At 40.8% G+C, this 121,896-nt stretch overlaps 2 protein-coding genes across 6 annotated transcripts; both read left to right on the top strand.

Annotated features, from left to right (window-relative positions):
* Positions 1–1,469: 1,469 nt before the first annotated feature.
* On the top strand, positions 1,470–56,070 carry fat1b (FAT atypical cadherin 1b). Of its 5 annotated transcripts, XM_072663512.1 has the most exons (32): positions 1,470–1,553; positions 1,991–5,284; positions 7,471–7,785; positions 10,717–10,778; positions 11,210–11,524; positions 12,915–13,125; positions 13,379–13,444; positions 13,713–13,852; positions 21,233–21,508; positions 22,371–22,581; positions 23,398–27,456; positions 28,980–29,176; positions 29,381–29,534; positions 30,159–30,392; positions 34,438–34,827; positions 36,481–36,695; positions 38,488–38,625; positions 38,819–38,962; positions 39,143–39,340; positions 40,741–41,249; positions 42,864–43,189; positions 44,290–44,421; positions 45,492–45,643; positions 47,790–48,258; positions 48,477–48,630; positions 48,739–48,849; positions 50,467–51,071; positions 52,218–52,328; positions 52,476–52,533; positions 54,522–54,549; positions 54,708–54,725; positions 55,142–55,214. In XM_072663512.1, exons 2-30 carry the CDS (start codon positions 1,996–1,998, stop codon positions 54,544–54,546), a joined length of 13,266 nt encoding a protein of 4,421 aa, XP_072519613.1. In that variant the 5' UTR covers positions 1,470–1,553; positions 1,991–1,995; the 3' UTR covers positions 54,547–54,549; positions 54,708–54,725; positions 55,142–55,214. The 5 variants fall into 5 exon arrangements, with proteins under 5 accessions (XP_072519613.1, XP_072519614.1, XP_072519615.1 ...); XM_072663513.1 differs by lacking the exon at positions 54,708–54,725 and having other exon boundaries at positions 55,142–55,230; XM_072663514.1 differs by lacking the exon at positions 52,476–52,533 and having other exon boundaries at positions 55,142–55,229.
* Positions 56,071–80,483: 24,413 nt separating this feature from the next.
* On the top strand, positions 80,484–105,635 carry mtnr1ab (melatonin receptor 1A b). The gene is made up of 2 exons (XM_072663031.1): positions 80,484–80,790; positions 104,020–105,635. The coding sequence occupies exons 1-2, from the start codon at positions 80,601–80,603 to the stop codon at positions 104,886–104,888; spliced, it is 1,059 nt and encodes a 352-aa protein (XP_072519132.1). The 5' UTR covers positions 80,484–80,600; the 3' UTR covers positions 104,889–105,635.
* Positions 105,636–121,896: the final 16,261 nt, after the last annotated feature.

Here is a 121,896-nt window from a genome sequence, read left to right as displayed (position 1 = left end):
AGTGGGGGGGGGGGCAGTCCCACTACTGATGACTACTACTGGTGACACCTCTGGACGAAAGTGTGCAGCAAAGACTGACAGAAAAGTGTCGTATGGAAGGAATTGACAGATTTTGAGTGGAGGCTAAATTTCCATATGCCACGGCAATAATTCATGTTTTTTTGCCACTTGAAAGATTAGCTCGCCGCCGCAGAACATACCGTAAGAGCCCCTATTGCAGTAATAATGTGTGTTGCTGTTGCCTTGTGGAGGTTTATGCAGAGAATGTACTTAAACTTTCCGACTGCGAATGTAATCATAGACAGGTGTATACATGGCTTATATTTATTAATTAACGGATGATTTAAAGAATTACCCATCTTGTTCAATCAGATAAGAATTGAAGTGATACATGAATCTATTCCATTCTGACAGAGCTATTAGTCGGATCATTATCAGATTATCATGCTGCATGTAAACTTGGCTATATATTGTCTGCATAAGCTGAACTCAAATGCAGTGCACGATAAAGTGAAACCTAGTAGGTTCTAGGCTAAAAGCTAACCCAGCAGACAGTCTACAGTCTTTTCAGCCAGCGAACTGCACATTGCACCAGATGTCTGCAAGAACACTCTGAGTGCAGCAAAGGTATCTGGTGCAGCTCGAGAATAACTCCAAAAAAATACTTGTCAATCTTGTCACTATGCTGTGAATCCGTCATCTGTCGTGATGAGTTAAACCAGATAATCAGGCCATAATTAATTGTTGCGGGCAAAATTTGGCATTTTTTCCCACCCCAAGCAACATACTGGCTATTTACACATCATAAGTCATCATGAGTGGTGGCTCAGCGGTTAGAGGGCAGGGCTATTGATACCAGGGTTGTGGGTTCGATTCCCGGGCTTGGCAAAGCTGCCACTGTTGGGCCCTTGAGCAAGCCCTCTCTGCTCCCTGAGTGCTGGAGTTGGCTGCCCACTCCTCTGGGTGTGTGTGTGCTCACTGCCCCTAGTTTACTAGTGTGTGTGTGTGTGTGTGTGTGTGTGTGTGTTCACTACCACAGATGGGTTAAATGTGGAGGACACATTTTGCTGTACTGTTTGTATGTTTTACATGCTTTCTATGAACCCATTAAGATATTTAAGCTAAATGCACATATCAAAGACCTGTCTACAAATCTGAGGATTGAGTGAGGGTGAGATTGACCATAGTGCTGACCAGGTAAACAGTTCGCCAGAGGCTGACCCGCAGGACTTCTGACAGGCAGAGAGCCTCTGACTCTGAGCACATCACAGAGCGCAGAACTGCAGCGCTCCTTATTTCTTTCCCTACCCGTTTTCAGACAAGCCCCGCCTTAAACGTCTTACGCTTGCGCTGCCATTGGCTAGCGAATGTACACTCCTGTGCGCTTCTAGCCAATCTCCGTGCAGGAGGCGGTGCCTGTAGGAATACAGGCGGGGGGGGGGAAAAGCAACGAGAAACAGTGCATGAGAGTGAAGACAGAGGAAAGACTGGAAAGCATTTGCAAGGAACTCTGACAGTGAACCAACTGCTGAAGCTCCTGCGTGGCTGAGAAGGTGAGTAACTGTGGGGTTTAGAAAAGTACACAGACAGGAAAGAATTTTGCCACCTGCACATCCTCCTCATTACAGCGTTATTCTAAAGTTGACGAGCAGTTCAGAAAAGGCTGTGTGAGCAGGCTTTAGGGGCTGTCAGTGCGCTGATGTTGTTGTATAAGCTACAGCTGTAGAGTGAGTCACTGAAGATTTCAACTTGAAAGAGAGAAACTTGGAGGCTGTCTGATCTGCATCAATGCGTGATCTATGTGGGCGGTGAGCGCTTGGACCCCTCTGCAATCCAGTGTTGCTATTTGAAAACTCTGACCATAACATCAGATGTTAGAATGAACAGAGGAAGTTTCCCAGTGAGATGCTGATGGAGGAATGTGTGTCCTGTGTAATGGTTGTGTCATGGTTTCTTAGCTGTTCTTTTATATCCCTTTGTTCTTTTGCAGCGTGCATGTCTTTCTGTGCCACAATGGACACATGCTGGAATCATCATCATCATCATTGTCATCGTCTCCTCATCATGCTCTTTGTCTGGCCTTGCATAGTAAGCCAGCGAAAGATGGATGCGCTCCCTTTAAAGTTCACACAACCCCTCTACAATGCAACGATCTATGAGAATTCTGCTGCAAAAACCTTTGTTGACTGCCCCATTAAAATGGGCATTTTCATACAGGACCAGTCGTGGGATATATGGTACAGAATAGAATCTGGAGACCGCGACAAGCTGTTCAAAGCTGAAAAGTATGTTCTGGGTGACTTCAGCTTCCTGCGAATTAGGACCAAAGGGGGGAGTTCCAGCACACTGAACAGGGAGGTAAAAGACCAGTACTTACTTTCTGTGCAAGCAATTGAAAGGCACTCGGGTGTGGAGGCACAGACCCAAGTTAGGCTGCAAATTCTGGACGCCAATGATCTCAGACCTCTTTTTTCGCCGGCCTCCTACAGCATCTCCCTGCCTGAAAGCACGCCGATCAGAAGCAGCATAGCAAGAGTCCTGGCAACTGATGCTGACATGGGCACCAACGGAGAGTTCTACTTCTGCTTCAAGGAGTGGACACCTGTGTTCTCCGTCCATCCTACAAGCGGCATTATAACTCTGACGGGCAAATTGGACTACCTAGAGATGCCACGCTATGAGATTGACGTGCTAGCTGTGGACAGAGGCTTGAAGCTCGATGGGAGAAGTGACGTAAGCAGTACAGCAAAGCTGACAGTGCAGGTACTGCAGTCCAACGACCACACACCTGTTGTCACAGCTGTTCCCTTAACTCCATCAAACACCACTAAGGATCCTACATATGCGTTTGTGACTGTGGAGGATGATGACATCGGGCAAAACGGGGAGATTGCCTCTCTGAGTATAGTGGCTGGGGATCCGCTTCAGCAGTTTAAGGCCATTAGAACAAGTCCCGGAAGCAAAGAGTACAAGATCAAGGCAAACAGAGAGGTGACCTGGGATGAACATGACTTTGGCTATAACCTTACCTTGCAGGCTAAGGATAAGGGAAGCCCGCCAAAGTTTTCTACAGCAGTGGTGGTGCAGGTGAAACCCCCACTTGAGAACACAGAGGCTCTTCAGTTTGAAAAAAGCATCTACAGAGTCGCTCTGAGTGAGTTCGCTCCGCCGCACTCTCCAGTGGTCATGGTCAGAGCAGTACCAAAAGATCCAAGTGTGAAGTACTTATTACAGTATAAAATGCATCAGCACAGGAACCCATTCGTTATCAACTCAAACACAGGCCTTATAACCACTGTGGGACCTGTTCAGGCAGAGCGTGTTAGCCAGTATGAATTCGATGTAGTTACCAGCGATCGGCGCGCTTCAGCTAAGGTAGTGGTTAATGTCATTGACATGAACAACAATGCTCCAAAATTCCAACAGTCTACATATGCAGCCAGTGTTGATGAGAATGTGCCTATAGGGACTAGCGTATTAGCAGTCAGTGCTAGTGATGCTGATGAGGGGGAGAACGGCTATGTTACCTACAGTATTGTTAGCGTGCACAAAAAGCCCTTTGCGATAGACTATTTCACTGGTGTCATAAGCACTTCTGAGCAGTTAGACTACGAGATGATGCCAAGCAAGTTCTACATAAGGGTTCGAGCCTCTGACTGGGGCTCCCCTTTCCGCCGCGAAGCCGAAGCTGTGGTCTCAATCGCTCTGAACAACTTGAATGACAACCAGCCACTCTTTGAAAATATCGACTGTGAGGTGACTGTGCCAAGATCCATTGGAGTCGGTGAGCAGATTATAGTGGTGTCTGCCATTGATGCAGACGATTTAGGGATTGTGCGGTATGGTATTCTTGCTGGTAATGAGAAGAACCTCTTTGATTTGGATCCAAATTCTGGTGTGCTCACCCTTAAAGACTCATTAATTGATAATAAACCTTTTCATTCCATTCAAATACAAGCTAGTGATGGCGAGACATCCAGCACGCCCATGCATGTGAATATCACTGTTGTTAGATCATCGACAGAAATGCGTTCAAAGTGTGTGGAAACTGAAGCTCTGAGAACTTTTGCTGGGATGCTTCTCTTTGGCTCCAAACTGCACTCTGAAATGCAGTCGGGGGATGAATTTGTAGACACACATTCAGAAAACAATAATGCGCCACACTTTATAGAATCCCCTCCCAGTAAAATAGAGGTTAAAGAGGACCTGCCAGTGGGGACTGATGTAGCGCTTCTCAGAGCAGCAGATGCAGATGTTGGCTTCAATGGGAAATTGCTTTTTGTGATATCAGGGGGAAATGCAGACAGTTGTTTCGTGATTGAAACTGATACAGGATGGCTTAAAATTCATGAACCCCTTGACCGGGAAACAACAGACCACTACACCCTTAACGTAACTGTGTACGACCTTGGTTTACCTCAGAAGTCCTCGTCTCACACTTTGGAGATCAATGTGCTAGATGTTAATGACAACTGCCCAGAGTTCTTGGAAAATGAGTATTCAGTGGACGTTAGAGAAGATTGTGCTCTGGGAACAGATCTCATTCAGCTCGAGGCCACAGATAAGGATTTGGGGCTCAATGGCAAGGTCACCTATTCCTTTCTGACCAAAACAGACAAATTTGTCATAAATAAGGAGACAGGGATTGTGACAGTTCAAAACCCACTGGACAGAGAGGCAAACCCATCCTTTGCTTTGAAGGTTGCTGCTTATGATAAAGCAACCCACGAGCCTCGGTTGATATCCACAGTGATACTGAACATTGTGTTAGAGGATGTGAATGACAATGCCCCTACCTTTTATCCTTCACACTATCATGTAAGAGTAAGAGAGGATATCCCAGTGGGCACCTTGGTCCTGTGGCTTGAGGCTCATGACCCTGACTTGGGTCAGTCTGGACAAGTGAGGTACAGCCTGATGGATGACGTAAATGGAAGTTTTCAGGTGGATAAAGTGAGTGGAGCGGTGTACCTCTCTCAGCCCCTTGATTTTGAGAGGAAACAGACATATAACCTGACAGCAAAGGCTAAAGACAAAGGGAAACCAATCTCTTTGTCCTCACTGTGCTTCATTGAAGTGGAGATTGCGGACGTCAATGAGAATTTGTATCGCCCGTCTTTCCCCTTCTTTGTGGACTGGGGGAGCGTGAGCGAGGATGCTCCAGTTGGATCTTCTGTGATGAAAGTTACTGCCCATGATGGGGATGAAGGAAGAGATGGAGAAGTGCGCTATACCATACATGATGGCTCAGGCCTTGGCGTTTTCACTGTTGATCAAATCACTGGTAAGTGTGAGAGACAATGTTTTTACCTGCTCAGCATTAATATGACATATGAGCTTACTATCATGCAACATGTACCTTATATGGACAAAAGTATTGGGACCTGCTCATTTATTTCTTTGTCCAAAATCAGATTTTATCCTCCTTTGGTTGGAGTAACTAGGAACTGTCCAGGAAAGGATTTCTACTAGGTTTCAGAGGATTTCTGTAAGAATTAGATTGCAGTGACAAAAGCGTTGGATGATCACCACCCCACCTCATTCCCAACTCTCCAAGTCATCCACTAAGAGGACTGAATGGATTACCATCATTCCAGAGAACACAGTCCCACTGCCCCACAAGTTGGCTTTATACCCCTCTAGCCAATGCCTGGTATTAGGCATGGTGCCAGTAGGTTCATGTTAATCTGCTCCAGACAGTCCTATTCCTTTTTAAAGGCAATACTCCACTAGAGTGATTACACAAGCATTAGAAGAGATGTCCACAAACATTTGGACACATATTGTAAATAATGTATGAAGGGTTGTTGTCCAAAAAGCTTTAAATACAACTTTCATGAATTTAGGGTTTTTTATGATATAAGCACAAGCACTTCTGAGCGACTTGGATTGGGACTCCCTTTTCCAAGGCGAAAATCTCTCTGATCAACCTGACAACCAGGCACTCTTTGAACATATCGAGTGTGAGGTGACTGTGCCACCAAAGAGCTTTTGAAGTTGTGCCGATAATAGTGATGATTTATGGGTCGACTATAAACTGCAGGTAATGACCAGAATCTCCTTGATTTGGATGGAAATTCTCATTAATTGATAGCAAACATTTCCATACTTAATAAATAGAAGCACCTTTAAAACAGCTATTCCACCTTTAAAACAGTGCAGCAGTTACATTGTACCTTTTGTAAGCGTTACACCATTTAAGGTGGAATGGAAAATTCCAGTTAGAATGTGTAAGAGAATAACTCCAGCCTCGATTGTGCAGCTGTGTTTGTTTACATCAGTCACTACCTCCTGAATTAGAAATGTTAAGTGACGAGAGAATGACATCACAGAAGTGTATGTTAAGCGTGGAGCTTAAACTAGCACTCAGAGTTTAAACGAGCAAGCGCGTGGTCGCGTGCTCAGTAGCACAGGTGTTGGTGTGTTTTAGGGACACGTTGTGTGCTGGGACACACGGGTTGAACTAGTGAAATTATCTAGTGACATCAAGGTAGGTGACGTACATATATTGCTAACTCTGGTCCAACTGTAGTCCTGCCCAAGTTAAATCCAGCAGTGGGAAAACTACGGAAACAATAGCTTGAAAAATCTCTCAACAGAAAGGACCAACATCATTTTTGTCTCTGCCACTTCAGAGTGAATTCATCGCCAAACAAGATAATAGAACACAATCATGAAAATGAGTAAACAGGGGCTTTAAGATATTGGATTCGGAATTAAAAGGATAAAGTTTTGACATGATATTGATGATATCAGATTATTCTATATTGCAGTTGTTGCTGCTGGTGACAAAACCTTGCTTATGTAAAATAAAGGTCATATAAAGATAAAATGCTCATACAAAATAAACGGCAGTTGACATTTTACAACTGTCTTAAAATAAAAAATAAAAAATGGCCTCACAATTTTTGGTCATAGTAACATATTAATCACTGAAATTGATATAGTCACTAGATCTGAGAGGAGCTCATTATTGGTGTCTTTCGGGATCGTGATAATGTTTCCCCTGAGGTGGAGAATGATCAGCTTTATAAAGAGATACTGTAACACCAGAAGAATGGCAAAGCCCCTCTCTATGGAACCAGACACTGCAATAACACATGGCTAAATTGAAGAGTGATCTTCACTTCAGCCTCTTAGACATGGTGTCTGGCTTTTCTTTTATTTTCTATTGTGTGAATTGTATTGTTGTCAGTTTCCCGTTTCTCAGCAGAAAACAGTCGTGTCATTACCGGCACATTAATATTGATCAGAGTTTAAGTAATACACACTGTGTAAGTCTCTCCATGACCCTGTGTTGCTTTAACAGCAGTTAGCCATATCTTAAGCCAACCATTTGCTATGTAAAACACTGTTGGTCATGTGACCAGGTGTTATGTCTCTGGCTAAGTGCTTGATGTGCATTTGCTGGCAGTGTGTGAACTATGTCTAACATGTAGTTCAGCATGTTTCTTTTCGTCTTTGTCATAGGTGTTATAAGGACCCAGGAGTTACTGGACCGGGAGACCACCAGTCATTACTGGTTGACCGTCTATGTCACCGACCAAGGGGTAGTGCCGCTCTCATCCTCTGTGGAGGTCTACATAGATGTTCAGGATGTTAATGACAATGCTCCACAGACTTCAGAGCCGGCCTACTACTCCTCTGTGCCGGAGAACTCTCCAAAGGATGTGTCCATCATGCAAATCCAGGCCTTTGATCCTGACTCCAAAAGCAGCGACAGACTGACCTACAAGATCACCAGTGGGAACCCACAGGGATTTTTTACCGTTGACTCCCAGACAGGTTGGTTCATTCATACAACATATCTGAATGTTGTCCTCCACTTTTCAGACCAGAGCACACCAACTAAAGATTGTGGAACACCAACATTCTAATGTCCGAATGTTTGTGGACAACCCTTCTAATGAATGCATTAAGCTACTTGCAGAGTTGCACCCATTGCTGACACAGATGTTCAAATGCGCTTGTCTGGTCTCTGTTGAGGTATACTGTCAATAGAATAGGACTCTCTTTAGCAAATAAACATGAACCTATTGGCATCATGTCTAATGCCAAAAATGGGCTAGAGGGTCATAAATCCTGTGGAGCTGTGGAGCAATGGAACAGTGTTCTCTGGGATGAGTTGGGGAGTTGGGCATGAAGTTGGGTGGTGATCCTCCAACATCCTGATCTTACCAATGCTCTTGACACTGAATGCAATCAAATCCTCACATCAATGCTCCAAAATATAGTAGAAAACCTTTCCTTTAAAGTTGTGGCTGTAACGTCAACTTAACAAAATTGAATACAGGCGATTTTGGAAAAATTTCTCCTGTCAAATGAACCTAAATGGGTTCTACATAGTGCTGAACAAATATCATAACAAATCATAATAGTGGAATCCTTTGTAGTGCTAAATTGGGCCATTTTCAGGTCCCTTAAATAATCTTATGCAAGATGTTCTCAGACAAAGAGAAGAATTGGTTAACCAGGCAGTGACCAGTTCAAGCATTGAGATGGGCCGTATTCACCAATCATTCTAACGACGACATTCCCTCTTAAAACCTGCTTATACAGTTCTTACAAAGATGCTTTCTTATTTGGAATTTGTTCAATTTAAGAGGTCAATGAGAGCCAGCTTTAGAAGAGCAGAGCTGTGAACAGTTCTGCTCTTGGACATCATGAATCTTTTTAGAACATTTTTTGTCTTTTTGTTTGTTATTTTTTTTAATTCTTCAGAAGATGATGATGAATGAGGTTCGTTTTCTTTACGAAAGAACCCCTGAGGAACCTCAGTTTAGCTAAAGGACTCTATGTAGTACAGAATAGGGTTCTTTGGATCATAACAATCGTTGAACCCTGTTTTGTGCTATATGGCACTATTCTTAAAAGGTTCTCTAAAGAAGCATGTGCAAGTAGTCCACCATCATTGTGAAGAACCGTTTAGGTATTCAGAGGATTTTTTGAGGGACCATGGTTCATTATATATACCCAACATTCAATAACAGGTGTGATGGACCAAGCAGACATTTCAGGTTGTTTAGTTGTTGTGCTCTAGCCTTTTTAGCTTTTAGCTGCTTTCAGGGATACAGAGCAACGCATTACATTAGAGCTCTTAATTGTCACGGCTCCTCTTTCAGAAGCTATTTCTTGTTTTGTGGAGTGTTTTCATTATGCAAATTTACGTCCAGTCGTTTAAAGTACACAGACCTGGGAGGGTTGATAAAGTGAGGCAGGAGCCTCCACCCTGCTCTTGTAGAATGCCCGGACTATTTCACTATCAGCATCTGCATTTCCATAAGCTGTAGCTACAGAAACAAGCAGCGAACACTAAAACAAATTAGAAACGTTAAGCGATCTGACACAGAGGAGAGTACTTACTTAAGGCTTTTCAAACTTCACTGCCTTTTTAATTTAACACAAAGTGGTAAAAATGAGACCGTAATTGAATTTACTCAAGCACTTATACAGTTCCCTGAGTCGGCAGCTGGATGATTATTGTATTCTGAACAGTATATGAAATAAATGGAGGAAACTAATTTAGCTTGTACAAGCATTCTGAACAGTTTACAAATTCAGCTGCCATAAACTGCACAGCCTGTGAAGTGTGGCTTAACTTTTGTTCTCCTGACAATTTCATCTGAGATGCAGAAGTACTTTCATTACATTACATTAAAACCACAGATCAAGGGGGTGGGATATACATATAGGCATCAAGTGAACAGTCTTTGAAATTAATGTATTGGAAGCAGGACAAATAATTAAGCATAAGGCTACAATTGTAAGGTGTTCAGAATGTGCAGTGGTTATGGGCACCATAGGGTCATTGATGCGATCCCTGATGGCCCCACCTCACCCTACTCAACTTACAGGACTTATAGGACTCTTCTGCTAATGTTTTGGTGCCAGATACCACAGAATACCTTCAGAGGTCTTGTGGAGTCCACGCCAGATGAATGGCCAGATCTTTTGAGACGGCACAAGGGGGACCAACTCAATAATAGGCTGGCCCTGCTAATGTTATGGCTGATCGATGTATAGGATCTGCTGCTAACGGGTTGGAGCTATTTTGGTGGCACATGGGCGACCTACACAATATTAGGGAGGCGGTTTTAATGTTATGGCTGACTGGTGCAGTTCAGACTGAACACTGAGACACAGAGTATTCTCATTATTCATGAACATGTATTTGCAAATGCAGACAAATTGCTGTGTTCATTTGCATGCTAATTGTTGATGTTCATGTCTGTAAGGACGCATTTTACCCCTTCCGTCAAAGTTTTAGGACTTCATGTTCTACAGACTTAATTTGCTACATCAGGGTACAAATTAGGCAGCCAAATGATTTGAGGTTGATTACCAAACAACAAGCCTTTTACTGGTCTACTTTAAGTGAAGTTATTTTTTTCTTTTTTCCGTCAGGCAAGTAAAGTGGTTCCTTCATCAAACCTCCCGAAAGGAGATGCATGACTTTATCTGTTTTGTGTATTTTCATTCACAGCATGAACACAGTGGAATATTGATTAGATGAATATGAAAGGCAAAGACTAAATGAATGTGCTTGCTCTTTGGAACTTTTAAGAAAATATATTGCAATATTTCATCAGTCAACGATGACGGGGCCTGTATTGCTTTTGTTGATTTATTATTGATTTCATTATTAAAAGTTACCCAAAGGTCAGACCAGGTGAACCTCTAGAATCCACCAAATTCTCTTTCCTCCTACTTTTGCAGGTTTGGTGACAACAACTTCTCGAAAACTGGACCGTGAAAAGCAAGGGGAGCACATACTCGAAGTAAGCTCTTAAACTGCCGATGTTTAAAAGTCTGTTCACACCAGAGCCAATGCATTCCCCACTGAATCTCATTTCCGTCTTACCAAGCTGTATTAAGTGTTCTGCGGCATCTGCATATGAAATAGTCTTTTTAAAGGGCATTTTTCTGCATTAAATTCTCCTCTGCTGATGTACTGCTGGGGTATAAATATGAGGAAAGTGCCAAGGCTATAATTATGGGCATTTCTTGTGCCGTGTTGATTGATTCAAGTTTTTGAACATCACGTTTGATGTTCAGCCACATTTGCAATATGCAGAGATGAAAGTCTGTCAGAACAAGGAAACTCAGGTAACTTAATTATCTCACATTTTCTGAGTACTGCTTCTGCTAGTAACAACAATCTCCAGAGCTCTCTCTCTCAGCCTTTTCCTGTCCTTTGTTTTCGGAACAGGTCACAGTTTCTGACGATGTCGTTCCAGCCATGTCTGCAGTCGTTCGTGTGGTAGTGAAGGTGCAGGATGAAAATGACAACTCTCCTCAATTCCTGGAGAAAGTCTATAAAATCAAGCTAGTGGAGCGCCCAAAGGCGATCAGATGGGAGCCGGTTTATCGCGTCATTGCCCAGGACAGAGATGAGAGTCCTTACTCTGAAATCTCATACAGCATAGTGGAGGGGGACGAGCACAGGAAATTCTTCATCGAGCCCAAAACGGGGCTGATCTCCTCCAAAGAGGCTTTCTCAGCGGGAGACTATCACATTCTCACGGTATATTTGTTTCCTTCATTTCCAAATCTTGCTTGTGAGGCCAGTTCCTTTGAGAAATGCACTCGCCAAAAAGGGTTCTGTGTAGCGATGCTTTAGCAGAGCCATTTCTGGATTACTACAGAACCTTTCATTTTTATGGATGTACTTTATTTGTAGCCCAACAGAAATAAATGATGTATTTCTATATAAGGATAATCAGGATAACTGTGGTTCTAATCTCGACATTTGCATCTCTATGAGCATCAGCAGATGCTGAAGAATGAGAAATATTGGATATTTAGACATTGGCCCACAATTCCCATATCAATGCATTCCTACTCTGGAGGGTTCAATAACCATCTGTCTTGGACAGGATACCAAGAAAGCATAATTGGCTTTACTCTTAGAATGTCCCTCCCTCTCCACTCATTTCTCTGTATGATACTAGCCAATGCAGGCGTCTGTTAGCCCATGTAACAGAATTGGACAGTTAGTGCTCTCCTTCAAGCGTCTTTAACTGTCCAAGAATGCTTCTTTAGCAAAAGTTTGTAAAGTGCTTCACATGTCTAAGATGAAGCTTCACTAGCCAGCACCTTCTCAGCTTTGCTGGTTTATTCCCCTAGACGTGTAGGGATGGGGGGAGTGAAGGAACAGTGTTTTCACCTCCCTCAGCATTCATGACTGAGGTGTCCCTGAGCATGGACCTAACCGCCAGTTGCTCTCTTGGTTGTCCACTCTAGGAGTGTGTTCTTACTGCCCTGTTATAGGTAATTGTGTGTGGTCACAGCCATTTTATGGGTTAAATGTGGAGGGTTGCAAATGTATGGCTGTAAAGTGTGGGAATTAGGCAATCAATTGGTGGATGTCCAACATTGTCTTACACTGAAACAACCATGTAGGTTGATTGTTTGTTTGGTCTTTTTTTTCCGCCTGTCCACTAGTAGCGTGCTTCAGCAAAATTCACAAAAACACCCACACATAGCTGGAGATTAAGGAAGGTTAAGGTTAGGTTTAGGTATAGATTAAAATCAAATAAATAAAATAACATTTTACAGGTTTGTACCTTTTGATTTGTTACAGTACCGTTGGATTTGAAGAGTCGACTCTCCGTTGTGAGTTGATTCTCAGTTGTGAGGAGTCCGCTGTAGTGTTTCCTCTGAATGTAGGACTGAATCATGTAACAAGCTGAAACAAACAATCAATGTGGATGTTTTAACAGTGAGATCAGACTGGATAGTAAAAAAAAAACATGAAATTTGAGTGTGAAAAGCATTTTTTTAATATTAAAGAGCACAGAAAATGCATTCTATGAGTACTTAGGGTTTTTTTCTAGGACTAAACCTTAAGAGTGTAGCTCCCACAAAAGACAATAAAGCACACCCTCACACACACTCGTCTCTCTCTCTCTCAGATTAAGGCTCTGGACAATGGCCGGCCTCAGAAGTCGTCCATCTGCCGATTGCACATTGAATGGATTGCGAAGCCCGAGCTGCCTAAAGAGGCACTGGCGTTTGAGGAGACCTCGCTCCAATTCTCTGCTGTGGAGAGTGATCCAGTGGGCCATATGGTGGGAGTCATCAGCACTCAGTCTCTAGACTCTCCTGTCTGGTTCGATATCAAAGGTAATCAATATCCTTCTTCCACCCTCGTTAAAAAGGGCTAAGAATTGGAAGTGGAAGATCTTAATAATTTGGAATACTCCGCTGCTGTAATTGATACAGCCCTTTAGTAGTGTAAATGGACTTACGGTTCGCTTCATTACCTTCATCCCTGCCCCGCACTAATCAGCTTTCCTTAACTAAATCTCTCCTCTCTATAATCTCTGCCTTGATGCTTGCTTTTTTTTCTTCCTCCCTCTGCTTTACGTACAAGAAGACATGCACGCTAAAGAAGTGTTTCACATCGTGCAGATGGCTTGTGACCTGAACTGTAGAACAGAAGGTATCTGCTGATAAATGTTTTCGTCACCTTTGCTCTTTCAAATGCTGAATTCTGATGCTGCTGTAGTTGTACTGCTCGCCACATTCTCTCTGTAGAAAACAACATGAATATTAATTCTGCTGGACTACTGTGTTATCATGCCATTCATTTCTTGCCTTGCATTTAGTCTGTCAGTAACAGAATCCATATATCATATTATGCAAAATGCCCCCTGTTTGTGAAAAGCGCTAATTTTAGGAGGGGATTTTTGTCCATGTTGGGATACCAGGTGGAAATGATGACAGCCGGTATGATGTGGAGAAGGGCAGTGGCACCATCATCATTGCCAAAGCGCTGGATGCGGAGCAGCAGTCAAATTATAATCTAACCGTGGAAGCAACAGATGGAACCAGATCCATCAGCACCCAGGTATTTTGTTCCCTGTCTGTGAAAAAAAAGAAAAGAAATCACGTGTGCAGGTTTTTAACAGCTTCATAAATGACAGGGACAGAAAGGACTCATGAAAATGTCGATAATGACAGGATAATAACCGTTTTTCAATCTCCGTGCTTATGCAATCCTACTGCACTTTGTGGCGTTCTCTGAAAGCTGGATGAGTGCTCTCTGAGCATAAAATATGAAGGACACAAAACAGCCAGTGTAATGTTGAAAAGATGCTGGGGAGCAGTGCTTAGAACAAGCATTACTTAAACTTTAACATCAGAAAGAGAGCTTTAACCATCACTGTACAACACGAGGATTAAATATAGCCCAAATCTATCTGATTTTCCAGTGATTGTCTTTTATTTCACTTGTCATTTTTTCACTGAAAAAAATCTGATTTGCACAGTTTTACCTTTAGCCAGAGTGAACAGTGCTGTAAAAAAGTATATACCCCCTTTCTGTTTTTTTTTGTTTTTTGTTTTTTTTTACAAACTGTCACACTAATTCCAGATTTTCATACAAAAAAACAAAGGACCAGTATACTCTTCCAAAGAAGATATTTCTTACATTTCCTTGTTGATGGACAAAAATGGCTTGTAACACTGATATCAAGCCATGTGAAAGAGTAATTGACCCCTAAACTTTATTAGCAGTTGTGTCGCCAATTATAGCTTCATGTAACTGGTGATCAGCCACATTGGCAGGATTTCAAGCATGAATAGCCTGCCATCACATCTTAATTAGGATGGACTTGTGCTTTAAATCATTGTCAGGGTCAGTCCATGGATTGATAACTGGGCATTTTTCTGCACAAATTTCTGGTCGAGAACACAATTCACGGTTTAATCCTGGAGTCTTGGAGGAATCTTGTTAGGCACTTTTAGGTGATGTTCTGTCTCAGTAATCAAGTCGGAGTGTGTGTGGTTTCATTGATACCACTTATTAACTTATTTTGGTTAATTGGTTGATAAACTTTTTCACACAGGGTCCGTTGGTGTTAGAAAACCCCTTTCCTCTAGTGAATGAAATGGTCATGTCGACACTGTGTTTTGTGCGTAAGTTATCAGAGTTTTATCTTAACTTTTGTTAGAGGATCTGAAACAATTAACTGTGACAAACAGGCAAAAGCAGAAGATTCAGGCGGGGATAAATACTTTTTCACAGCACTCTGTAGTGATGAGTGATATGTTTCTTTTTATTTTCATGTTAGTTGTACCCTGGAGCTATGAGGTTAATGTAGCTAAGGAAGCAGTGAAAGTTTATATAGCCAAATTAGCATCATGCAAATAAAACGACTAAAGCATAACGTTCTTGCTTCAAACAATAAAAGTAGACAGAAGTGCAGAGGAAGTTTGGGCTTCAAGAAGTCTGCTACTACTGTAATTTCTCTTTTATATTCCTTAAGTCCACTTATGGATATAAGTGTATATTATAACTATATATAACACTGTATATATAGAATTTGACTATATATGTTTTTTTATTTACTTATTATTAATTGTCCAACGTCTCTTTCTTAGAATTAAACTCTAAAATTCTCAAAAGGCAGTACATGCTGAAACACTAAAAGTAAATATACTGGTTCTCTTGACATTACAAACTACATTTAAATTCAAAATAAGTTAATAAAATAGTTTCCATATATTTTCACCTTTCACTGGACTTTATGAAGATGTAAAATCTATTGTCTGAAAATGACAAAGTTTACAGACAACATCTAGGTTTAATATTTGACATAAAAAAATGTGAATTCAGTTTTACATGATGTCTTTTGTATGTTTGTATTTTGTATAATTACTTAAACTGATTCTGAACCCTTTTTTCTCTTATGCTGTTATACGGGCCCAGATTAATCTAAAAATAACTGCAATGATAAAAGAATGGTTCAGTGGATAAGGCTGATGTTACTAAAAGTAAATGAAATCGAATGGCCACCAATTAGTCTAATTCAAATGGCATCAATCTAATTAGAGGGCTTGCTAGCTTTTTTCAAAACATTAGCTTGTATGAAAGAATTGTGTGCTGAATTTGCTCCCCTTTTGTGGACACTGGCACAGGAAAAGCAGGGGTTACAAGAAGCCTGCTTCACGGTACAGCTCGTATTCCCAGAACTAGCAGAATCTGGAGGTGATGTGCTGCACCCCAGAATCAACAACACAGTATCATGGCTGTCACAAAAATACCACCTTTTTCACTTTTTGACATAATGTAAATCTGAAAGTTATTCTTTTTTTTTCAAAATTGAACCAATTGAAATGTTACAAAATGACTTGGAATCAAATCTTTTTACATTGACTTCCACTGAAACGTAAGAAAGTTTTATTCTTTATCTGTGAAGTTGCCATTTTGGAGATAGGACTTTTGCTAGTGGGCTGGGTTTTCATTTTAGGGGCGCCCGTTTTCCAGCTCTGTTTTGCTTTTGCTGGATTTTCTTTCGAGGGAGGAGACAGCAGTGTTTGGGGTTCATGGTTTGTTGCTAAGTTCTCATTATTCAACTAAATTAAGTAAAATACAGTTTGGCATTCTACCCTTCAAATTTCTCCTTTAAAACCACACATATTCCTCCTTTTTACAATCAGCAAGCTAGCAGGATAGGATGTTTGATCATTGTTTCGTACGAATGCAGTACGCCCACTGAGACATCTCAGAAAGCCTGAAATTGGGGAACAGTAAGAAACAATGTGTATCCTTCACGTTTTTATTAAGGACAAAATAATACAAATGTTTTGTTTTGTAAAATACAAATGAGAATGTAGATGTTGAGCATTCATCTTCCAGTGCAGGCAGCAAATCTGGCGTACCACCTCGGGGTGCTTTGTGTACCACAGTTTGAAATCCACTGCTCTCCTAAATATGTATCAGAAAGCATGATTTCTGATAACAATATTTCTTGTTATTGTGTTTTACTCTTGACAAATAAAGCATTCCATTTCCATTTCAACATTGTTGTACATATACATTTACATTTATATATGTACATGATTGACTGCCAGTGTTGAACCCCCTCTTCTTAGTCCCCGCTTATTTGTATTGATGGGTACTAGTATTGGGCCAACATAGCCTTCAAACGTCTTGTTAAACACCACACATATTAACACTCCAGCAGGCCATAGGTTTTTTTAAGGGATTAAAACTGACATATTATATTCTAAAGTAGTTACCAAAAAATGCCGCAGTTACATCAATAGCCCAGCATTTCCAAACTAATCTCTATGGTCTTTTTATTCTTTGATGTCTACTACATACAATGTCTACTACATACAGTATGTACAGCAGATGAGGATCAGGATAGAGATTAGAAAGCAAATCCTATTGCAAATATGATTCAGCCTCTCCAGTACCAGTTAACAACTTTGGTCTTTTCAGAAAACTGGGCTCTGATTAGTTGAGCGAGGTTTTCAAACAGTAGAAACGAAACTCTGAAGTGCTCTGGCCCTCCAGCAATGAAGTTATACATCTCTGCTCTAGTTGCAGCTTCAGATGGTGACTCCCGTATCACACTGGCTTTGTGTTGCTACTCCAGAGAAGCAGGCCCTCTTTGTCCTTTAGTGTCACGGTGTGGAGGTAGTCCTCCTAGGGCTATACCTGTATATGTCAGCTGAGGCAGTCAGCCTTATCAGGTCACGGTGCGAGACTCATCTATCAGTGGAAACAGGCTTGCCTGAGGGCGCGAGAGTGATGCGAGGAGAAGTAATGTTTTCGAGAAGCCCGATGTTTAGGCTCTCAGCCTGCCTCTCCCCTTTCAGAGAGCTGTAAGCCCCCCGGGACCAGGCTCTGCAGTTTGTCATATTGTAATGGGCTCCTTGCATTTGGACATTTTCTAGGCCTGTGTAAATCTTATCTGCGGTGTGCAGCTCAGTGCAGACAATATTCACTTGGTACTGTTGCTTATCATAAACAGCCATGCTTTATTTAGTATAATGGTGGATTTTTACAGCGCACCCAAGGAGCTAAAACAACACAGCACAGTGTACGTCTCTCTTGAGCAGAGCGCCTTGGGTTTTGCAACAATTGTTTGCTTGCAGGGAGAAAATATGAGTGGCGCATTGTTGATGTGACTCTGCAGTAGTGTACTTCAGCCTTGTATATAACTTAACGTCAATGTCCTATTTAACACCTTGTAATGTTTTTTTTATACCAAATTAGAGCACTTCCATATGATTGGATCATTAGACTGACTTTTTGATTGTATGGAAGTTTTAGAAAGTGTTATATTAGTCACTATTTAATTTTTGGTTGGTGTGGCGCAACAGATAACACCACTACCTGCCACTGAGTTACAACACCATGTGAGAGACCAGGGTTCAATTCCCGGTCTGGGTGACAATGCTGCGATACACCAATAAGAGTCCTTGGGCCAGACTCCTAACACTACATTGGCCCACCTCTGTGATATGGATAACCTTGTATGTCGCGCTGGTTAAGAGCGTCTGCTAAATGCTGTAAATGTAAATGTATATGTAATTTTAGTGGGCATCATTTTGAGGGGTTGTGGGATGTCTGATTATTGTATTCTTCATTATATATACATATAAAAGAAAATATATATATAATAAAAAAAAATATATATATAAAATATATAAAAGAAAATCTGAGACAGCCAAAGAAAAAATGCTATATGGCAGTATATAGTAGTTGAATAGTCAAACTTTTCAGACCACATACCACGATCACAATACCGTGATCAAACCCAAGTAAGTATCACCTACATGGCATCTCACAGAAACACACATGCCACACACACTTGTAAACAGCAGGCCAGATGTATCCTTCACATATACAGTGGGGAGAACAAGTATTTGATACACTGCTGATTTTTCAGGTTTTCCCACTTGCAAAGCATGTAGAAGACTGTAATTTTTATCATAGGTACTCTTCAACTGTGAGTGATGAAATCTAAAACAAAAATCCAGAAAAATACATTGTATGATTTTTAAATAATTAATTTCCATTTTATTGTGGGAAATAAGTATTTGATCATCTATCAACCAGTAAGAATTTTGGCTCTCACAGACATGTTACTTCTTCTTTAAGAAGCCCTCCTGTTCTCCACTCATTACCTGTATTAACTGCACCTGTTTGAACTCGTTACCTGTATAAAAGACACCTGTCCACACACTCAATCAGTCAGACTCCAGCATCTCCACAATGCCCAAGACCAGAGAGCTTTGTAAGGACATCTGGGATAAAATTGTAGACCTGCACAAGGCTGGGATGGGCTACAGGACAATAGGCAAGCAGCTTGGTGAGAAGGCAACAACTGTTGGTGCAATTATTAGAAAATGGAAGAAATGCAAAATAACGGATAATCTCCCTCGGTCTGGGGCGCCATGCAAGATCTCACCTCGTGAAGCATCAATGATCTTGAGGAAGGTGAGGAATGAGCCCAGAATTACACGGCAGGACCTGGTCAATGACCTGAATAGAGCTGGGACCACAGTCTCAAAGAAAACAATCAGTAACACTCTACGCCGTCAAGGATTAAAATCCTGCAGTGCACGCAAGGTGCCCTTCCTCAAGCCAACGCATGTCAAAGCCCGTCTAAGTCAAAGACCATCTGAATGATCCAGAGGAGGAATGGGAGAAGGTCATGTGGTCTGATGAGACAAAAATAGAACTTTTTGGTTTAAACTCCACTCGTCATGTTTGGAGGAAGAAGAATGATGAGTACAACCCCAAGAACACCATCCCAACCGTGAAGCATGGCGGTGGAAACATCATTCTTTGGGGATGCTTTTCTGCAAAGGGGACAGGACGACTGCACCGTATTGTGGGAAGGATGGATGGGGCCATATATCATGAGATTTTGGCCAACAACCTCCTTCCCTCAGTAAGAGCACTGAAGATGGGTCGTGGCTGGGTCTTCCAGCATGATAACGACCCAAAACACACAGCCAGGGCAACTAAAGAGTGGCTCCGTAGGAAACATCTTAAGGTCCTGGAGTGGCCTAGCCAGTCTCCAGACCTGAATCCAATAGAAAATCTTTGGAGGGAGCTTAAAGTCCGTGTGGCCCAGCGACAGCCACGAAACCTGAAGGCTCTGGAGGAGATCTGTATGGAGGAGTGGGCCAAAATCCCTGCTGCAGTGTGTGCAAACCTTGTCAAGAACTACAAGAAAACGTCTCATCTCTGTAATTGCAAACAAAGGTTTCTGTACCAAATATTAAGTTTCTTTTTCTGGTGTATCAAATACTTATTTCCCACAATAAAATGGAAATTAATTATTTAAAAATCATACAATGTATTTTTCTGGATTTTTGTTTTAGATTCCATCACTCACAGTTGAAGAGTACCTATGATAAAAATTACAGTCTTCTACATGCTTTGCAAGTGGGAAAACCTGAAAAATCAGCAGTGTATCAAATACTTGTTCTCCCCACTGTAGTACGTTTCTTCTCTTTTACCAATGGTTCTTCACCAGTTGTGTGGGGCTTCCTCGCTTTTATAATCCGCAAGCTGGAAGGGTAGGATGTATGATCATTGTTTCTGGCGAATGCAGTACGCCTACTGAGACGTCTCAGAAAGCCTGAGATTGGGGAAACAGTAAGAAACAATGGCACCAGGCGACGTAGTGTAGTGTAGTATCTATGTGTATTTGTCACTGTGTTTTTATTTATTAAGGACTAAATAAATACAGATGTTTTTTTTTTGTAAAATACAAATGAGAATGTAGATGTTGAGCATTCATCTTCCAGTGCAGGCAGCAAATCTGGCATACCACCTCGGGGTGCTTTGCATACCCCAATTTGAAATCCACTGCTCTCCTAAATATGTATCAAAAAGCAAGATTTCTGATAATAATATTTATTGTTATTGTGTTTTACTCTTGACATATAAAGCATTCCATTTCATGAAAATATGGTAATTTCGGTTCACCTGGTTTTACATATACATTTCTGTATGTACATTATTGACTACCAGTGTTGGTCCCCCCATTTCTCAGTCCCTGCTCACTTGTATTGATGGTTACTAGTATTGGGCCAACATCAGTGAAAAATGCAGGACTGGATATTATAGAGGGGAAAAAAAAAATGGATCCAAGCCAATTCTGTGACCAGTCTAGCCTGAAATAGCGCACACTCAGCACACTGTGTGATGTGAAGTTGTTAGCTGTGCATTTCATCCTGTAGGGTTGTGGAGTATTTGAGTAGTTTGAGAATGATAGTCTATTTTTAGATGCTTACTACATCTAAAGGACAATTACCGCATTCTTATAAGAAAATTGATATTGTGTCATTTCTAGTTATAACAGTGATGAGAATACAGCTGGAAAAAAGAAAATATTTTGGCATGACAGTCCTTAGTAAGCTTAACACACATCTCTAATTAACATTCTTTGACTGTTCATTCTGTCCTTCTAAACAGATCTTGGTCCAAGTTATTGACGCCAATGAGCATCGACCCAAGTTTACCCAAGCCAAGTATGAAATCAGTATTCCAGAGGAGACCGAACCAGGAATGAAGATACTGGAGATCAGTGCCACGGATAAAGATGAGAAAAATAAATTATTTTACACGCTGTTGAGCAGCACCGACCCACATAGCCTAAAGAAGTTCCATTTAGATCCTGGAACAGGCTTTCTGTACACTACTGAGGAGCTGGATCATGAAACCATGCACAGGCACACACTCACTGTAATGGTAAGACAGACATTTGGGCTATATTTATTTATTTACCTTTAAATTGGTTTATGAACAAATACAATGCCAATAAATACAATGGCAATATTGGGATTTCAGTGATTTGAACTGAACTGTTCATTTTTTGGGGCAGAATGATTGAAAACATCATAGAAAAAAAACAACAATTTGTTGAACACGTTTTGAAAGGCTTTCTGAAATTAACATAGGGTTCAAATTATACACTCATTTAGATGATTAATTTAGTGGCGCTAAAGATTTAAGATTCAAGTTTTTAAACTTGCCAAAGCCTTTTAACTTCATGTTGGTGATCATGATTGACTACAGCTGGTGGTTTCTCTGTGTCCACATAAAAAGGGTTTTGGGTTCACCAACACACCTCACAATGGGAAAGTCCAAGAAGTACAGTGCAGGTCTGAGAAGGACGGAAGTAGATTTGCACAATTCGGAAATGTCTCTTGGAGCCATTTGTAAACAGATACAGATGCAGATACCAAGATCATTCGTTCATACTAATTTTTAGAAAGAACAATTTATTGGGAGATGTAGCCACTTTGCCAAGGTCTGGATAAAGACTCAAACTGTCACCCTCAGCTGAGAGGAAATTGGTCCGGATGCTTGAGAATGACTGAAGAACCACTAAGGCACAGACCTGCCAATGAACTGAAAGCTGCTGAAACTCACTGTCTACAGTAAAGTGATTTTAAGGTTCACCAAATGCTTGCTTTTGTACACACATTCAACCCCATAGAAAAGAACAGTTCAAGGAAATAAGTAAAAGCCTTATACAGCTGTGACATTCATTTCCGTGATGAGTGTAGGTTAATTTCCGACCACAGCTGTAAATGTCACATTTAAACAGGTCCGAGATCAGGACGTACCAGTGAAGCGTAACCTGGCGCGAGTGATCATCCACGTTGAAGACGGCAACGACAATGCACCCTGGTTTACCAGCGCTCAATACTCCGGGCGTGTGTTCGAGACGGCTGCCGTTGGCTCAGCTGTGTTACAGGTCACTGCTCTGGACAAAGACAAAGGTCAAAATGCAGAGATTCTCTACAGCATAGAGTCTGGTAAGAGACAGCCCTCATTCAAAGGCAAATATGTCTTCTGGATTTAATATTAATTAAATATCTACTTCAAAGCAGCACCTGAGCAGATTAAGACCTTCCAGACGGTTTTGTGTTGGATGCATGACAAGGAATTATGATCAGGAAATGGCCTAATGATTGCAAACAATGAGTGTGGTAATTACAGCCAAAAACTAATTATGCAGATGAATTACCAGCATTGACTGTCCTCTCTGGAATATCTAATAGAATTTGCTCATGTCACAAGGCAGAGATTGGTAATAAGTAGGGATGTAAAAATGCATAGATGTATTGGGATGCATTGATCAGAAGATTGGTATTCCAGTACATCGATTGGAGGCTTTACTTGCAATGCATCAAGAATCAATTATAATTAATTGATATAATAATATTCAGCAATACTTATTAACTCATATTTACAGATAAAACCACACTCTTAATGTGCAAAGACTTTCTTGCTCTGTTTTCAAGTCTAAAAATAAGTAGAAGCTCAGTATATAGTTTTTCATTGTCTACATTCCTCCATTACATAGCTTCTTAAAGTCTGAAGTCATCTTCAGGATTATTATTCAGTAATTACATGTTTATTATAGTTAATTACAGTTGTTCTTAAAACAGCTATAAATAAACCAATTAACAGGCATGTTAAATCAGGTGTGGACTGGAGTTCCCTAGCCCTGTTTTACACCCTAGTAATAAGACATGTGGTTTTCCAACTGCATTTTCAACTGTAAAGGAAATTTCTGTATTCATACCAGTTCACTAATATATTATTGATTTCACTTTGATGTGTCACAGGAAATCATGGCAGTTCCTTCACCATTGATCCATTATTGGGCATAATAAAGGTTGCAGGAGAGCTCAACAGTCACCAGAGGAGTCAGTACGAGCTGGAGGTGAAAGCATCAGATAAGGGAGAACCTCCGTTGAGTGTTTTTACAACCGTCTCCATCAAAGTCACCATCTCTGATAACGCTGAGCCAAAGTTCCATCCCAGTCTGATCACAGCTGATATCAGCGAGGCGGCCCCAGTTGGGAGTTTCGTGACCATGGTCATAGCCTACAGTCAGTCATCTGTCTTTTATCAAATCATAGAAGGAAATGTGAACGGTGCATTTGACATCAATCCCAACTCTGGTGCCATTGTCACCCGAAGGAAGTTGGACTATGAGACTATGTCTTCTTATAAATTGACTGTTCAGGGGACAAACATGGCTGGGATGGCAAGCGAATCCACAGCGCTCATTCTCATAAAAGATGAGAACGACAATGCCCCTGTCTTCTCTCAGACTGAATTTGTTGGTTTTATCAGCGAGGCAGCCGCGCCCAGGAGCGTGGTTCTGACTATTGAAAATACGCCGCTCGTTATTCATGCAACGGATGCTGATGAGGACGCAAATGCCAGGCTTGTCTATCAGATTGTGGAGCCATTTGCTCACAACTACTTTGCCATTGATTCTGCCACAGGAGCAATTCAGACAATCAGTGGCCTTGATTATGAGCGGCGAAGTGCTTTCCACTTCACAGTGCAAGCCCATGATACCGGCATGCCACGCTTATTTACTTGGCAGGTTGCGAACGTAACAGTTCACGTCACGGATGTCAACGACTGTGCTCCAAGATTCAGTCAGGATTCCTTTGAAACAACCCTGCTGGTACCAACATACAAAGGAGTGAAGGTGATTTCGCTAAATGCTGCGGATGGCGACTCTCCACCCAATGTCAAACTGCTGTTCTCTATTTTAGAAGGCAATGTCAAGAACAAGTTCAAGATTGATCCCGTAACGGGTGAGATTTTTGTTCAGAATGTCACACAACTGCACGGCAGATACATTCTCACGGTCAGGGTTTCAGATGGGAAATTTAGCAACACTGCAACTGTAAAAATCACGGTCCGAGACAACAAAGATAATGACCTGAAATTCAACCAAGAAATGATAACTGCCTCCATAGAGGAGAAGTCATTAGGGAGGAAAACCTTGGCCATCATTACCACGCTTGGCAACAAAATGAACGAACCTTTATTTTACTCCATTCTCAATCCAGATGATAGATTTGACATTGGTCGTACATCTGGTGTTCTCTTTACCACTGGAATACCGTTTGATCGTGAGGAGCAGGATACATTTGATGTGATTGTCAGAGTTACCAAAGAGCAAGAAGAGGCTGGGACTGCCCATGTTCTTGTGAAGGTCACAGTTGAAGATGTGAACGACAATGCACCCATGTTTCTGAACCTGCCCTACAGCTCTGTTGCTCAGATGGACGTTCAAGTGGGAACTGTTTTAAGGCAGGTGACTGCAGTGGACAGTGACACTGACAGAAATTCAGAGGTTAAATACCATTTGAAGGGACATGATGAATATTTTCAGATAAACCCCTCTGGTGAAATCTCCTTGAAGAAGCCATTCGAACAGGAAAGTCTCAACACAAGGTTTGTGCTTAACGTTGTTGCTGAAGATGGAGGTGACCAGGCCCTGTCCTCAACTGCGGAAGTTACAATTACTGTGGTGAACAAAGCCACTCCAGTGTTTGAAAGGTCTTTTTATAAGGTTGAAATTCCAGAGGACGTGCAGTTAGGCTCTGCCATTGTGCAAGTCCTGGCTAATGAGTCTGTTGGGCCGCGCACTGTTTACAGGATCTACGAAGGGGACCCATTTGGTCATTTCTCTATTGATTTCAACACTGGAGTTATAGAAGTCATTCAACCATTGGACTATGAGACTCACCCTGCCCACAGGTTAAGCATTCAAGCAATGGACTCTCTAACTGGGGCCCACTCTGAAGTTTTTGTCGATATCATTTTAGAGGACGTCAATGACAATGCTCCTATGTTTGATAGCAAGTTACATAATATCACTGTTTCTGAGTCTGCTATGGTTGGCACCTCGGTATTACAAGTGTCAGCTAGAGACACGGACACTGGCAGCAACAAAGACATAGTCTATCAGTTGTACACAAAAAATGGGACTACTTCAGACTATTTCAGAATAGATGGTCAAAATGGAGTTATCTGGACCACTGCTTTTCTGGATTATGAATCTAAGCCAAAGCATGAGCTGATCGTGAAAGCTGTGGATGGAGGAGCTTCTCAGCTGTACAGCGAGGTCGCACTGATAGTACATGTCACTGATCTTAACGATAACCCACCTGTATTTACTCAGCAGATTTACAAGGCCAGCATTAGTGATGTTTCTCCTCCAGGTCATTTTGTTGCCTGCGTTCAAGCTTCTGATCCTGACAGCACTGATACTGGAAAGCTGGAGTTCTCCTTTCTTTCAGGAAATGAGGACAACATCTTTGCCATCAATAAGAGCAGTGGGGAAATTGTCATTTCCAGCCATCAGACGCTAATGAGAACTCACTACAACTTATTTGTGTTCACCACTGATGGCGTTTTCACAGCTTTTTCTGAAGTAAAAGTCAAGGTGATTGGCTCAAATCAACACAGCCCTTCATTTACACAGCATGAGTACATTGTTGAGCTTCTAGAGAACTCTACTGTAGGCACATTGGTTATGCAGGTAGAGGTGCTTGACAAGGATCCTGGAATGTATGGTCAGGTCACATTATTTATTGTAAATGATGTTGCCCGAGACAAATTTACTTTGAATGCTGATGGTCAGATTCATACAGCTGATAGCTTTGATCGAGAGAACACAATGGAGAGAATCACCCATATAAACATACTGGCCAAGGACGGAGGCGGCAAAGTAGGCTTTTGTACAGTCACTGTAATACTCTCAGATGTCAATGACAATGCACCACAGTTCAGGCTTTCTGAGTATAAAGCTGCAGTCCAGAGGGATGTTCCAGGAGGAACGACCGTGATCAAAATATCAGCTGTAGATGAGGATGAGGGAACTAATGCTGACATCACTTATGAAATCGACTCAGATATTGAAAACTTTGAAATCCATCCCTTAAGTGGGGCTGTTGTCACAAAGGGAAGTCTAATGGAGCTAGAAAATAGCCTGTACTCCTTCTATGTGAAGGCTAAAGATTCTGGAAGCCCTCCAAGGCAGGCCGTTATCCCGGTCTCAATTAAAGTACTTCCTTCAGATTTGAACATGCCCAAGTTTGCTGAGGGATTGCTTCGGCTGGAACTCTCAGAGGATCTTCCTGTTGGGACTGAGATAGATACCATTCGATCTGAAAGAAAACAGCCTGTGATTTACAGCCTTGTCAAAGGAAACACTCTGCAGAGCAACAAAGATGATGTCTTTGTCATCAACAGCCACACTGGAAAGCTGAAACTGGCCAAACGACTGGACTACGAAGCTGCCAAGTGGTATCAGCTCTCCATCCAGGTCAAGGTCACTGAAGAGGGCATGGATCTAATCTCAGTCATAAATGTGAACATACACTTGAAGGATGTCAATGATAATAGCCCACAGTTCAACTCCTTTCCCTACCAGTCCTTTGTTGTTGAGAACTTACCAGGAGGGACTTCGGTGGTCCAGGTGGGGGCTACTGATCTAGACTCTGGAGTGAACGGGCAGGTCACGTACAGCCTAGATAAGAATCAAGAGAGCCCTGAGGTTCTTGAGTTGTTTGCTGTGGACAGTGAGACAGGCTGGGTCACTACTGTCATGGAAATAGACAGGGAAAAGAGAAACAAGTACAGAATAGCGGTCATTGCCACAGACAAAGCACCAGAGCTACCCAGGACTGGAAGCACTGTGGTGGAGGTGACGGTGGTGGATTCAAATGATAACCCTCCAGTCTTCACTAAGGCAGTATACAAAGCCACAGTGAGGGAGGCTGAATCTACACCAGGCACTGTCATAACTGCTCTGAGCACCACAGACTTTGACAGTGAGGAGGTCAACAGGAGATTCGACTGCTTCATCACAGGTAAGACTTCAATGTTATGAAATATTGTAATTGGTGTACAAATGTCAGTGCTTCTCAACATATCAGTCTGCAGGTCACTGTTAAAAACACTGATTTGGAAGTGTTAGAATGGGTTATAATGATTGTTGTTCAGCTCAGTTCAGCTGGAAGATGGTTACTTTTCAGGACATTAATGTAGACCATTGGTCTACTTGTGAGAGTTAAAGGAAACCAGTGGTTTCCAGTGAAAAAACATTAACACTCGAAAAAAATCTTCAATTAAACTTAATTTAATCATAGATAGTGGTTCCGCACAACCTTTTTCAGCATAAAATACATTTTTGCAATTATACAAAACTCTTATGTGACACAAAAAACAAGTATAGTTGGTCAGTCCATCTCAAAGTAGAAATCCTAATTAAATTGGATTAAATTGCAAAGTAACTACACTGGTCACTGAAGCATTCAGCCGACATATAGCCACACTCAGCAGCGAAGAAAATGGTAACCTGCTTGTACAACCTTCAACACTGAGGCCAAGCAGCCAACCATTATATAAAATACAACTGCATACCTGCAAGAGAATGTAGCCTAGGGGGACTACTACATACTGATGGTGGGCTAGGGGGGAAAGGCACGGCCCATATTTGCAAAAAAATAGTGCCAGGAGCCAATGGGAAAAGTAAGTGTTGACTAATCAAGGTTGCACTGCCCAACTATAAGGCAGTTTACTTCATCACAAAGACCGGAAGTGCACTCTACAAAGTAACCTAAGTAAATTATGGTCTCTGAACGTATATGAAAATATATTGACCTTGCTAAATTAGTTTTACTTGTGTCTATCCAGCTACATTAAATACACTTATTCAGTTAACACAGACTGTTAGTAACTAACATTCAGTCATGTAAATAAGTTAGGACACCCCATAAAAACCTTTGTCTTTTCTAATATATTTATAAATATGGACATTTGATCTTCATTTAAATGGAGGTAAAACATATTTTATAAAATATAATTAATTGAAATGCAAATTTCTTGTGAGGAAACTCTATGTACTAATAGATGCTAATAATTATTGGCGTTCTTCCACTTTAAAATAAATACTCTTATAAGAACTTATATATCTTATAAGAAGTTATAAGAACTTCCTTGAGTCCCATTTAAGCAATTTAAGCAAAAGATTCTGACTTTAACTGGCAACCAGGCAAATACTTACACATGTCTAGTACCTGCAGTGTTACTAGAAAAGCAATCTCAAAAGTAATAAGTAACAAAAGAAATGTATTGTGGATAAACGTGAACGTGAGTGCTGAAGAAAACCTTATTAAAGAAATTCAGAGCCCACATAAGAACACCTCCCTTTTAATTACTTTCTCTGTTGGTAACTGTTTGTCTTGTTAGCTGCAAGAAATAGGATAAATGCCCCATACCTATTTAGACTAGTGGTAAATGTTAAGCTATTAGACATTTAATATCTTGCTGATTTACATTTTCATTTCCCCTTAGCCTGAGGTAAAGGTTTTTTTTGTTTGTGTGTATTCAGGTGGAGACCCCCGGGGCCAGTTTAATCTAGAATATGTGGATGGGGCTTGCATAGTCCTGACTGCTAAACTACTGGACAGAGAGGACAGAGAACATTACCTCTTGAACATAACAGTCACAGACGGAATATATATGGCCAGGACTGCAGTGGAGCTCACAGTTCTCGATGCAAATGACAACAGCCCTGTGTTTGAGAAGGTATCATTTCTAGTCCTCATTTATGAAAATGGTCCTGGCCTGCTGCCAGGACAGCTGTGAGTCATAGCCAAATAAGATAGCGTCTCATTTGAACAACATGCAAAACCTGGCGTAGCACATGCAGCTGTCTGTGGAGGAGTATTGTGTTCTTCAGACGTTTTCAGACATGGCTCTGGTATTAGCCTCAATTGTATTGTATTTCAGGGCCTATATGCTGGAACAGTTCCAGAAAATGCCCCGGCAGGAAAATTCATCCTACAGGTTTCAGCCTCTGATCCTGATATCCAGTCAAATGCTGAAATTGCATATCGACTCGTTGGGGATGGGTCTGAGTCATTCAGAATGGACTCTGCTACAGGTAAATAGCCTTTTAGCATGCAGGATATGATTTTCATAAAATGCACAGTCGAAAGCTGAAGTGTACCATGAGATTTAAAGGAAAATGCTGCTGCTGCTGCTGCTGACATGCAGATGTAAAGCCATATGGTTAGATGATTTCCATCTTATAACCCTATAGCAGCTGATCTTCAGCAATTATTAACTTCACCATTAACAGAGCTGCATATTTTGTCAGCAATAATGTATGCAATATTGTCTATTTACAGCACACTTTATGAGACGTGCTTTTCAAATCCTTAGCTAGTCTCCTTCTGTTGTGTATATATAAAATATTTCTTGACACTTATATTCTTGACTTCGTGACTCATGCGTAGGCATTAAGCAACATTTTTTAAAAAGCCATACTTTAATGTTTGTAGAAATACATTATATGGACAAAAGTATTGGGACTAGATGTTTACAGTATGATAATTATCTTTCAATTACTAATATCAGCTGTTAAAAAATACTTTTGCTTTTTTAAAAAGTTATTCAGCGCTTGTGGATGTGTCATCAAGTCAAGTTTAGATCCAATTAAGTGTTGCTGAGTATATTTATATATATTCTGTAATTAGTTTGACAGTTTTCCATATTTCTCGACAAGGCACACTTAAGACACTGTTGCCTCTCGACCGAGAGGAAAGAGGGGTGTATAATCTAACAGTGCAGGCAGTGGATGGGGGAAATCGCTCCTGTGAGGCTGAAGTCGTCATCACTGTTGAAGACGTTAATGACAATGCGCCTGAGTTCACCTCTGACCTGTACTACATTAGCGTGTTTAACAGCACTCAGCCTGGAGCATATTTGGCTCGTCTGCAGGCCTGTGATGTTGATACAGGTAAGAAAATATGGTTTTAATATTTGGTTTTAATTTAATATTTGCCTTTTTATTCTATTGAATACCGTATTTGTGTTCTTAAGCAGAATAGGACATTTTATTAGGATTTGAATTAGATGAGGTTCTTGCCGTGCATTCTGTGTTGAAAGGAAAGCTACAATTCTTTTGTCACTTTGTCACACAGAAGAAAACCTCAGAAAAAAAGACAGTAATGTGTGGTTGTCAAAACAAAACTGTGTACTTACAAAATGTTAGTTTTAGAGGAAAGGAAAGGAAAGTGCTCTTAAAGGTACCATAAAAGGTGCCATAGAATCATAGAGGGTGCCATGTATTTATTTATTTATTTATTTCATATTTTAAGTTGTTCTTTGTTATATAAATAGCAAGTATGTGACTTTGTCTGAAGCCAAAATTGTCCAGACAGTTTTACACACCCATTAAAAGACAAGTGTAGCATAGCATATCATAGTTCGGTTTTCTAGCACTGTAATTATTTTTTATAACTATTTCCCAGTCTTACCAAATATTGATCCTGTGTTCTCTGTGTGCTCTCAGCATAGCTAACTGAAGAGATTGTGGCCATTTGGCTTTGGACTAGCTCCTGCCATAGCACCCGCTCACTTTGCAGAGTTTGCTGGCTTCCTCATACGGCGCAGTGTTTTTGAGGCCCCCTTTTAATGTGTGGTTAGCTCTAGTCTATGGCAGTTTGTTTCTGAGGGAGCAGATGTCCGAGCCAAGATCCAGGTATGGATCCAGGATTTAGTCTAGCACAAATTTGCTTCGTCATGCACCACTTTTAAGCTCTACAAACACTGGCACAGACAAGACAGCAGTCCATTTTCTGAACACCATTTTCTCCCAAAGCAGCTGTTGCTTTTTACCACATTACAGCTTTGACAAGGGGTAGTAAGTCTTTGGCTAGCGGGTTGGGTGTGTGTGCATTTTAGGCAACAGTGTTTGAGGCTGCAAGTCAGTGAACTTATATTAATGAACTATGCCAAGGTAAATACAGCTATATTCTTGGGCACCTTTAATGGTTAGTGCATTGTAACATAATGCAAGTCTATTGGTCCATCCGTCATGAAGAGTTCACATATTGTAAACAGCAACTAGCATTTCCAAACAGTATAAAATCAACAAGGGTTTTGATGAATGCTAATAACTCTAGGCATCTTATGGGTAATAAGTGGCAGGTATTATTGCAATGTAGACTGTGTTTCTGCAGTTTGCACAGTGCTTTGTGCTGTTGACTTGTAATCCTATAATCATAAAATAAGAAACTGATGTGTGTGCTGCTGGGGGCGATTGATCGGTGCAGTTTCTGCTCATATGCTGTTTGTTTGGCGCTGTCTTTTGTTGGAAGAGACACTTTGTTGCTCACAGCAGCACTCCTGTCCAACCTCGTCCTGAAAATAATCTCCCACCATGTGTGCTTGTCAAGGTTCCCTGCAATGTGAGCAAAAAAGCTCTTACTGCAGAACAGGTTCAGGCTCACATCGTGAGGACATCTTCAGAACAACTCTCCTTCAATTAAAGCTGAGATCAGTTTTCAGTCTTTCTTCTTGAATATGTGAGGCCCTGTTGACTTTTCAGCTTTAGTGTCATTTGAGTCCGGTAGCCGTTGTAGTGTCTAAAGGTCTTTACTGTAGCTTACAACAGGAAAGGGACTGATGAGTGTTGTCTGTGTTAAGAGGAAGGTATGTGCTCGCATTCTATCCTTCATTCCATCCGTTCTCTAGAGCAGACTCGGCAGTCGTTTGGAATCTCGCCTCTTTCACCAACAGTATTGTGAGCGCTAATCACCGGTGTAAACAACTGCCCGGGTGGATGTCTCTAATCACAGCCTTATTCTTCCTGCTCATGTATGCCACTTTTGAAAGGATTCAAATTGAACAGTATTTATAAATGAATGTTTGTTGATGGGGCAGGAGATTGCTAAGTGATTAGGCTCGATTCACTCAGCTGTCAACAGAGGGATTTTAGCTGCAGAAATTACTGAGATGCGATTACACTGGACAACAGAGCAGCACTAACAACTTGGGCTACAGTGAACCCCAGAGCATATGCCTGTAAGTGTGTACTTGACCATAAAATGTTAATTAAAAGCAAACAGATCACACTTTATCATTTTTCTTCTAGCTACACTCTGTGGCCACATCTAGGCAGAACTACACTACTGTGCAGATGTCTAAGTGCACCCTTCATTTGTTTAATTTTCACAAAAAAAGCCATTAAAGCAGCAGTATGTAACATGTTTAAAGAAAAATAACAGCTTCAGAATTATGTTCATGCTCCAAAGACCTGTAATAGAAAGAGTGATAATACTCTACTGCTTCAGTCCACATTATGTTTTCAGTTTAGATGACATTTCTGTATATATTAGTTTGTAAAATGTGTCCTTTAGTGGTGGCTCAAAGCATGAATTCCACTTCCTGACTGTAGAAATGCAAGAACAAGAAATGCCAATTCTTGCATAATGCTGCTTTAAGTTCCTTTTTCGAAAGATAAGGAAATTTAATTAAAAAATATGCTTGCATAAGGGAAAAAAGTGAGGAGAATGTGTGAAATAGCTATAGTATAGTTTCCAAAACTGGAGAATTATAATAAAAATATACATAAAATATATACAGAACCTCCTACCAATCTCACAAAACCTGGTAGATTATCAAAACTGCCCCCATCAGAGCACCTTAAAAGTACCTTTTTGATAAATTATGAATTATAAATTATTACTTTTCACACATGAAAACTAAGGTGAAACAAAAACTAAATGCTGTTATTCACACAGTTGTCCCAAACCGGTAGGGTATGTTGTGTGGATTGTGATTAGATCAAACAGAGGGAGCATAATCATCTGCACCTTTTAATGTAGAACAGATCATTTGAGTAAGGAGCGGGAGACTACTAAACGAAGTTCAGCTTCACACAAAAGTAAGCTCTTAATATTGAACAACTTAGGCAGCTCTGTGCAGCCATGGGAGTAATATAGCCTGTAACATCGCCTAGTGTTTTGGCCACTGCTTGTAACCCTAATGATTGGGACTTATGAACTGAAGGGCACAGAGCGATGGTGTACAGTGGTTTAACAGGTTTAACAGTGGGGTGACAGATAGGATGGGACTATTTTAAGGAATACACTGAATCTGCACAACATTTTTATTTTAACCCTTTAAAGTCCTGTAAAATACAGTAAAATGTAAATTATATGTTGTATTAAAATTAATATTTGTTGTAATTATTCATTATGTATTTAATTTATTATATATCATTGTTATTCTTTAGATTCTTTAATAATTACACCATATGGGCAAAATATTGGGACACATTACTTATTCATTGTTTCTTCCAAAATCAAGTGTATTAAAAAAGAGTTCATCCTGCTGTTGTTGGAGTAACTGGGAGTCCAGGGAAGACTTTGTACTAGATTTTGGAGCATTGCTCTGAGGATTTGATGGCATTGCATTGTTAGTGAGGTCAGGATGTTGGATGATCACCACCTCACCTCATCCCCAACTCCTCAGCTTACCCCAAAAGCATTGGATGGAGAGCCGCCACAGCTGCACTGCACCTCAGCTCAATGCTGGGGGGCTATATACCCCTCTAGCCCACACTTGGCATTAGGCATGGTGCCAGTGTCAGTTTCATGTTCATGTTCCAAGGTTCATGTTTATCAGCTCCAGAGAATCCTATGCTATTGGCAGTACTTCTCCACAGGGACTAGACAAGCTTGTGCATCTGTGTCAGCAGTGGGTGCACCTTAAAGTAGCTGAATGCATCCATTAGAAGGGGTGTCCACAAACATTTGGACATACAGTGTATTTAGGATAATGCTTTGTTAAATCATCACACTGATGTTGCAGAGGTCTCAAAAACTCTCTCTATAAAATATTATACACTTGGCCATAAAGGTCTAACTCAGCAACAGTATATGTATGTAATAAAAGCAGTAAAAATAATTCATAGCAATTAACAGCTTCTTTTGTTGTCAATGGTGATAATTACAGCTTCTTACAAAGATTCCTTTCCAACCGCTGTCTGTTTTAAGGGCTGAATGGTAGAGTCAGTTACTGGATGGAAGACTCTGCTGGAGGCCTGTTTTCTATTGAGGAGCAGTCTGGAATCATCAGCCTGTTGAAGCCCCTGAGCAGACAGGTGAAGGCTGTGCACAAGCTGCAGGTGCGTGCCACAGACCACGGCTCCCCCCAGACACTCTCCTCACTCTGCTCTGTGGAGGTGACCGTACTGGACGCTAATGACCGCCCTCCGGTGTTCGAGCACAGGGACTACGTTTCCATGGTTCCTGAAGACGTGGCTGTGGGGACCCTGCTTCTGTGCGTCTTTGCTGCCAGTAGCAACTCACAGGCTAACGCACAGACCAGGTACTCCATCACCAGTGGCAACGAGCAGGGAGCCTTCAGCATCGATTCCCATACAGGTATCCGTGCACTGTTTTTTACATACATATACAGTGCCAAGCAAAAGTTTGGCCCATGGTCAAAAATAAACACAGTTTAATCGTAGTTGAATCGTAGTTAGCTGCAGCCCATTCAGAACTGCAAGGGCATGTCAGATTGCAGAATGACTGACAGTGGTGTTTTTTTGCACATTTTAATAAAGTGGTAAAACTTCATGATTTTAAATCATGTAGTCACTGGATCTGACTGATATTTTTTTTTTTTTAAATCTCATTTTAAAGAAATCAACACTTGCCATAAGCTTGCCTTGCAGCATGAAGCAGAGATTTCAGCAAAATATCGTTATTTTACAGTGAAATATCTGCTTCAAGTTACATTCTGCCAAGGTCTAAATTATATAGGGTGGATCAGAAATTTCCAGTAAGAAGCTAGAGAATAACTCCAGCTCTGTGTTCATGCAGCTGTGTTTGTGGAAATGTCGTTCATGCACATCGTTTTAGCACATAACAAGGGAAAGACAACACAGGAGTGTATGCTGAGCACAGAACGTTAGCGAGCACGGGGCTGAAACTAGCACACAGAGCTTAAATGAACACAGGAAGCTTAAATAAGTAAGCGTGTGGTCAACTTACGTTCATTACACTGTGTTGGTGTGGTTAACTTACATGCTGTTTGCTGGGGGAAGCAGATTAGTTAAGATCGTGAAATTAAAATTGATTGCTGCATCACATTCAAATCTTAGCAAAGAAGCTGAAGGTGCAGGAAGGGGTTTTCTTTATCGAAGTAGGTGACGTAAACTAACCATGATTGGTTATTATCCTCCATACATACAGTCCATAGAATAGAATTCAGTTTTTGGAATACACAAAAACCAAAGCCTTTCCATAAATCTGCCTATTCAGCCTATGGGAAGTCAACACCCCCATTCATGTTAAAAATATAATACTTCATAGATTAAGGCACAATATAGTACAGCCAATCAGTCCTAAAGGAAGTGTATATAATGTGTATATAATATAATGATGAATTCAACTTCAAAGGGAGAAGGGAAAGGAGAGGTTAGGCAATACCCATTTAACATAAATTATAGCTGCTGTTGGTACACAAATCCACAAAAATGTAATACATAAACTGAATGGGGGTAAAAGTAATAAAATGCAACATATATATAATATATATCTGGGGCCCTTATCATTAATTCAGGCAACCATACAGAATGGACAGAAAGCTCATATTTCAGAGTGTATCCCACTCATACACTAGAGTAGGGAGCATAACAGGTTTAACAGTCACTTACTCTTTCCTTATACTGATGCTGACTAAAGCGAACAAATACTAGTTTAGATATCCAGAGTTCAGGATTTCTTTATGGTCGTAAATCTAGAATTTAGCCGAGCACTGGGCATTTATCCAAAGCTACTTACCCTAAACTTCACTGAAGAAACACCAAGGATGAGAATGTCAAGTGGACCAGGCCAATGTATAGCAGTGTCCAAATTTCCAGATTTGCCTGTTATTGTGGGGACATCTTGTGGGGAAATCAGTCCATGCTTCGCGCACTTGTGTTGATCCCCAAAAGAGACAAGATCTCTCAGAGTCTCTGTCTCTACAACACTGCATATCTGCAGTTTCTTTATGGCCATGAAGATCCAGTGCCTTTTCTCCACCTGCAGGCAACATTTTTGTGATTGCCCCATTGGATTATGAGGTGGCCCGAGAGCACTACCTGATGGTGAAGGCCACTGATGGAGGGAAGGAGGCACTGAGCGACACAGCCACTGTCACCATCCACCTCGCTGATGTCAATGACAACAGTCCTGTGTTCAGCCAGGAGCTCTACTCTGCTGCAGTCAGTGAAGACTCTGAGCCTGGCTGCTCGGTGTTAACGGTAAGTGCTTTTAACTGATTTGAACTGAAATATATATAACATATATATATAACAGTACATAATAGAGGTGTTACAATACTTTGGCTATATTAGTATTCATTGTTTTCCTTTATGGCAATATGAGACAGTATGCACTGTGAATTTAATAGATCAATTTTATGCTAAAAATATTTATGTCAGGCATACAGATTAGGACTAAATATTTTGTGGCTGATACAGATTTTCTAACTGATTAGACTTATGGCAGCTATCTGATTGTAGATCAGTGTTATAACATGTTATTTTCATTCTAATACATAGGATTACTTTATCGTCTGACTGATATAGTGGTAATATTGTCCAATATTGATTGTCAGTATTGGCAAAAATATTTGCAATCAAATCTAGCATCAGCTAGATTAGACAGTGATAAGTAAAAAAGGTTCCCCTTTTTAACTATTAAGTAAAATACATAAGTAATAAGCAGAAATAAACATTAGAATGTAATTCCCAGCTCTACAATATTTATAATATTGAAGTTCAATTCAATTCAGTTTAGCTTTATTGTCCTTATACTAAAACAGGGATGTACAGTACAAGGAAACACTAGGCTGAGTCTCCTGTGCAGAATAGGTAGGACAAGACACAATAGTGTAGGGTCTATAGACAAAATAAGAGACAGAGTGCATAGACAAAAAAGTATAAAGACAATAAACACAATAAATGAAAAAAAACCCACAAATTTGTGCATGTTCATTAGCAAATGTGTGCATGGAGGCTGAGTGAGGTTCAAACTAAGTTACTATACTTTGTATTGTTTATTTGAGTTTAAGACGTCTGACAATCGAACTACTGGAGTTAGAAATTCCAATCTGAAATCACTGCAGGTACATCAGAAATTTTAGCACCTTAAAATGGATATCATATCAGCCACACAGGATTTATATGGGATGTGCCCTAGTGGCCCTAGTTTCTATACATTTAGCATGTTTTTGTTTTGTGTTCAGATTCACCATTTCAGACTGAATTGCTGTTATATAGTTGAAAAGAGGGTGTAATATGCCTAGGGTTGCCTATTGACACAGCTGTCTAAGAATTCTTGCTATTCCAGTTATGACTTATGTTATTGGCCAATCGATTCATCAGTCAGGCTGTTATACTGACTGCTTTTTTTTAAACAAACAGTATGTAATTTCTAGAATAAGTGAGACATAGGTAAAGAAACTAATTTCCCTGCACCTTGAAACCTTCTACAATTAATTTCTAAGCAAAATATTTGGTTTTGCTTTGCTCTTGTTTTCATTAATTTTCACCCCTTTTTACACTAGTCAGTTATTTAAAGGCATGAAAAATGCATTAATTCAAATGTTGACATTTTTTTAATTGGCTCATTTAGTTGAGCATAATTTGAGTGGTTCATTTCTCTGACTCCTCTGGCCCCGACCTATTAAAATGTGTGGTCAGAAAAGTGTAATACACACTACATGTCCAAATGTTTGTGGACACCCCAGGCATGGGTTATAAAAGAACTGTGCTCTCTAGAATGATGGTGCTCCATCCAATACTTTTGGGATGACTTGGGGAGTTCGGGATAAGGTAGGGTGGTCATTATCCAACATCCCGACCTTAACTTCGCCATTTTCGCTGAAAAACCCAGTAGAAAGCCTTCACTGGACAGTAGAGACAGTTAGAAGAAACAAGAAATTATCAGGTGTCCCAATACTTTTGTCCATATAGTGTATAATGTAAAATGTGATTACAGCAGGATCTACTAGTGGCATTTATGCGCATTGGTGTCGATTAATCTTTTTAGGTAACGGCCATTGACATTGATGGCCCTTCAAACAACCACATACGCTATTCCATTCTGGACGGCAACAAGGACAGTCCGTTCATCATGGATGCGGTCAGCGGCGTACTGAAAGTGGCTCGACAATTAGACCGAGAAAAGGTAAAACTTAGTTAACTCTCTGGGGAGTCACTTCCTTTCTCCTTGCTTTCTAATAAAGACAGGCGCAGGCTCAGTGTGAGACGGGCTCTACGCTTTGAACTGTTTGAAGTCTTAACGGTGTGTTTCGTTTAATTGCTCACAAAAGCCGAGGATGAGTTCTGTTCTGTTCTTCTTCTGTCTGTGTTTAAATTAGGTTGGTGTGTACAAGCTAACCGTTCTGGCCTCCGACAGCGGAAATCCCCCCAAATCCAGCAGCGCTGCAATCAACATGACAGTGGCTGATGTGAATGATAATCCTCCTGTCTTCTCACAGGCTAACTACAGCCTCATCATCCAGGTATGGCCATGCTGTCATAGCGAATGAGCCAAATTGAAGCTGACAAACCGCTCTCATCTCTGCAGTCCATGAGAGACTCAGCTTTCACCAAGGACGGATGTGGTGATCCCTCCTGACTTTTTTGAATGAGTTCTACACTCTCTCTCTCTCTCTCTCTCTCTTTCAATCTCTTTTTGTCAGGAGAGCCTGCCTGCCGGGGCCTCTGTCCTCCAGCTCAGTGTGACCGACAGAGATACCCCCCAAAACGGACCCCCTTTCTCCTACAACATCCTGAAGGGCAACAATGGGAAACCCTTCAGCATAGACCAGCAGGGAGTCATTAGGACCACAACGTCACTGAAGAGATCAGAGCAGGATCAGTACGTCCTCCAGGTCCAGGTGAGTACGGGCCTATTTGCTGGGTTTCCTATAGGCACAGCGTTCAGCAGTGTGGAATGCGGTCTGTGGACGTCACGGTGTGTGACGTGAACACGTGAGGACAATCACAATGACCATGACTTGATGTTCCACCTAACACAGCGGCAAAACCTAGAGTTACCCGAATCCTATGTGACTGCCACTAAACACATATCCATATTGCTTCATTTCAGCCTTTAACAAAAACAACAACAACAACACATTTGTTGTTTCAGGTTCTCTTGTACACTAAGATTTACATCTCCAGAGCTCCCTCTCCTGTCGAAAAACTGAAATGACCAGCAGGTTATAGAACATCAGCACTGCTGGTCACAATAAGGAACACACTGAGGACAGCAGTGCATTGAAGCTAGTTGATTGAAATGTGTTCTCAATTTTCACATTAATAACATGTATCACATCAACACAGTTCTGTCTTTTAGTTTACCTACTGTCAGAAATGTGATGTACTGCATTCATACAGAAAACCTGCACACGTGAATCAAGAAAATTCAGTGCATTACATGTTTGTAGTGCCTAAAAATATAAAGTTCTTAATTAGTCTAATTTAAAATTGATCATATGTGTGCTGTATATGTTTATATTAAATATTAAATGAAATATTACGTGTTTGAAAATCTTGGCAGTAGGTGATTTTTTGCTGATCATCTATCATAAAACGATTACAAAGCGTAGTAGTTGTGTTTCAGTGTGTAACCATTTGGAAGCCCAGTATCGATTGCAGTTAAAGTAAAGATAACTGGTGAACTGGCAACAGGATTATAGGCACCTAAGGCTCATGGTGCGATTCCATGGAGGCCTCACCTCCCAACTTACAAGATTTAAAGGATCTGCTGCTAATGTTTTGGCCATGCCCTGAGTCAGTGTATATATATATATATATATATATATATATATATATATTTTTTTTTTTTTTTTTTTTTTTTTTTTAATTATCATATATATATTTTTTTTTATTCAGAAACTTACAGAAGTTTATCATCGAATATCTGGCTTGGTTAATGACTTTGTCATAAAGTTTACTCAGGTGTGCTGCTGCTGGCTTTTAATACATCTAAAAATACTGTGCTAGTCTTTCACTAGAAAAAGACTAAAGACTGACACTCTCAATCTACAGGCAGTTTATCATTACTCAGAGTATAGTTATACTATATGAATACTATAATTGTAATTATAAATAATACACCTTAGTGTGTAATAAGCATTTCTGCGTTAAGTGCGTGAAGGATCCTGGTGACCGATATAAAAAGGGAACCTTCAGAGGATGTATGGAGCCATACACTTATTGGCCAGCTCTGTTGTGACAAATGTTGCATATGATTGTACTTACTTTAATGTTTAATATATTTTTTATTGGCCAGGTCACTGACAGTGGGAAACCTTCACTACAGTCGTCCGCCCTCTTCAACATCCACGTGGCTCAGGCAAGTGTGCATCCTCCATCTGTTCTTCCTCAGGAGGTGTTCATCCTAGTCCCTGGAGAGGAGTACCCAGCAGGAGGCGACCTAGGGAAAGTCCACGCCACTGATCTGGATGAGTATGACACGCTCAAGTACTCTCTCCAGCCTCCAGGCCACGACCTGTTTTCTGTATCAGGCACTGATGGCCGGATCCTGGCCCGGCGAGGGCTGGACGTGGGGCGCTATCCACTCAATGTGATGGTCAGCGATGGACGCTTCTCCTCCTCTGCCAGCATCACTGTGCATGTGAGGCAGGTCACTCAGCAGATGCTGGAGGGTTCCGTGTCTGTGCGTTTTGCGAGTGTCACCGCCAAGGATTTCGTCCAGCAACACTGGTGGAACTTCCAGAGAGCTATCCGGAGCTTGGCGGGAATCCATGGCAGGACTGGACTGGACTACACTAGACGAAGGTAAGTAACCTTCTAGGACCTCCAAGAGCCAAGGATCACGTACCAATATTAATTAGATAATATTAATTAGATCATATATCGACACTGTGGATCACTAATCTGTGTTCAGTAATTGCCCTTTTTGATATTACAGTAATTAGTCATTTTTAGTATTGTCAAAGCAGAGATTGCACAGTTTGGTGACTTTCCTGCTTAAACACACCTGGTTCAATTCATCTGTTTAAGCAACACTATGAAAAATTGTCAGTTCTTGCTCCTGGGCTCTCCCTACAGTTGGGAAATGTAATTCGTGCTTTAAGCCACCACTGAAAGTTAAAGAAGCATGTGGGCTGACATGGTGCGGTAATATTACTGCAATTACACAAATATTATTTGGGTTACTAAGCATTACGCTGTTCCTGCAAGCGTTATTCTGCCTGCTTCTTCAAAATTAGCAGTGTGTTGAGCCCAGGGAAGCATCAACAGTGATGCTTATTTCAAGTGTTATATATGCTTATTTCAAGTCAGTAAGTCAGTTTTAAGGTAAAAATGCTACATAGTGTTGCTTTTATTACCCGTTTGCACGAAGTGTTTGCACAAAGTTGCCCTCCAGAACCTTAATTGTGATCCGTTGCCGTTTTCATATACAAATCCATGCCATAAACACTCACCATGCAATTTATTAGGAATACTATAATGCTGGGTAGGACCAGGTTTTGATCTCAAAACAGCATAAATTCTTCATGGCATGGATTTCTCAAGATATTGAAAACATTCCTTAGAGATTCTGGTTCATGTTGACATGATTGAATCACACAATTCCTGCAGATTTTCCAGGAGCACTTGCTCCTGGAGTGTTCTATTGGATTCAGATCCAGTGAAAAACACTTAAGAACTCTGAACTCATTAGGCCCTGTCTTACACCCTGCACAAGGTGTGTCACAATGCTCATTGCTATCTAACACCCTGCCAACAGTCTATTTTCACATCCTCTGCCTGCGTCATTTAAATAGCAACAGGGCTTGCAAATACATCTACGCCGATGGATGGGCGCAGTGGTCTCAAAATTAGGTGTGTTCAGGTACATTTCTGGTGTATTGCTATCTTGGCAACGGAAAACATAGTGACACACTGACTGAAAACTACATAGGCAGACGTCAACAGTCAGACATTCATTCATCTTGGCAGTGAATTGTCAACATAGGCACGTGCCCAACGCATGTTCCCCTATTGAAATAGCAATCCGCCAAAAGTCAGACCACACACTAGCTCTTAAAGGGAATGGCAAGTGGTTTATTGCACGTTACGCCCAAAACACACCCATAATTTATGATGTGGTGCATTATCCTGCTGGAAGTAGCCATTAGAAGGTAAATTGTGACCATGAAGGAATGCACAAAACCATGAAGCTGCTGGAACTGGATCTGCATAATTTTATGCATTGTACTGCTGCCATACGATTGGCTGACTAGACAATTTTATAAATGAGTAGGCCAATTACAGGTGTTTCTAATAAAGTGCCAGGTGAATATATTTGTGTTTCAACTGCAGGGAAACAAATAGGTGTGCATTCAAGTGTGTGTTAGCTGTTGTTTTCTTTACCTCATGCCTCCTAATCATTAAATCTGCCAACAGAGCTGACGTGCAGATTCTCAGCCTGCAGCCCGTGGAGCCTGGAGGCGATCTGGATGTGCTGATGTTTTTAGAGAGGTCTGAAGATGCCGGCTCTTCCCTGGAGCTCCTCCTGCAGAATCTTAACTCCTCCAGTGCCGTTGTAAAGGAACTGAGTGGTCTGAGAGTGATGAGAATCTTGACTCGCCGTTGCTCTGACACAGAGTGTCCAGGTCACATGTGCAGGCAGGAGGTGACCCTGGATTCGAGCAACATGGCAGTGTACAGCACAGCCAGAGTCAGTTACGTCACACCACGTCACCACATCACTCCTAGGTGTCTGTGCAAAGGTACACACCGGTTCCTCAGATGATAATCGGAGGCTAAATCTTTATCTTTTTGAGCTTTTTATATCATCATATCTCGTAAGAGTGATTTTAAATGAACCACACTATGTCAGAAGTTTGTAGACACCTGCTCATCCATCATTTCTTCTGATATCAAGGGTATTATTAGGGACACCATGCCCTTATTGCTACAGGAACAATATCAATATCTATTTTGGAACACTGCTATGAGGATCAGATTGCATTGAGCCACAGGAGCATTAGCAAGGGCAGGGACTGATGTCTGAAGATTAGTTATGGATTAAAAACACCACTCCAACTCATCCCAAAGGTACTGGATGAAGCCCCATCACTCTAGAGCACTGTTTTCAAGTCTAGTCCTGGGTACCCGCCCCTGAATAGTTTTAGCCTATATTCCCTAAATTCAATTCCTCAGCTATCAAATCCTGGGAACCACTTTCCTAGTTATCAAACCCTTTAAGAGCTGGATCAGGTATATTGGGGGTAGAGAATACCTGACACTGAGCAGGGAAATTATTCCTTATGACTAGCCTCAGAAACTATTGTTCTAGAGAAAGCAGTACCACTGCTCCAAAGTCCAGCGCTAGGGGGCTTTTTTTTCTATCCCTGGTCCTGAAAGACTCCCCTGCCATGCATGTTTTAGTGGTTTTCCTGCTCCCAACATACCTGATCCAACTAAGCAGCTAATTAGCAAGCCCGGAAACCACAAAAATGTGCAAGTCAGGGGGTCATCCTGGGCCAGGGATGGGAACCACGGCTCTAGCCTGTGCTTGGCATTGGACATGTTGACTAATGCGCGATCCACTATAGAGGGTACATTGTATTGGCAGAGCTTTCGGTTGAGATTTTACAAGTTGAGCGAGTACTCCTGTGTTGATAAAATGTGCACCATAAAGTAGCTACATTACTTAAAAATAGGAGGTGTCTGTATACTTTTGGGTGTATAGGGAATAATTTGGGGCCAAAAATAAACCCTACTTTATTAAGTATGCAGTGATTTCTAACATTCCAGAATCAGTGCAGTTGAATGAACTGCCTTATGCTATATCTGCTGTGTGTTCTTTCTATTTTGCTTGTTTTAGATGGGAAATGTCCTGTACAGAAACAAGGCTGTGCCAGTAACCCGTGTCCAGATGGTTATCGTTGTTTGTCTCTTCAAGGAGAAAACAAATATCACTGCATTTGTCCATTAGGAAAAAATGAAAAATGCTCAGGTAAAGTAAAGCATCTTTTAAAAAAGTAATTTATGAGTAATTTCCACTTTCCACAATCCATCCCTTACACGTGCAGAGATTTGGGGATCATGTAATCAATAACAATTAGCAGGCACTCATTAAGGGAGTGCAGTGTTCGTATAACTCGTTAGGTGAAATATTATGCCACTTATTTGATCATATGTAATTTGCAGCACTGCATATTATGTAGTGTAGCTCTTTCACAAGTAATTACACTAAAAGGTATTTAATTAATGGTTGTCAACTTTCGCTTAAATGGAATTCATGAGGTGTTTAAGTGTAAATCACTGAGGAGATGACTGAAGTCTCGTGCAGTTTTTTTTTTATTACTCGGCTACTACTGCTGTCATTTCAGTCATTATGAAAGGATGTTTGCATAGTAATCTTTAAAACAGGGGTCATTAGATCTGGCCCTGGACGCAAATGTCCAGCACAGTTGGGTGGTTATCTCACTCACACCAGTTTCAACTCATCGGTTAATTAGTAGGTTTTGTAAATTAGTCAAAGTCTTTAGGAATCTTTAGGGAATCTGCTAACTGTGACATAATGTCAACTTATGACTCTTGCTGTAAAAAAACTTAGTCTTAAAAATGGCTTTATTTATTAAGCAGTAAAGCCAAAGCAGCAAAGCAACCCCAAACCATGATACTACCACCACCATGCTTAACTACCAGCATAGGGTTCTTATGTTGGAATGCAGTATTTGGTTAAGATAAGATAATCCTTTATTAGTCCCACAGTGGGGAAATTCTCATTGTCACAGCAGAAAGGGATATCAAGACACTCAGTTACAAAAATGTAGATAAATAATTTACACTATAAATATAAATTTACACTATAAATAAATATTCACTAAACATAACATTACCAGCATTTTTTATTCACCTGTCCACAGAATATTCCTCACCAAAAGCCAAAATGCCTACAGCAAGCTTCACAAACCTACCTCCACTGGCACTGTATACAAAATATTTTGGACTATGAACAATATATTAACAGTTTCAAGAATCAAGGATCAGTCTCTTGTGTTTTGTTGTTGTTTTTTGTAGGACATTCAGTGACATTTAGTGGGAACAGCTACATCAAATATCATCTGAGGAGGAGCACAAGAGAAGAAATAAAGGTTTCCCTGAAGTTAAAAACATTTTCCAGTCATGGAACAGTGATGTTTGTTAAAGGAAGAGGCTACATCCTTCTGGAGGTATGAAAAAAAAAGACTGAAGTGTTGAACTATTTAAAAGTCAGCAAATCTTCTGATTTGGTTTCAGGCCAATTTTTGAAATTTTTTAAAATGTTCAGTCTGTCTTTTAGCGCCATCATAACACAACTAAGCACTCCTTAAAGAGACAAATGGCTTGTTCCTTGCTGTTGACTCTAGTAATTGTGCCATGCTGGTTTTATTGGACCCCAGTAATGTTTTTGAGATTCCTCATTGAACACCTTGAGCACACTGAAGGTCTCAGTGGGACAGTGCTTAACTAGTTTAAATGTCTTCCATTTGACTTTTAAAATGAATGATGTTTCTGTGTTTTTTTTTCTGATGGTTCTGTCAGTTATGGAGTTCCTCAAGGTTCAAGATTAGGGCTGGTAATTTTTACCTTATATAATATGCTACCGCTGGGCAACACTATTAGGAAATATAGCATTTTATTTAATTGTTATGCGGCTGATAACCAGCTTTATCTCTTAAGCATCTCAGTGCTTGGGTAAAAGTAAGTTCTGCATGACAAATAACCTTTTTTGGCTTAATAGTATAGAAACAATGCTGGGGTTATTGTTTTTGATCCTCTTAGGCATACTGACACTTTGTTAAATAACCTGTCAAAATTTGTAAAAGCACAGGTTATGAATCTTCTGTTGTCAAAAGTGTCTTTTCCCAGCTCAGGTCAAACCATTCCTCACTCCACAGGGCTTAGAGAAGGTTATCTATGTACTTATTTCATCTCGCTTAGATTACTGTGACAGCCAATGAAGACTTACTGGCATCCAAGTAGAGACTTTCACTAAGCAAGATTGCTCACAGGATCTGAGAAGAGGGATCACATCACTCCAATCTTAGCCTTTCTTTAGTCGCTCCCTGTATATTATAGAAGGTTTCAGTTCTTTTATTTGGTTTTAAGGCTCTAAAGGGATATTCATCCCCTGTTTCACATAGAGTTACTTCAACCTCACTAATCCTCCAGGTCATCTGATCAGTAGCTTTTGGTTGTTCAGTGGTCTTGGCTGAAGCTCAAAGGCAATAAGCCATCTGCAGTCACAGCACCGAGGCTTTGGAACAGCCTTTCATTGGACATTAGGTCTGCGCCCATTATTTTCGGCTTGTAAGAAAAAAAATTTCTTACAGGTTAGCTTTTTAAAACTCATATGGATGAATGTGTGTGCTGACTTTATTATAATGAATTAATAATAGTAAGCATTTATAGTAACATACTTGATGTTGATGCATGGATATGTGTGCATGTATGTATTTGGGGTGTAATGGTACACAAAAATCCTGGTTTGGACATCACAGACCACGGTAAGAGATAAAGAACTCAAAGATGTATGACTGTTACTCTCTCCCTGGGGAACTGAGGGGGTGGTGGGTGGAGAGACAAATACAAAACTACAATTACCATAGTGATGCTCCTTATTCCAGGACATTTCCCATAATGCCATGCAGTTTGGTTTGGTTTCGCATTGGGTGAACAGAGGTTTGGGTAATGATTATCCTAAAAAGGAATGACTATTTTTTTTTTGTATACCTCATAGACAAAAGTATTGGGACACCTGCTCATTCTTTGTTTCTTCTGAAGTCCACAGAATTATAATATATAGTTTGTCCTGCTTTAGTTGAGAGTACCTCACTCTACTGTCCAGGGAATGCTTTCTACTAGATTTTGGAGCATTGCTGTAAGAATTTGATTGCATTCTGCAACAAGTACTATAGAGGTCAGGATGTTGGATGATCACCACCCCACTTCACCCCTAAGTCATCTGAAAAGTATTTTCTTAAAGTCATCATTTCAGAGAACACAGTTCCACTGCTACACAGCTTCATGCTGGGGGCTTTATACCCTTCTAGCCCATGCTTGGCATTAGACATGATGCCAATGGGTTCATGTTTATCTGCTCCAGACAGTCCTAATTGTTTGGCAGTACTTCTCTACACAATACTCTAGACAAGTATGTGTGTGTGTGTGCTTTTGCACATCTGTCTCAGCAGTGGGGGCAGGTGAATGCATTCATGTCTGCAAACATTTGGACATAGTATGTGTGCAAGTAAAACATAGAACAAGTGTTTGCACATGTAAAGCCTCACATCATTGCTTGTGTGTGTTAAATGCTGTTTTCCCTCTGGTCTGCAGGTGGTAGGAGGCAGGCTGCAGTGTCAGTTTGACTGTGGCAGGGGGCTGGCCACCGTGTCTGTGCACAGTATTCAGGTGAATGACGGCCAGTGGCACTCAGTGGAGCTGGAGGTGAAGGGTAATCGCGGCAGGCTGGTCCTGGACCGCCTCCACTCTGCATCGGGCATTTCGCCTGGCATGGTGCCCTGCCTTGGCCTGGACAAGCAGGTGATACTGGGCGGACGGGCTGATCTGTCGGGCTCCAGGCCGAGGCGTAGCCTACCTCTCTCTGGTAGCCTGCAGGGCTGCATGGATGCGGTGCTGTTTAATGGACAGAGCCTGTTCCTGCACTCAGAAAGCCTCTCGGGGGTTGTGGTTGAGGACATGGTAGGAGTGACTCCAGGCTGTGCCGTAGGCTCAACACCAGGCCAGGACTGCGCAAGCAACCCCTGCCTTAACGGAGGAAGCTGCTCTCAGAGGCCCAGTGGAGGTAAAAATAGCACTGGATTACAATATAACATCATCTGTGTGCTGGAAGTATGCTATTCTGTATCTCTTCATGTAGACATACAGTACATTTTTTCATTTATTGATACGAGATTTATAAACAAATAATAAAATAAACTGGCTGTAAAGTTCACTGAAATCTGGTGACTGCACTATTTATTCCTCACAGTACCAAAATGGCTAATTGCTTATTTTTGGCAGATTACTACTGCACATGTAATGGTTTATTCACGGGAGCTCACTGCGAGCTCAGTATCAGCCCCTGTGTTTCCAACCCCTGTCTGTATGGAGGAACATGTATACAGAACAATGACCGTTACTTCTGCCGCTGCCGAGGACAGTACACTGGTCAGAGGTACAGTACATTTAGCTATTCCTGATGACTTGAATTATTCACACCATGCATTATTGTGTGCCTGATTACACTGCAGATCTCTGGTTAATGATCTCTGTGTCACTACAGATGCGAGACTGGTCCATACTGCAAGGAGAACCCCTGCAGAAATGGTGGACATTGTATTGACAGCTTGGACGGGCCTGTCTGTGAGTGTGAACCCGGGTTCAAAGGGGAAAGGTGTGTATCAATAACTCATTTACACTTCATTACGTCCTTCCTTCACTGTCTTAGGATGTTCTTAGAACTTTCTAAATGCAATAAGAGAATGACTAATCACTAAAGATGAATGTAGCTAGCAACTGTGGCTCATACCTCACTACTTAGAATCATGCAAATTGCATACCTGAATTTTCTCAAACTTGCCTCAGAGAATGTCAAGTTAATCTTTTTGCATTTTGTGGTATTTGTTTGGTTTTATGTACCTGTCAAACTGTCAAATACATTTTCCAGGACCAAAAGTTTTAGGCACCTGTGAAAATTATTAACAATTATATAAAACTGCTTACCTTGGCAGTAATACACAGTGAAGCACTAATAGTACAAACAATGCTAATTCTAGAAATGACCATTAATCAGTAGTTTGTAAAATCACCTTTAACAGCATTTTTCTCTCATATCATGCTGAAAGAGGTTTTTTTTTTACTTTTCTTTACAGCGTTGCTTCAATTTATTGAGGTTTGTGGTCATTAGTTCATGCACAGCTCTCTTACAGCCCCGTCACAGCATTTCAATTGGGTTTCAATTGAGGTCTGGGCTTTTACTGGGCCACTGCAACACCTTGATTCTTTTCTTTGTTAGACATTCTGTTGTAGACATGCTGGTGAACTTGGGATCATTGTCCTGTTGCATGACCCAATTTCTTTCGCTGCTTTGTCCAAACATCTCCACTTTAGTTCTCATCTGTCATCTGTTCTGGAAATGGTTCCAGAAGTCTTATGGTTTGTTCAGATGACACTTTACAAACTAAAGCCATGCTGCCATGTTCTTTTAAGAAAGTAAAGGCTCTCTCCTGGCAACCCAATACATGACCGTATAGTGAACCTTCATCACTTGGTTTGGCAAATCAGTGCTTAATTACCATATGTTAAATCATGTGAGCTGGTGACAGAATTGAAAAATCCATGTCCTAGAGAAATCTGGAACTAGTTCATAAATCTTTAAACGAGCTCATAAGACTATTTTTAATATATTTTTTAGAAATACTTGTTTTATGTCCGTTTTCTAACATGATTTGGTCCTTTTACAAGCAAAAACACTCTTATTGCTGAGATAAATGTTTTTACGCAATATTCTTTGGTGCCTAAAACTTCTGCACAGTTCTGTATATAAACAGGCTCTGTTCTTTTTGGCTGCCCCGTGTTGCACCTCAAAAAGCAGTCCTTCATTGTGAACAGGCTAAGCCAACCTGCTGTAGATGGCTATATCTACGTATTTTAGTTTTTGTGACTTCACAATTTGACTGGCACTCATCAGTTAACCTTAACACAAGTCTTATTACACACTAATGTATTACTCTTGTGTAGACAATAGTGGGGCTATTCTAATACTAAAAGAAGTTTGTCCATATTTGAGCAATAATAGGCTTTTTAAGGGGTTAATATTGTTATGTGGAAGTTTATTTCTTGCTAGTGCGTCGATTCTGACGAATGTGTTAAGACTGTAAGTAATATACTCTCACAAAAGGACAATATAAATCTCTTGTGTAGCTAAAAACAGTATTACTCTTGAGGCCTGGGCTTTCTCTGTACCTTTTGCTCAGCTATTTCTTTGCCATCATTGTTATCTTTTAATCAGGTGCCAGACTGACGTGGATGAATGCCTGCATCCTCCTTGCTTAAACGGCGGCTGGTGCGTGAACACCTACGGCTCCTTCAACTGCACCTGCAGCCCAGGCTTCAGCGGCAGGCTCTGTGAGATGGAGAGCGAGGTCCACAATGTGTTCATCTCTAGTTCCTGGAACATCGGCCTGAGCGAGTTGGTGGGCATACTCATTTTTTTAGTGGCCATCTTCATCCTGGCCTTGCTCTTTGCCCTCATCCGTGCAGGGATGTGCGGGCCTAGCAAAGACAGCCAAGAGAAAGAGAAATACAGAGCCATTGATGCGTATATCCAGAGGACTTATCTGGACCGCAAACCCAGCAGAGACACATTTCTGGATGGGCCGCCGCAGGTCCCTGTGAGACCCCTCTCCTATAATCCCAGCATTCCTGCAGACTCTCGTAAAGATGTGGACAGAGGCTCCATGCCTGAGTTCAGCTCTTTTACTCCAGATATGACATTTGGCCTAAAAAAGTCTGTTGCTGTTTGTAGTGTAGCGCCAAACCTGCCCCAGCGCAGAGCCTCTGACTCCCACATGAACAGCGACACCATACGAAAACCAGATTGTGATGATAAAGATGGTAAGTTAGTGTTTTTGTTTTTTTTGGTAATTAATCATTTTCCCAGTCACATGCTAAGAGTTATCACTAAGTAACTATGGGGGGAAATTGCAGTTTTATGAAAAAGAAATATTATAATTATAATTAAGGTACGAGTAAGTGAAGCAGATCATCTGGTGAATGCTATGAGGTTAATTGAATAGTTACAGAGGGCTCCTGAGTGGTAAGATTGCCGAATAGATTCCTTGTGATGCCACAGCCATCAGTTGACAAGTAAAGACACCATGTTCACCATTTTGTCTTGTGTTGAACACAAATGAAACCCGTCCCACAACTGAACCCACAACCCTGTCATTAATAGCCGAGTGCTCTAATCACGAAGCCACCACTGTCCTCAGACAGCACAATTGGCTTCACTTCCTCTCTCCCATCACTCAGTGCTATACTGGCATGTCTGTTAACTGATATAAAAGCACATACTAGCTTCTACCGTTCCAGCAATGGTGGTGTTGTGTGACAGGGGAGTCATGGTTACTAGCAGATTTTGTCAGAAAATAGGTTTAAAATTAAATAAAGATAAACATATATATATATATATATATATATATATATATATATATATAAGGTAGGCTCTCAAGCACTCCTACAGGAGGAACCATTTAACCACAGATTTAGTCTAGATTTTTAGAAGCTTTATTTAAAAATAGCTCAATTTTATTATCTTTTTTTAAAGTAGTATACCCCTATATCCGAGCGAGGTCACCGGACCCTTGTAGCACAGCATAGCATAGCATAGCATAGTTTTTAGCACTGTCATAAAAACCATTGTAATTATTTTTTAATTAATTTTCATATGGAAAGTGTTGCTGTCCTTTCTCTGTCCTCTCGGGCTGGTGTGCAGTCTATAGAGAATGTACATGATCGGTTGGGTGGGCCATTGCATTTCACTGCTTCACCAATTTTGACTACGGCTAGCAGGGCTTTCATTAGTGGGCTAGGTGTGTGTTTTCTAGCCCTGTTTTGTTTATGCCAGATTTTCTTTTCAATGAAGACACAATAGGGTTTGAGGTTCACGGTATGTCAGTTCCATATACGGAAAACTATGCCAAGTTAAATACAGTTCTACATCCAAGGATTTTTTAGGACATTTTCCTTCTTTTTCCTCAGACAATCTCAGAGACACAAACTCCAACTTGTCAACAAAAGAGGAAGGAATGGCCAGCAAAAGAGGAAGTACCCAAGGCCTTGCTTATTCTTTCCAGTTTACGGACGATAACAGTAAGTTGCCACCTAGGTTGTTTGTTTTCGCTCAGACTTTGTTAATTAGTAATTATTCGAGTACAGAATGGACAGTTTAGCTGCAGCGTGTACAGAGTAATTTGTCACCATAAGATACATTTCTGGCTCTCTTGGTGATCACTTCAGCTCCCATATGGATTAAATCTGCGCTCCAGTCCAGGTCTCGCTCAGACAAGGCACGAATGTAAGTGGTGTGAGAAACACAGAAAGTCATTTCATAAAGATCCTCTAGTTAGGGTCTTTGCATGTATGTGTGTGTCGGATTTGTGACCAAATGGCATTAACGAGTCACCTTTTTAGACCTTTATTAGACCGAGGATCACTGTCCTTCTATTTGTCTTGTGCTCTGTAGAGCTGTTCATTCTTCTAATGTATAGTAGCAACTTCATAGTGATGTTTGTAGTTTAGAAACACTGGGCCTCATTCATGAAACCCGTGCAAAATGAATCTGTGTGTAAATTGTTCGTAAAACTCTTTTTTTTGGTCATAAATACCTGGATTAATTAATAATTAATTAATAATGTTTGTAGTCTCAGTATGTTTGTAAGTACAATCTTTTAGAGCCAGCTTTGAGAAGGGAGTCCCACATATCCCGCACTATTCCCATACCGGTACAGATGTTGTGCGTGCTTGGTTCCTTGGATACTGGAACATTCCAGTGGGAGATGACAGCTGACAGATCAGGAATGTATCAGCCCTCACCTGTTGGTGCGTGTGATTGTGCACCTGCAAATGTGAGGTATTTAAGGGGCCAGCGCTAGCTACTCTTTGCCGAAAGTCGAATATACTGAACATCTTCAACGTAGTCAGTGTGCCGAACAACCACGTGCATTGGCGTTCTAGTGTACGGTCCAAGAAACCTTGAGGTCGTCGGAGAGACACTCTCACTCTTTAGGATCATGTTATTGTTATTGTTCATGGGCGAGCCTCGTTACCAGGTCTGTGTAACTCATGCCGTTTAACCGACGGGTTCTGCAGCTTTAGTTTTTTCCGAGTTTCCCCAGGCACTGCCTGTTGGTTTAGATTATCGTTCCTCATCCCATTCATTCCCTCTACACTAGCCTAGGTCCCGGAGTTCCTCCAGTCTCAGGTGTGTGTTTTGCTTTGCCCACGTTGTGTTGTCACGGTAGTGTTTGGTTTTTCCTTTGGCCCTGTACTTTGCTGCTTTTTCTTACATTTATCCGTTTGTTTTGTTAATAAACTCTCTCGCATCGAACCATCCCCTGCGAGTGTTCACCCTCCTTGTCAGACCTAGCCAGTCATGACAGCCCTACGCTTTTAAAGATCAGCTACAGCTCTGAAGGCATTTCTACAATACCTCTATGAAAGACCACATTGATAGTCAAATGTCTCACAGAAGGTAACTGTAACTCAGCTTCGCTATTCCAAGTCAGCAACAAATCTGTAGAATGAAATTAAAGATGTTGAACACCTTTTGCTGTGATTTCCTCAGTCTAAAAGCATCCTTATATGGTGCTCATTCTGGCATTTATGCAGAGTTCATGAATTTGGTGGAGGATTTCCAGGAAGGTCTTTTTTACTCGTAATTTGCGCATAGTTTGCTCATGTTTTTATGAAGATTTCATGAATGAGGCCCAATATCACTTGTATTTCCAACTAAATTTAGTTCATTCATCAGTAGCACTGGGTATTGTTCAAGAGTGGGTTTGGCTTAAACCAAGAAAGTGTGTGGAGAGACATGGGTGTATTTACGGACTGCAGACTTACGAAGACTAAAGTTGAGTTGCAGAGAATACACAGAATGAACGTAGACTATATGTATGTGTGAAGATTGACAAATGTAATGTGGAACCACATTTCACAAACGTGTGTTCCACCCAGAAACTGGTTCCATGCTCATGAATGTCCTGCATGGGAATGTCTCATAATGCTGAACACTGTAGTTAATACAACGACACAGAACTGGACTGGGATTAAAATATCCAATCCATGAAAAATATGCCTGGATCAGATTGAGACATCCCTAGAAGTTTTTTTTGATTATCTTTGGTACTGAAACAACCCCGTCTATTTCTTAAAAGTACAGAATTTCGACACCCAGCTCTAGTCATCAGATTTTAGTTTGTATACAACTCACATCCACCTCTGTAGTCTGGTCTGTTGCTGTTGTTAATAAATTCATTGTCATTTCTTTCTTTCCTTTTTTACAAGCTTCCACAATGATGGACTTTGTTAATAAGTAGGTTCACTTGAGGAATTATCCATTTCTAATGACTTATATATTAACTAGCTTGAATGTTTACTAACTGCCTGTTTCTAAGTGTTTTTAATTCCACATTATATCTACTCTAAAACTACATGCATTCTTCTCCCATCTTTTCCTTGTTCCCCCTTTAGAAGACTCTCGTGAGGGCTGTGAGTTCTGATTTGTTGCCCTGCCTTGCATGCTTCATTGGCTTAGCACAGCAAGCTCAATAAGCCTTGACAATGAAAATTAAACAGTTCCCTGTGAATGAACTCCACTGTTTCACATTGACTCCTAACTGCCTCAGACCTTAAGAGTGCCTCGATATCTAAACATTGGATTTCACATAGGAGATTTTAAGCAAGCCATTATGGCAACATGTGTCTAACAGAATAGTCTCCACAGTCTGTAGCATCACACTGGGTTTCTTAGGTTCCTGTTTGTATGGTTTTGCATGAGACCACTATTTCCTTTGTATGCATAATTTGTTATCCATCACTAACTGTTAACTGTGTTTATGATTTCATGTCTGTAGGCATTGATGATTGAACTGAAATGCTTAACTTTGTGTCAAACATCTCAACAGACTACCACTGGGACACCTCAGACTGGATGCACAGTGTTCAGGTTCCAGGATTTCAGAGCCTCCTTCAGTATGAGTTTGTGCAAATGCCCTCCATGTACTCTGACATTAATGATGTATACCCCAGAACCCCTGCTCCTGACAGGGATGACCTTGCTGAAGGTGATGATGTCGAAAGCTACTTTCTTCCACCTCCCGAACATTCTCCTCCTGATGACCTACTTTCCCATATAGAGTGCAGGGACAAATCTGCCTGGCCACAGGCCCAAACAGCCATTGCTTGGGCACCAGGACAGAGCTTGACAACATTCAGTCAGGAGCAGCACAGCCTGGATCATCCACAGCCTAATCAAACAATCCAAGGAGTGCCTCAGGGTTCAGTTGAAGGACCATTTGAATTCCGGCCAGGCAGTATTTACTGTGGGAGTGCCAGGCAAGAGGACCAAGGCACCCTTCCCAGTGTGTTGCATACCTCCGCTGAGTCCCTCTCAGACCTGTCAACTAGTGTTGAGGAAGTGGATCTGATGGTACATGACCGTAAAAGTCTTAATGAGGGTTGGTCTAACAGTATCAGCACACCGATGATGAAGAAAGACTCTGCAGACTGAAGGCTGTTGTGATGTGCTTAGTGTTTATGGTTTGGTGTGTGCTCAGTGTGTTTTGTAGTCACATTCCTTAAACGTCTGATATGTTTAGAGAAATGTGAAGTGATGGAGTGCATTGGATGGCTCTGACTGACCAGTGGGAGCTCTGGATTATATGCTGTTGTCTTTGTGTTTAAGTAGAAAGCTACGTTCACCATGTGCCATTTTCATCACTACTTTTTTGAAGAAGCAACGCACACATCATAAGTGAATGTAAAATGTCAAGTAAAACTGTACTGTTCTGCTCAAAAGTCCTGTGGAAAGTGTTTCATCTAGGTAGAGGAAATAAAATGATGAGTTTGCTATTATTTAGTTATTTGCACTTTTTATTACACAACAGGCCAGTAAATATTTTTGGACTCATGAGTAAAATGTTTGTATAAGAATATGAGGGGACACTTTTTGGCTAAATATGCAAAGTTAAATATAGGGCTGTCATGATTACCCGATAAAATGTATTACAAATTTATTTAAAAAGTGGAAAAATTTATTTAATGGTTGGGTTTTCTCATTTGCAATGAGAATGATAAACAATATAATCACAAGCCATAAGAAAGCTGTGTTCAGCAGTCTAAAAACCATCCACAAGGGGCTTTGTGAGTGTCACTGGACGAAAGGAAACCCACTCCAGCAGGATTTCAGAAAAGTGTGTCTTTGAATGTACAAACAGGACATAGAGGAAGTAAAATGCAGTGTTCACTGTTACATATGACGTGTACATCTGGTACAGCTGTTAATGATTAATTGAAAGCCAATTAACCCAGGATTTTCTTTCTTTTATTAGGTTCATTTGCAACATTCTCCTTATCCTGGTTAACATGGACACCTTGATGACAGATTTTTCCAATGTTGTCATTAGAAATGATTTAAAAAGTATATATATATATATATATATATATATATATATATATATATATATATATATATATATATATGTGTGTGTGTGTGTGTGTGTGTGTGTGCTGCACAGCTTCAGGTGGCTGTTTGTCAAGATTTTGGTGTTCTCCATGTGTCCGTGTGGGATTTCTCAGGGGATTTTTCTGGCTTTTGGGAGGTGGTTTGTCTTCCACACATGACAGGTGAATAGGCAGGGCTAAATTGCCCTTAAGTGTGTGACTGAGTGAATGAGTGTGTCTGGTACCTTCTGGACTGGTGCCCTGTCTAAGAGGTATTCCTGCCTTGCACCCGGTAATTCAAGGTAGGCTCTGGGCCCAATGCAACTCTGACCAGGAAGAAGATTTTATACACTATATGGACAAATGTTTCGGGACACCTGTACATTATATCAACAGGAGCTTTTATGGCATTCCAATCGATTTCCATAGGCATTAATACAGTGTGTGCAGAATTATTAGGCAAGTTGTATTTGAGAGGATTCTTTTTATTATTGAACAACAACTATGTTCTTAATCAACCCAAAAGACTCATAAATATCAAAGTTTAATATTTTTGGAAGTTGGAGTGGGGTTTTTTTAGATTTGGCTATCTCAGGAGGATATCTGTTTGTGCAGGTAACTATTACTGTGCAGAATTATTAGGCAACTTAATAAAAAACAAATATATACCATCTCACTTGTTTATTTTCACCAGGTAAACCAATATAACAAAATTTAGAAATAAACATTTGACATTCAAAAACAAAACCAAAAACAAATCAGTGACCAATATAGCCACCTTTCTTTACGATGACACTCAAAAGTCTTCCATCCTTAGATTCTGTCAGTTGCTTGATCTGTTTACGATCAATATTGCGTGCAGCAGACACCACAGCCTCCCAGACACTGTTCAGAGAGGTGTACTGTTTTCCCTCCCTGTAGATCTCACATTTTATTAGGGACCACAGGTTCTCTATGGGGTTCAGATCAGGTGAACAAGGGGGCCATGTCATCATTTTTTCTTCTTTTAGACTCTTACTGGCCAGCCACGCTGTGGAGTACTTGGATGCATGTGATGTAGCATTGTCCTGCATGAAAATCATGTTTTTCTTGAACGATACCGACTTCTTTCTGTACCACTGCTTGAAGAAGGTGTCTTTCAGAAACTGGCATTAGGTCTGGGAGTTGAGCTTCACTCCATCCTCAACCCGAAAAGGTCCCACAAGTTCATCTTTGATGATACCAGCCCATACCAGTACCCCACCTCCACCTTGCTGGCGTCTGAGTCGGAGTGGAGATCTCTGCCCTTTACTGATCCAGCCTCAGGCCCATCCATCTGGCCCATCAAGATTCACTCGCATTTCATCAGTCCGTAAAAAAACTCTTAAGATATTTCTTGGCCCAGTCTTGACGTTTTATCTTATGTTTCTTGTTCAAAGGTGGTCGTTTTTCAGCCTTCCTTACCATGGCCATGTCCCTGAGTATCCCACACCTTGTGCTTTTTGATACTCCAGTAATGTTGCAGCTCTGAAATATGGCAAAACTGGTGGCAAATGGCATCTTGGCAGCTTCACGCTTGATTTTTCTCAGTTCATGGGCAGTTATTTTGCACTTTTTTTTTTCCAACACGTTTCTTGCGACCCTGTTGGCTTGATTGTTCGGTGATTACGCTTCAAAAGTTTGGCAATTTCAAGACTGCTGCATCCCTCCGCAAGACATCTTACAATTTTTGACTTTTCAGAGTCTGTCAAATCTCTCTTCTGACCCATTTTGCCAAAGGAAAGGAAGTTGCCTAATAATTAAGCACCTTATATAGGGTGTTGATGTCATTAGACCACACCCCTTCTTATTACAGAGATGCACATCACCTGATTTACTTGATTGGTAGTTGGCTTTCAAGCCTATAGAGCTTGGAGTAGGACAACATGTATAAAAATGATGATGTGATCAAAATACTCATTTGCCTAATAATTCTGCACACAGTGTATGGAGTCCGCAGTTTACAGCTCTAACAGCATGTTAGAGTTAGAGTCAGCAGAGCGTTCGAGACATTTATGCACTATGCATCTCAGCACTTGGCACATGCATGTTTAACAGCACTTTAAGTCTTGGTCATAGGGCACTCCAAAATAACTGCTCTAGACCTGGTCTTATCAGCACGGTTGTGCTGTTTTCAAGGACAGGGGTCAAAATTAAGGACACTGGACATCTCCTGAGGACAATTAACACAGTAGGTAAGACTCCGATTTAGCTTTCAAAATTTGCCCACCTCTGTTAGGGTACTCAATCAAGCAGTCTTATTAGGGCCGCTTGAAATTTTTATTCTGAGGACGTGAAATGTGGGGCTCACTGAGCTTGATGAGCCGTGTTTAATATCAGATATTCTCAATAGAGCCATTAGAGAGATAACCACTGAAGGATCATTTCTCACAAGAGGAGCCTTTCATTTTAAGGAAGAAAAAGCATGAAAGCACTTCAGCACCTTCAGTATTCTGAACCACTGAGCTTTGTCCAACCCTTTCAAAAATTAGCAGATCGCTTCTGCAGTTAAGTCGCAGACAAATGTCTAACTTTCTGCTCAGTCCTCTGCTCATTAAAGGAGTAGTGAGACTGACTATCATGCTGACAAACAGCCCTCATTAAAACGAATGCCAGTGTAATGGAATGTGTGTGCATGTGATGTGTTCCTATGTCTGCTGTTTACTGCCATCAGTGCACCAGTGATTGTTTTCCAGAAGATTTCAACAAAATGCACAGATTGCTTTTGCATTTTCACATGTTATGGTCTGCATTAATTAAAAGTGGCAGCTTCACATTAGGCTATGGTCTCAAGCCTGTTTGCTTGTCAATTAATTGACAAATCTTATATACTGGGCTCATATTGAGCGTGTCAAAGGATGCAAAGGCTCAGAAGGGTGAAGCGAATTGCCAGAGGAATAAATGACATTAGAAACTTACATAACAGCCGGTTATGTTGTGCACAAACAAGCAAGCTTTGACACAAGAGGGCAGTATAATCTTTTAGTAGCGAACAAGACCTGATGGATTTACTGACCGCATACTGGTGTGAATGGTTATCTAAATGCCTTTGAAAGGTGGAGGGATGTTCTTCAAGGGGTTTCTGGTAAAGATTGAGGCTCCGTAGACAACCTAAAGAACCATTTGAATGTTTAAATGATTCTTTGCCTGCTTAAATTGCCTCTAACAATAGTTCTGTCTTATATAATATATGGACAAAAGTATAGGGACACATGCTCATTTACAGTTTCTTCTAAAATTAAGAGTATTAAAATGAGTTTAAATCCTGCCTTTGTTGGAGTAACTGTCTCTACAGCCCAAGGATTACTGTGAAGATTTAATTGCATTTAGCGAGCATTAGTGAGGTGGCATTAGGCATGGTGCCAACAGATTCATGTTTAGACTCAGGTACTAGACAAGCTGATTCTGTGTGTGCATTTGCACATCTGTGTGTCTATGGCACCAAAACGGGTTCCACTATTTTTACAAAAATCCTTTATACTATAAAGGTACTATTTAGGACCCTTTTTTTAGATTGTTTCACAAATTTTTTTTTTTTTGGATCAGTTCCAATCCTTACATATCTTTGATTACTGAAGATCTATGTATTTGAAGTGGCAACATGTGTATTCTAATCTGCACCCTTAAAAAGTGGAGTTGTTTAAAGGTTCTTTAGTAACGGTAGTGGTCCAAAAGCACTCTAAGAACCATTTGAATGCATAACTGCTAAAAAAAATATATGGTTCTTTAAAGCAGCAGTATGCAAGAACTGGTATTTTGTACTCTTGCTCCCCCTACAGTTGTGGAGGGGGAGTGTAATTCACTTTTACACCACTGCACTAATACATACTGCACTTTAAATGTGCCTTTGTTGACAAGCTGAGAGATACAGAACCGGCATCTGAAGTTTAAGAATCTTGCGGACTGAGACGGTAGAGTAGCATAACAGGATTTTACATGAATATGACTCGACGGTTAAGCAGCATTACACAGTTCTCGCCAAAGGTCTTGTGCAGCTTCACCAAAGTTACAGTAGCAGTGTTCTGGCCTATTACTATTACTATTACAGTCAGTGAGGCATGAGAATAACTCACTGTTATTCTGTCACTGTCACTGTTATCAGCTGTTATTTTAAGGTACAGTTGCTCCATATTAATGCTTTAAATAACCTTTTTTTAATGGTTCTTTATAGCAAGATTCCTAAGAGTGCTAGGAGTGTACTGAAGACTAATGATGGTACTACACAGAAGGTACTATGCCTCCATGGCTGCTTCTAACTTTCAGTTCCATGCAGTGAAATCTGTGTGGGAAATTAAAGAAATACCCATAGCGGTAGCCCCGGGTCTGCGGGACGACACTTGAACGAGTCTTACAAATCGCTAGGCGAGCCAGTGACAGCACTTAAATGCTTTGACATGTTTTGACACTGGCCCGGGGGAGGGGAAAGGACGCGTGCGTGTAATACAATGTGACAGGACGTCCCTGTCTGAGGCCGACATGTCATCATGTATGTGTGTGTGTTTGGGGGAGAGATGGTCAGGCTGCTTTAGCGCCTCGACTTCTTTTATGCACACCTCACTGCTTTAGCAGCCCTAGAAGAGACAGCAAGGCCATCACACAGGTCCATCTATCAAACAGGCAAGCATAGCGCTCAATCATTCAATCTACACGAGGTGCAGACGTGGGTTTCTATTCTCTTGCACAATGATCTAGGCTGCCATTCAGCTTTTATGGTAGTAGAGGTTTTGAGAGGGAAGACGGGAGATTTTTTTGTTGAGGAAAATATGTGCAAAAATTCTAATATTAAATTGTTTAATGCCAAATGTAGTAAATCAGCAAATGTATGGTTTGTGTATGAAGTTTGCTTCTTTACTTTTGCTTGTATCATCCTTATATCATTGCCATAAATACAGTACAGGTCGCACTTTGAGCTCCCCCTCATGGACAGTTCTAAACATGCATTTGCTTACAAGCTGAGAGATACAGAATCAGTAGTTGAAGTAAAAGCTTGGAAGCTTGTGGCCCAATGAGTATTATTACAGGATTTTACACAAATATGATGTGATTACACTGCGTTATGCAGTTCTCACGAGAAGTCTCACGCAGCTCCATCAAAGTTACACATAGAACAAGTGCAGTAGCAGCTTTCTGTGCCTGAAGTGGCAACCCAGCCAATATGCTCATGTGGGGCTCACATGGGTGGAACATGTGCTAGCTGGGTTCCAAGTGGGCATGGGTTTGTACATGTGTTGTTACTGGGAAGCTGTTTGGCTTCCCGAATAGGTTCCATGAAAAGTGTACAACCTATGGTTAACCCCTCCTGGATCCATCGCTAACCCTGGTGGGCATCCATATGTGGGGCTGACATGGAACACATGGACAAAACTTTCTGGGTCCCACATGGGCATGTCATCTGGGAATATTCTCTCTATTACAAGACTGTGTAGCACTGAAATTATTTTGAAGCTGTTATACGGTGTATAAGGTGCAATTGCTGCATTATAAATGCAATTAGACTTTCTGGCACTGCATGACATACTGATACCTATAAATATGGATAAAAGAAGAAATAAAAGAAGAATATGTATTAGTTTGTAATTAATTGCACACATCATTTATTATACATGATATAATATTAATAGTTATATAATATAATATTATATTATATATTATGTCAAATATGACAATTCATTAAATAATATATAGCCTAAAATTCTAGCCTAGATTCATAATTATTATTATATTACAGTCTCAGTCAAACTAAGGCAATGTCACTTTTGAAAGAAAATGACGGTGATGATTCTGTGTCCCTTCTTCTTTATTACTTAATCAGAAGTCACCACATAAAGTAAGTTGAATTTGAGCCAACAACATCCAGTTGAGCCATCATGAAAAGAGACAATTTGATTCTGGACAAATGCCAGCACTCAACAACAAGACCAAAGAAAACCAAAGCAGATGATATGTGGCTGTGGTTGGTTTGTGGTGCAACGGATAACACCACTACCATGTGGGAGACTGGGGTTCGATTCCTGGTCTGGATGACTGTGCTGCGTTACACCAATAGGAGTCCTTGGGCAAGTGTCCAAATGAGGTCAAATGAGGTCAAAACCAAGACGAGACCCAGACTTCTGGTTTATGGTCTCAAGACCGGTCTCAAGCCCGAGCCCGGTCTCAAGCACTGCAGTCCTATAACGAGGTCCAAGGTTGGTACGAATAAGTCTACTAATGATCATTCAGCACTTACATAAAAACACCAGCCTCAGACTGTACTCTACCACCAACACCAATGACACCCTCACAATACTATGCAATATTGTTCGTACAGCATGAATCAGGGCACCAGTCTCCTTGTACAAAGTGGGCCTTAATTCATACTTTCAGGCGAACTGCCTTTTTGAAAATGTCACCTTGAAAGCCACATAATCCTATGTCTATCATAGCAGATCCGGGGACCCGCCATACACCTCTGATGGGCACCTCCCTCCCTCCCCTCCAACACACAGAGTTCAATTAAACATGGTAATGAGGAGACCAGGTGGTAATAGCGCTGTTTAGCACAACTAATTGTCCCGAGCAGTCTCCTCACACCTGTCCTCTGCAGAGGGTGATAAAGCAATAAAATGCACAGTGTCCCCGCATGAACTCTGCATGAGTCATTACAGCAGTTGCCTGTCACTTAAGGGATCTTGAAGCATGTTTGTTCTTATATGAAAGAAATAAAAAAAAGCCTCTGCCATGCAGTCACATGCCACAGACAGAAACAAGGATAGATGGGTGGATAAATAAAGAAATAAACCTGCTGCCTTCCAGCTGCGAGGGGCTATTGTGCATTTGCCATTCAACCGTGTCCACTGTTATTTGCCGGCCAGAATAAATGCGGTAAACAAGACGTCCTGGTTTTGCCACGTCGACGCTGCAATTTGGCGGTGTTGTTTGCAAACCAAGGGCACAGTGGTCCTCCCAGCACGTGTGTGCGCGTACCTCTCTCACAACATCATGCCAAAGTGATTATTAACTGATGGTCAGCTTCACCTTCACAGCACAGATTGGAGAATAATGATAAAGTAAAGTCAATAATAATTATGGGAATTATGAGAGCAGATCTTTATAGCTTTCAGCACATCTCTTTAAGTCCTGCCTTCTCACCGGTCACTACTGACTTATTGACACCAATCAGCCATGGCATTAGCGCCACCTGCCTAATGTTGAGTTGGTCCTCAGATCTGAAGATGTCCTGTGGTATCTGGCACCAAGAAGTCAGCCGGAGACTCTTTAAGACCTGTAAGTGGTGAGGTGGGGCCTCATGGATTGCATCAATGACCACTCTGGGTAAGGTACTGACCACCGCATATCAGAAAATCTCACAAGACCTGTCTGATGTTTTGGAGATGTTTTGACCCAGTCGTCTAGACATCACAATTTGGCTCTTTTCAAAGCGGCGCAGACACTTTTTACCACCTTTTAACATCTTTATCACCTTTAAGAACTGACTGTTCACTTGCTGCCTAACATTTTACTATTTGGTATTACTGTTCTAAGATATTACCATATTTAAGGCATTTAGCAAATGCTCTTATCCAGTGCTTCACTGTAGAAAATATCCGTAACTAGTTTGTATAGGCTAGAATCCAAATGCTACCTCTAAGCTTAGATACTACTCAATCCAAAAGTCAGTATGGAGTCCACAGTAATCTACACTACACTTCGCCTAAGTACTCTTGGAAGAGGGGGGTCTTCAGTCTGCGTTTAAAGACAGCAGTTTGTTCCACCCCTTTGGTGCCAGGACAAAAAAAAAAAAGCCTGGCTGCTTGTCTTTTGTGGATCTTAAAGGATGGTGGGTCAAACAGAGTCATACCTAAAGCTCAAGGGCTCTTTTCTATCAGCTTTTGACCACTTAAATCAGGTACGGAGGGGCTGGTCCATTCTTGGCTTTTTAGGCCAAGAATGTACTTAAGCATTTTGTATTATTATTTTTTTTATATTGCAAGAAAATAACAAAATATTTAGTTCTTCTTTTTTATGTTTTGGCAATATAGGCTATTAAAGCTATTTATTAGTATTTATTATTTATTAGTCTTGAGACTGAATGAGTACATATATTAGTGTTCATTAACATAGTTGCATGGTCTATAAGGTATTTAACACCCTCTCACCCCTACACACACGTCCAGACGTTCCCTTTTTGAAAATCAAAATATGAAAATATGGTAACCTTAGATAGGCTGTGCCACTCTGATGTTCTCCAGGAGGTATCGAGGGCCTTAATGCGTGCCCAAAACACATATCCCCCCACACTGCCACCACCTGCCTGAACTGTTGACACCAAATAGGATTCCTTTATGGACTCATGTTGCTGGCGCCAGAATCCTATCAGCATGACGCAAAAGCAACCTGGATTCATCCAGCTATGCAATTTTTCTTCACTCCTCAGGGGTCCGGTTTTAATGCACATGTTGTTTCCTGACAGCAAGGTACTATTTGTTTGAAGGTGGAGGGTGAACCTAATAGCTTGGCAGCGCAGAGTACATACACAGCCAGCTGCACTGAACTTGTCACCCCTAATGTTTTTCAGTCACAGTGGGGTCCAACAGTTGTACTCAAAAGCTGGAGTCATCCACGGGGGGCGCAGTCCTAACAAATCAGTAAGAAGAAGAAGACAAGAAAGTTGGAAGTAAAGATTTTTAAAGGGGTCATAGAATGGCAAAGTGTTGTCCTTCAAAAGAAAATCCAGCATAACTAAATCAGGGCTGGAAAACGGATCGATTCCAAAACCTCTAAACTGTTTCGTCCACTCGCAAAATCTCTAAAGATGGTAAAACGGTAAAACGCAAAATCTAGCTTTTTGTTTGTATTTGGTTTTCTTAATTTTGTGAACCCGAACGCTGCTCTGTACAATGTGTGAATAATTCTGGATAATAGAAATGCCAAAATGACTTGTAATAAAATCTTTTTTCATTGACTTCCATTGAAAGTTACAAAGGTTTTTCCCTTCTTCTGTAAAGTTGCCATTTTGGAGATACATGTTTTTCATTGGACAGCGACAATATGGTGTTGTCGAAAGTGAAGGGCAGCTCATTACCACGAAAGTCTGCTAGTTGTGGGAATGCGGGTTTCTGCATGAACCAGACCTTGTGATTGTGGCCTTTCCTGTACCAAAGTCCGCAGAAGGCGAGCTCAAACCCAGCACATGCCAAGGGGGAGCAAACAGAGGTCTACGCTAACTAAACTAACTGGACTATCTCAACTAAATATCAAACTGAAGTTAATCCCACATTAGAAGGGAAATACTGCTTTTGACTCGGAGAAGCCAAACCCGGAGAAGTGAGCGAGTGAGAGCATGGCTAAATACTCACAGGCTGTAATCTCTTCATCTTGCTAATGAATCCATCGCTCTGAGAAGACACAAAACGTAGGATAAGACAGCAACACAATTATTACACTATTATTACAGTGCTTTTTGTTATAGTGTTAAAACCGTGCTTTACTATGCAGTTATGAGCCGTTGCTGGTGCCGTAAACTAGCTAATAAAAGCGGAGCTTGTTGTTTTCTTCAAATGCCCTCAATAAAAGGAAAACCATCATGCTTCATTCTGAGGAAAAAAATAACAGGGTTGTAAAATAGGCTTGTAATACTGCACCTGATCATTTTTCACCCCAAGCAAAGTCACATACTATTTCTGCTTCAAAGAACAACATAGTGAATGCATTTTTTTTGCATCTTTAGGGCTTATCAGGCTATTTTCTTCAGTCTTACCTCGCAAACAAAGACCAACTACTGTCGTTATCTGTTTCGTATCCCATGCTCGATTCGCGATTAAGCAGAGGACAGCGATCAGGTAGCCCGTTGATTACAAAACCATAAAAAGCTAACAGAAGTTAAGGCATATGAACGTGACAGTTGGCCCTGTTAGGCAGGAGGGTGGCTCAGGGTAGATTAGCTTATGTTAGCTATCCAGCCAGACACCTACTGACCTACTAATTTTCATACCCTTGTTTTGAGGAAGTTAAACAAACAGTCAAGGCTGGCTACCCAGAGTTACACAGCTAAGAGCTAAACATGCTAACCTAACACCAGCATTAGCCTGCTGGCTAGAGGGTTGAGTTAGCAGGCCAGGGCAGCAACCCCACTGCCGCGGCCTAGGCAATGTTGCTACCCGACCCATGTCCTTCGGCCAATTTGCACTGCACTAGTGCACGGATACTCTGCACAGATCCAGCAGGGGATGTTAATCGGTCAGCAACACATCTCACCATAACTGGCAGTTTCTTAATGTTTGGCCTTTCAACATGTATTCATGTATTTTTGACATCTTTCTATGTGTCAGACACCTAATATCTCTCCATTATCTATGACAAGACAGTGACTAAGACCATCCACACACCCTCGCTTCACTGAAACAGCTCGAAGGAATAAACGGGAGTTCAATTACCATAGCCTTCGCTAACCTGCTCCTTCTTACCCCTCACCTTCCTCTCGGTCTCTATCCCTGCATGACCAGTCCCATCTATCTTTCCAGATGACTCCCCCACCTCTTTCATTAGCTGTCCCCACATTGCGTGACGACCCTCACTCTCCTCTCCTCCTCCGGTCCGGCGTCCTGGGACCGCAAATCGTCTGGTCGACTCTCTCGCTCTTTTCAACCTGCCTCTCTCTCTCTCTCTCTTCTCGCGCTGAGCTCAGCCTGGCTCGGCCATGTCCTTAACTGCAGGCCACTCTCCAAATTGATGCAGATCAGTTAGGATGGTAGTGTCACTGTGGCTTTAGCCAAGACCCGAGCAACCCCTTTCGGTGGCTCCTGGGGCATTATTGATTTGTTGCTCCGCGCAGAACATGGCATTCCCATTTCCATGCTCACTTCCAGGCACGCTGGCAAAGAACGGAGGATTCACAGCACCACGATGACCCAGGGCAGCACACACTCAGAAATAACTGCTGCACTCACTCCGCTCCATGTCATAATGAATCAAGAGTGTAATTAAGTTGAATTTGCTGTCTGTTTCTTTAATGGATGTATTACTGTTCCCCCCTCGTTCTCCACAAAATTGATTTAATGGATGAAAGTATGTTGTATATGTATGCTCAGGTTCATCAAATAGCGAAATTGAATTAGGGCCTATTTTTGCCTTTTAGGCTCACAACATATCAGCATTTGTAAGATTATATCTGTACATCAATACCTATATGCTTATATCTGTATATCTATATCTCTATAACTGTGTATAATTTAACATGTGTGTAATTTAACAGTAAGCTAAACTTTGATTAACTGCCAATAAAAAATAACCATGTTTGGTCAATAAAGAATAATATGAAAGGTACTTTCAAGCTGCAGTTTTTGAAGCAGTCCTTTGGGGCCTACCAGATTGTCAATGTGTTTGCTCTAACCTACTTTATGTGTTCTCGATGGGTGTACAGTTACCAAGGTAACTAAATGCACAACCCTAGTTTTATAAGTCTGTTATTAATCAACATGCATAAACTACTATGAATTATTAAGCAACAGTTTAGCATATTTTGTGGAATCCCACAGGGTTCTAGTAAAGGGTCTATGAAACTGATGTTAATTCAGAAAGGACCGCAGTTATAAAGGGTGAAGAACTAAAGTGTGGCAAATCCACAGGGTTTTAAACCCAATTCACACCAGACTTGACTCCCAAATTCACCATAAACTCTGCTTCTTAGTGTGCCTTTGTGGCTGCTACTTAACAGTTTGATGGAACCTTGTTTCCTCTTAGTTTTTCTTGATTCTGATCAGTAGATCATGGCTTTAGTAAATATACTGGCGGAGCTGACTAGCCTATGGATCCACATGGGTACCAGATCAGGTGAAAGCTAGATTTGAGTCTCAATATTGATTCTGCTTAGGTGTTAGTCTCGACTTACTTTCATTTGGCCTTGCCTTCAGATGGTTCTTGGGCATGTCTCTCCCTTAACTAGTCTTGGACTTGGACAAAGAAAGTCTTGATAACAGCCCTACAAGTCTGAATTAGGTATAGAGTCTTCTTCATGTCTTGGTTCGGGGTCTTTTATTACCAATAATTGAGCACAAATGTGAAATGTGGAAAGTTGTTCTGTGGTATTGCTCTGAAGTGCTCTGCACTTTGTGGCTGCTTTATTCGTAAAAGTGTAGGACAAAGCCTCAAATTTCGTGTCTCAAAGTTAACAAATCAGAAACTTTCGCATTGTTCAATATTCAATATACCAAGCTATCTCTGCTGTAGTACGATCAAGTCTCCACTGCTTCTTCTAAATAACAAAGACTCTATCCTAGAATGAACTAGCAGCACTGTAGCTGGGACGCTCTAATGATTTATTGATGACTGTGGTCTACTATCCACTTTCTCACACTCTCTCCAAAAAAAAAAGAGCAAGGATTTCACTCAGCAGAGGGCCGACTAAGGATTACAAGCCTTTCCAGTTCACAGCATCTCTATCCGTATCCCACACAAAACAGCTCAACCTGTGATCTCCAATTCCTTTGAGGGAGACTAAAGCAAGCAACGAGAGGTAGCGCCGCTCCATGCCATTATGCCCAACACTGTGGCTTAGGTGTCTTTCTCACAGCTGTTGTGGTGTAGCCGTCTTGGCTTGGATTTATGTATTTTTAGGGTATGTCAGGTGCTAACAGGGCCAAATGATTGTGTACGGACAGGTTTTCTCTTATCTAACCACGTGACATGAAATGATAAGCCACAGCCTGGCGTGTAAGTATGACGTTCTGCAGTCGGAATAGCCACGGTGATTCGTTTCAATCTTGTCTTGCCTATCAAATGACACATGCAACTGATAAGCAGAGGTTGCAATGAAAAGAATGATGTGAATGCCCTTTCCTTCCACTGAGGCTGGAGGTGGTAGGTGGAGCTTCTGCTTGTGCATAGTGCTTTTGTACTTCTTGTACATCCTGATGATGTAAGAAAATCATAGAAAAACAGAGCTAATCTCTAATTAAAGGACTAATTAATTGGTTGCGACTTAATGAAGAGATTATCACAAAAGTACAAATGAGAAGAAAACAAATAAATTACAGAAAAGTACAACTGAGTAAAATTAATAGTATATAATAGTAATTTATTTTCTGTTAATTGGGTTATGGCTAAGATTAGTTAGTTAGTTAAGTTTAAATGTAAGGTTAAGCTTGTTAAATCTTAGTAAATGTTGGTAGTTACATTTACACTACTATTCAAAAGTTTGGAATATTTTTTTATGTTAATATAGAAGTGTTATTATTTTATGTTACAATGATTCTTATTATTATATATGAAATTGAACTTGCAGATTTAATTGAACAATGCAGATTTAAATACTTTAAACTAGACAACTAAATGTACTTTCAGAGCTTATATTTAATACTTCATGTGTTTTTGCAAGTTAAAAAAATAGCCTAATTATTGTGTAATTATGGATTTCTATGAATGATAAAATTAAAAAGCATGTGACATTTGTAATACAAGGGGTTTTATATACTAGTTTTAACTTTATGTGGGGAAAAGTCCCTAATATGCATACATATTACATATTACACATTGCATTTTTTGTGATTTTAGTTGTTGTTGATGAAACACAGCATTTTGGGTCTACACTCAGAACAGTTGTTTGAGCAATACCATGTTCTAGAGATGTCATAAAGATTTAAAGAACCTTTTAAAGATCTAGAGAACCCCCACATGTACGGCCAGACATGGTGGGATGAACACTCGCAGAGATGGAAATCAAAGCAAGATTCTTTATTAACTGAAACAGGTACGAAATGTGGAGTTCAGCAACTAAGGGCAAAACTAAGTAAACAAACTGAAACGTGGCAAACAAAATGGCGAACACAACAAACCTGGGACTGGGAGGAGCAGGGAGCGGAGCGTGAGGGAGGAGAACGTAGCAATGGGGAAACTAAAGACGGGGCGATAACAAAAAAAAGCCACAAGCCACACTTGGGCATAGAGGAGTTAACCAAACTGAGAGGCAGAGCGGCGCTCTGTAAATAAAGAGGGGAGGATGGAGAACCAGCCACAAGACCAAAAGGCAAGGCTGACCTCACCTGACTTTGCAGTGTGCTGCCCTGAACGTGGGTCACCTTGGAACATGAGCAGGAAGCGAACGCACCTCGCTTGCCTCTAGGGTAGGGTGGAGACTTTCTCCTGAACGTGGACCGCAACCTTGAGCCGACCTGAACACGCCGGTAACCCATGAGGAATTTTCAAATGTCTCAGAGATCCCAATGGAGTCAATTCACGGCAGTGAACAAAGTGGATAACGCTCCTTAAGTACTCCCAGTCCCAGGTGAAACACATGAACAATCAATGAGCAATGAATCAATACAAGTGAACAATAATCAACTCAATAGAACACAAATCAACCGGAACTCAAGGGGAAGTCCTTATTTGGGCCTGTGGGCGGCGGCTCGGGATCGCCCCAGGGGAGGGCGCGATGACGAGGGCCTGACAATAGCCAATTGAGTCCGTATTGATTTGATTTCATTCGGGAAATCAACTATTCGTAAGAAATTTGGCCTAAATGGAACAATGTCATGGCTAAACCTTACAGCTTATTGAAATTATTTACATTTCATTTATTCTGTTTGCACATTTAAATGATCAGTGAGATTTCTCAATTTGCTGATTTGGCCAGGCCTGTTGCTTTGGCCAAAAGACCAATATGTATACACTAACCCTTTTTCTGGAGTACCAGGCTCCCAGTTGGCTGGGCAACATATGGGTGTTTGGCTGCTTTTGATTGATCTAACTAATCTACAGTGTTGTTACATTCAATTTCCCCTTTATTGTCCCAAAATGTAATAATGCAGGCTACAATTAAATGTACAGATCTCATGATTTGAAAAGTGCACTATATATTAATTTGGGAAATATGAAATGAATAAAGAGCTCATATGAAGACAAATTGGAAATAAAAGTCAGATGTAAAAACAAAAACCTGTGAGCTCCCCAGTCCATATAAGGAAAACTGAGCTCTCTTCTGATGGGATTAAATTTACATGGGGTCTTGGGGTACTTTCCTCTTTTCCTCGCTTCTGTAATTTCATTTCGGTCCGGATCGGTCATGTCTGTGTTTTTCTTCCTCCTACTCTGATTAAATTACAGGCTGAATTAACTACCGTTTTTTTTCACTGACCTCACTGATAATTTTACTCCCGTCCGGATACACATCTCTGTTTTTCCAGGCAGATGGCGCCTCGCTTTGGAACAAAGTCTTTGAGTACGCTTATCCATCAGAGATCCTCTGCTAAATACATACTCAGCACTTTCCAAATAAAAATCAAATTGTTGTTGGATCTTTGCTTCAACCCAAACTGAAATGAGAGTCTGTGTCTCTTCTGTACTCCACTGTCTCTTTGACCCTTTGGACCCCACATGGGCCCATGAGTAGTAAATCTGCTTGTTCTGTGGTAATTACTATTGCCATTTGTCTGCAAGACTTCTATTTTGTGTAATATTTATATTATCAATGTCACCCTAAAAAACTAATCCGAACAGAGCTTAGGTTGCAAAAAGTGCCTGTGTTGAATTTACTGTTATTGTGATGTTATAAAGGCAACTCATTTACATATATACACTGACACAGCCAACACCAGCTCAGCTCTGCCCACCGTGTTTCACCTGGGACTGCATTTTAACACCTTAAACAGTCTATAGCTGAAAGTGTCCTTACAAACTTCTATTACCAAGGAATAGCCCCACCAGTTTGTACAGAAGTCACTGTAGTTACTGAGTAATACACCTTAGTGTATAATAAGCTTTTCTGCATTAACCCCTTAACCCCCAAGCCTTATTACACACTAAGGCTAGTTACTCAGTAACTAGAAGGATTTCCGTACAAACTGGTGGGGCTCTCGGGGAACACTCTCGGCCTGCTGTCGGGCTATAAGTGGTTATGGGGTTATTTAGACACAATATGGGGGAAGCCTGTCACAGTAGAGGTTGTTTGCATTTACATCATCACTGTCATGCAAAAATCTTGTATCTTCGAAATGGCAACTTTACAGGAGAAGGAAAAAGCTTTTTCAGATGATTGCTTTTAGTGGACTAAAAAAACAAAAAAAAAAAACAAGAATATATTATGTAAATAGGACCCCATATCCTGGCATTGTACAAAAACCAGTGTGTATCTGACAAGGCGTCTGTTTTTGGCAGATGGCTGCTTTTTTAATGAAAGCTAATGCCTATTGCTTCTTAGCGGAGCAGCCCTTGTGTTTACACACCGCACTAAAGAGATCAAGTGTGTCCTTGTTTCAGACTTATATAAGCGCTCTGAGAAAAAAAAGAAACAGTATCATTATACAGTATCTCCTTTCTGTTTATGCTTATGGTCTACATGTTGTTTTGGTCACTTGCTGCAATTAATTCGACGTAATAAATCTCCTCTGTGGTCTGTCCTTTGAAGTTAGCGCTAGCGTGGGACAAGGCTCGATGTTAATGTGCGCTGATAGCAGGGTGGGGGCCTGTGTCAAGTACTGTTTGAGGCTGCATTCTTGATGAATTGGCTGATGCAAAAATATATCGAATTCGTCTTCATTACATTGTCTCCTTCAGCGCTGACTCATTCGTCTGTTCTGATTCAGATAAGATTATATTACACTAACTTCTTCAAGTGCCTTTAAGCGTTCCTGGACCAAATGGAAAATCTTTGGCAATCCTGTCAAATGTTAAGTGACGTGGTCATTATCACAGAAACACCTGTATGCCTGGGAATGGGGGAAAAAAACTAAGGCTGTCTAAGAACAGCTGAAATCGATGACTGCAGTGAGAAAACAGAGCATTTCTCAGGGAGTCAGTGGGAGTCAATGACTACGTGGCTAGCTTTTTTCTACACTAGACTTAATTACTGGGGCAAAAAACACAAGTGGCATTAACCTCACAAGCCCCCCCTTCCCCTTATTGTCTATGCAACCTGTCCTTGCATTATTGTCCCACATTTTTACCTATTACTGCACTGGACCACAGTGTTTCGTGGTACTGTAGAACCCAGTATTAGTATAATGACAATGCAGTTGAATAGAATTGAATGAAATTTAACTGAATTGAATATTTGATCACTTTGCTTTTGCTTCTCCAGTTTTACTGCTTTCAGTGCTCCACTTCTACTACTTTTACTGCACCGCTCACTAATAATGCCTCAGAAATGGCGAAATGGAGTAAATGTACAAGTGCTCTATCACAAAAAGTAACTCAAGTAGAATTTGAAGTGTTCTTTAAACAACATACTTAAGTGGAAGTACTAAAGTATTCAACATTTTTGTACTTAAGTATTGCAAGTAGTTTATTCTAAAATGTACTACTTAAGTACTGAAAGTATTGTGATCTGTAGTTATTACAGGAAGCAGTCAAAAGTTTGAATATCATGGTTTATATTATTTTCAATGCTTAGACTTAAGGACTGTCACAATTCCTTTGGCTGTAGTACAAGGAGAGGAATGTAGAAGACAGAGTACATGAACATGGAGTCTTCAATTAACTCTCTAAACAAACTCGCCCAAAAGAAAGGCTGAACAGAACTGACTCAACCTGCCACATACAAGTGTTTCATATGGAAAAACAAGTGAGAAGAGCAGCTTAAAACACTGAGCTAAAGCTGAGCTTGTAAACAAAACTGCAACTAAAAGATCTCAGGCCATTAGGCCACATACAGGTATTTGAAGGTGATGATTCTGGTGGTTCCTCCATCTCTGAATGAACTAACAAAACGTTAGTCTAGCGTTAGTGACAGTGCCATCTACCGCTCATACAAAATGTAACAAGTAAAAGTATTAAACTCACTCAAAATACGTAATGAAGTAAAAGTAGAACAATACTCCAGTAGATACAGATACAGCATTTTAGCACTTAAGTACAGTAGTGAAGTAGTTCTACTTCATTACTATACATTTTTGGTCATAATTATAGATTCTCTTTACTGCCAAGGTATGCATGAGTATTTATTAGATGTTGTTATCCCTCCACATGAAAGACAAACAGAAGGCATCAAAGGCAGTAAAGTAGGCCGCCACGAAGGATAAGTAATAGAAATAAATCAATCAGACGAAGCCGGAAGGTCGCGAGAAACGAGAGGAAGTCAACGTGTTCAATATTCCCTCGCGCCACAGTCAGACCTGTAATAATAATAGACACTCGTGAATGTCAGACTAATAAAAGTTTCAGCCATATTGTCACAGACACACTTTAGAATTCAAAGCGCTGATGTGTTTGAAGTGAAGTTTCTAAAGGTTTTCTTCTGTGCTGCCTGGGGCTTTTAGCTATCTATTTATTTGAAGAAACTGGCAGGGGAAGACATCTTCAAATGCCTAATGCCGGAAAAGAACTTAATTCAGAAAAAGTTAAAGCAGGGCTGAATTTCCAGGGTACTGGACCACATTACAGTGTGACAAATACATTTGGCAGTGTGTGCAAATGGACAACGGCACAGTCGAGGGGATTATTTTAAGGGCCTTTCTATATTTGGTGCTTGGGATGTAGATGTCCCTGCCTAAGAGGCTATTAAATACACTGTGATCTATGAGCAATGCGTAATTGGAGAGTGGCACAGTTTTTTGCTGTCTTGGCTCTGTGCCATTGGATTTTAACTGAAACAATGACTATGAGGTTAAAGCAGAACGTATTTAACTGAAGTTTATTTCTATGTACGCTGGGTGAACTGTGTATTAACAAAAGCTCTTTCATACACAGCCCCCCACCTTTCAGGGTAAGTAATTGAATAGTTGGCTGAGCTCTTGTTTCTTGGTCAGCTTTGAGCTGCTGCATCGCTAATTTATGCAAAATACAGCTAAATAAAGTTCTATATTTGATTTTACTTGTGACTACACAAAAATGCAACCCAACTATAGTTTTAATGACTAGTATTAAATTAGATAATACTGAACAGATTAAGCTGAACTTAATATATGTATAATATGCATTATACCAACAGGAAATTCTTTGCAAAGGCAGAGTAAGACTTTTAAGGACTCCAAGTCATGATACTTGGCGCAACATACTGGACATGAATGCAGGACACATAACTTTTACTATTTGTTTTACTATAGTCTTACTAGTTTTACTATTATGATTCGCTACCAGCTGTTCTTAAACCCTCTGGACATTCTTAGGTCACTTTGGGAGAAGGAGAGGTGTAGAAATTTCCAATGCTATGGGAATGTTATGTGAATCAACTATTTATTGATATAATATTGGATATAATAATATTATAATATTTTATACATTTCTATTGTAACATTTTTTATAGTTACAAATGTGTTGCCGCTGTGAAAGTGCTGCATTTTCTGCACCTTAAAACCAACACTGTCAGAAATGACCAACAACCTAACCACTACTTTTTATGACTAGGTTTAGTTTAAATTTCCAGCAACTGCAAAAATCTGGATTGGTTCTGGACCATCATGCATTGAGGTATGCGGGAAACAAGTAATTGCCAGATGTGACCCGAGTTTGGGCCACATTAATTTTAATAGCTAGCTGCTTGGGCTAAATGAATGTATGGGTGTTTCTCAAGACCAAGAATGCGAAAAAAAAAGACTTGTTGTGTTGGTGTTCTCGGGAAGAGCGTTCTTCTTGGGAAGAAGTTACCACCTATTGAGATGCGTGAGGAATTTGTTATTGCGCAATACAATAAGCCCAGCTGTGAGTCACTATTGTCCAAAGCTAACCAGCTTAGCTAGGAGGGTAAACAAGCCTCATGACATAACAAAATAAACACATCTGCATTAATTTGACCATGCAAGTTTTTTAAAGCAGAACCAAGTGCACTGTTATACTTCTTCATTTGGGTTAATGGCAGTTGGCAGATCAACGTGAAGTGCATTACGCCACCGATTAATCAGCACAGTTTATTTCTAGCGATGAATTCGCAATGAATGCTGGGTGCTTCACTTCATTCACTTCGACAAGTCACCAACTGATGCATCCTTAGTTTTCGAAGTGAAGAAGGAAGACATCTGGGAACTTTAACCATTCTTGGTAGATGCATTGTTGAATATTGTAATGCAGCTTGGTTAAAGAAGCGCTATGCGAGAATAGAAATAGAAATTTTGCATTAAACTCCCCCTCATGGACAGCTTTACACATGCATTTGTTGACAAGCTGAGAGGTACAGAAACGACAAAGTCAACATCAGAAGTGAAAGGACTATGTTGACGGAGAAGGTAGAGTAATATTACAGGATTTTACACTAATATGACTGGGTTTATGCAATGTTACATAGTGCAGTAGTAGCGTTCCTGTCCCGAGTGGCTACAACAGATACACCATTCTCACTATTACAACTCAGAGTGCCCTCAAAATTATAAATGATTTTCCTGTTATTTTAGAGTAAAACTTTGCTACCGACTTTTGTTTTGACTTATTTTCACCCAAGTAAACATCATTAACACCTTTTTAAGACCTCTACAAAGACAATACAATTCCCACTTCACACCAACACAGACAAACTTAAATATAGGCTGTGCTTAATATTCAGGATTTACTATCCAGGAACATACTAGCATGACCTGAGAGGGTTTTCCACAAGATAAAACCCTAAGAAACAGAAATTCTTCATTTTCGAATATAAATAAATAAATAAATAAATAATGAGAGATGAAGATGGAGAGATGAGGCAATGGTTAACTTCTATGAGATAAGAAAAGTGTGGAACTGCTCATGCTACCTCATAGACACCTTATGTGTGAACCACTTATGTGTAGCACTGGCACACCTGATTGTCATTGGAACTGGCTCATTTTCCTTGCTGACAAATTACCTTAAGTGCTCAGATTTAAACAGTTACAGAATGCAGGTTCACCCTCGCAGACCTGAAACACAGTAATGCTTGTGTTTTTCTTGGCTAAAAAGTGTAATGTTCTTGATGTCCGCCAGTCAGTCACCCAAAGTGAACCCATCTCAGCATGCATTTCACTTAGTGAGTCACAACTGAAGGCAAAAAAGCCCCAAGCAAGGACTGAAAAAATGGCTGCATAACAGGCCTGGCAGACCATCATCACGGGAACATACCCAACGTCTGGTAATGTCAGTGGATTGCACACTTCAGGGAGTTGGCGATTACGATTGTGCTGATCTGTCTAATTATTTATGGCTGTGTGAAGTTCAAAAAGGCTGCAATGCCCAAAACAGATGTAATACCCTATAATTAAACTGCAATTTTAATCCGACGGACTGGAGTACAGAACTCAAGCAGCAAAAATAGTGGTGCTGTCCAATTTCTTACAGACTGCGCAGTAATTCATTGTAATTGCCATCCCAAAGTTTACCTCTAAATGTGCACTATATGGACAAAAGCATTGGGACACCTGCTCATTCCTTGTTTCTTCTAAAATCTAGGATATTGAGTTACTGTCTGTGTACTGTTCAGGGAAGGCTTTCCACTCGATTTTGTGGCATCGCTGTGAGAAATTGATGGCATTCTCTGAGTGTTAGTAAGGTCAGGATGTTGGATGATCACCACTCCACCTCATACCCAACTCCCAACTCATCCCAAAGGTATTGGAAGGGGCAACATCATTCCAGAAGACACAGTTCCACTGCTCCACAGCTCAGTGCTGGAGGCCTTATACCCCTTTAGCCCACGCATGGCATTACACATGGTGTCAATGCGTTCATGTTTATCTGCTCCAAAGAGTCCTATTCTATTGGCAGTACTTCTCTACAGACACAAGATGTGTGTGTGCATTTGCGCACTTGTTTCAACAATGGATGCAACTAAAAGTAGCTGAATGCGTTCATTAGAAGGGTGTCCACAAACATTTGGATATACAGTGTATCTCTGGTATGAGGAAGAAATACTAGAGGCCTTGTACCTAAAGGAATTTTGACTGTACACCGCCAAGGTCTTTTGAAAGATTAAAGAGGCTGCTACAGTACACACATGCACATGTGCACACACACACACAGCATACACTACAGGCATGCAACTGCAATGTCAAGCACAGAATGCTCGAGATGAACAGTTACATAACGAACAGGTGGTAATGATATGGAACACATCCAAGCAAAACATTACTATGGAAGCCGTCACAACTTTCAGATTGAGCCTAATACACTGAACGAGGCTAATACACTTAATTAACGTGACAAACGATGATTGATGATTCTACTGTGTCTCAACCATGTTCAGTTGCCTCTTTTGTCATTTCCATAGGTCATAGAGTGTCTGACAAGTGGCACAGAGCAGTCTCAAAAGCATGGAAGAGGTTAACAAACAAATCTAGACAGATGTCTAGATGTCTGAAATTTCCTAGATGTGCTACAGTACAATGATGTATTGCAGCCAGAGAAAACAGTAACAGGAAGCATCTTGCTTGGATAAGAGCTCTAATAAGAGAACTGTGGGGGTTCTCAATACTCAAAACTGTGGGGAATCTCAAGTTCCCAAAGTACCCCAAGTTCGGGCTAGTGTAGTTGGTAGTACTGACTTGGGAAGTTTAACTCCCGAGGACATGAGGACGGGAGGACGCTGTACGGTAACTTTGTGATTAGAACAGCAGCGTAGTGCAGAATGCATCATGGCTACATCCAGGCATTCGGACTGTGCTTGACTAGGTGTGAACTTCTGAATGGAGCAATACTTGGGCCGCAACTGACAATGTTTCACAGAAAGTCAACAGGAACACGAGTACAGACAAGAACGCAGACTGAGAATCGGCCCAAGTATCCTACCACACTCGAGTCAATACAGGGATTAGTGGAGCAATTGATTCACTGAGCAACGACTTACTAAACCTGGCTTTACACTCACACAGGCAGCAAACCATTCCCCTACCACTCCTGAAACATCTCACATCAAAAACAAGTGCTCGACATGCCAGAACAGCACCTATAGGGACAATAAATGTGTATACACATTTGTAGAACCACAGTGCAGGTACAACACATTCATTTCAAATCACATCCTCCTGAACACCAGAAACCCAGTTCCCTGCAGCCGCGGTCTGAATAAACATGCCCTATCTAGTGCGGAACACCACAGTATTAATATTCTGACATACAACAAGTTAAAGATTACTTAAATGGAGGGCTATTTTGTATTTATGGGGGTCTTGAACAATAAACCACCACAACCATACACCGCCTTACACGCCTTATTGTTTTGCATGCAAGATTGAAATGGACTATTTTAATATTATATTTAGTTATATTATTTAGTGTTTTTTTTTTTCAATTTAACAAACACTTTGATCATGAAATGTATCATAACTGCAAATGTAAACAATAAAAATGGAAGTATAACTCTTTATATATCATTTAATTAAAAATGATCTCAATTCAAATAGAAATCATGAAATGTTTTTGTCTTTCAATATTCTGATGACAGTAATTATTATTATTATTATTATTTTTTTTTTTTTTTTATAAAGGTGCATATTTTCTATTTGCACGCTCCTCAAAACGGTACCTGGTAGCATGACAGGCTAATATTTTGGTGTCAACCGGTGTAAAACTATTATTAAATGAACAACATTCATAATTCAGTGACTCAGGAACCAAATTCTCACAGAACTGTTATGAATGAAGTGATTCGGACTTAACTAAATCATGAATCGGTCCAAAAGAATGAATGAGCACGCGCTTAAACGGTCTGCATGTGTGTGTGTGTGTGTGTGTGTGAATGAACTCCAGCGCAAAACAACACCGAGCAGTTCCGCTGTGCTCCGCTGAGGGGCGGTGTTCCCGCAGAGTCCGGAGTCATGGCGCTTTGAGCAGAACTTCACTCGCCCGCCGAATATCACATACCACCAAAACCTGATGTAGGTACAAAGCTATAAAAGCGCGGCCACATATGTCCGCGCTCAGCCCCGCGCGTCCGGTCGGCCGAGCTGGACTCCGACAATGAAGGCAGAGAAGTCCACCTGTTCGCCTAAGTGCACCAGCCGCCCGATGGAGCCCGAACCTGTGACTGACTCCGAGGACTGAGAAAGTGCGGATAAAATGAAAATAAATGGCAGCAGCTTAACGAACACTTCTGCTTCGCTGGCCCCCTCTGAGCTCACCCTCGCGCGTCCTCCGTGGGTTTCTACAACTTTGGGGAGCGTCCTGATCTTCACCATCATTGTGGACATCCTGGGCAACCTGCTGGTGATTTTCTCAGTCTACAGGAACAAGAAGCTGAGAAACGCAGGTAGGTCACCCCTGCCCCCTGCGCGCGGCCACACCAGCCCACCACTGGCGGAGTGAACGCGCTTTTCAGCCGGGCGGTTGAGTTGCGTAGCGTGGCGCCACAGCTCGCTCTCACACGCACGCACGCACACACATCCCCACACACACGGCCGCGCGCGTGCACGCACCTCAGTCACACAGGCTCTGTAGATTAGGGGCAGAGAGGAGACTAGGTGATTAGCTAGTGTTATTTTATATTAATATTAAGAAAAAGAAACACATAATTCTCAGTTTTCCTCGCTGTTATGACCTCTCTGTGTTCAGTTAAGAGCACGCAGCAGTCTGGAGCGCTGGTACGGTAAATAACTGCCCTGTGAAGCAGAGCACAGGAACCTGAGGCGAGAGGTGGGATTTTAACGGAAGGGAAATTGAATCATTAACCATTTTAATCAAACTCAGCAAACTGTACCGAATAACTTTCATTTCTAGAAGTGCATAAAAAAGTAAGTCGAATTCAGAGAACTTTCTGCTTCTCTGTTCAGACGAGCGAAACTGGAAACACTTGTCTCTCACTAGGAGCAGATAGATAGATAGTTATCTAGGTTAGCATGATTAGCATGTCTTCAGATTTCCATCTCCGTCAGAGGACTGTTTGTGAGCAGAGGATGGAGGACAGGATGTGTGGGCAAGTTTCAGGGGGTAGGTGAACAAATGGCAAAGGAAAAACACCGACCACAGTCCTCTAAAGCACCACATAGTTGTTGTCTTTTTCCAGGGAACAGGGTTAGCTAGCTACGTTCTGACACCCTTCTGTTTGGCGCCCACAACTTTATCGGTTTGGTGCTGCCCACGTTTCCACGACGTTGAAATGTAGGCTAACTCCTCACAACGTTGTGTGACTACATTTGAAGAGGTTGTGACAACGTACTGGCAGGGTAACAATGTGGCAGGTAGAGTAACATGCACCAGAACGTTGTCACAACGTTGTCGCAACCTGACACTTCTCAGTGGAGGCTTTCCCCCCCCCCCCCCATACATTTTCAGTGAGGGTCGGGAGCACCCTCATTTAAGTGGTGTAGAAAAGTCTTTTGGCCAGATATTCAGATAGTTTCAAATGCCAGGGTTTGGAAAATCAAAGGACGCCGCTACAGGTTATTAGTGATGTGTGTTGATTATGCAGAAATCCAAAATGTCTTTATTTATATATTTATATATTTGAAGCAATAAGGTTGATAAAGCAGAGTTGCACTGTATTGAAAGTTCAGTGCGTTTTAGTTTTGGTACTGAAACATGGCAAAAAAATAATCAATACACTCAATAACTTGAACGTTTTATCATTTTTTTAATCTTACATTATATCTATACAGTGGCATGCAAAAGTTTTGGCACCCCTGGGGAAAAGAGTGTAAAAGATGATTTTACTTTGTTAAAAAAAAAAAAAAGAATCACGAGTTAAAGATTTACTTCTGATTGACTTAATATTTGAAGAAAGATTACAGTTTGTTTCCAGCTTTAACAGTTATAAAATAACAAAAAAAGGAAAACAGCCTGAAGCAAAACGTTGGGCCCCCTGCATGGTCGCCCTTTTTGGCAAGCATCACACCTCGTAAAAATTCTTGTCTGGGGGATTTCGCCCATTCTTCCTTCTCAAAGACTTGTAGTTCTGCGAGGTTTTTGGGCAGTCTTGCATGCACTGCTCCTTTGAGGTCAGTCCACAGATATGTCATTCACCTTGTACCTCTTTAGGTGGTCCATTGTACATTTTGAAGTGTGTTTAGGATCATTGTCCTGATGTAGAAGCCATCTTTAGCAGACGTACATGCTTTTTCTCCAGAGTGGTTTCAGAATTTGCTGGAATTAACTGGAAGCCACTGTTCCCCGTGCCTCTGGCTGCAACACAAGCCTAAAGCATGAGCGATCTACACCTGTGCTTAACAGTGGGTAAGGTGTTCTTTTCATGAATGTCTGCACCAAACTTCGAAGGGCCCCCCCCAAAAAAAAACCCCCACCAGAAATGTCACATTTGGAACATACATCAAACATATATTTGTAATGAACATTTCATAAACTGCACGGCAGTGAATCCAGTTAACCAGGGCTTATTATGCTCTCTTTGCAATGACAGTATCCACAATATTTTTTGAAAATCATAGTTACAAAATCTGATGTGATTTAGCACTATGATAATGAATACTGTGACATTTCTGTACTTTCAGTTCTTTACTTATGTATTAATAAAACTTTTAAATCTAATTTAAAAGACACGTTATTTACAACCGGAGTGGGCAATTCCAGTCCTGCAGGGTGTCGAATTCCTGCACAGTTCTTTTCCTGCTCAGACACACCTCTTTCAACTCACTCATTGAATGCCAGGTTCAGTAAGTCTGTTAGGTCAAGGAAATCTGGACGCCAGTTCAGTCCCCTGTTGCCCACCCCTGACTTTTGTTTTGATGTTAAAATGTAAATCCTTTTTCAGTCCACAACATTTAGATTTTCCTGACCCAGAATAAGGCTTCTTTAAGTCCAAGACCAGATCAATCAGTGTCCAGGAAACTGGGCCTTGGTGTTAAGACAGATTTGTTTGACAGATTTTTAAAAATAATTTGGAAATAGCACCATTTGCAATCGACCATTGTGATACTACACTTGGTATCGGTATTAAAATCAAGCGTCTAGTATTGTGACAACCCCGTTGTAAACATTTCTTGTTTGTGGCGTGTCCTGGTACCTTTGCCCTGTCATTGTGTCGTTCCAGAGATAGACATCCCACAGGGTCAAACCGGACCATGGGCAACTATTTTTAGAGGCTTCAGGTAATTGGCTCGATATCAAACAGAACCAAACTAGCCTGTTACTCTCCTACAAGTGGACGGAGCGCTTATCACCGGTGACACACACCGTCCCATATGCCACTCTCCTCTGCCAATAGAGAGAAGACCTTCTGTCTGTGCCGTGTTGTAAAACTTAGTAACAGGAGAGTAAAAGCTTGGAAAACAGGGATGAGACATTAGATTATACTTCCAAATGAAAGGAAGTTCACTGAACAAGTTGCCGTCGACTTCAGAGCGTCATGACGCGGTGTGAGGGAGGGAGAGAGGGATGGCGCGAGAGAGAAGGAATTGTTCTCTTTTAAGACTCACTCAAATGGAAGCTGATTGAAGATGAGCTTAATAGCTGCTTAATATTTGAATGTTTACCACACTGTTAAGTATTTATAGTCGTTTAAAAACAGAACGCTCGCTCGCTGCTGTGTTAGTCTGAGTGCACAAAGGAAGCCTGTGTGGAATAGGTTTTGTGGTGTGACCTCCCACCGAGTATGGTGCAACGCGTTCTTTGATTAGTGGGTCAGGTTAAGCCAGTAATTGTTCTATTACCCTCCTATGATGTGTGCTTCATTATGTTGCTCTCTAGTGAGTAGATGTCCCATGGCCTATCGTGGGGTCCACTGACCCAGAGGGAATATTTAATGAGCTGCCCATTTCGGATATTCACTGCACACATTGGGCGTAGGCTGTACAGTGAACTTATACACCCACCCGCAGACACATCCGTGCACTCTGATGCCAGAACATCCTTACAAGTCCCGAATCACGCATGCATACACAAATAATTCACTTTGCATTGTTCTTCTTGGCTGTGGAACGCCCCCCCACCCCCCACCCCCCCACATACACACACACACACACACACACACACAACGTGGTTAAACCTAGTCAACCTCCAGGACTCGATGTGCCGTGACATTACTGTCTGTTTGGATTATTCAGAGCGGGCACTCCCTGCTGGTCCACAGGACTCATTTCAACACACCCGGCCTTACCTCCAGCACCTCCTCCTGCCAATAACGCTCTAATTCAGCTACACATGATCCCGCCACTTCTATAGGAGCGCGTCACGTGTAGGCAGATCATGCAAAGTGTGTTTGCACGCACGCAAAGTCCGCTCGTTTTCGAAGGGCCGGCGGAGAGTTGCTTCTTTAATTTTTTATTTTTTTGAAGATCTCTTATAGAGTGCGGCCCTTTGTACTTCTCTCTCTATTCTCCCCACTCTGCTTTAGTGGCACTGACGTGGCTTAGGAGCCCGAGGCGGTCTTATTAAGTGAAGCTCACTGTTCATTCAAGGAGAACTCTCTGCAGCATATTATGCATAGAGGGCTGTGTGATAGAAGGAAAGCTTCTGGTGCTAGGCCTTATTTAGGTGGGATGGGGGACAGAATAGTCCTGTTTCACTTGAAACATTAAGACATTAAACAACACATGTGGACACTTCTTCAAATGAAGGCATTGAACTTAAAAATGTGCAAATGCACACACACACACACACAGCTTGTCTAGTTCACATAGAGAAGTATTGCCAATATGATAGGACTCTCCGGAGGAGATGAACATTAACCTGTTGACACCATGCCTAATGCCAGGCGTGGGCTAGAGGGGTTGTGGGGCAGTGAAACTGTGTTCTCTGGAATGATGGTGCTCCCTCCAGTACGTTTGGAATTAGTTGAGGGTTTGGGGATGAGGTGGAGTGGTGATCATCCCGATATCCTGAACTCACTAACGCTCTTGTCAGGTAATGCAATTAAACTCTCACAGCAATGCTCCGAAATCTAGTAGAAAGCCTTCCCTGGACAGTAGAGGCAGTTATTCCATCAAAAGCAGAATACACTCTACAGTAAGTAAAGTTTTAATCATATGATTGCTGTCAGACACAAAGCTTGTCTCTCCATTATTACAGTTTTTCACTTTTTGACGTAATGTGAATCTGACAGTTGTTCTTTACGTTGTGTAAAAAAATCATGATGTATGGACCAATAGAAATGGTTCAAAATAACCTGGAATAAATTTGACACTGACTTTCATTGAAAGTTCAGATTTTTTTTCTCTCTTCCTGTAGAGTTATTTATTTGGAGGTGCAAGGTTTTTGCGTGGAGGCAGCAGTTTGTTCTTAAGTCGGTGGTGTTATATTACAGGCAAATCAAGCCCACTATTTTGACATTTTCCCCTTTGTCAACTGGACTAAAACTAAAAGAGGAAAATGTAGGTGTTTTCACTTCACATTAGGGCAGGACAACAGACATACTTCCCTTTTCTCCTGGGAAACATACAGTCTGTTGCCTACAATGCCATCAGGAGAGGTACACATGATTGTGTTTATCTAGTAGGCCTGCAGAATCAGAAATAAAACCAAATTGTGATATTAGAAGGGAATTTCTAATCCAAAATGTCTACATAATTAAATGTTGATGCAAACAAAGTCATGCTGAGTGGTTTGATGTGAAATGTTGCCAGTCAGAGTTTGATGCCAGACATCTGAGGAGTTTGATGCCTCTTATACTCACAGAAAATGATTATAAATATAAAATGAATATAAATATGCTCAGTTTTTGCAACTCAGTTCAGTTAAACACAACTAATGTTGCTCTCTTATAAGTAAAGCAAGCAGTCGGTCAGTTTGGTCGGTCAAGGACTGATTATATCGACAACATACTTAGAAACGTTAATGATAATAAAATGTGCTTCTGTAATGTCAGTAGTATATTCTCACATTCAGCCTAAAGCCATTTAGCAGGATGGTTACTTGAGTGATGCCATAGTATTGCAAAAAAGCTCAAATATCATATTTCCTACCACTACAGAAAGGTACAAACAGGACGTTGTCCCCGGAAAAAGTCAGCAAAGAACATAATTTAGATCTAGCTGTATTTTACCGTTGTCAGCATTATTTATAAGGGCTGGAGACACGTGATGGTTTTAGATGGCAACACACAGAAGTCAGTTAGAGTGTTTTTAAACTTAAAAACTTATTCGGGTTTTAAACCTGAATACACAAGTCTGCACCTAGAATCGATTCTGGGCTCACAACACTCTCAGAGGAAAGCACAGGTTTTAGGGGAGCAGGCCAACATTACTTAAGAGTGATGAGGGGAAAGAGCACCACCTGGAGAGGGCATGTCCAATTGTGCTTTCATGAAAAGCGGCACAGCTCGGGATTCGTAGTAGGAGAATGTTTTTAGCCATGCAGGCGATAAGTTGAAGCAGTTACAGGAAAAAAATTACCAATCACGCAAGAATGGATAGCTTTCACTAGAAGCGAAGACCACTGATGTCAGGAGGACCAGAGATTGGTGCTCGCAGAGCGAGTGGACCTGGGTCCGGAAAAAAGCTCTAGTGTGAAAACTGTATTTCACTCCTGACCACTCTGAATGAACCTGTTAACACCAACCACTGAATTATGAATTATGAATTATTATTATTATTATTTTTAGAAACATTACACTGGGGCAATGCTTTTTATCTCTCCACTCTACTAAGAGACCTCCAGATTTCACTAGGGAGGAAAACAGCTGGTGACACTTCATTCAGTCTCTGAAATCTCCCATTTAATTGATTGGAAAATAAAGCTGCTTTTCTTAGCTCAACCCAGCACAGGTTGTCCCTTGGAGCTCACCTGGAACACATTGCAGTGTCTGGTTTTAGATTGCTTCACTCGCTCTCGGGGAGATACTGGGGTTCACAAGGGTTCGAATGATGCACCTGTCAAATGAGTGGACATGTTCAGAAATGCTGCCTTCACAAGGCCAGTCAAGATTCCTTTATTCTGGGTTTTATCCGGTTTGGACTGTGGCAGATGACTGAATATCAAATGTCACATCTCTCCGTCCGATAAGGTTTCAGAAAGGTCTCGTTCTGTACGCAGGGATATCACAAGCCGTGATGTTCATGAATAAACGTTATTGCTCTGTACTTGTCACTGTGGACCGCAAAGAAAGGCCTCACATGCGAAATATGACTACTGTTGCTTTGCTTCGCGTGACCAGGAGAAATCAACTCCGCCGGCGGGATTTTACCAAACCGTTTAGAGTAATTTTTCACACTCAGCATCAAAGCTGCTCAGTCCTGCTGTGTCAAAACCTTTCTCCTTAAAGGTATCAGATCATTTCAGTGCATTTCTTTGTGTTTTTTCATTATTTCACTTTTTCACTATAAACATTGCACAGTGTAGTATTAGGCAACACATGACAATTAGGTTGAAAACAGCCAAGTTTGATGTCAGAATAATAAATATTTAATTGAGTTCTGCTTTATTGTTATTATACTAATACAGGCTTGTACAGTACAATGAAACACTGCTAGGCTCCAGTGCAGAATAGGTAGAACATACAATAGTGCAAGGTCAATAGACAAAACACGAGACAGGGTGCATAGACAATAAATACAATAAATACAAAGATATGCAAATACAAATATGTGCAAATGTGTGCATGACGGCTGGGTGATTAGGGTCCAAACTAAGTTACAATACTAACAGTAAAATGGAGTAAATATGTAGAGGGGTGATGTGCTGTCTGTATAAAGGAAGAGTAAAACATGTTCAGAAGTTCAGGAGTGTATGCTGAGGTAGACCAGTCTGGCGTTGTAAACAGCATCTCGTACGCAATCCCTTATGAGCGTACAGTGCAGGAATAAGTATAGCAGCTAGTATGTCCACATACAGCCGCCCATTCACATTAACTTTACATTGAGTTTCAGTCTGCACTCTTAAAAAATGAAGGTGCTTATTTGAGCAGTGGCATAAAAGAACCACTTTTGTGCTCTGTAACCTATGAAGGACTTTTTTAAATGTCCAAAGAACCACCACTTTTTAAAGGTTCTTAATACATACACTCTATTACAGATATGGTTCTTCTATGGCGTCGCAACATTTGTGGCACCTTTATATTTGAAAGTGTGGACTGTGTTTTGAAAGAGGCACAATACAGGGCAGCCAATCCAAACAGAGCTCATTTATATACAGGATAGTAGTCTTAAAGGCACAGTAGCAAAGTCAGCCTGTTAAATTCAGAAAGCATGAAATTGGCACGGAAAATGAACTGAGACTTCTGAATTGTGTGTTTTTGGGAGGCCCACATTAAATGTTATAAGTGGACCACAGGGGAAATAAAGGTGCAATAAATATGTTGGATATGCCCCCCTGTAGCCCCCCTCTCAGCTGGGGCTACATCCTTTTTTGCTTGCGTGTGGCGCAGAATAATAAGATGTTGGTGGTGTCTTGTATATTTATTTTATTTCCAGATGTTTGTGGACACTCCTTTTAATGAGTGTGTTCAGCTACTTCAAGTGGAACACATTGCTGATGCAGAAAAGTACTGCCAATAGAACAGGACTCTCTGATAGGGGATCACCATGAAACTATAGGCACCATAGCCAAAAAAGCTCTGGCGATAGTTCGGGATGTGGCGGGGGGGATGTGGCAATATCCTGACTTCACTAAAGCTCTTAACCAGGTATGTCAGTCCTCACCCTCCCAGTCACAGGAGCGTTATATGTTGGGGGAGAATACTAATGTGTGGGTTGGGGGAGGAAAAGTGGGTAAAAAAAATGTAAGGCCTCTGGACAGCAGCGACAGCTACTTTAACAAAAGCAGGATAAACTGTTAATACCAATGATTTCAGGAGAAACAGTGAATGAGCTGGTGTCCCAATATTTTTCCCCTATTCATATCCACCTAGAGTGCTGTGCAAAAGTGTTATTTTGTGTCATTTTCAGGAAAGTAAAGTTTAGTTCCTGGCCTCTCTGTGAACTCTAGCCACTGTATGCATTTGTTCAGTTCCACCAGTAGATTGCTTGATGAACTTGTAATAATGAAATGTATAATTTATTTGTTTGCTTGCATTTGAGTTTCATGCCAAAACCCTGTATAGTTTAATATTTACACAGAAAAAAAAGTTATTTTGGGTTTTGCAACTAAACCCAGCTGTGTTCAAAAGCATCTCAGCACAAGATCATTTCCAAATGGCAAATTTTATTCAGTAACTACAGGGACTTCTGTACAAACCCTCCTAGGCTGTTTAGGGGGTTAAATGTGCCCTAAATTAGAAAACTATTTACCTTGGTGTAGTTAAATAATGTCTGCTACATAGAAGTGACTAGAAGTGACCCGGTCACCCAGACCGGGAATCGAACCCTGGTCTCCCACATGGTGTTGTTGTAACGCAATGGAAGGTGGTCATGTTATCTGTGGCACCACACCAACCACGTCATGGTTCGATTCCCGGTCTGGGTGACTATGCTGCGCTACACCAATAAGAGTCCTTGGACAAGACTCCTAACACTACATTGGCCCACCTCTGTAATACGAGTTACCTTGTAAGTCGCTCTGGATAAGAACGTCTGGTAAATACCGTAAATGTAAATGTAAGTGACATACCATGAACCTCAAATACTGTTGTGTCCTCCTTCAATAGCAAATCCAGCCTGACCAAAAAAATTATGTAAAATGAACCCATTCCAAAACCACAAACTGTTTCCTAACAGTGCAGACTCAATATTCACGCCACCAATATTTACATACGCCAGCCCATGTTCTAGCCGAGGCAATATTAGCCCAAACAGCTGAAACTTCAGTGGTTCTGCAGGCATTGTGTAGAACAACAACCAACAATGCATCAGTGAAGGAACAACACATATGTACTGAACTGTGTATATAAATGTGTCCTGAGAATATAGTTTGTTTGGATGTGCATCAGGAACACTGGTCAGCACGCATATCACCGCTTGTCTCTGTTAGATATCAGAAAACAAGAGTTCTGCAATAGATGATAGACTGTTGGAGGTGCTGCGTGACCTTGGGTTGCTACACGAACCAGGCCTCGTGACTGCAGCTCTGCCTGATGTCACTGACAGGGAAAGAGTATGTGAGAAGCAGTGCTCAAGGATGTAAAAATGTGGGAGCCAAGCAAGTATCGGTGCTAAGCTAAAAGCAAACCCTAGCCGTCCGTCACACAACATGAACACCGGCATTGCTTTGCCATTGTCTTTACGGAGACATGGCTAAACTGCTGATTTTTAGATGAAGCCATTCGGTTAGCCGGGTTAGCCGAGATAACCATTCCAACAGGATAGCAGCACTAAGCACCAGTAAGACTTGCAGTGTTGGTCTTTTTAATGACACCAACAACAAACCAACACCAAATCACTACAGGAAGAAGTTTATTTTGATATATTGATTCAGTTTGAGCCGTAAACCAGCCAATCAGAGGCAATTATTCATGAGCTTATCTCATTCCAGGGCCTGGGGTTTAAAATCAAGGTGTAAAATTTAAGCTGGGCATTTTTCGCCCCCACCAAAGTCACATACCTTCTATGTAGACATTGGAGAACAATTTAAGAACTAAACAAATGCATATTTATGTAACTTTTGAGATCTTAACACTAAACTATTTTAAGAAACTGGGCTCCCTTTTTTCTTCTAAAGTTGGTTGGGTATTTTTTGAACTTCATATCATTTACTCAGATTATCATTTCACAATACTGGGCATTGATATGAATATTTTTCCTCTAACCTGAATACATCTGAGGATATGTCAAGGACATTATAAACGCTTGAGCTGTCCCCCTGCAGAAATAGTGCCGTTTTCTATGTTGCACTCAGAACTCTGCTGCTTTAAAATACCTCAGCCATTCTAGTATCTCTATTAAGCTCATATGATGAAGCGATATCCCAGAGGTTGATGATACAAATGGAGCAAAAGAAAGGTTTGGCATGCCTTGTGTTAAGCAAAGCCCTGATCTGAATCTTTTACACTTTAAATGCAAAATTGCTATCATTCTTCCAACTATCTAGGTGTCCAGATTCTGAGTCATAAAAGTGTTAGTGAATAAATCGGATGTGTGCCCAAGAGAGAACTGAATGGATTCTAGGAAAGGAAGGAGCAGATAACAGTGTGTAAAAGTGTGCCCTGTGTTATGTAGAAGTGCTCCTGCACCCTCCTAACTGGAAACTGTCTTCTGATGAGATGAATAAGAGCGTTTCAGCAGCAAGTCAGTGTGTTTGTCTCGAGGATGACACAGTGGCGAATCAAGGACACAGTGAAATGAATAGAGTCGAAAGTAGAGCTTTACCCTGCATCCTGGTCATGTGGGCTTGATTTATAGAGTGAGGCCTCTCATTGACAGGCGTTATCTTTCGGGCCTAAAGTGTAGCCCGAGACCGAGCCGCTGACTGTTAAACCCGTGGAACATGTGACATGCGCGTAGCTGGCGTGACTGTAAATCCATATGGCTTGTCCTCAAGCGCATGCCGACTTTCTGCTGGGTTTAAATGGGCGTCTACTCTTACCGTCCCTGCATAGTTCACATGCCTCAGAAAGAGTTGTGTTTCAGCTGGCATTCATTTGCAAGCGATGGTATCAGTGCAGCACAGGGACAGCCTTAATTAAGAGTGTGAACTTGTGAAGGTCACCCTGGACGCTGCAATAAAGCCATGGCATACATTAAGGCGGGTGATAGGAAAAATATTAAAAAGTAGGAACAGCGAGATGCCACTTTTTACAATTTTCCAGGTTCTAAAAGCATAAGAAGTGGCATCTCATTGTTCCTACTTTTTACAATGTTCCAGGTTCTAAAGGGTAGAGAAGTGGCATCTCGCTGTCCCTTTTTTTTTCACAATTTTCCAGGTTCTAAAGGGTTAAGAAGTGGCATCTCGCTGTTCCTCCTTTTTACAATTTTCCAGGTTCTAAAGGCTTAAGAAGTGGCATCTCGCTGTTCCTCCTTTTTACAATGTTCCAGGTTCTAAAGGGTTAAAAAAAAATCTATGACAATCTATGCCTAAAAAGACTCCCAATCAGCCTCTTTGCTTTCCATGCATTTTACGCTTTAAAATACAGCAGGGTACAACTATGTAAGGCTGAAGAGGCCCAGCCTCCCCCACAGAATCCAGGCTTCCCCACAATTTTGATTGCAACTAATTAGTTACACTGGTTTTATCCTGAAATCCAACTGCTGACGGGAAGTTTGACCACTTCCAGCCACAACAGCATCATATCATAATCCACTTTTTATAAAATAAGCAGACAATAAAATAAACAGACAATGCTCTTGACAGATCACCACCCGTTTTCTGTCAGTAGAGATGCACAGCAATATTAGAGTCTTATCAATGTCAGCAGATCATTGTTTACATTTGATTTAGCTATATTTCCACCTGTTGTTTGCTGACCAGGAGAGCGGAGTGTGTTGGTGACACTGGAATTCTGTGAAATATCAGCATTCGCTTTACTGTATTTCTAAGCCGACAGACATACATGATTAGAGTTTGCTGTAATGCTCATCCAGATGGATGTAGTCCAGAGTCTACATTTAATGTGAATTTCCCCACTGCGGGACTAATAAAGGATTATCTTATCTTATCTTATCTTAATGAAGGTTTATGGATTGGCATCGGCCCTGGCAGAATGTACATGAAAATGATTGCATATTGGCATCAGTCCAGAATTTCCATATGGATGTACACTGGGGGGCTCGAGTACTCGGTTAACTGTTTGAGGTGCCATTATTTGAATATGGAAATCACTTTTTCATGTTTTACTCTCTTTGCTCATATTTGCGAATAAATACGTATGCTGTATTTTAACCACATTTTGTTAAGGACCTGACAGAGAAGGCAGAGATTGTTGAGGTTGTCAAAGTCAAAGGCAAGCAAAGCAGATGGATGGGCATATTATGAAAGTCATAACCACAGTGAGATACATGTGTCTCTGAGGCAGAATGCTGTTAAGCAATTAAGCAGGATAGTTGACTAGTTGACACTTGACTAGTTGACTCGTCTGTTGGTGTCTACAGCTGTGTACAATCCAGCACATCCAGCCAGCAAATTTCCATAGACAAAAGTCTTGAAAAAAGACTTGTGCCACTCTCAAATGGTGCCACCGTTGCCACCAATCAGTTGTTGAAATTTCTAGCCTGCTAGACCTGCCCCAGTCAACTGTAAGTGCAGTAATTGCAAACTGGAATCACCCGGGAGAACTAACAGCTTAGCCATGGGGTTGTGTATTATGTAAAGTTTTTTTGTTTGTTTGGTTTTTTTGCATCACACAGTGTGTTCTTTGGAGTGATGAATTACGTCTAGCAGTCTAATGGTCAATTCTACATAGTTGCTTTCTACTGGACTGCATAGTGGGTTTGATGGAGGCGGGATAACAATCTAGAGTTGTTTTTCAGGGTTTGGGCTCAGCCTCAATGTTTCAATGAAGGGTAATGTTAATGCTTAGGAATACACTGGCATTTTAGACAATTATATGCATACAACTTTGTGAAAACAGTTTGGGGAAAGGCCTTTCCTGTTCCAGGGATGACTGTGCCCCTGTGCATAAAGATGTTTGGCAAGTTTGGGTTGGAGGAGCTCCAGTGGTCTGTGCAGAGCCCTGACCGCAACCCCACCGAACGCCTTTGGGATGAATTGGAACGTCAATTGCAAGCCAGGCTTTTCTGACCCCACATCCGTGCCTGACCTCACAAATGCCTTTTTGACTGAATGGGCACAACTTCCCACAGACACAGAGCCTTTCCAGAGGAGCATAGTTATTCATTATTATTATAATTAAAGGGATGCCCATCAAGCTCGTATTGGTGTGATCAGGAGTGCTGCCAGGAATTTTGGGCCCCATGAAACAAAATTACACTAGGCCCCTACAACTTCTGCCAAGATACTCCCCTAAAATTTATCACAGGCCCTTAGAATCTTCCTAATCCAGGCCCTCAATGTGGTGTCCTTGGGTCATGTGATGTTCATGTGTTGACAAACTTTTGGCCATTCAGTGTAGTGGTCATCTGTGCTATAGTGAAGCTAGCTGGTCAACCAGCCTATAACCAGCAGCCCCCACAATATAGGGTTCTGACAGTAGTCTTTACTGTACTTTCATAATCTTTTTTTTCATACCTGTATAATGCAAGACACCTCTGCCACATGGCCTATAACAGTTGTCCCTATAACAGGGCATTCTGTTTACTTCGGAGTAAGCGAATTGCCTGTACACGCATATACATGTGTTAGTGTGCAGCGGCAGCCACAGGAGTATGGCAAACCATGAGTAATGACGAGAACTCGACACTGCACAGTATATTCATCACCTTCATATTAATTGAAACATCATATTCGATTTCCAGCTCCCCACCGAATAAACAAGGCCTGACACCCGAATCAGAACACGCTACAGCAGCCGCTAGCGGGGTACTGGGAGTCTCATAATGAGCCGAACATTCTGAATTCCTATTTATTTGTCCGAGTCAGCACTTCTGCATGCAGTGGGAGCAGAGCTTGTCAACGGGAAAATTGGTAAGTCATTAGATCCCAGTCCTTGCGGCCTTGCATGAAGAACTGAGATATTCCACCACATTCAGCCTGAATGCCATGTATAAATTCGAAAGGCTGAGGCACTGTCAGGAAAAAGGCCTCGCAAGCCAGTCAGATGGAAGGCGTGGAAAATGAAGACTACCAGTTCTTTTCATTCAGCCTGGCATGATCTCCCCTTCTTTTTAACAACCTGTTCCTTTTTACTCCTTGCAGCTTAATTTTTTTATATTATGTGTTGAGGGAGGGAGAGGGGGTACTCATTTTGTCGAAGACTGCATTATGTAACCGTTCTCTGCCAAGGATCAAACATGTCATTCCACAGTCCTCTAACCACTAGACCAGAAGTACTGCTAGAGTAGTGCTACTAGAGCAGGGTATAGCTCCTTGGACCCCTTTTTATGCTGGCCTACTACACTCACACAGAAACGATTACCTGACGTAAGCGGATCACATGACTGGAAAAAACATTCAGCTTGCCTTGAAAACACGGTTTAAGGTTCTCTGAGCGAATGCGGGTCTGGTGGGGAGATAGCATAGTGAGACTGTATCTTAGCACTCCTTTGGATTTGAAAGGATCCCATGATTTTGGGCTGGCACCTCTTACTGTGTGTGAAGTGGTGTAGAAAATTCTGAACCAGATATTTGCCCCACAGCATAAATGCCATTAGTTGCATGGACAAACTCACTCGGGAGATGTGATGCGCTTGCAAAGGCTCTTCTAACACAGTTCCATCACGTTCCTCCAGAATGGCACGGTGTTGGAATTAGTCCACTGGGGATTTTCTTGACATTCTATAAACAGAGGTTTTCTTGCAGAAATGGAAGGCTACTGCATATTTTTGGGGGGGTTTCACTGACTACATGCAGTTAACCATATCAAAACCATTTGGTATACCAGTTTCTATTACTGCACATAACAACTATGATGCTGGCTTTATTGTTGGATGCACTAAGATACTATATATATATATATATATATTTAAGCTCATAACATTTTTAGGATTTGACCCCCTTTTTAGATCAGTAATTTTTTATCAGTAATTCCGGAGAAGGATTGTTGATAGTTCAACTCCTTCAGAAGCTCCACCCCTACTTCATGAATGTACATTACCATCAGAGGAAAAAATTGTGAGAATTAGTACTGCTAAACTACACCGACAGACAGAGGAACCATGCATTTGTATCAGTTAAGATAACAAGTAACGTTACTAAGCATAGCATTTCTAATTAAGCATCAATCCAAAATCCCACTGTTCTTGGGGTCTTCATGGCCATAAAGCCCCTTGCCAACATTTTTAATTTATTGGTGACCATTAAATATTGTAATAGGACGACAAACAACACAAATGCAAGTTATGTAACTAATGTTAGTTGGGATTAGCTACCACATTGGCAAATGGGACAAAAAATACTGGTCTATTAAATCTGTAAGACCCCAAAAATAAGTTCATGTTCCCCACCTGTGTCATTCCTTTTCATGCCTTTTATCTCTGGAAGGCTCTTCACTCTCGCCTGATCGAAAAACTTCCTTCTCACTCTTTGTTCTCAAGATCTTCCCCTCAAAGTCGGCTCTTTCTCGGCTATCTCTTCTTCTTATTGACGATTTGGCACAATTTTAGCACATAGGACATGCCAAAAGTACAGTTTGTTACCTTGGCAATATGTTCAATAGCATATGATATGAATGAACCAAGACATATTTGGTACAGGGGTGTAAGAAAATATCGATATATCGAAGTATCACAATGTTATGTTATCGTTATGTTACGATTCTCAGGAACACAGTATTGACTTTTAATGAATGGTTTACATGCAAAGGTTAGTGGCAGACAGGGGTTAATTTTATGTAGTGTTTAAACCCGGACCACTAGAGAGCAGTGTAGCAGTGCTGTCTTCAGATCCGACTGTTCTAAATGCATAAAATATAAAACTTTATGTTTATGCATATTATGGAGTTATTATACTATGACAGTTTTCTTAAAATTTGATTGAAAAAAAAAGGCCTTGCTTACAGTATCGGAATATATTGAATCATAACCCCTGTGTTGTGATACATATTGTATCGCCACGTTTATAGACATATACTGCTGGACAGCACTTTCACTATAGCATTATTGTTTGCTGTTACTGTAATACAATGCACGACCCATAGATAGAGCATTTTTCTGAATAATTTTTCGATAATATGACAGCTGACATTTGTTATTGCTGGGTATTGATCATTTTAATAAAATCAGAATATAACTAGTAAAAGAATGTCACTAGAAAAGGACGTTGACCCATTGCCGGACTGTAAAACAAATTGACGTTTTTTACTTGAGGTCAAAAGGATCTGCATCTGCATTAGTGGTTTAACAATACAATACTGGGTTTAGGATTCGAAATTCTCCCATTATAATTCATTTGAGTAAAAAATCATTTGAAGGAAAATGATGACTGTACCCAGTTGTTGCATAATTTACTAATGAGACTGGAACTAGGAGGCAGGAGGAGTGCACCGCATGACATGAACATGCTGGAGTGGGTTGCTGATGGTTACATCGGACATAATTAACACAATGCCTATTCTTTTTTTTTTCTTTCTTTTTTTTTAACATCCAACAATCTAACAGTTAGTAATGGCCTCTGGTCATGTGCGAGTGAATGTGGCTCTTCAGTACTCCCGGGCAAGTGACCCCTCTGCTTCTATGATAATTACACTCTTCGCTCATGTTAAACATTCCACCAGCCGAATCCTTTTCACTTAATAAAGCCATCAACGTGGAACTATGTCAGTGGTATGATGCAGGAGGCTCCATGTTGTAAACTGTACTGTATATAAGGGTGCCTATGAATTCTTGTGTGAGAAAGCAGAAGCTTGCTACAGTTTCACTCTGTTTAGTTTATAATTCTAGGTTCTAGGATGTGGTTTGGTCTGTGAATGTTTTCATGACTTTCCAGTCACCTTCAGCCTTTATTTAAATACAGTCCTGTTTGAATGCAGGGATGATCAGAAGCGCAATGGAATTCTTGTAGAGCATTGATCAGAAGACCTTAAAAGATCCTAAAAAGATCTTAACAGGTTCTGTTTAGGTTGCATTTGTATAAAATCTGTTTTGAGAATTAAAACCATTTATTGATGCATTGGTGAAATTATTTGATTGTCATTCCTGAGCAATCCCCCATCTCTAAAATACTGTGCGCTAAAACCAGAAAACAATAGAATAGAAAAATGTTTTTTGCATTATATTAAGTCAAATTGGAGCTCATTGTGTAGAAGATTGGCATCTATTTTCAGTGGACCTGCATCACACACAGCGCTTCCTTAGCCATTATTAATAGTTGCTTGACACTCGTCCCAGAGGACCTACAAACTTGCCCAATGACATGAATGATGATTGGTTGGCGTCAAACATGTAGTGTTGCTTGTTACCCGATTAAGACATTGCACAAATTTATGGCTGGATGAGTGCATAATATAATATAAAGGTGCACGTATTCGTCACTGTACAGTGTGGACTGTACAGCGAAATGTGTCCTCCGCATTTAACCCATCTGGTAGTGAACACACACTCACACACACACGTGTTAGGGGCAGTGAGTACACACACACACCCAGAGCGGTGGGCAGCCAACTCCAGCGCCCAGGGAGCAGAGAGGGTAAAGGGCCTTGCTCAAGGGCCAAACAGTGGCAGCTTGCCGAGCCCGGGAATCGAACCCACAACGCTGTTATCGATATCCTGGCGCTCTAACCGCTGAGCCACCACTATATAGTATAGGAAGGGCCAGAGAATGGTCAGAAACACTAAAAAAGGCCATGTATGAATTTATTATTCTTTGTCTGTACTGTGTTGTATTGTCTGTCTGCACTTGTATTGTGTTGCACTTGTGTCTGAATGCACTGTGTCTATGTTGCACCATGGTCCTGGAGGAACGTTGTTTCGTTTCACTGTGTACTCTGTATATGGTTGAAATGACAATAAAAACCCACTTGACTTAACTTGACTTGACCTTGAAAGACAAAAAGTATCATGTGGTCTGAGCTTGGCATTCTGTAGACGTTGCAACGTTTCCTTGAACCTTTTGCTGTTATAGTTTTTGTTTTTGTTTGACGTTGAAACAAATGATAAAACAGACTTCAAATGTTTAGGTTTTTTATTATTAGAGGTATAAAGTTGTAGGGCTAAAGGAGAATATATCAAAGTATCATGACATTATGTTTTACCATATTGATTTTTAAAAATACAGTGTCAATTTTAATAATTAATATTTTATATGCAAACACTGGTGGCAGACAGTGGTTCATTCTGAGCTGTGTTTAAACCCAGATTGCTAGAAAGCAGATAGATCTTATACCCTGCCTAAAGGGCCAACTGTTTTAATTTGACACAAAATATAATGATTTAATGCAAATGTTGGTATGTTTTTATACTGACAATTTTCCTAAAATTTGATGTAAAAATTATGATGTATTGCCTTGCTTACATTATCACATTACATCACAATATATTGAACCATAACCCCTGCATTGTCATAGGTATCATATCACCAGTTTCTTGTCAATGCACAGCACTATTCAGCCTTTTCAATTGTAAGATCACGCCTGAGGAAGGGCCAGAGAATGGTCAGAAACACTGAAAAGGCCATGTATGAATTTCCTGACCGCAAAGCTGTTTTCAACCACTTGGGCCTAATAAAATAAACATTATTATAAGCCATATTTGAGTTTGTTTGTGCTGTTGTTAACAAAACACCAGTAATACTCTTACACAATGTCCACATCAGACCCCAAACTCCTGCCTTACATTTACTTTATGTAGTGCATCCAGGAAAGACCCCTACAGTATCTATTCATACGAAGGACAGGGCCCCTCCTCAGCATGGCAAGCTCAGCTCATTTATCAGCTGTACACTCAGAAAGTCACTTCTTCACTCATGACCTCTAAAGATGGAGATGATGTCCACCGAGAGCACCCAGAGTCACACTAGGGGGACCCTGCTGGGCGTTCCGGGCCGCTGCTCTAATGCGTGCCGCTCCCTGCTCTTCTCTCACATGGCTCCGGCTGAAAGGAGAACGCAGCATCCCCCAGAAGCCAGAAGATGTGCAGGGATGTCACTGCGAGAACGATTTCGAGCTACTGTTCTGGAAAGCTCTTCTGCTCTGATGATCGCCTGTAGCATCGAGCTAAATCCACTAAATCATGAATGCGTATACTTAGCGAACCCTGCAGCATTCCAGGAATCATGTCGCCCGGTCTGTCGCGGTGAGCCGGCTGACAGCGCTGTGACATGGAGGGAGAAAAAGGAAACTCGTGTTCAGATCAGAGCAGTGCTCCCTATCTGACAACAAGCCTTCGTCCAAGCCGGTGACAGCGCTTAAAAACACCACGTCTCCTAAAACGTCCTACAAAGCAGGCCGAAAAACACAGCGTTTCCCAACAAATCCACAGGGAGGAAGGTGCCTTGAACTAATGAGAAGGCTGCCATGACATTTCCAAACACTTTCAAACTTGTGCTCCCCCACAGTGCCTCATGCCAATAGGCCGTGGCTTGCAAAGACCAGTCACACGAGCTTAGCAGTAATGAGGGAGGACAGAAGGGAGAAAGAGTTCCAGGTCATCATCGTTCAGGTCATACTACATGCTTCTCACTCCTGCAAGTGTCAGATCTGAGGTGAAGGTCTGATCTGATCAGCTGTGGAGCCCTTAGGTTGCTTAATTAGAGAAAGGTCATTACCTTTGTATTTCCTTTGCTTCTGCAAACCAAAGTATACAGCTTTTTCTCGAATTTCTAAAACGTTCTAATAAAATATGCCCTCTTTTACTTATAACATATAAACCCAAGTGTAGCATAAACTAAAAGTTTATTGAAAGTTTATATAAAAAAAGTAACAGTGTAAATCAGCTAGGGAGCTTTTTTGCTTTTATAAAGTACCATTTCAGACCAGATTTATATAGAAAGAATCTTTTAATGTCAGTGTTTCTAAATCAGTGTAAAGGGACTTCACACTTACATCTATTCAACAAAAATGGGTCTTTAAGGAAGTAAAATTGCTCAAAGAACCCTAATCATCCTTTATGTTTAAGAGTGTACAGGGTAAATACAGTATGTGAACAAATCCCCTGCAGGAAACCTTTCCAATTTACTTTCTAAATTTGACATATTGGGGGAAAAACCCTTACTTGCACACTACTAAATAGTATTCAAGTTCAAGTTTCAAGTTTTAGGTTTATTTGTCATTTGCACAACATGTCAGGACATTTATGCATCGAAATGCTTATGGTGAGGCTCAGGTTGATGCTCTAAAGGAGGACAAAACTGTATACATACTAAACACATATAAAGTTATATAAAAATTATATTAAATAAATACAAAATACAAACAAAATATACACAATACAGAATATACAAATACAGGAGGGATCTGTGGAAATTGCTTGATATGTACATTTATGAGACAGGTATAGTCTGATATAGTCAGGTATATTCATGCTTTGGAATATTTTTTTTATTAGTTTTAATGTGAGTTTACAAATATATGCACAATATTGGGACACCTGCTCATTCACTGCTACTTTCAAAATCAAGGTGATTAAAAAGGAATTTATCTTGCTTTTGTTATAGCTGCCTCCACTGTCCAAGAGAAGACAATCTACTAGATTTTGGAGCATTGCTGTAAGGATTTGATTGCATTCAGAGACAGAGAGTGTTAGTGACCTCGTCCCACCTCATCACAAACCCCCCAACTCATCCCAAAAGTAAGCCAATCAGCCAACATTTGGTGTGGCTAATCAGCGTTTCATTAGGTTAAAGCAGGTATGCTGCCTCTGTACTGGTCATTCCTGTAATGGTTAAGGACATCAAGACAAAATATGGAGCCACACATTTGCAGTTCTATCTCACAAGAACACACACTTGCCCAGATAAATAGCTTTAAATAAGAAAACACACACTTGCCGAGGTGTAAATCAAGTGTAGCGAGGGCTGAAACCAGCAGAGAAAAAGTGTGCTGTGTTATGCAACAAAGCCATACCATGACTGTGTGTCTTTCTAGAGGTAAAGTCCTGCTGCTTTGAATGCTCTTGATAGGAGAGCTAAACATCATGTGACAATAGCAGGTGCAACTCAGATCCTTTTAATAGAGAAAGCAGCTGACAGACTTAGGGAAGATATGACTTAATTAGATGAGATAAAGGTCATGCTATTAAAATACAACTGGCATCATCCATAAAGAGGACAGGAGGTACAACAAGCGTAGAGCTTGTGTTGTGAAAAATGTCAAGCAAACAAGGTTTTTGGATTTGGAAGTTATTTGTTTGTTTATTGAATACTACAACATGTTGACTTCTTGGTGTAAGCTGATGAGAACGCTTTTCAATCATAGCTCATCATCATCATCTTCTTGTAGCAAAAAGATATCAGGTGCAAATAATCCGCCTCAAGGTTGGACGTGTTGTGCATTCTGAGATGCTTTTCTGCCCACCACGGTTATACACACAGGCAGCGGTTAGAGCTCTGATTGATGACATGGTTGTGGGTTCAATACTTGAGCTCGGCAAACTACCACTGTTGGGCCCTTGAGCAAGGCCCTTCACCCTCTCTGCTCCCTGGGCACTGCAGCAATGGCTGCCCACTGCTCCGGGCATGTGTGCTTACAGTCACTATGTGTGTTTGATCACTACTGTGTACTGTAGTGATCTGTAGTTACTGTAGTACTGTAAGTTACTGTAGCCTTTCTGTCAACTTGAACAGGTTTGTTCATTCTCCATTAACCTCTCTCATCTACAAGACGTTTCTGTCTGCAGAACTGCTGCTCACTACAACAGTGAGACTGTTGTGCTGAAAATCCCAGGAGATCAGAAGTTCTAGAAACACTCAAACTCAAAGTCTGGCACCACCGATCACAAATAATCTGCTGGCCTGTATCTGAATGATTTATGCAGATGTACACTACTGGCTTGCTCAATAATTGAATGAATGAATAGGTTTACAAAGGGTAATAGTACATTTGATGTAGATAAATATATAATACCTTATTTGAGATATTTATAAATAATATCTATTCATATCAAATGTGGTATTATATATATCGCTGCTGTCCAAGAAAAACATGTCTCCATTTTTGTCAGTTTTTAGGTTTAGTTTTCTCCATGACCCCATGTAGACCAATAGAAATGCTCTAAATCACTTGGCATTTACTCTTATTTTCTCATTGACATCCATTCAAAGTGAAGAACATTTTGTCCTTCTCCTGTAATGTCAACATTTTGGATGCTTTTCACCGTATAAATATGTAAAGATATAAATTAAATGAAATATGAATATGTAAAGTGTATCCCAAAATATAAAGTGTTCCTAAAATGTACCGTTCGGTCCCAACCCATGCGTTCCACATATGGAAATAAAGCTGCAAAAACTTTTTGAGATTATTGTTTTTTATTATTGTTTTATTATTTGAGCAAAGAACAATTCATTAACATATATCCAACCATTCAAATTGTATACTTGTATATATTTCTTTCTTGTCCATGGTTTGAACCCTGTAGCTGCTCTGTATACTGTGTAAATAATTTTGGATGAATGGACCAATAGAAATGCTCTAAAATATGTGGAATGAACTTTTATTTTCCATTAACTTTTATTTAGGGCTTTTCTGTAGGTCTGTTCATCCAATAGATTTACACAGTGTACAGAGCAGCTACAGTGTTCAAATGACGAAGAAAATTTCATTGGACAGCAGCAATACACACACACATATATACACAGTCACAATGTAAGGCAACCAACGAGAATAGAATTGAAATCATGTATATATATATATATATATATATATATATATATATATGTGTGTGTGTGTGTGTGTGTGTGTGTCAGTCTTAAAGGCACTGTTACAAAACATCCTATGCAATTTCAATGGATAAAGAGTGACTTACATGACTTTTACAATCATGTAAAAGTGGACATGTAGAAATGTATAATACAGGCCCATTAGTCAAGAGCACTGTACTGTTTACTGATGCTTTTTGTCTGTGATCATCCTGTACGTGCAATTGACTGTGCATGTATTTTTCTTTCTCAATATGTGAGAATAAATGTGGAATGCCAAAACAGCACTGAGATTGTCTTGTGTTTGTTTGTTTTGCAGGAAACATATTTGTGGTGAGCTTGGCAGTAGCTGACCTAGTGGTGGCTGTTTACCCCTACCCCCTGGTGCTGATGTCCATTTTCCACAATGGATGGAACTTGGGCTTTGTCCACTGCCAAATCAGCGGGTTCCTGATGGGACTGAGCGTCATCGGATCTATATTTAACATCACTGGCATCGCCATCAACCGCTATTGTTACATTTGTCACAGCCTGAAATATGACAAGCTCTACAGCGATAAGAACTCCCTGTGCTATGTGCTCCTTATCTGGATGCTGACCGTGGTGGCTATAGTGCCAAACTTCTTTGTGGGCTCGCTGCAGTACGACCCCAGGGTGTACTCGTGCACCTTTGCGCAGTCGGCCAGCTCGGCCTACACCATCGCCGTGGTCTTCTTCCACTTCATCCTGCCCATCTTGATTGTCACCTACTGCTACCTGAGAATCTGGATCCTGGTCATCCAGGTGCGGCGGCGCGTCAAGCCCGAGTTCCGTCCCAAGCTGACACCGCACGACGTCAGGAACTTCATCACCATGTTCGTGGTGTTCGTGCTCTTTGCCGTCTGCTGGGCGCCCCTCAACTTCATCGGCCTGGCCGTCGCTGTGGACCCCGTGCGGGTGGCGCCGCTCATCCCTGAGTGGTTTTTTGTATCCAGTTACTTCATGGCCTACTTCAACAGCTGCCTTAACGCCATTGTCTACGGACTGCTCAACCAGAACTTCAGGAGGGAGTACAAAAAAATCATCGTCTCGTTTTGCACTGCAAGGATGTTCTTCCCGGAGAGCTCTAACGAAGCCGTGGACAGGATGAAAAGCAAGCCATCCCCTTTAATGACGAACAATAACCAAGTAAAAGTAGACTCGGTATAAGCACTCGAAAAAAGACTCAGGACACTGTGAACCAGAGATATGCCAAATACTCGTCTCAGTAACTTCCAGATAAGAGTGAACTACAGTAAATGATGCTGTACAGTAATAAAACAGTATAGTATAGCAGTATATTCAAACATACAGGGTATGTCTTTTCTTTAACTGTTCCTTTTTTCAAAGACGCATTTGCAATGTTGTCTCAATGTTTACAACATTACACAACGGAGGGAAGATGTATTTATTTAATATGTGACATTTAGCGTTTTGTTATTGCTAAGAATGCTCCCAAATCATGTCCGTATTGCTCTCGGTGTGGCCAGTAAGGTGGACGAACAGCTCATCAACCACATACTCTTAATATGCATTCAACAAAGTGGTTTGATTGTATGCCTTTGGTTCGAAATTAGACTCACAGTCTTAAAAAGGTTCTCTGAAGCTCACACCAAAACATTTTCTAGGAAGATAAGCTGTTATTCCAGAGAAAGCCACTTCTTCAGCAACAAAGCCTCTGAGCTTGCCAATGAAACTTTGGTCAAACAACCGTTGTGCCAACACACACAGCAGTCAACAGGAAAATGTTGCTTTGTTGAATGCAAATATCCAGCGGCTCCAGCGGCAGACTGTTGGACCCATTACAAAGACATACTCTATTTTTGTTCGTTTTTAAAGGGTCACCTCTGAATTTGTATAACCTTATCATATGTGTCATGTTATAAATGAAATAAAATGGCAACATGCCTCAAGAAACATATTTGTAGGCTCATGCACCATGGCGGGAGTCTAGCACGCCATTCATACATGGAAATATGCATCATGAAATGCTGAACGTGTAAAGCCGAAGCAGGGCCCATGAATGCCGAAACTAAATCAGATAATCAGATAATGCTGGAACGTTCCCTCTGTATATCTGCGTTGACTGGGTTTTCTCTGCAACGCTGAACACCTTTGCTTTGTCAAGTCGGTGTTGGGAATTTGATAAAGTACATTATTGTTTACAATATATAAAGGCAACATGATTAAACAAAATTTGATTTGTCTGGCTTTTGAACTACCAGCAAGCCTTTTTAGTCCTATAGAAGTCTGCTGGAATAAATGAAACAATGGAATTTAATGTACAGAATGTCTTTGAACTGAAGAGGATATTGTCGCTGTAATGCAAAAAAAAACACATCTTCCAAATGGAATAGAATTTCCGGTCATTTCATATTAAATGGTTTATGGTCGTCTCCTATTCAAAATTAATGCAGTCTGAAGTAGACTGCTGCTGTAGACACTGGTCATAGGAGCTAGCTATGCTAACCCAACATTCCAACAGGCCATTTAACCTTTAGAGCTGTTTAGAGCAGAGCTAGAACTAGTTGTCCAACACGGCACAAAAAGATTAGAGCATTGTGGAGCACCATATCACTTATATCCATCGCCTTCCAAAGAAGAAGACCTGCATGTATGGTTGAAGACGCTAAATCTAAAACATCCACCCAACTCGTCATGTTATGAAGCTCTGCTGATGCAGGCGCATCGGATGCGGTCAGGCAAGACGTTAGCTTAAGAGCTAATCTAAGAGCCTCACACATCCACTTCACTGGAGCTTCCTAATTGAGCCATTTCTCTGGGTATAGATGTTCTGGTGTTGGTTTCTCAAAGATGGATGGACGTTTGGTTGGATGTTTTTCAAATTTAATGCTCCTCTTCTTCCTATTATTTTGATCCCCTGTAACTGAGCATATTACACTACTCCCTGCTCATTATCGCAGTGTTTCTAATCTATATTAACGAAAATTCTAAAACAGGGTAAACTAAGATGCTAAACTTTATTGTTATGGAAAATAAGGTAAATTGATCGATTCACCATTAGAGTTTGACACAATGCTAGATTGAAAATGTCAAAATGGAGACACAGTGAAGATATTCATGCACATGTTTGCAGTGTCGTACTCAGAGATTCCAGGATCATGCAAAATTGCATTCAGATAATTTCCTAATTACTAATTATTCGTAATATGTGTGCCATTATGGCTATTTTCATCATTTTAATGAATGTGATGTCACAATCTAAAACAAAAATCACAGCAACCATTTCATTTTGCTCCGTTTTTTGTCAGTTTTGCTCCCAGGTGCTTCATATTGGCTGAACGGAAAAGGTTTGTATAACGGAAAGAAAGAGTTTGGACTGCTTACACAGAAGCAGATTTCCGGGACAAAGGGACATGTTCTACAGATGCTCTTCTTGCACAGAGACAATGCCTCCTGTCGGTTGCTTTGAAAGCTTTCCAAATTCCAGGATATCCCACGGACAATGAATTAGACGTTCTGCAGTTTTGTTTATTTATTTATTTGTGTTTTTCTTTTCCATCCAAAAAGGCTCATTTTGGACAGTGGCACACACAGTTGTTCCACAGCGTGATTCATCCCGTGCATCCTGGCCACGCACAGTGTAGTATTGCGGCGAGTTATTTTTAAGTGCAAGTCACAGGCTCTTTACGTTGACCCGCTTACATGCCCACGGATGGTTATTTCTGGGCATTGAGCTGAAAGTGTCTCTAAATCTGAGGAAGCTGAAGTAATTGCATTTGTCTCTGAACTGCTTTGACAAATGATCACGTTTTCTTTGAAGCACCCCCCCCCCCTCCTCGGGCAGCACAAATTCATTCCCCCCTTCCTGCCCCATCAGACGTTCTCCTTAATAAACTTGAAAAGATTAAATAAGCGCTTAAAGGATGAGCCGTGGTGTAGTCACCCTCATCCGTGCAGAGTTTTTACTGCAATTTCATCATGATGACATTTTAGCCCAGTTCTCAGGGCAGGGTTATTGGGTTCTTGTGAACTGGTGAAGATCTAGCTCTAAAATTGTGTGAATGCAAAAATATAGAAATGGCATGGAAGTGGAAGGATGGGAATCTTTATAACTTTTAAATCCCTCAACCTGCTTATAGGCCCATTCCTTTTTGTGGTCCAATATCAAATGTTATAGATGCCGATACATTAATTCATCCATACATCCATCTTCTTAGCCTTGTAGGTCTAGAGCCTACCTGAAATATTTGGATGCAAGGCAGGAATACGACCTAGACAGGGCCCCAGTCCATCAGAGGCACCACACACCACTCACACCTAGGGGTAATTCCATACCCAGCCAATTCTGCTACCCTGTGTTTGTGGGAAGTGAGAGGAAAACGGAATACGTGGAGGAAACCCACGGTAGGTCTGGAGCCTACTGGGAATCACTGGGCACATGACTTGGCTCTAGATCCCCTGAACAGTGCAGGTCCATCACAGGCTTATTCACACACACACACACACACATTGGGGCAGTTTAGCATGTGTTTTTGAAAAGTGTGAGGAAACTTCTTCCAGGTCAGAATTGTGGTGGATCCTAAAACTACCCAGAATCACTGTGCACAAGGCACAAGAACGCCCTTGGACGTTCGCCAGTCCAACATAGGGCACCTCACACACCCATTCACACACATACACACTCATACCCAAGAGCAATTTAGCTTAGCCAATGCACCTGCCATGTGAGCACCAGAGGAAACTCAAGCAGATACAAGGGGAACTCCTCATGGACAGACACCAGAGCGAGGACTGAATCCACATCCCTAGGTCCCTGGACCTGTCTGTTCTACAGCGCTGTAGAAACAAAAAAAAAATTAAGTTTAATTTACTTTTGGACTTGAATCAGTCAGTTACTTTAATCAAAATTAAATTAGGAAAACACATCTTGGCTCACAGCACCATGTATTTACTATACAAGGTTCCTTGAAGGTTCCTCAAAACAACTTCAACTGAAGAATCTTCAAAAGTTCCTTAAGGATCATATGCCATACTCTTATTGACTAGGTGCTGCAGTGAGCACTAATGCAGGATTGAGCCATCAGTATTTGGCGAAAAGGTGTGTGGAAATACATTTTGTAAAATAATGCACAGAAATTGAGATGTTGGCCTAACTCAATTGAACTGCAGTGAAAGTATTTCAGAGATTTACAGAGTTATTCTTTATTCTATTCCACAAAGTTATTTCAAATTTTACCCCTATTTTCTACCCAGATTGGAAGGCCAATTCACCAATCCCCATTCCTGTGAACTCCCCCAATATCTAACAACACCCCCCCCCCCCCACCCCCCCCAACACTAGGAGGGTAAAGACTAGCACTCGCTCGCACCTCCTCAGCCAACAGACGCCTGTGCTGACCACCCCAGAAAGCAAGGCCAGTCGTGTAAAGTTTTTTTATACAGTAAACTTAAGTGAAGTTGCTTTATGTAGTTTTTGCTTCATGTGTGCTAGTAGGATACTTGGAAGTGTACTTTTTCAGTACTTCTAGGGACTAAATTGGCCCACTTTCTTGTCTACTTTAAGTGGAAGTGTAGTAAACTTGCATCCATTCTTATCCACTTCTTCCTGAGGCACTCACACCTAGGGCCAATTTAGCAGGGCCAGTTCACCCACCATATGCATTTTTGGGTGGGAGGAAACCGGAGTGCCCAGTAGACAGCCTTGCTAACATGGGGAGAAAACAGCAAAAAGTGAGGAATGGGAATTGAACACACAAGCCAAGGGCTCTGCAGCTGTGTGACACGTGCACTATGGCGCCACCATGCTGTCCTGCACCTGTATTAACAGTGAACATGTAGGTATGCTGTTAGTTTACTAGTTATACTGTATACTTCTAGCCCACTTTTTTAGTTTATGAAAATACACTTTTCCATATTTGTGAACTACTAGCTTAACAGTTTTTATACTGCAGGCAGACTACTAAGATTTCTTTAAGCAAGTGTGACAAAATACTTACAGTTTAGATTTAATTTTAACAATAATTGTTACACACATTTTACAGTAATGTCCTACTAGTTCCTGTTTATGTATTATTTATATACAAATGTGTTGGTATTTATGATGTCACAGTTCAAAACAGGCTTCCTGTCCATGTCTACTGGAAAGTGCATGATATTGGACCTTTGAGACCTTGCTAATGATAACAGAACTCTTGTAATTAAAAAGAAAATGCAGGGGAAGCTTCTATAGACTGACTATAGACTTACTGGCAACAGTAACAACATTGACCTTGCTTTCTAAACCAAAAGGCAGCTGTAGAAACTTTTTTCATTGTCCGTCATTGGTCTTTTTAATTGAGGGCGAGGGCGAGGGCAAGGGCGAGGGCGAGGCCTTGCGTGCCCAAGGTCCCAATGAAAGTTTTCACTTGCTGTTTTTTGTCTGGCTGTGCAATCGAAAAGCCCATGACAGCCTGGCGTAGTGATGGCATGTCAGACAGTGTTGCGTGTGTGTGGACAATGTGGCCTTGTTGTGCTGACCGGCCTGATAAAAAGAGAGTGAAAGAGAAGAGCTACTATGGAAAACTCCCCATTGCATTTCTCCACAACCTCCTCAGATCCCTGCCTCAGCAGATTGGTAACGTCTATTGTTTATGTGCGTTTGGATGAGGGAAATGAGGGCAGCATATGTGTGCGAGTGTGTGCGTAAATGTGCAAGCGGCAGTCTGCAGAGGCAAGATTCTGCTATCAGCAACTTTCACTCCAACCTGAAGCCATGAGAAGGCACAAAGAACAATGGCTTAGTCTTCTATGGAAGCGAAAACATTATTGTTCCGTAATTGAGTTACCGCTGTCTACGTTTTTGTGTTTGGATAAGGAGAAAGGTTTCACACAGGAGGAAGTGTGTTCAGCTTTTGAGGCTTTCCAACCTGCACCCCATCCTAAACCTCAATCGCAGACAGAATCTCTGTCTGGATTTGCATGTAGAACAAACCGCTAGAATGGGATGACCTATTTTTTTCCGTTTAATGCCTACATTTATATTTCCTCCTTTTACGGTTGTTTCCTTTATGGTTGTTTATTCAGCCGTTAGTGTGAATGGAAAAAAATCCTTGAAAATCCGGGTTTCAGATGGTCTAAGCTGATCTTTGCTTGTCAAGGTGGTTGAAACGTTGATCATCCAGCTGAAAACATACACTGTGCTGGTAAGCCAGCTGGTTAAATTGGTTGACCAGCTTAGCTTACATGCTGGTGGTCTAAGTCGGTCAAGCTGGTCATACGTGATAATAAATTTGGTCAGGCTGATCATACTGGTGGACCAGCGTGGCCATGGTGATCATCCTGGTCAAGCAGATTGGTTGTGCTTAGATACCGGTTGATGGGTCTGGACAAGCTGATTATACTGGTGGACCAGTGAGGTCATATGGATCGACAAATGTGGTCATATTGGTCATGCTGCTCGACCAACTTGGACATGCTGGTCACCCATCTTGGTCATGCTGGTTGACCAGCTTAGCTCAGAGACTGGATGACAAATCTGGACAAGCTGATAATACTGGTGGACCAGTGAGGTCATACAGATGGTGGTCATGCTGCTCGACCAACATGGTCATAGTTGGTTATGCAGGTCAACAAGCTTAGTCAACCAATTTGGTCATGCTTATCGACCATCTCGGTTATTGGTTGGTTAATCAGCTTGGTTCATGATGGTCAACTACCAAAGTCATGTTAGTCAACCAGCTTGGTAATACTGGTTGACTAGCTTGGATAGGTTGGTTATGCTGGTAGACCAGCTAAACTATTAAAAATGACACAAGACTAAGTCTGGCTGATAAGGAGCTCACAGTCTTTCTAAGGTGGAGTTTTGTGTTGCTTGTAACGCCCAAAGGCTTTAAAAAAAAGAAAAGAAAGCATATTCTGAAAGAGCATGGATTGTTAATGATTAGACAGGCAGCTGAACCCCTGAAACCATGTGTCCATAAGAGTATAGATATACATACCCTGAAATAGCCTTTCATACTATGTTGGTATGCATTGAAAATCTCATATTTCCCCAGCTCTGTAAACATTGGCCAAGATCTCAGCAGGTAATAGGAGAGTCAACTCTGCTGAAAACAGTAAACACTGGTTATGTTATTTATTGTTTCCATCTGAAGTGCAAACATTACTTAATAATTTACAGCTGATTTTCACATTTAAAAAAAAAGCTGGAGAGATGCCTTAAGTGGGTGTCACGGTGGCATCACAGTGGCACCACTGGTAGCAAGTGTTGCACAGCTCCAGGGGTCTGGGGTTGTGGGTTTGATCCTCGCTCTGGTCACTGTTTGTGTGTTCTCCCTGCATCCGAGCAGGTTTTCTCCTGCCTCTGGAAAATGCTCATGGTAGGTGAATTGACCGTACTAACATTGCCCCTAGATGTGAGTGTGTGAATGGTTGTGGTATCCTGTGATGGTCTGGTGCACTGTCCAGGCCAGTGATTTCAGGCCAGAAACATGGAGAACATAGAAAAGCAGAATAGATGATGGATAAATGGATGGATGGATAGATGGAGGTGCCATAAGAAGAACCACTTTTTTTAGTTCCTTAAAGAACCTAATGGATGATTCTTTAAATTGTTCATATACTTATTAATAACATTATATACTGTATGGACTGGGGGGACTTGCGTACATCCACTTATTCAACCTATAGCAGTTTAGCTTCACTCATTCACGCTGAACTTACAAAGGAGTCTTTTCAGTCTGATTTTTGAATGCGGCACTAAACAGGACAGCCAATCAGAGAAGAGGTCACTAACATGGAGGTCTCTGAAAAAGCATTTCTTTAATTTTGCAGTTTTGCTATACTAAATTGTTTAAGATGATCATACAAGCAGAAGTTTATGCATTGGATAAACAAAACATTAACACCAACCTACCCTCTTATTCACTCTGATTAGATTTACTTGCTAATTAGGATCGATTTAACTAAATACACCCTGGCTTGATTACTGCCAGCTCTTTTGAATCTGAAAATCGCTTAAATACAGCCTTTCCAGCAATGTGAATAGGCTAAAAAGTCTCAACAAGCAGCACACTACGCTGCCAAGCGTGTCAATCCTCCTACCATGCCCCTTCCCACCCTACAGTGCTGAGCTTAGCCAAAGTACTGATCACTGGCCCCAGTTCTAATCAGCTCACCTGTATCTCTTTAGATACTCTTAGTTTAGGCCCCCACTGTGAGCAGAAATGTTGCAACGTCTCAAATGTGTAACTGGATTCTGAGCCGTTCATAATATTTGTTGGTTTTTGGACCTAGCCTTTCTCTCTCCTGCAGTTTTGACACTTGGACTGGTTTTCAGCCCTGTTTCAAGCTGTTGTGTGTGTGTCTGTGTTTTCTGCCTAATAAACTGTCTGCCATTGTATCCAGTATCCTCTCTCCAAACATGGCAAAGCGAAATTAAGGGGGTTTGAAGTAAATGACGTCACACAAGATATGGGTCCCATCCAAAGTCATTTTTGCAAAATGCAAAAGCCTTGTATCTCCAAAGAAGCAACTTTACAGGAGAAGGAAAACAACATCTAAATCTTCAATGGAAGTTTGAATTGTTAAAAGATTCAAATTCAAGTCATTTTGGAGCATTTCTATTGGTCCGTTGATCATAAAATTTGAGGACGATGTAAAGAACAACGGCCAGATTCACATTATGTTAAAAAGTGGACAACAGAGATACAAGGCAAGAGGCAAATATAGAGATACAAGGTTTTATTTTGCGAGACAGTAACAACATACAGCCACTATAACTTTATTGTTAAAGTTCTTGAATAATTAAAGGGTGCTCCTAGAATCATTTGGCCTTTGTATGTCAGCTTAATATTACAACATGAGTGATGGTATTCAATCTTTGTGTTCAGTCAAACTGAATTATTCAGAATGCTTATGTTTGAACCCTCACCCTCCCTTTTCCTTTTACACCACTGTGGTTTAAAAGAACTGCATGGAAGATTACACAATAAAGGTGACACTGCCTCCAGTTTTTGATGCTGCGGTTTATTATGCAAGCTCCGTTTCCTGAGTTTGAGGCTGGAGATTTGCCAACCATACATGTATTTGGACAATCTGAGGTTGTGAGGTTGTAAGGGCTGACCTCATTTGGATTCGACTGGTTTAATATTCTAAATATAATTTATTAAACATTATTAAATCTCAGATTTGATTGTTTTTGGTATGATTCAGTATTTTTTGAAAAAACACACAGAATCCACAAATACACTCTAAGGACAAAAGTGTTGGGACATCTGCTCATTTATAGTTTCTTCTGAAATCTTCTAAAGGGTATTAAAAAAGAGTTCATCCTGCTTTTGTTGGATCCTGCTTTTCTGTTAGATTTCAGAGCACTGAAGTGAGGATTTAATTGCATTCAGCGACAATGCAAGTCAGTGAGATCAGGATGTTGAATGATCATCACCCCCATCAACCCAAACTCCCCAACTCATCCATCGCACTCCATCATTCCAGAGAACACAGTTCCTCTGCTCAGTTCCTATACCCCACTAGCTCATGTCTGGAATTAGGCATGGTTCCAATAGATATTTTGCTGGCAAAAGAATATTATTCCAATCCATATAATCAATTCTAACAGGCATAAACTTTAGTTGGCAAATGGCCAGCAGCAATCTCAATGACATCTCATTTAAGGTAAAAAAAAATACATTTCTGTATAATAATATTCATCTTATAAGGGTGATTGTGAAGGTAATTCAGTGGCAATTAAGCTGATTTGAAACTTCAAAATCTAGTTGTTATTATAAGTTACCACCTAAAGTCATGTGGCAATAATCATAGAGTGGTTGCACAATCGTCCTCTTTCTCACATGCATTTTTGACATTTTTGAGTGTCTCATTATCCCGGGGGTAACTAGAAATGAGAGTTTCATGGGATCTGAAGCGTTTGGATCCAAGAACATGCTACATAATGCACCTTAGGGCTGATGTCAACAACCACGCCTAGTGCTCACTCTTATCCTTTGGGAATCTAGTACACGTGCAAAATGCCCATGCTTAATGAGAAAGGAACTCTACAGTCTGCAGTTACTTGTAAATGAATACAAGTGCTTGGTTAACATTTTCATCTAAAATAAAGGTATTTAAAAGTTCAACAAATAGTAAAATACAGAGCATAAAATGCCAAAGGGAGTGCCCACACTTGTCCATTTGTCCAGGAGCAGTGGAGTGCAAATGTCTAAGATCACTGTTTTTCACAATTTTGTAGTTTTCCTAATTTCCTATTAAATAATATACATAATCATTTGATTGATAAGTAGATTTTTTTTTGACATTTTAACATTAATTTTAGAATTCAGTATTATGTGCCCCTAAGCTGGTGTGGAATCCACAGGTTGACTAAAATGAATAAAATCCATTAAGCTGTGGTGCTTTATGTCTTTCCAGATCACATTCTGAGCACATGCCAGTAGATCTCTGCTGGGGTTTCTGATTCATGAATAAATAAATACATACATATACACACATGCATTTATTTGCATGTTCTTTTTTCTTTTTTCCCCATCTGTATTCATTGTTAGAACTGGAAAATCACAGAGACGTAATGAAATGCTGCTTACAGGAAATGTCCAGGTTTAGACCACACCCACTTCCTAATTTGAATACAGGTACAGATATTTTGAGTAAGTAAAAAGTGAAAAGGAGAAACAAATAAAGATATCATGATGCATGCTCAGTAAGTACCATAAAGGTGTGTATTAGGTGTGTGCATTTTGCACCTTATTATGTTTCCCATCAACTGGATAAATGATTGTGTACTTAGAAGACAGCACAAAGAGCAGTTGGGATAGATTCGCCTTTTACTAGACAATGCATTATTTAGAAAAAGCAGCAGTCATATTTCATTTATCAGAATGTATTTTTAGTACAGCAAAAAGGGCCATGTGACAGGTTAATTGGGCCTTACTGGAGGGAGTGTGTGTTCAACTTGGAGGCTTAGTCCATTTACCCTCTTTTATTATGGTGTGGCATTGCATTAATATCATCCTCAAACAAGAGGCCTCAGATTTCAGGCCCAACATAAATGCACAATATTGTGCTCATTGTATGTCAACTAGTTTTGTGTTTAATGACTTCTTCTTAAGTGTTGATTATAAATCCATAATAATACATATAGTATCACCTACTGGTTTCTTAGATCTTTCTTTAATTCAAATTCTTGAGAAAATTACACACTTTAACCTTCAATTTGCTATTGATGACCTGTAGGCCTAACTGACATGAGCTCATAGTCTGCACCATTTGTTTTAGATATTTGGACTTTAACAACTACTTAGATGAAAACTACTTAGATGTAGTTATGAAATAACTACATTTTGGGAGAAGGAACATGCCTGTAGCCCTTCCTCCCTAATTCAACATTCTATAAATTCCATCTCTACCATGTTCACATGACAAGTCTTCACAACCCTCTACCATCCCGTAACCTCCCTTTTAAGCCTTTCCTCTATCATTCCTCCCTCCACATATAAGAGGGGGAAGGGGTCCTACCACTAAACATAGGCCACCCAACTTCAGCACAAAGTCCTTTGAGTTCTACCAGAAGACTCTGAAGACAAGAGGGCAGAAATTTCGTATTGATAATTAATAAGATGGAACAACTGTTAAAAAGAACTGTTAATTGTCTTTGGCATAGGCCCCGTCATCAGCCCTCTCGTCGGGACTCTCGCAGAACCTGACGAACATGGAGGCAGGGGCCAGAGCCTGCCCCCGGGCATCCGTCGGGACCAAACTGGTGGCGGTGGGGAGGAAGAAAGGGAGAGTCGTGACATCACTTTTTAAAGCAGTGAAAGAGCGTGTAATTAGAGGACTTTATAACACAGGCTGACAAACAGTGATGCTGCATTAGAGTCTCCCGGTAAAACCTTTGCTGGAGCTTTCATTTCACTAACCCCCTTTACTGTCTTCTCCCAGATCTTCATAAGTCCGAACTAGCATATTGTGCTATTCATCAAAGACTATGTTGTGTCAAAGTTTACCAAGAATAATTGCTTTGAAACCTGTTGATTTTATTAGTTAAAAAAAGCACACATGAATAATTTGGCACTTAACCATATTACAAAATCCACGTTTCCTTCAGAAACTGCACCTGTCTAGTTGTAGTTACCATTATAGTAGTAACTACAGTATAGTAGTAACTAACAATAGTAACTAGAAAAGTTCATTTCCTGAAGGAAAAGCAGGATGATGGTGCAGCTTAAGTGGTTCTCACTTCCAGGCAGTGGTGGTATGCTTAATGGTTATGCGTAGGTGTGTCATGTGTTTGCTTAGGTGTTACTAAGTAGTTGTTGTGGTTGTTGTGCTTGGTTAAGTGTTACTATGTTATTCGTATCATGTGCACACAAACTTTTGCACCCCGTTAAAAGGAAATCTGCAATAATCCTGAAAATCCCGAAAACTGGCTCGACCTCCATGCACACCAGAAACATGCTGTACACGCATGCATGAGAGGACATGGGAGCTGTGTCTTCTAGTGTATGATCATGTGCCTGAACCCAATTCTATACGTACGTGCCACCCATTCATTCATAATGACCAGTCATTTTTGACAAGGAACATCAAGGGTGTACAAAAGTGGAATAAAACACTCCATATTAATCGTGTGTGTTCAGATCATTGAAGCTCATTATAATCAGATTAAAGGAACTACATTTTTCAGAAAGAGAAATATTGTAAATCACATGGCTAAGGCGAATTAATTGCCTCCCCAAGTCCACTTATTCTCCTTTCTTTTATTGTGAATATCCAAAACTGGACTTGAATGTTATAGAGGCAGTTTCTGTGAGCTTTAAATTAAATGGGCAAAACTAATTAACCAGTCTACACCCACACCGAATTCTCCACAGAATAATGCAGCTGCTGCACAGGAAACCCAGGCTTCAGTGTCTTCAGGCTCTTACTCACTCAGAGACTTTATCACATCTCATCTTCCACTCTATAAACTAGGCGGAGAGACGATCTGATCTTTTATTTATTTTTTTGTTCTCCACAATAATGACACAGAACAGGGTTTTCGCCTCTCGGTTTCACCCTTCATTAAACTGTAACAGTGCTCTGCTCTGTGAGGCGAATGTACATTTGAAGAATTGGTTCTAAGCGTACATGCTTATATGGAACCAAGAAGCCGTTATGACATCTTTCACACTGCAGTTTCATGATTTATCACAGAAATGTGGCCCTGACAAATGTGCCCTAAACAAGTGAGGATTCAGGCATCGTACATGCTCATGAAGGCTAACACACAGTAGTTAAGAAGTAATGGTAGTTTATTAGCCCACCAATCAGCATCATGTGTAAATCATCACACATCAGCAACGTAGTCTGACTAAGACTGTGTTCACACAGATTCTTTCAGTTCAGTCGTTCACTTTGTCTTCTTAATGCGGCCTGTATCTGACATTAGTCTGAATAGACCACACGGCTGAACTGACCCACATGTGCAACAACAACCATGTGCTCCACCTGACACATTTATCCAGACACACAGCTGTCCCCTGTCTTTCCTTATAATTAACCAAGCCAACCGCTAGAGTTACTTTAAATTAACTGGAGACAAAAAAAGACAACAGTCCTCAATACAACTTACAGGAAAAAGCAAATATGTTGATTCTGTGTTTAACTGTGGAGAACAATCAGTCAAAGAAACTGTCAGTTCCAAGAGCTGTTGGGAGGCTGATCTTGTGAGGGCTAGTTATTTGTCCCAATCTCTGTATTATATAGAATATATATTGTCACTGTCACACAACAATATTTGTTACTTTTTGACATAATTGGAATCTTGCAGCTGTTTTTAACACTCTGTCTAAATTTCATGTTTAAGTATTTTACACTTCCTTTTTCCATTTCTTGTAAAGCTGCCATTGGAAATACAAGGTTTTTGCCATTTTTACCTAAACCAAATCACCTACCAAATCATTTTTACCTAAACCACTGCTTCACTGAAATTCCTTAGTGAAAAATTAAGAATTTGTTGTAATTCTGAGCAGAAGCGGCCTTGTAAACCAGCACGGTAGATGTTTGCTGCTTCTCTTCTGATCTTGTACAGAATACACGTCAGTGGTACAACTATACAAAAAAACTCATGTTCTGCTTTGGCAGCTGTTACCTACACATCCCTATACATTTCCCAGTAATGTACTGGCTTCTGTTCACACAGGAGCCCTTCCAAAAACTCCCAGTAACCTTTCAATAGCCAGGAAATTCTACTGGGTATCGCGGAAGTTGTGCTAAATTGTCAGGTGGACTTAACTTGTTTAATTATCAGCAAATATCATGTAAAAAGGGCATGTGTGTCAAAGAGGCTATAGATTTCTCAGTTATAATATTGCATTTGTAATATAAAGTTATGGCATTAGACCCATTTTGAACCAGTCTGGGGTAAACATAGTTAATGACTAGGTAAGGGCAAATCTGTCCAAATCCAAATCTTTCCATATCAGGATTTAAGCGTAGACCGGAGGCTGCAAAAGGAAATGTAGGTGATGTATGTCATGTTTTGGAGATACCTATGCATCAGGAAAGGCTTTTTTCAGCAGAGGCGGGAGGCACAATAGAAAGTATGTCTTTTGGAATCCGGTGTCTTGGGAGATAACATCTCGCTGACAGTAAGTAGGATAAAGGAATGTGTCTGACTTGGAAAGAAAAAAGAAAGAAGAATGGGGGAGGAGGAGTGCAGGAGAAGCAGCCAGGAAATATTTAGCACGCTCTTCCATGAAGCCCCATTGGTTGAGGGAGGTGTTTCCCGCAAGCCGGAGCCTATGAGGTTAATCTCATTCAGAGGAAGTAAGTTCAGTCAAGCATCAGATACATGTGAATCATCCAGGGAGCAAGAAGGAGAGAAGGATGGAGCAGAGAACAGGAGAGAGAGAGAGAGAGAGAGAGAGAGGGAGAGAGAGAAAGAGAGAGAGAGAGAGAGAGAGAGAGAGGGTGGAAAGGAGGAGGGGGAGAGTGGGAGAGAAAATAAGAGAGGGTGGGGAGAGAGAGGGAGAAAGACACCAGAGGCAAGCAGCTAAGAATAAAACGTGATGCTGGCTTGGCTGACATATTCCCTGCTGGAAGAAGAGACATTTATGTGAAGTCAGCAAGCATTAACCTCACTAAACACCAGGACCACCGTGCCAGAGTGTGGGCATCTGGAACACTGGCATCGCACACTCGCTGCACTCAAAGCTCTCTGCTAGCCAAAGCCAAACACTGACACATCTCTTACACTCTTAAAAATAAAGGTGCCAAAATGGAAGCCTTTTCATATCTTCATTTTTCGTGCCTGAAGGACCTTTCAATGGTTCTTTATAAAGTGCCCACATCTTACTTTCCTAGAACATTCCCCCCCGGTCCAACATACTTGCATGTATCCACCTATTAAAGGTGTCATATAATGCATTTACTCAGTACGTTAAGTTATTTAATGATGTATAGATAGTAGGTATGTGATTTTGGTGAAAAATGCTGTCTTACGAGCCTGATTACAACCCTGTTACTTCGCTTCAGAATACAACACGCTGATTTCCCTTTTATGAAGGGCTTGTGGAAAAAACTGATAAGGCTCTGCTTTTATTGGATGGTTTACAGCACAGAGACAGCTGCACCACTATACCTGCATAGGGCAGCCTAGCCTAGCATATCTTTAAACCCTAGCAAAAAAAGTAGATTTAAATATGCTAAAGTTTATTATGCGACAGTGCACTACAGTGAGCTAAAATGGAAGAGCAAAAATGATAATATTTTTGTACTTTAATTCTTTAATTGTACACAAATAGCCTTTAACTGTGTTATATTTACTTAACTGTACTAAAATTGAGCTATTTTAATGATACCTAGGTAGCCTTTAAACATACTACTGTATATGTTTTTTAAAAATTAAATGTGAAAAGTGAAAATAAAACTCATTTATTACTTATTACAGTAATAAATTACTATTAGACATAGTATATAAGACAACATTCTAAAATATCCCCATATATTCCCATTAAGAACGTTTGGACCAGTTTCCATTCCTGGATTGTATCAAAAACTAGATTTTGCCACTTTCAAGAACAAGGCTGGTTAGTCCACATAGGGCAATGTAGCCATGTGGGAATGCCTAGGGAGAAAGGGGGAAAGACACACCCAGTATGCAAGCAGGTGGTGCCAGGAGCCAATGGGAAAGCTGTGAGTTTTACTTAAACATTGGATGTATTCGGTTTTACCCTAGTAAAAAAAGTATACTTATATCAGTGCACTTAAATAGTACCTATTATACTTTAATAGTACAAAAGCATAACTTTAATTGTGTTAATTGTGTTTAACTGTACTACAATGGAACTGTACAGACAATCAAACTATAAACATACTACAGCATATGTATTTAAACCCATATTTTACAGTGTAAACTCAAAAAACTTTTATTAAAAGAAAAAGTAGCTTGGGGAGAGTGACTTCACACTGATGGTGAGTGAAGGCGGGGGGCACCCAGTATGCAAAAAGGTGGTGCCAGGAGCCAATGGTTAAGCTTAACTCAAATAGGTTTTATTCTACACACAAACCAACTGTATATCATATTATATCATGTTCATTTATTTGGGTAAAAACAACAGGTGTTCTTATGTATATTTATGTATACTATACAATCATAATTATGTATAATTTATGTGATATTTAAAGTGTGCTTTAAGTGAATTACTGTAGTAGTAGTTTTTAGTACACTTGTACAAATGTCTATTCCAATACAATGCATTTAAGTGATATATCAAATCAAGTTAAACTCATTTTAACTAAAAGTATACTTTGTGGTAATATATTTATGACAATATACTATATTATATTATCCTGAAACATGATCAATTACTTGCATGCATTTGATGAAAGCATAATATTAATATATGATTCAACATATTTTAAATGAGTACATGAGTTTACAACATGCTCAGACAAATCTCAGTACGTTTAAATACATTAGGAGCAGTAGGGAAAACTGCTACAGAGTCTTATTGGATTGTCTTGCTGTCCTCTCTGGGTCCTCTCGATGTCAAGTCGGCAAAGTTTGGTGTTAGCTGAAGAGATGTGGTTAGCTTTTGTCCTAGCACCCAACTAGCTTCACTGGCTTCCCTGAGACATGCATTTTGCTCTCCCCGAACAGCCATTGCAAAGCAACCCTTCTCCAAACCGTGCCCTACCTAGACATCTAGCAATAGCTTTTACATATTCTTCCAATGTA

Source organism: Salminus brasiliensis, chromosome 19 (assembly GCF_030463535.1).
Source record: "Salminus brasiliensis chromosome 19, fSalBra1.hap2, whole genome shotgun sequence".
Lineage (NCBI taxonomy): Eukaryota > Metazoa > Chordata > Actinopteri > Characiformes > Bryconidae > Salminus > Salminus brasiliensis.
This window is presented reverse-complemented; position numbering and strand designations above follow the sequence as displayed.

Excerpts from the sequence above, each read along its gene's own strand:
- mtnr1ab (XM_072663031.1), top strand. The coding sequence starts at position 80,601 with ATGAAAATAAATGGCAGCAGCTTAACGAACACTTCTGCTTCGCTGGCC. Across the intron at positions 80,791-104,019 it reads CAAGAAGCTGAGAAACGCAG|GAAACATATTTGTGGTGAGC; the intron begins GTAGGTCACCCC and ends TTTGTTTTGCAG.
- fat1b (XM_072663515.1), top strand. The coding sequence starts at position 1,996 with ATGTCTTTCTGTGCCACAATGGACACATGCTGGAATCATCATCATCAT. Across the intron at positions 36,696-38,487 it reads CTGGCTGCTCGGTGTTAACG|GTAACGGCCATTGACATTGA; the intron begins GTAAGTGCTTTT and ends TAATCTTTTTAG. Across the intron at positions 52,329-55,141 it reads CCAGTTTACGGACGATAACA|ACTACCACTGGGACACCTCA; the intron begins GTAAGTTGCCAC and ends ACATCTCAACAG.